The 144,179-nt window shown below is 46.1% G+C and overlaps 1 protein-coding gene across 1 annotated transcript; it reads left to right on the top strand.

The window, feature by feature from the left end:
• Positions 1-5,231: 5,231 nt before the first annotated feature.
• ASMT (acetylserotonin O-methyltransferase) lies at positions 5,232-118,481 on the top strand. The gene is made up of 8 exons (XM_075333466.1): positions 5,232-5,403; positions 22,620-22,749; positions 87,237-87,305; positions 93,638-93,756; positions 112,737-112,877; positions 114,351-114,473; positions 116,173-116,461; positions 118,262-118,481. Exons 1-7 carry the CDS (start codon positions 5,232-5,234, stop codon positions 116,388-116,390), a joined length of 972 nt encoding a protein of 323 aa, XP_075189581.1. The 3' UTR covers positions 116,391-116,461; positions 118,262-118,481.
• Positions 118,482-144,179: the final 25,698 nt, after the last annotated feature.

Below are 144,179 nucleotides of genomic sequence, written 5' to 3' on the forward strand. Positions count from 1 at the left end.
GAGAGAAACAGAAAGAGAGAGAGAAAGAGAAAGAAAAAAAGAGAGAAAAAGAGAGAAAAAGAGAGAGAAAGAGAGAAAGAGAAAGAAAAAGAGAGAAAAAGAGAAAAAGCGAGAGAAAGAGAGAAAAGAGAGAGAAAGAGAGAGAGAAAGAGCGAGAGAAAGAAAGAATAAGAGAAAAAGAGAGAGGAAGAGAGAAAAAGAGAGAAAGATAAAAAGAGAGAGAGAGAAAGAAAGAGAGAGAAAAAGAGATAAAAAGAGAGAGAGAAGAGAGAAAGAGAGAGGAGAGAGCAATTCAGCCTCATTCCGTGAACTGCTCCGATTTTAGAGGTGTGTCCCGCGGCTCACAGCTGATGTCGTTGTGTGTTTTTATTTACTTTCACTTACACGTTAATCATGGAAGGTATCTCGGGGAGACGCCTGTCCTGATTAAGCTAACCTTATTACCCCGATTGCCACTGCACCAGGGCAATTCGGGATGAGCCGGGTAGAGTCCTGTGACTGTCGCATCTAATGGATGCAATTCCGGGCGGCTGCTGGCTAATATTGTTAGGGTGGTGGGCTCCCCATAACGTGGCGCTCTCCATCCTGACAATACCAGCCTCCAGCCGTGTGGCTTTATCTTAGCTGGTATCAAAATTGGGGGGAATCACAGTTTGTTTTTTTATTATTATTTATTTTACTGCACGATATAGACCCACCCGCCGGCAGCTGTGATTGGTTGCAGTGAGACAGCTGTCACTCAGCATCGGGGTGTGTCTGACTGCAACCAATCATGGGCGCCGGTGGGCGGGGAAAGCAGGGAATACCAGATTGAATAATGAGCGGCAGCCATTTTCAAAAGAGGAAAAGCCGCCGTAGCTTTGTGACAGCCGCACAGCGCCACGCCCGTGATCAGTGAGTAGGAAAAAGACAGGGATTGTGCTGGGGACGCAGGACACATACAGATATGCAACGTGTGCACATAGCCTTACTGTGAAAAGCCACGCTTTTGGTGATCGAACCATTATCGAATGGTAACTTGAACTGCCGAACTTGCAGCAAATCGTTCGAATTCGTCGAATGACTCGAACACCGCCCAACATCACTCGAATTTGAAATTGGCGAATGGTTCGAATCGAACATCGCTCAACTCTAGTGCTTAATTGAACTTCCCCCAATCCAACACCAATAAGTTCAGCAATTATGTAAACCTGATACGTGAAAAGTGCCAAGAGCTTCTGGATACATCCCCCTATCCAATTTTATTTAATTTCGGTTGGTTATTATATGTGGCACAGTGGCACTTTATATAATATAAATTATACTTTAATATTATATTTTTTTTCCCGAAAAAAATTTTTTTCTAAGATTATATATATATTACAATCATTTTTTTATCGTATTTTTTATATATTTTTGGATTATTTGTAATTTATTGATCATTATGGTTAATAATTAAAGCACTGTGACACTTTAAATTATGTATGTTTTTTCTAAATTATCATAATTATGCTTTGCACTTGCTGTTAATGGATATTTGTATGTTATTTATCTGAGGCTTTGACTGTGGACATTGTGCTATCCTCTAAATTTTGTATTTTAGCACCAGCTATATATAATTTTATGATATTTGTTTTGAATATATGTTTTATTATGATATTGAAATATAAATAAAGAAATATTTATTGGGCATAATACTTGGTGTTGGTTATGTTTGTGCAACCTTAAATGTTGGGATCTTATCTGAGAGTAGCATGATGTAGGCAAAGAGATCCTGAATCCAACAATGTATCACTTAGATAACTAGGTGTAGCCGTTCTGACACAATTAGAATTTTTAGATTTAAGGGTGCTTTACACGCTGCGATCTAGCTAGATTGCTAGTGAGCGTACCCGTCCCCATCGGTTGTGCGTCACGGGCAAATCGCTGCCCGTGGCGCACAACATCGCTCGGACCCGTCACACTATTTACCTGCCTAGCGACGTCGCTGTGACCGGCAAACTACCTCCTTTCTAAGGGGGCGGTTCGTTTGGTGTCACAGCGACGTCACTAAGCGGCCGCCCAATAGAAGCGGAGGGGCGGAGATGAGCGTGACGAACATCCCACCCACCTTCTTCCTTCCTCATTGCGGGCAGCCGGTGTCACACATAGCGATGTTTGCTGCCGCAGGAACGACGAACAACCTGCGTCCTGCAACAACAATGATATTTGGGAAATGGATAGCGTGTCAACGATCAACGATAAGGTGAGTATTTTTTATCGTTAGCAGTCGCTCGTACGTGTCACACGCAATGACGACGCTAACGAGAACGAATGTGCGTCACCAATTCCGTGACCCCAACGACATCTCCTTAGCGATGTCGTTGCGTGTAAAGGGGCCTTTAGCCATCTAGCAGAGTTGAGAGAGTCTTGTTCTGTCTACACCAGGCTCTGTATAGAGATTGAGCACTAACAGTGAGGTGTCAATCACAGCAGGGGGCATGTCCGACTACCCTGTGCATTCCATTGTAGTCCAAACAATGATAAGTCCTGCTGGTTATAAAAACATAACAAACAACATATCGGACCTTGATAAGATATGCATCCCTGAATTCTATGTTTTAACATTGCAGCATGCTGTTTTTAGATTATATAGCAAAGACCTGCTAACAAATTTCCTTTAAAAGGGTTGCTCTCTTACAGTAAATGAATGTACCCAGCTGCAGGTTGTTTTATAAAAAAAAAAACATTATATACTTACCTTCCCCAAGTCCAACGGCAAGTGTACACCACTGCTCCTGGTGTCTGGCTTTTGTTATGGCACTGACATCATGTTAACAGTGTAGCAGCCACTCAGTGAGTAAACACTTCCTTCAGAACCACTGAGGGCACTGATTGGATGGCGCGCTGTCAATGTGATGTCAGTGCCAGAGCCAATGCCACACTCAGCAGTGTCAGAGAATCACCAGTGGACCTAGGGTAGGTGTGTACTGTATAGTTTATTTCCTTATTATAACCTGCAGCTGGGGACATACAGTATATTTATTGAAAGGGAACAAACCATTGAATCCCTTAATGACAGCTGCAAAGCATTTTAATGGCGGTTATTGAAAGGCCTTTTTTCTCATCGCTACTTTTTAACAGCGCTGAGGGATAAGTAAATACTGCCGATCCACGCATGGAAATCCGGTAGGTGTCAGCTGTACATGAGAGCTGACAACCACTTGCATCGGTCCTGATCAGTTTTGGAACAGATCAGGACCCCTTAAATACTGCTATGAATTGTGACAGTGGTATCTAAGTGGCTAAAAAAAAACCCTAAGGCAGGATCTGACCCTGCTATTATAATTGAAGGTGCTGTTTGTTGCCATGGTAACCCTGGGTCATCTGATGACCCAACAGTATGGTGGCCTGTAAGATCCAGTTATAAGCTGGGTATTAGAGGCAGTCAGTCAGTTACTGACAGATCTCATGTACAACAGCACATAAGATCAGTGATGAAAGTAAAAAAAAGTCATGTTCCACAGTTGGACTAAATAAAAAAATAAAAAAGGTAAGTAAAATTTGATAAAAGGAAAAAATAAACACAGAAAAAGCACACAAATCACTAAAACTTGTTTCACCACTAAAAACACAGCTTTTGTGTTCAAACAAAAATAAACAAAGGAACGTATCCATAATTGGTATCGACACATTTGGAATAAGCCAATCTATAAAAATGTAATGTTAGTTGTTCCATATGGTAATTACTATAAAAAAAAAACAAATAAAAACTCGCCAGTGTCATTTTTCATTATACTGACACATAAAAAATGGGACCAGGATGGGGACAATACTATAAGATGAGGACCAGGATGGGGGACATTACTTCAATATAAGAACCATGTTGTGCACATTACTATAATATGCGGACCAGGATAATTACATTACTACAAGAGGGTGACGAGAATGGGAACATAAACTACACGAGGGGGACCAGGATGAGGTCATTACTACAAGATGGAGAACAGAATGGGGACATTACTACAAGAGGGGGACCAGGATTGGGTCATTAATAGAAAAGAGGGGCAAGGATTCGGCATTAGTATAAGATGGGAACCAGGATGGGAGACATTACTACAAGATAAGGACCAGAATGGGGACATTACTATAATCTGAGGACCAGAATGGTTACATTGCTACAAGAGGGTGATAAGAATGGGAACATTACTACACGAGGGGGACCAGGATTCGGTCAATACTACAAGGGTATGGGGACTAGGAAGGGCACATTATTACAAGAGAAGGACCAGGGTTGGGTTATTTCTAAAAGAGGGGGGACAGAATTGGACATTACTACAACATTGAACCAAGCTGGGGAACCACCAAAATGGGGGTCATTACTACAAGATTTTGGCCGGAATTACTATTATTGTGCTAACTGTAAGATAATATAAGGGGCCAATTGGGGGTAAGAATTTGTAAAATTGTAAAGAAAATTCAAAATAAAGCAAGAAATATATTTTACCACTAAAAATGCTGTTTTATATTTATACTAAACAGAAAAAGTGTACGTTTTTTATCACTACATGTGTAATGACACAAGATGTAAACTGTACCATAACCCATACGATGAATGTCATTAAACGAAGTAAAATAATTTAAAAAATTATCAAAAGAGGTGTATTGAAAAAAATGATGGTATCACTAAAAATGTCACTTCGTTCTGCAAAGAATGCATCCATAATTCAAAATTTTTCTGTGTTTAGGGCTGGTGTCACACTTGCGAGTGCCTCACGTGTATCTCACGAATGTCTTGCGGTGCATGACCAGACACGGACTCACACTCTCCTCACAGGAGCGTCTCAGCTGCATAGAGATGCATGCAACCGACCCACTCCTGTGAGGAGAGTGTGAGTCCGTGTCTGGTGATGCACCGCAAGACTCATGTGAGATACAAGCAAGGCACTCGCAAGTGTGACACTGGCCAAACCTGTATACCCAGCTGAGTTTGACTCCCCTGGTTTAGAGGCTGTAGCAGCAGAACAGGTGAGCCCCCTGATTAGCTGCACCGGTCTCTATTGTAGCCTGCAAGCAATCACTAGAGCGACTTCATGTTTCTACTATACAAAACTTAAAATTTATAGTGTTGTAGAATGGGAGAGTCCCAATGTTGTGGCCATAATTTGGTGGTTACACTCATCTTACACGCAGTACTGTTATATATATTAAGCTATAATTACTGACATGCAGCAGAGGTCTGAAAGTAGTTTTTTGGCTTTTCTTTGTAGACCATGTTTACAGCATGTGAACTGGGAGTATTTGATTTTCTACATGAAGCTCAGGAACCAGTGTCTGCAGGAACCATTGCTTCTCGATTGAGCACCAGTGTGGATGGCATGGAGCGCTTGCTTGATGCCTGTGTTGGACTGAAGCTTTTAAAGGTTGACTTGAAAAATAATGAAGGTAACAATTTTAAGTACTTAAAAGTTTGTAATTGGAGTCTAGAATTTTGGGTACAGGTCAAATCTGATATAATCAAAAGTAAAATACTCATGATTGTGAGATGTTGACTTGATAATTACACATTTTAAGCAACTAGACACTGGCCAAGGAGGCACAGTTGGCATATACTGGGCATATCTAGAAAATGCTAGGCACTGGTTAGGGGACAATTCCAGTACAACATCATATATAATGACAAATTATTACCCTGTGTATAACAGAGGAGTAGATTCTATATGCACATAGATTGCTGGGTCCAGTGATAGAGATACATCATGTCACAAGTCTCATGATAAACTCAGCTATGATACATAGGTCTTTTAAGTGTTTCACCTAAACAAAACAGATCTCAGATCTTCCATCTCAGAATGTGTGTATACTACTATGTTATTATATACATAATAGATAAAGCGAAAACTACTTATAATAGTGTCGCGGGCGGAGGAGGGGACGCTGCGCTCTCCCACTGCTCGGGTCCGGCCGCTGCTGCTGCTGCTCGGTGGTTGCTCGAGCGGTGGGCCGGATCCCGGGGACTCGAGCGGCGCTCCTCGCCCGTGAGTGAAAAGGGGGTTGATTGTGGGGATTTATTGTCCGTGACGCCACCCACGGTTGTGGTGATTTTGGTGACACCACCGCTGCTCTGAACGGGGATCCCGGGAGCGGTGACTGGGAGCAGCTTTGTTGTTAGTTCTCCCCTCCGTGGGTAGGGGGTTGGTGGTCCCGGGGCCCGGTGATGGGGTAGGGGTGGATGGCAGGCGGGTTACGGGGCCTGGTGAGGTGCAGGGGCAACGCTGTGCCGCACGGCACGGTGGTACTCATTCAGCCCAATGATGAGGACACAGTTCTCGGTAAAACACTCGGCTGGATGGACGGGTCCCACAGACGGCTGCGGTGTTGTTACTCCCTGCAGGTTGATGGTGACTGCCTTTCCCTGCACCTGTGGACGGTTGTTGGTTCCGATGGGTCCCCACCGGTAACCCGCTCCCCAGCTTGGATGTGGGCTGGAGGAGCCCTCTTTTTGCCCGCAGGCTCTGGCCCTGAGAAACGGTTGCCTTGGCGGTGGCGGTGTTTCCCTATTCTGGTTGGACTGTTGCCTTCTGTCGGGACTTAGCTGTTTGGAGACCCAGGAGGTCCCCTTCACTAACGGATTCGGCAAATTCACGGCGACTCCTAGCCTTGCCGGGGTCCGCAAGCCCCTGCCAGATGGTGCTGATTTCTCTTCGTGTACCGGTCCGGTACCGCCGGGCCACCGCCCGTCCACGGTCCTTATGGTAACTCCGATAGGCCACTCCTGCAGACGGTCTGCCAACCTTGCTGGACGTACCTGGGCTCCAACCCGGGCACCTGCAGTAGCTCAGCACGCTTTTACTCTCTGCACTTAACTCTGCTCCGCACTCAAGCTCTGCCTGAGCTAAACTGACTGCAGCTTCCTGCCTCCAGGACTGTGAACTCCTCGGTGGGCGGGACCAACCGCCTGGCCCACCCCCTGGTGTGATCATCAGCCCCTGGAGCAAGGCAACAAGGGTTTTTGTCTGACTTCAGTGTGCCTGCTGGGAGTGCGGGGTGTGTAGGGTGTTGTGCTCTGTGGCCCCTGGCTTGTCCAGGGCGCCACAATAGCATCTAGAACAGAGGTCTCCAACACACGGCACGCAGGCCGCATGCGCCCCCTCAGGCTGCTTCGTGTGCCCCCAGGCCTGTGCCCCTGTTTACTATCGTGGCTGGTGCAGGGGCCGCCCGCAGCCACTGTCTGCACTTTATGTCAGATGAATGTTTTGCCGGCGCTGCGCTCTCAGAGTCAAGCGCTCTGTGCACAACTATTCCTCCAATGGAAACTGCCTGACCTCGGCTGCTTACCTCTGATTGGCGGACGGCTACGGCTGCATTGGAAACGTTGTGCACAGAGAGTTTGACTCTGTGCGCTCAGCACCAGCAAAACATTCATCTGATATAAATCGATGACAGGGACTCCGGCCCATGCACCTGCCACGATAGTCAATGGGGGCATGGGCCTGCAGACAGCAAAAATGAGGCAGCCGAGGGAACGCGGAACAGGTGAGAAGAATGGTGTTTTTTGGGTTTTTTTGTGTATACGTGAAGGACGGCACATTAACCTCTTAGCGACCTATGACGTACTGGGTACGTCATAGCTCCCTGGTACTTACGGACCCATGACGTACCTAGTGCATCATTGCGAAATCGCGGCCCCGGTGGCTGCGATTGCTTTGCAAATACCTTAGATTCGGGGAGCAGAGGACCTCTGCCTGACCTCAGGAGGGGTGGTGTCTCCTCTCTAGACCTACAGAGGCTGTGATTGGCTGACAAACGCTGCTCAGCCAATCACAGCCACTGTAATGTTTTTAGCCATTGAAAATGGTTGAAACATTGAAATCCAGCCATGATCAGTGCAGCTATAGCACTGATCATTGGCTGGAGCTGGGTGACCTCTGTTTCACCCGCCCCCAGCTCTGATTGGAGAGACCGGCCTTGTGACCGATCTCTCCAATCACTGTGGATCAGGGGCAGGAAACCGCTCCCCTCAGCTTCACTCCTGCATCTGTGGAATCTGAGGAGAATGATCGGTAAGTTATAAGCCACATTACTATAGGATGGGGACATTACTATAGGATGAGGACAAGGCTTGGGACATTACTAAAGGATTGAGACATTACAAGGATGGGCACAATACTATTGGATGGGGACATTACTATAGAATGGGGACAAGGTTGGGGACATTACTATAGGATATGGACATTACTATAGGATGGGGACAAGGTGGGCACATTACTACAGGATGGGGATATTACTATAGGATGGGGACAAGGTGGGCACAGTACTACAGGATAGGGACATAACTACAAGGGGACAAGGATGGGAAACATTACTATAGGATAGGGATAAGGCCGGGGACATTACTATACGATGGGGACAAGGATAAGCACATTAATATTGGATGGGGACATTACTACAGGATGGGGACAAGGCTGGGGATATTACTATGGGATGGGGACAAGGTGGGCACATTCCTATAGGCTGGGGACATTACTATAGGATGGGGACAAGGTTGGCACATTACTATAGGATGGGGACATTACTGTAGGATGGGCACATTACTATAGAATGGGACAACTAAAGGATGGGGACAGTACTACAGGACAGGGAGATTGCTACAAGGGGACAAGGATGGGGAACATTACTATAAGATGGGGAAAATGATGGACATATTACTACAGGATGGGCACATTACTATAGGTTAGGGACATTACTATAGGATGGGGACAAGGATGAACACATTACTACAGGACGGGCACATTACGATAAGATGTGGACAAGGATGGGGCACATTACTATAGGATGGGGACAAGGATGAGACACATTACTACAAGATGGGGAACATTATTATAATATGGTGACAAGGATGATCACATTACTGTAGGATGGGGACTAGGATGGGGCACAATACTACAAGAGGACAGGGATGGGCACATTACAACAAGATGGGGAACATTACTAAAAGATGTTGTCCAAAATTTTTATATAGTGCTAATTGTAACACTATTAGCTACAAGAAAGGGATAAAATATAAAAAAAACCCTACAAAATAAGGCATGACTTTTTTTACCATCAAAATTGGTTTTTTTTTATATATTTAAACAAAGAATGTGCACATTTGTTATACTAAACAAGTGAAAAATGTTCAAAATCAGTGATCCAAAGGTGTGTAAAAAAAAAATATATGGTACCAATAAAAATGTCACTTTGTCCTGCAAATTATTTTTTTTCCTCTGTGCGGCCCATACACCCAGCCGAGTTTGAGACCCCTGATCTAGAACTTATCAGTGGCAGCTCCCCACAGAGTATAATGTCTCCACACAGCACTTCAAACAGTTTGATGATGCCTCAAACAGTGTGTTGTCATCTAAACAGTATGATGTCCCCGCACTGCTCCCCACAGAGTATGACGTTCCCACACAGCCCTTTAAACAGTATGATGTTCCCTCAAACAGTATTATATCCCTATACAGTCCCACAAACAGTATATTTCCCAAAACACTGTCACACAGTATGATATTCAGGGTAGACAGCAGTGTGAGCAGTCTCTTCTTACTTGAGCACCCCTGGTATCTCCAGTGTTAGATCAGAATGACAGGCTGTATAGGAGTGTGACTGGCCTCTTACCCTGGTATATTCAGTATCCAGTATTTGATCAAATAGACAGAGTGGACAGTAGTGTGATCAGCCTGGTATCTCCAGCATTAGATACGAATAGCAAGGTGGACAGCAGAGTGAGTGGCATTTTCTTACCCAGCGTGTCTGGTGGGTGTGGTGCAGGGTGTATCTAGAATTTGATTTGCTGATGGAGGCAACACCATTTGGTTAGGGACCCATAACCAAGCGGGAGGTGGATACTGCACGGGAGGGTAGATTGTGCAATACCCTGTGATGACCTGATAGTCCAGGGGTGTCACATTCCCCCTTGGTCCTCGAGCTACAGGACATCAGAGGTTTACTTATTTATTTATTTTTTTAAACCGCAAAATAGAAAAAGAAGGACATTTTTATTTACAGGTTTCATCCCACATTAGGGAGGCATATACTTGAACGTTACAGTAACTTTTGAGTTCATCATAACAACAATGGGATCGCTACCGGTTATGTTAGTAGCGGAGGCTCAACCTGCTCAGTTGCAGCCTCTCCCTGCGACAGTCCAGTCCCAATGTCCCGGATCCCATCAACCCGCCACCCAAACAACCTGACCCGCTGCATACCTATCCGTGACCGTGGGTCCGTGACCAGGTTAAGGTCCCGGGTGTTGCAAAGACGACTCTGGTAGGCACAGGAGATGCAACTATGTACAATACACAAGTCCGTGTGGGCCGCAACCAGTCCCACAGCCATGGTCCATTTTTACTACTAAACACAGATGCATAATAATAACGAGGCCCGTGCACCTGGTGCACACATTATATGATCTTCTTAATCAGGTAACATTCTCTGTTGATTAAACTGGTTGATTAAAACTTTTTCTTTTTTTTTTCTTTATAACTCTACTCTTTATGAAAAATAAACTATGAAACATAATAAAAGAAAACACAGATTGGCTAACAGTTTTAACTCTTAAATTGCAAGGTACCGCTCACTTGAAGGCTGGTAATCAACAGCGGCGGCTGGGAGAACCTGCTCATCAACCATGGCGAGCCTTTTCACATCCAGGGCATACCAACACCGCTCTCCCCACTGCCGCATATAGGAGACGACCTCTCCCGGCTCCAGGTTACGGCCCGGGTGTCCCCTCGGGAGATGTTGCTCTATATCTCTCTGGGCGACAAACACCTCCTCTTTGAAGCTCGCTTCCCACAGGAACCCCCATCCTTTTTCGGGGTCAAAATGCCTCACAGTGCCCCGGTGCCGCGGCCCTCTGATGCGGAAGGTGGCCTTCCTCAAATGCTCCTTCTCTCTCCGAGCACGGGCAACAATCTCCCGTCGTCGCTGATCCTGTGTTGTCATCTCCGGTTGCAGCTTTTGCTAGTGTCATTCCCAGTAGGGGGCGTCAGCGTCCGGCCTCCCCTCCCTTGCTGGCATGGCTTCTAGCTGTATTCTCGCGGCCCCAACAGCCGTTGGGATGCCACGCTGTGGCGGAACCAGTGGCTCTTCGGGTTCCACCTCCACTTCCTCGGGTAGACATACCGACTGCTCCGCAGCCGGGGTTGCAGAGTCCAGGTGCTTCCCCTCTAAGGACGGGCCTGGTGATGCGGCCGGATCTGGTCGGGCCGGTGTTGGGGTGACCGCTGTCGTGAACCTGGTCAGGGGTCGGAACCGGGAGCGCCACAGCTGGCTTTTCATAAACTGGGACTGAAGATTCCACTGCCTTGGTGGGGATAGGCAGCTCGGAGTCTGCCGAGGACGGGGTTAGTGGCGGTGGAGTGCTTGCCGGGGGCAGAGGCGGACCGGATCCCACAGCTGCATCGGCCGGATTAGGGTAATCATCTGGGGCTGGCTAACCGCTTACCCGATCTTCACATGGTATTTCGATCTCACAGGCTCGCACCGCCACTGCCAGGCTCCTCATCTCTTCCCTCCAGTGGTTTAATATGAAGAGGAATTGCGTCCGCATCCTCCGACAAAGCTGCTCCGTTTCTTCCTCGATCCAGGTCGCGGTCCCGGGAGCAGCACGCTCCGGTGACCAGCCTCACGCAGCCACCATCTTTCCTCTGCAGGGTCCAGGAACGTTATGGCAGAGTCCTGGAGTCCCTGCTTCTCTTCCGCTGCTACATGTCGTCATGCCCCCTCGGTTTTCGCCCAGCACTCACTTCGATGCTGTGGCCCTCTGGGAACTTCCAGTTTCGGGCTCACTCTCAGGATGACAGGTGGGGCTTCTGCTTCTTGCGCTTTGGTGGAGAAGATGGCATTTTGGCGCCAAAAGATGGAGGAAGAAGGCGGAAATGGCGGGAAACAGGAATTTTGACTCGCGGTTTCGACTTTTAAGGCACACGTCACCCAGGTAAGTGGGTCCTGCTCGTATCCTGTTCGTGACGTCAGGAATTTGAAGTGTGCCGACCCCCGTGTCAGCAGCCGAGCTGCTCGGATCCAGGTTCTTGGTGGCTTGAGGGTCTCCGGACCCAGGGGGGGTCGTGTGGCCACTCAAATGAAGGGGGTATTTACAAGGGATTATAGAGTTTGTGACGACACCCGTGGTGTGCAGTAACTGAGTTAAATACCGCCGCTGCCGTTGGAGAGTACCCGGGGTGATGACGGGGGCAGCCAGGTGTTATGACCCTACATGGGTAGGGGGAATAGGACTCGATGTGGGAATAGGGCCGTGGGTAGCAGGGATTACTCTTGTACTCACTCAGTCCATTAAGCAGACACCGACAACTGGGTAAAAAAAGTCTCTGGACACCGCGGCCGCTGAGGGGAGCTAGTTCGGGTCCCGTCCCCAATGGTGCTGCCTGGTAATCTGTGACCTGCCTCCTGGCACTAACTTTACTTCTCTCGTGGTCCCGGTAGTGTGAAACTTGCCGGGTCCCGCTCCCCACTGTGGCTAAGTGTGGGAGCTTGCTCTTAAGGCTCACGCTTGGGATTTTCTGGACCGTTTTGAATGGAAAGTCCTATCCCCCTCGTTGCTCTAGTGCCCTGATTTTGGAGTGTTTGGGAACGAATCTTGAAGGCTCCGTTCTCCACGGGTTAATTATCGGGTTGCCTGCAGCTACTCCCCGACCTAGGGTCCACGTACCCTGTCGGGCCTCAGTCCCAGCCCGGTGATGGTGCAAGGCCGCCAGATGTCCTGCTTGACAGATCCGAGCCCCTTGCCATGATCTCCTGCGACCGGGGGTCCGATTCCTCTAGGCCCCGACCACCGTCTGCAATCTAGACAGTTTCGTACGGTAGTCCCCGCTCCCGACCTCCTCAGAGCTCCTCACAGCTCAAGGGCTACTTCCCAACTCTCTAACCAACTACTCATTACACTCCTCACCCCCCCCTCCCTGACCCCCCAGGTGGGCAACCCTATTCCACTCAAGCCATCCACTGGTATGTCTGGTGGGTGTGGTGCAGGGTGTATCTAGGATTTTGTTCGCTGATGGAGGCAACACAATTAGGTTAGGGACCCATAATCAAGAGGGAGGTGGATACTGCACGGGAGGGTAGATTGTGCAATACCCTGTGAGGACCTGATAATCCAGGAGCGTCACACAAGCGTTCTGTGCCCCCCACGCTAAAAACCACAGCCCAAAGCCGCCACTGGAAATGGTGAATTGTTTCTTAGCACCATTTCCAGGTGCTTTATCTGGCTCGTCCAGCGGCCATAATGGCGGTGGCACACTGGGTAATAAAGGGATTAATACCAGCTTTTTATTCTCAGCTGGTACTAAGCCCGAAATTCATGGTGTCACGCCAAATTAAACATGACCACCATGAATTTCTAGTAAACAGTAGAAAAAACCCCCCAACACATAGAGATGTTTGTTTTATTACAAATAAAACAAAAAAAATATTTAGAAACTCCATCTTTATTATAAAAAAATCCTTAGTCAGATGTAGTCCACAGGTAGAGCAATGTCAGCTCTGCTTCATCACTCTGTACAGACAAGCATCAATATAGAGTGAGAAGCAGAGTGAGCATTGTCAGCTCTACTTCATTGCTCTGTACAGACAGCATCTATACAGAGTGAGAAGCAGGCTGACACTGAGGCCAGAGTTCCACTTGCGAATGACTCGTGCGAGTCTCGCCTTGCATCACCCGGCATGGCCGCACACTCTCCTGACAGGAGCGCTTCAGCTGCACGGAAATACATGCAGCCAACCTCTCCTGTCAGGAGATTGCGCAGTGTCGGGTGATGCTAATACGAGACTCGCACAGTGACAGTCAAAGTTCTATCAAGTCCATGAGCCTTGGACTCGGGGGGAGCACTGACATCACTGTGAACACAGCCCAAAACAGCTGAAGACTGCCGAGTGATGAGCAATGCAATGAATACCCCTGGAAGTTAACAGGACCTTTCATGACGTCATAGCCATGTGACCAGTCTGTAACCCAATGTCTGTACAACATTCACACCAGACTGGTCACATGGCTATGACGTCATGAAAGGTCCTTTAGCCAGTGGTGGTTATCTGGGGGGAAAACAATGATCGGATGCGAAAGCAGAAGCGGCCAGGAGACAGAGTCTGCAGGACGCGTCGCGGGACCTGTAAGTATAATCATAATGTTTTTAATAATGTGCTTTCTTTTTTTTTTACAGCTCCTGGAACTGAACTGGACCCGAACTGTAACACGAGCTTCCCAGGAAAGCTTGTGTTCGGGATCGTGTGCACGAACACTATGTGTTCGGTACGGACCCCGAACGTTACAGTTCGGGTTTGCCCATCACTATTCAGGACCCCTGGTATCTCCAGTATTAGATCAGAACATGCACATCATCTGACACTTAATTAACTTTTAATTCTATAGTGATTACTTCTCTACACAAAATGATAGTGATTTACTAATTAAAGTTATTATAATGATATTTCTTTTAGGGGTTTTCCCCCTGGAAACAGCAGAAAAGTTTCATATTTTAAAAGCCATACCTTTTTCATTTTTCTCTCAACGACACCATGAGAATGAATGTATACTGCTCAAAAAATAAAGGGAACACGTAAACAACAAAATGGTATTTTAGTGTTCCCATTATTTTTTTGAGCAGTATATTTTTATATCCCAACACTAATATCTATATTTGGTAATTTAGTTTACAGTTCTATTAACCCATAATCCAGCCTCAGAAATCAAATATTCACAAAAAGGTATTTACAAAGCAGTCTTTTTAATGACTTACACATAAAAACATTCATACCTTAAACATGACAGATGATAAAATATTTCCAACATGCAAGGCCCCCAAGAACTAAATAAACGGTTCAATAAAATCCTGCTCCTAAAATCTAAAACCTCTCAATAGGAGCACATGGTATTTTGTATTTCCTTTGGGAGCAAAAATATAAAGTACAAATGATGTCAGTGAATAAAATACGCTAATCAGTGAACTCACCGATTGAGCAAAATCCTACATAAACATATTAATGGGCACAGATACCTGTGGTAATGGCAAGGCAGGTACAAACTCAAAATGATGAAAACATCCAAGTGTGTGGTTCAATATGTGTAGCGCCCTTGAAAATCAGGTAGTTGTACATATAGGCCCCCGCATAACACCTATCCCACGAAGGGTTAAATCAGCCGACCTGAAACCCTAGTCCCCCCTTAGGAAAGGACAGACACACCAGTGGGTGGGACCAGGCGGTTGGAAACGCCGACCTAGGGTTCTGGAGAGCCCGGGGCGGGAAAACAGTCAGATAAGATCAGGTTGAGTTCAAGTTTGGAGGTGAAGTCTGGCAGGTGCCAGGGTCGGAGCCCTGACACCTTGGCTAGGTGTCAGACAGTAGCTAGAGTCTTCAGGAGACGGGAAGACGGCAGCCGGAGATCCGAGGTGGACTGGGACAGGGCTGGAGCCCGCTGGTACCGACACCGGAGAACCGACCCAGAAACCGTGTGCACAGAGGGGGTACTTGGACCCTGAAGCCAGGACCGGCACCGACGGCCTAGCTAATTTAATTGAGGGCAGGATTTTAGGTCCTGTCCCAACCTAAGTCCCGAAAAGTAGACAACCACCCACAGAGAGGGATAGGGCCACTGCCAGGGCCTGTAGATCCCAAGGGTCAGCGTCAGACGGGCACGGCTCCCAACCAAAGGACCGAGAGCGGACTCCCGTGTTTCACACCGGGAAATCCTACTTACAAAACACTGAGTGCAGAGGAGAGAGACTTTGACTACCAACCCCGGTGTGGGATCAGATACACACATCTGCGACAGCTGGCCACCATCACCTTGGTTTACCACAGGACTTGTGTGCTTTATTCCACTATTAGTAACATCCCCGGCCTGGCCGGGTGCGCCGGCCTCTGCAATCACCATCCTCAGCATAGAGACACTGGGCCCCGGGACATCCATCCCTTACCACGGAGGGGTTAACATTCAGCTGCCAGCCCAACGTCCCTGGGAGCCCCTCAGCAGCAGCGTTGGTGCTACATCTCACCACACACCGTGGGTGGCATCACAGACATTCTACAACCAATCCTGTATAAATACGTCCCTTTTATTCGGAGTGTCCGCGCGACCCCCCGGGTCCGGAGAACCCCTCGAGCCGTACCGTAGATGTGGATCCGAGCAGCAGCGGCTGCTGGCACGGGGGCGTCACATATGTTTGTCAGATGTACAGTGGCATTCAAAAGTTTGGGTACCCCTCTTTAAAATTACTGTTATTGTGAACCACTATGCAAGTTGAAAATGAAATAATCTCTAAAGTTAAGCAAGCATCGCAGCTTGTAGCCAGCCAAAAGTTTTTCAATTCTTGTTTTTCATTCTTCCTGGGGAAAGTCTTCCAGTTCTGCGAGATTCCTGGGTTGTCTTTTGAGGTCTAGCCACAGATTTTCCTTGATTTTCAGATCAGGGGACTGTGAGGGCCATTGTAAAACCTTCAGCTTGCTCTTTTTCAGGTGATCTTTTGCATCTGCCCATTTTCAGTTTTTTATTTAAAAATGGAAAATATTAAAATGTTTCTTTTTCCTAAAATACAAAAGGAAATGTGTCATCTTTACCCCCTTCATAACCGCGGGCAGTAAAGTTACGTCCTATTTTTATGTGACTTAACAACCAGGGACGTACTGTAACTTTACTGCCTAAAATTCATTTGATTGCCATGGCCATAGCAATGGCTTTCAAATGATGTCCCCTGCTGTTTCTTACAGCAAGGGACCTTTGCTTGATCCCCCCATCAACGATCATTGTGATTGGCTGTTCAAATCTGAACTGCCAATCACATCGATCGCACTGTTTTTGGCTAAAAAATTACCCTAAACAGTGCGATCTAATGACATCAAGCCATGATTTGATGCAGCAGCATCATATCATAGCTGGAGACCAGCAGACACGGTACCCCCACCCTCTGCAGCACTGATTGGAGTGATCGTGCTATGACGTGCAATCGCTCCTATCAGGGTGCAGTGGGGCGGTCTGTCCTGACAGTGACTGCCCTCCCTAGGCTTGTGTTGGCCTGGGGAGCCCTCCCCCAGCATGTCTGCACCGTGCACCTGCTGGTACTTGTAGTACCACATAGCCGGCGCTGCTGTCTGATTGCCGTTCCTGCTCCTCCTGTAAGTATTGCTTGCTCCCGTGATGCCCCTGCGAGCTGCCGATGTGCCACCCTGCCCCCTGCCGATGTGTCCTCCTGCCCCCTGCCGATGTGCTCCCCCTGCGATCTCTATTCTGCCCCCATTCTTCTGTCTTTGCTTCTCCAGTCTCCCCCTCCCCCCTCTCCATCTGCTGTTCCTCTCCGACATCCCCTACCTGCTGTCACCGGGTCGTACGAGGTCTTCATTGGTCCGATTGTATCTGCCTCCATCGCTGGTTCCTTCCTGGATCTTCACAAATGAGCCTTTAAACTTGCTGCCTGCTGCTCCTGTAATAAGCTGTCCATTTTGCTGCCTTCTATTCCTCCTCCAGTTCCTCTGGTCAGTTATCCTCCTGCTAATCTCCTCTGGTCCTGTGAGTATAATTTTTTTTTTTCTGTATCCCCTGTCTATTTTTACACCTCATTCGTCCGTGTGTCCCACCGAGCGCTGATCGGTGATGCATATAAGGGTATGTGCGCACGTTGCTTTTTACCTGCTTTTTACCTGCTTTTTTGCTGCTTTTTCTTCTGCGCTGTTTAATGCCAAAATGGATGTGTTCTTCTATTCAAGCAAAGTCTATGGGAATTTGGGTTTCTTGTTCACACTATGTTGTTCAAAATGCTGCCTTTTTGTGGCAGAACTTTGGTCAAAAACTCAGCTTTTCAAAGAAGCAACATGTCAATTGTTTTTGCCATTTGGGTTTTGCACTGCAAAGCTGAGTTTTTGACCAAAGTTCTGCCACAAAAAGGCAGCATTTTGAACAACATAGTGTGAACAAGAAACCCAAATTCCCATAGACTTTGCTTGAATAGAAGAACACATCCATTTTGGCATTAAACAGCGCAGAAGAAAAAGCAGCAAAAAAGCAGGTAAAAAGCAACGTGCGCACATACCCTAAGAGATTGGCATCCGTGCTCAATTTTCGGAGGGATTTTTTTTTCTTCGTGTTCCCGGTCGCATTTTTCACCTCATTCATCTATGCATCCTGCAGTGGCCGATCAGTGATGCACATCACTGCTCAGCGTCTGTGCAGTTGAAAAGTCAAGTGGCGCTCCTTCCCTTTCGAGCCTTGCTGTGCCTCCCAAGCAATTTAATTCCACCACATATCAAGTATCCGCGTACTCAGGAAAAATTGCACAGTACATTTTATGGTGCATTTTTTCGTGTCACCCTTGTAAAAGAAAAAGCTACCTGGTTGAAGCAAAAATTTTGTGGCAAGAAAAATATATATATACAGTACAGACCAAAATTTTGGACACACCTTCTCATCTCTAGAATAACTATTAAGAGGAGACTTTGTGCAGCAGGCCTTCATGGTAAATTAGCTGCTAGGAAACAACTGCTAAGGACAGGCAACATGCAGAAGAGACTTGTTTGGGCTAAAGAACACAAGGAATGGACATTAGATCAGTGGAAATGTGTGCTTTGCTCTGATGAGTCCAAATTTGAGATCTTTGGATCCAATCACCGTGTCTTTGTAGAAAAGGTGAACGGATGGACTCTACATGCCTGGTTCCCACCGTGAAACATGGAGGAGGAGGTGTGATGGTGTGGGGGTGCTTTGCTGGGGACACTGTTGGGGATTTATTCAAAATTGAAGGCATACTAAACCAGCATGGCTACCACAGCATCTTGAAGCAGCATGCTATTCCATCCGGTTTGCGTTTAGTTGGACCATCATTTATTTATCAACAGGACAATGACCCCAAACACACCTCCAGGCTGTGTAAGGGCTATTTGACTAAGAAGGAGAGTGATGGGATGCTACGCCAGATGACTTGGCCTCCACAGTCACCAGACCTGAACCCAATCGAGATGGTTTGGGGTGAGGTGGACCGCAGAGTGAAGGAAAAAGGGCCAACAAGTGCTGAACTCCTTCAAGACTGTTGGAAAACCATTTCCGGTGACTACCTCTTGAAGCTCATCAAGAGAATGCTAAGAGTGTGCAAAGCAGTAATCAAAGCAAAAGGTGGCTACTTTGAAGAACCTAGAATATAAGACATATTTTCAGTTGTTTCACACTTTAAGTATTTCATTCCACATGTTTTCATTCATAGCTTTGATGTCTTCAATGTGAATCTGCAATTTTTAGAGTCATGAAAATAAAGAAAACTCTTTGATTGAGGTGTGTCCAAACTTTTGGTCTATACTGTATTTTCACTGCTCAATGCTATCACCTTTGGTGAAGCCCCTGTGGGTTTAAGTGGCTCACCAAACATCTAGATAAATTCCTTGAGGTATCAAGTTTCCAAAATGGGAGTTCCACTGGTTAGGCACCATAGGGGGTCTCCAAACGTGACATGTTGTCCGCTAATGATTCCAGGCAATTTTGCAGTCAAACGGTGATCCTTCTCTTCCGAGCCCAGCTGTGCGCCCAAACAATTGATTTCCACCATATATGAGATATTGGCGTACTCAAGAAAAAATGCACAATAATTTTTTTTTTATTTTCATGGCTCAATGTTATAAACGTCTGTGAAGCTCTCGGGGGTTCAAGGGGCTCACCAAACATCTAGATAAATTATTTGAGGGCTCTAGTTTCCAAAATAGGGTCAATTGTGTGGGAGCTCCATTGTTTAGGCACCTCAGGGGGTCTCCAAATGCAACATGGCGAGCGCTAGTGAGTCCAACTAATTTTGTATTAAAAAAAAATCGAATGGTGTTCCTTCCATTTTGACCCCTGCCGTGCACCCAAGCAATTGATTTTTACCACATATGAGGTATCAGCGTACTCAGGAGAAATTGCACAATAGTACATTTTCTCTTTTCTGCCTTGTGAAAATGCTAAATTTTATGGCTAAAGTAACATTTTTATGTAAAAAAAATAAAATTTTCAATTTTTCCTTCCACATTGCTTTAGGTGTTCCTGTGAAACACCTAAAGGGTTAATAAACTTTCTGGATATGGTTTTGAGTAGCCTGCTGGGTGGTTTTTAGAATGGTGTCACTTTTGGGTATTTTCTGTCACCTAAGCCTCTCAAAGTCACTTCAATTGTGATGTGTCCCTAAAAAATGGTTTTGTGAATTGTTGGAAAAATTAGAAATTGCAGATGAACTTTGAACCTTAACTTCCTGACAAAAAAAAAATTGTTTCGAAAATTGCGCTGGTGTAAAGAAGACAAGTGGGAAATATTATTTAGTAACTATTTTGTGTGACACCACACAAAAGTTTGAATATCAAAGTTTGAAAATTGTGAAATTATTTTCACAAATAAACGTAGAAATTATTGGCCTAAATCTACCACTTCATAAAGTACAATACGTCCTGAAAAACAATGTCAGAATCCCTGGGATCCATTGAAGCGTTCCAGAGTTGTAACCTCTCAAAGTGACACTGGTCAGAATTGCCAAAAATGGCAAGGTCATTAGGGTGTTTTAGTGGCTGGGTGAAGGGGTTAACTTTATGCCTTTTAGAATATCATATTAATTTCAACTTGCTTAGGCTGCTTTCACACTACGTCTTTTTAACATGCGTCCTGAACGTTTTTTTGCTGCAAAAGCGGATCCTGCTTTTACAGCAAAAAATGCATGCAAACGCATGTCTTATTTTGCAGGATCCTGTCACTGAATGTTTAGGGGCGGGCATTGGAGTCATGTGATCGGGAGTGAGGGGAACTAAACGTGCCAGACTGGGAGCCGGCATCTGACAGCTGCGAGGCTCGTAACCAAGGTAAACATCGGGTATACTTGCTTGGATACCCGATATTTACTTTGGTTACAAGCGTCTGCAGCTGCTAGGAGCCGGCTGCCTGCACACGTTACCAACGTAAACATTGGGTAACTAAGATAAGTGGTTACCCGATATTTACCTTGGTTACGAGTGTCCGCAGCTCTCAGGTGGGAGAGAGAGAGACAGAGAGGGAGGGGCAGAGACAGAGAGAGAGGGAGGAGAGAGAGGGGGAGAGACAGAGAGAGAGGGAGGAGAGGGAGGGGGAGAGAGACAGAGGGAGGAGAGAGATAGACTGATCACGGAGGCTGGTTTCTGGGCATGCTCAGTAGAGCAAGCAGGATCCTGCCTATCAGCACGCCAGCGTTCACATGCGTTTGCGTGCTGTTTAGTCAGGATCCAGCAATTTGCAGAAGTTGGACGCAGCTCAAAAACGCTACAAGTAGCATTTTTGAAAGATGTTAAAAAACTGCAAGTCGCTGGATCCTCACTATAACGCACGCAAACGCAGGTGAACGCATGTTGACGCGAGTCCATTGCAAATGCATTGAAATGAAAACGCATTTGCACTGGATCCGTTTCTGCGTTAAAAAAACGTTCAGGACGCATGTTAAATAAACGTAGTGTGAAAGCAGCCTTAACTGTTCTCTAAGAGTAATATTTAAAAGGGGTGCCCAAACATTTGCATGCCACTGTGTCATGTCCCACAACTTTACAATCATTCACTGTTTTGCATTTCTGTTTGTTGTATTTCTGTTTCTATGCTGAAGCTTTGCCTTTCCTTGTATTTGACCCTGCTCACTCCCTGTAGCCCTGTGATGTCAGGTTTTTGCCTCCCCTCTCCTCCATTTTGTGTATGTTCTTCATGCTCATGTTACATGCTAATGCTCTCTGGATTGAATTATTCTTTTTTACCTGCTGCATTCGTAATTCAATACAATAATTCAGTTTAAGCATCCCTCTTTTCCTGGAGTCTTCTTACATGAGATTGTAGCTGAGTTAAGCTTTTTGAGGAGCTGATGTGAATGTGAGTACTTGTCATACGAAGGGCCTAGAAAAAGCGGTCTGTTCAGGCACCACTACGTTCAACATACCCGGGAGTCAGAATACACTGTATGTTAAAAAGACCGAACTCCTAAATAACATCTTTTTTGCTGTTGATAGATGGAAGATGGATTATCTTTCCTTGCCCTATGTCACCAAACACTGAAGAGTCATCAAGGCTGGATTCATCTTTTGAAACACTTGTTGGGATGTATCATATGGGGTCTGTTCCTGTCATATATCGTCACTTATCAGGCTCCAACAACAGAATGTGATGTTCATGCAAATATTATTTACAGATAAATTTCATTGATATTTTAGTGGGTAGCCTCCACAGTGGCATGAGAGCAATGTAAAAAGTTTGCTGAACCCTGCCTTCACTGCCTTCCTCTGATGATGTGAGGGGTTGTCCATCCCGTGGAGACTTTCTACGGCGCTTCTGATGCCACAGCAGTGGACATTTCAGAGAAGATGAGAATGGGACACCAGTCCGACAGAGAGGCAGTGGCAGCTGAATGAAGGGGCATGAAGTATGGAAACTTCATCATACATGTTAAATTCCATATAGAGGCGGAAGGTCTCTATAAGTGATGTACTACATCTTTTGATGTTGTATTCTGTCAGTCTATCTTCAGTCTCTTACAATATGATCAGGCATCCCATATTAATGGACATAATTGATATGTACTTGCTAGATACAGTATTTATAAACAGTTGTACAAAAGGGATAACTGTTGTATTGTTGTTTGCTTTCTTTTAAGGTTATTATTCCAATACTAATGTTTCCACTGTATATTTGGTCAAGTCCAGCCCTCGGAGCCTCTATCATATGATGATATATTACTCGCAGACCACATATAAGTGCTGGCACTTCTTACCACAAGCTGTAAGGTACTGTATGTTTAAATGCAGTGGAGATGATAGAATTGTACATTAAAAGCATTTTCCTATAACAGATATTAAATGTCTATTCACAGTACGGTTTCTGAAAGCTCGATCCCTGGGAGCTGCCCCACCAAGTTCTATAACTGGGGTTTTACTCCCATATTCACTGGGAATGAATCAAGCAGCCTGTTTCCCTACAACCGATATTGCTTCATTCAGTGTCCATGGCACTTTTAGAGGGAGCAAAGTACTAAACATTAGTATGGAGTCTCACTTGCATTTAAATCCCACAAGAATTGCATCGCACTGCCTGGACTGGTCGCCCGCTCTCAGGACAGGAGTGGGAAGCTGCATAGAAAAACATGAAGCTGCCTTGAGAGCCAATGGCCAATCTGGGTAGTATGATGTGATCCTTGAGCGAGTCTAAAGGCTGCTTTACACGCAGCGACATCTCTAGCGATGACGCTCGTGAAAGCACCCGCCCCTGTCGTTTGTGCGTCACAGGCAAATCACTGCCCGTAGCATATAAAATCGCTAGTACCCGTCACACATACCTTTCTAGCGACGTCGGTGTGGCCGGCGGACAACCTCTTTTCTAAGGGGGGCGGTTCGTGCAGCGTCACAGCGACGGGCGTCCAATAGAAGCGGAGGAGCAGAGAGCGGCCACATGAAAGTCACGCCCACCTCGTATGTATATATATATATATATATATATATATATATATAAAACATATACAATATAAATATACAGTACAGACCAAAAGTTTGGACACACATCATTCAAAGAGTTTTCTTTATTTTTATGACTCTAAAAATTGTAGATTCACATTGAAGGCATCAAAACTATGAATTAACACATGTGGAATGAAGTACTTAAAAAAGTGTGAAACAACTGAAAGTATGTCTTATGTTGTAGGTTCTTCAAAGTAGCTACCTTTTGCTTTGATTACTGCTTTGCACACTCTTGGCATTCTCTTGATGAGCTTCAAGAAGTAGTCACCGGAAATGGTCTTCCAACAGTCTTGAAGGAGTTCCCAGAGATGCTTAGCACTTGTTGGCCCTTTTGCCTTCACTCTGCGGTCCAGCTCACCCCAAACCATCTCGATTGGGTTCAGGTGAGGTGACTGTGGAGGCCATGTCATCTGGCGTAGCACCCCATCACTCTCCTTCTTAGTCAAATAGCCCTTACACAGCCTGGAGGTGTGTTTGGGGTCATTGTCCTGTTGATAAATAAGTGATGGTCCAACTAAACGCAAACCGGATGGAATAGCATGCTGCTGCAAAATGCTGCGGTAGCCATGTTGGTTTAGTATGCCTTCAGTTTTGAATAAATCCCCAACAGTGTCACCAGCAAAGCACCCCCACACCATCACACCTCCTCCTCCATGCTTCACGGTGGGAACCAAGCATGTAGAGTCCATCTGTTCACCTTTTCTACAAAGACACGGTGGTTGGATCCAAAGATCTCAAATTTGGACTCATCAGACCAAAGCACAGATTTCTACTGGTCTAATGTCCATTCCTTGTGTTCTTTAGCCTAAACAAGTCTCTTCTGCTTGATGTCTGTCCTTAGCAATTGTTTTTCCAGCAGTTATTTTACCATGAAGGCCTGCTGCACAAAGTCTTGTCTTAATAGTTATTCTAGAGATGAGAAGGTTTAATATATTGTATATATATATTTATATTGTATATGTGTTTATTTATACAGTGTGTCCACCCATATCCTGTCCACCGCCATTACCTTAAGGATGGCGGCAGCTATAGGCATAGAAGTGGTGTCTAGGTATAGTAAAGTAGCCATGCGCTACACAATGAAACCACCTATAGCACCACCTGGTGGAAAACAACGGAGTTAGCATTTTTATCTTGAAAACGGAACGAGATAGAGAAAAAAAAGTGAATTACAAAGTTGTAGGGCATCATCAATTCAATACGAATCAACACCTTGCATACAGAAATGCTATGATTATAACATGTAAAACTCACACGGCTGCGGACTTGAAGTGATACCTCATGGAGACCTTACTACAAGTCATTGGGTATGGTGGCTGCATGGAATGACCTCCACGCCCACCTGACCTGACCCCATTGGACTTCTTTCTGTAAGGTCACATCAAACAGCAGGTGTATGCAACCCCTCCACCAACATTGCAGGACCTACGATGACGTATCACAGATGCTTGTGCAAACGTGTCCCCTACCATATTGCACAACGTGCAGCAAGATACAGTATGCTGTCCAAAGTCCAGATGTGCATTGCAGCTGATGGTGGCCACTTTGAGCATCAAAGTTAACTGAGCGCCATATGCATGACCAGTATACAATGTTTTTGGGGGGGTCATGGGTTTCATATCATAGCTGTATGCAAGGTGTCAATTCGTATTGAATTGATGATGCCCTGCAATTTAATTCACTTTTTTCTCTATCTCGTTCCGTTTTCGAGATAAAAATGCTAACTCCGTTGTTTTCCACCAGGTGGCACAATAAGGGGTTTCATTGAGTAGCGCATAGCTACTTTACTATACCTAGACACCACTTCTATGCCTATAGCTGCCGCCGTTCTCAAGATAATGGCGGTTGACAGGATATGGCTGGACACACTGTATGTATTTCTTTTCTGAATGGATTTATTTACACACTATGAATATAATTTTTTATAATATGAGTGGTATACACTTAATTTTCACCTATACATGGTTGCATTTAATTCATGCATCCTATTAATATTTACCGCATAATGTTTTTGCTTGGTTATATGTATGTTTACTTTCATTAGTTCATTCCATTCTCAGTACGTTGATTCGGGTAGTGTGCTTGCGCAGTAAGTGCCCTCCTCAGAATCCAGCCGGGCTCATCCGTGGGGCAGTTTGCGATGTCTTATACTTCCTGGTGTTTGACATGCAAGCTGCGGTTTACCGCTGCCCGAGGGGAAGTCTCTTTTCATTCGGAGGAGGCGCAAAGCTGTGATGCAAGCGCCTCGCATACCCCTAATAACTCTGTCTTTTGATTGGTCCCACACATATATTTAAACTCGGCGCTTTCCTCCCCCTAACACACCCCCTGTAGAAGCAGGGCATAGCAAAACGTACATCAGGGTGAGAAGACCAAGGCACACACTATTGTACTCAGGTAACTATTCTTAGCTATGTTGGATACACTCCATGCCTCGTTTGTTTTGTTTTGTTTTTTTTATGGCTGCAGTTACGTTATTATACCTTGCTGAGCTTATTTAATATATGCCTATTGGTAGTAATATATTGGTAGTAATTGACTCTAGCGCCATCTAGGGGACAAGTTAACGATTTTCCTTAGTTTTTTTGGTTTAGAGCATAAATTCCCATGTGATGGATATATTTATGGCCACCTCTTGATTGCAGAAATCTGATTACACATTATATTTATAATTAAAACATTTTTTTGTGGTTCCCCCATAGTTCTAATATCTAATTATAGCAACACAGGTTCTTTTATATTTTTATACATAATTTCAAGGTATTTTTGTATTATTGCTGTATGCATTAACTTATTTGCACAGTCACTTTAATTTTGGTATCTTGATTATTATTTGAACTTTATGAGGGAACATTTATTTATTTATTTACTGGCTGTAGTACCCGGCCATTGCCCGGGATAGTAACTGTCTCTCTGTCTCTCTCCCAGTCTCTGTCTGTATGTCGCTGTCTGTCTGTCTCTTTCCTTGTCTGTCTGTTTCTATCTCTGTCTGTATTTGCATCAGTCTATCTGTCTCAATCTCTGTATCTCTCTGTCTCTCTCTCTGTCTTTTTCCCGACTGTCTTTTTGCCTGGCTGTCTGTTTCTAGATCTGTCTCTTTCCTGGTCTGTCTCTTTCCAGGACTGTCTCTTTCCAGGACTGTCTCTTTCCAGGGCTGTCTCTTTCCAGGGCTGTTTCTTTCCAGGGCTGTCTCTTTGGTCATCCGTCTCTTTCCAGGTCTGTCTCTTTTCATGTCTGTCTCTTTGCCCATCTGTCTCTTTGGGCATTTGTCTCTTTGACCGGTCTGTCTCTTTGCCCGGTCTGTCTCTTTGCCCGGTCTGTCTCTTTCCCCATCTGTCTCTATCCCCGTCTGTCTCTATCCCTATCTGTCTCTTTTCCAGTCTGTATCTTTTCCAGTCTGTCTCTTTGCCGGGCTGTCTCTTTGCCCGGTCTGTCTCTTTGCCCGGTCTGTCTCTTTGCCTGGTCTGTCTCTTTCCAGGTCTGTCTCTTTCCAGGTCAGTCTCTTTCCAGGTCAGTCTCTTTCCAGGTCTGTCTCTTTGCCCGTCTGTCTCTTTGCCCGTCTGTCTCTTTGCCTGGTCGGTCTCTTTGCCTGGTTTGTTCCTTTCCAGGTCTGTCTCTTTCCAGGTCTGTCTCTTTGCCAGTCTGTCTCTTTCCAGGGCTGTATCTTTCCAGGGCTGTATCTTTCCAGGGCTGTCTCTGTCTGTGTCTCTGTCTCTTTATCCGTCTCACCACCGACATCTTTTTACCTCACACATAAGCTTGTTATACTAACAGTTTATTTTGTTCCTATAGCAACCACTGACAGTTGCTATTTATAGCCTGCAGCTCCCAGCTCCATTCAGTTTAATAGCTGCAGGATTTTTGTAGAGTAACTGGAAAGCACGGGGTTAAATTTTCCCGCTCAAACATAGTCTATGACTTTCCCTGAGTCACATGGGGCGTCTGTGCAAAATTTTGTGATTGTAAATGCGACGGTGCAAATTCCTTTAGCGGACATACACACATACACACATACATACATACATACACTGAGCTTTATATATTAGATATTTTTGATACAATTGTGGCAGTTAATGGTTGTTGCTATTTAATTATTTATCTATATATATAATTGCCTTATTCTGTCTGTCTGTCTGTCTGTCATGCTCCAAAATTGTGTCCTTACGGTGACACTAAGTGTCCTTACGGTGACACAAAGCTGATTGGCCGCTGGGCTCGCCATGGCCCCGCCCCCCCGCACGGATTGGCCGCTCGCCTTGCCTCGGCTCCTTCCCCGCATGGATTGGCCGCTCGCCTCGCCTCGGATCCGACCCCCCCGCACGGATTGGCCGCCACTCACACTCAGACGCAGACTCAGACTCAGACGCACACTCAGACTCAGACGCACAGTCAGACTCAGACGCACACTCAGACTCAGACGCACACTCAGACTCAGACGCACACTCAGACTCAGACGCACAGTCAGACTCAGACGCACAGTCAGACTCAGACGCACAGTCAGACTCAGACGCACACTCAGACTCAGACGCACACTCAGACTCAGACGCACACTCAGACGCACACTCACACTCAGACTCACACTCAGACTCACACTCAGACTCACACTCAGACTCACACTCAGACTCACACTCAGACTCACACTCAGACTCACACTCAGACTCACACTCAGACTCACACTCAGACTCACACTCAGACTCACACTCAGACTCAGACTCAGACGCACACTCAGACGCACACTCAGACGCACACTCAGACGCAGACAGACTCAGACGCACACTCAGACACAGACTCAGACTCACACTCAGACTCAGACGCAGACTCAGACTCAGACGCACACTCAGACTCAGACTCAGACGCACACTCAGACTCAGACGCACACTCAGACTCAGACGCACACTCAGACTCAGACGCACACTCAGACTCAGACGCACACTCAGACTCAGACGCACACTCAGACTCAGACTCAGACTCAGACTCAGACTCAGACTCAGACTCAGACTCAGACTCAGACTCAGACTCAGACTCAGACTCAGACTCAGACTCAGACTCAGACTCAGACTCACACTCACACTCAGACTCACACTCAGACTCAGACGCACACTCAGGCGCACACTCAGACGCACACTCAGACGCACACTCAGACGCAGACAGACTCAGACGCACACTCAGACACAGACTCAGACTCACACTCACACTCAGACACAGACACAGACACAGACACAGACACAGACACAGACTCAGACTCAGACTCAGACTCACACTCAGACTCACACTCAGACTCACACTCAGACTCACACTCAGACTCAGACTCACACTCAGACTCACACTCAAACTCACACAGACACAGACTCACACTCACACTCAGACTCACACTCACACTCAGACACAGACTCACACGCACACTCACACTCAGACACAGACACAGACACAGACTCACTCAGACTCAGACTCAGACACAGACACAGACTCACACTCACACTCAGACTCAGACTCAGACTCACACTCACACTCAGACACAGACACAGACACAGACACAGACACAGACACAGACACAGACACAGACACAGACACAGACTCAGACTCAGACTCAGACTCACACTCAGACTCACACTCAGACTCACACTCAGACTCACACTCAAACTCACACAGACACAGACTCACACTCACACTCAGACTCACACTCACACTCAGACACAGACTCACACGCACACTCACACTCAGACACAGACACAGACACAGACTCACTCAGACTCAGACTCAGACACAGACACAGACTCACACTCACACTCACACTCAGACTCAGACTCACACTCACACTCAGACACAGACTCACACTCAGACACAGACTCACACTCAGACTCACACTCACACTCAGACTCACACTCAGACTCACACTCAGACTCACACTCAGACTCACACTCAGACTCACACTCAGACGCACACTCAGACGCAGACAGACTCAGACGCACACTCAGACACAGACGCACACTCAGACTCACACTCAGACTCTCAGACGCACACTCAGACGCACACTCAGACGCACACTCAGACGCACACTCAGACGCACACTCAGACGCACACTCAGACTCACACTCAGACTCACACTCAGACACAGACACAGACACAGACACAGACACAGACACAGACACAGACACAGACACAGACACAGACTCAGACTCAGACTCAGACTCAGACTCAGACTCAGACTCAGACTCAGACACAGACTCACACTCAGACACAGACTCAGACACAGACACAGACACAGACACAGACACAGACACAGACTCAGACTCAGACTCAGACTCACACTCAGACACAGACTCACACTCACACTCAGACTCAGACACAGACTCACACTCACACTCAGACACAGACACAGACACAGACTCAGACTCAGACTCAGACTCAGACTCAGACTCAGACTCAGACTCAGACTCAGACACAGACACAGACACAGACACAGACACAGACACAGACTCACACTCAGACTCAGACTCAGACACAGACACAGACTCAGACTCAGACTCAGACTCAGACTCAGACTCACACTCACACTCAGACTCAGACACAGACTCACACTCAGACTCAGACACAGACACAGACTCAGACTCAGACACAGACACAGACTCAGACACAGACACAGACTCAGACTCAGACACAGACACAGACTCAGACACAGACACAGACACAGACTCAGACACAGACTCACACTCACACTCAGACACAGACTCACACTCAGACACAGACTCACACTCACACTCAGACACAGACTCACACTCAGACACAGACTCAGACTCAGACTCACACTCACACTCACACTCACACTCACACTCACACTCAGACTCAGACTCAGACACAGACACAGACTCACACTCAGACACAGACTCACACTCAGACACACACTCACACTCACACTCAGACTCAGACTCAGACTCAGACTCAGACTCAGACTCAGACACAGACACAGACTCACACTCACACTCAGACTCAGACTCACACTCAGACTCACACTCAGACTCACACTCAGACTCACACTCAGACTCACACTCAGACTCACACTCAGACACAGACTCACAGACACAGACTCACACTCACACTCAGACACACACTCAGACTCACACTCAGACTCACACTCAGACACAGACTCACACGCACACTCACACTCACACACAGACTCAGACACAGACTCAGACACAGACTCACACTCACACTCAGACTCAGACACAGACTCAGACTCAGACTCAGACACAGACTCAGACTCAGACACAGACTCAGACTCAGACACAGACTCACACTCACACTCAGACACAGACTCAGACACAAAAAATAAACTCGGGCACACAGAAAAAGTAAGAGTCTGAAACAATGCTTCTTTTGAATTTCGGTAGACTTTTTTTATTGATGCAAAGGACTAGACAAAAACTGACGTTTCGGCCTGCACATATAGGCCTTCCTCAGAAATGGTCTGTGATACAATTTTTACAGAAAAAAAGAACAAAATTAGAACATGTACACATATACATACAATAAACCAATGTCATGCTATGGAATGATAAATGCTAGCATCAATCAGCCTATTTGTACTGATACTGGAAAAACAGGTGAATCGCAAAAACAATATCATAGAAGGTATACTATGAACGAAAATATACATTATTAAGAGGAGGTTCACAATAATGAAGACCATCCTAACCTAGGCAGTATAGAGACAAATGGGGCATACCTATATGGGAAGTAGAAGAGCTATGTATTCGAGTTGCTGCTCAAAGCGAAACCGTCGCACTAAACGCAAAAGCCTAAAATAGACATATGTAAATAAGTAAGGCCGGCCTAAGATGAAGAGTTGGGGAAAATTGTAGGACACAGGTGCAGACACCTTAGTGGCAAGGAGAGGTTAAGAATCATGGAAGAAAAATCGGGAGACACTCCATAGTTAACCCAGAGCGGGGAGCAGAGGAAGAGGGCCGAAAATGTAATGGCACAGAAATGAGGACTAAGGAAAAAAGGAGGCGAGTCCAGAGAACGGAGGCAGAATAGAAAAAGAGATCGGAAGTAAAAGAGAGGATGAAGAAGAAAAAAAGGAGGGTGCTGTATTGCACAACTGAAAACAGATGCTCAAGGTACCTTTGTAAACATCAAACGTTGCAATAGGTTATACCTCGATAGTCTATGGCTACCAGCGGGGGTCAATGTTTATAATACTACAAAAAAAGAAATGTATCAATTATACATGATGTCAGGAATCCACCATTATAGGATGTGACTAATATGAAATTTGTACATACCCACTGGAAGTGTAAGAAATAGCAACACTGTCGGTCCGGCACGTGCTGGTGCCCTTGTGTGAGGTCTAAATATGTGAAGGTAAACAGAAACCACTAATAGTAGCCATATGTAATAGTGAGATCATATAACTGAAAGGTTAACACATACCGCTAAATGTCACTACTCAGCAAAAAAATTCACTGATTCTCTCTAAAAAATTGGGCCAGTGCCCAAAGATGCTCGGTGCTTAATGTTAGTAATCTGTGGATATACAAACAGATATACGAGAGTAAGTGTATGTCATCTGGACTAATGTCATATAAAGGGAAGACTAGTAACAAATGACCAACCTCGATCCAAATTTTACAATGTAAACAGTCAATCCTGAAGCAGGAAATACGATAAGGGAAGCAGAGTAGGTTCCTAAAAGGATAGAGCAAAAAGCAAGGTGAGAGACCAGATGATAGCAGGAGTAATAGGAGAGGAGCGATCAGTACCTGGTGCCGGAGAAACTCCAATGTGAATGCCGGTATGTGTCCTGTGGTGCACATGGTAAACAGAAATGAGGCCTATTTAAGAGGTACAAGATTGGTGAGGGGAATCACCTGTTAGTGAAAGCACGGACCGGACTCTGGCACGCCGGCGGCCCCGGCGCAGAGAGACCATGAGGATCGCTCAGCGCAGGCGCCGATTACGGCCACAGCCGGTCCGTGCACGTGACCGCTGACAGATAGTAACAACAGGAAGTGGCGTGAACCGCAAGCGTCGAACGCTTCAATCACGCATGCGCAGAGGGGTCAGAAGACCGATCAGCGCATGCGCAAGTGGCGGCCATTGTGTGCAAGTGAAAGACGGAGGGAGTGGGCCAGGCGCAGGCGCAGACCGGCCGGAGAGCCGGCCGAGACCGCGCATGCGCGGGCACACTGACGTCCAGAGATGGTGGATGTTGCTGAGGAGGAAACAGTGCCGTGATGGACTCGTGGATGAAGTATTTACAGCGCCTGAAAAAGAAAGAGACAAAAATAAGAACCTATATACGAATACAGAGAGGCCCTATATAGGGGTAAAAGAAGCACAAGGTTAGGAATAATGAATAAAGAGAAAAGACAGATGACGAGGAGATTTATAAGAATTAGAGAAATATGAACATTGGGAAAATTATTATATGCTGAAATGTTTAATAAAAAACCTCATATTCACGGTTCAATCCCAATGGCTCTAGTGTCTGTAGCGTATATATCCAATACGCTTCGCGTTCCTTTAACCTCTGTACTCTGTTCCCACCCCTCCTGGGTGCTAGGACCTGTTCTAGGACCTGGTAGCGTAACTGTGCTACCGTATGACCAGCTTGTATGAAATGAGCAGGGATGGGTAAGAGTGTCTGTTTGCACCTAATTGTTGATTTATGCTTACTTATCCGGTCTCGGATATGTTGGGTGGTCTCCCCAACATATCCGAGACCGCAGGGACATTTGATCAAATAGACAACAAAAGATGAGTCACATGTAAAAAAGTCCTTAATTTGAAAGATCCGTCCTGTCCGGGGATGGGTGAAAGTACTGCCTTTAGTAATGTTGGAACATTGTATACAATGTAAACACGGGAAATTCCCAGAACGAGCCGTCTGTAGTGTCATCTGTCGTTTCTCTCTCTTTAGTGAGCCAATGTCCGCCCGTACCAGTGTATCCCTCAAGTTTTTGGGACGTTTGTTACAGAACAGGGGTCTATTGACAAACTCTGGAATATTCGGATATGCTGTGCCCAAAAGTGGCCAGTGTTTCAGTATGGAACCCCTCACTTGTGCCTGAAAGGGATGGTAGGTAGCCACAAAAGGTACTCGAGGACCTGATTGTGGACTATATGGTCTGGTAGTAGGTTGTGGTGCGGCAATTCGCTGGGGATAACCCCTAGCGACGAATTTATTGCTCATTTCGGCCATACGTCTTTCTCTTAGAAAGGGATCAGACACTATCCGTTCGACTCGTTTGATCTGGGATGTTGGAAGGGCCCGCTTAATATGACTGGGATGAGAACTGGTGAAATGCAACAAACTGTTCTTGTCCGTGGGCTTGGTGTATAGATCCGTAGAAATGACTCCACTGGGGGACTTCAAGATGAGTACATCAAGAAAATTGATTTCATGTGTGTCAGAATGTAGAGTAAAGCTCAAATTGGGCAAACAACTATTTAGATCTGAATAGAATGTGTTCAAACTAGAAGAATCGCCACGCCAAATCATAAAAATATCATCTATGTACCGTCGCCATGTGATGACATGTGACGAAAACATTGGATGGGGGTAAACGAAGGTGTCCTCAAAATGCGCCATAAAAATGTTGGCATAAGGGGGCGCTACATTCGATCCCATCGCAGTCCCTTGTACCTGCATGTAATACTGGTCTTGAAACAGGAAGAAATTATTATGTAATACTATAGTTAGAAGATCAATGACCAACTTTCTTTGTTGAATGGATAGTGTATCCTGTTGTTCTAGAAAGGAATCAACTGCCTCAATGCCTTGCGTATGATTTATGCTTGTATACAGACTTGTCACATCGAGAGTGACCAGAATATCATCGCCGGAAATGAAATTGGTTGTCCTAAGAAATTGTAGGAAATCATTGGTGTCCTTAATGTATGATCTTATGAGTGGTACAAAGGGATTCAGAATGCGTTCAAGTGTGATGGCCAAGGGTGATAAAATGGAATCCGTGGAGGCCACAATGGGCCGTCCCGGTGGTCTATTCAGATTCTTGTGAATTTTGGGTAAAGTGTAGAACACTGGTGTTATGGGGGATTCTTTAACCAAAAATTGGGACAACTTTTCGTCCATGGTACCAAGACCTACATGTTCCCTGATCATATTTATAATAAGTTCCCTGATCCTGGGTGTAGGATCACGCGGGATGGGCTGGTATGTGGTATTGTCAGCAAGCTGGCCCTGTATCTCGGATATGTAGTAACTCCTATCCATCACCACTATAGCACCACCTTTATCTGCTGGTTTGATGATTAATTTATGATTATTCCTGAGGCCTTCAATGGCTTGAGATTCCGTTGGTGTGAGATTATGACAAACTCTAAAATGACCATTCCTGATGTCATGTATAATCGCCTTAATGTCGGAGTTGACGAGACCAATAAAAGTCTCGACCGGATGGTGAGTTTTAGGTGGTTGAAATGTACTACGTGTCATTAAATTCAGATCCTTGAGATGGAACATGCCGGGGGTAGCTGTATGTGCCACCTGGTCACCGGTGTCTAGGGACTGGAAGTGTGTCTTAAGTCTGAGGGACCGAAAGAACCTCCGGAGTTCCTGATCAAGGGTAAATTCGTTGAAGGTGGGGGTGGGGCAAAAGGAGAGACCCTTTTGTAATACCTGGGACTCTGTGGGGGACAAATGATAGGAGGAGATATTGTAGAGAATGTTGGTCCTACCTGGGAACGGGTCGTAACCTTGTATGGGGCACCTTGGTTTCCTTTTCCCACGCCTCGTCTTTCTCTTTGCGGGCGTCTTGATCCTAAAAAAGAAGAAGAGGAAGGCCCCCGGGACTGGCTATGATCACTATCGGAACTAGTGGAACCCTGATATGAAGTATGGTACGGTTGTCGACGATCATGTGGTTCCATGAAGCGCCATTTGTACACACGATTTCTAGAATAGTCATCCTGATCCCTAATATATTTGGATCTTTTTCTATCCTGTAATGTTTTCTTGAAGTCCATCATGGAGTCCTGAGTCCGTGTTTTCATCGTGTTCCATTCAGCCGCTGGAAGAGTATTAGATAGTTGTTCCTCAATGCTTCGGATACTCTCACTGACATCCCGGAGTTCCTGTTGTAAAAAATCGATGGTAAGAATAATGATATCCATGGAACACTTGTTTAATATGCTCTCAAATTTGTCACAGTAGGTGGTGTTGTCTGCAAACAGAGTAGGACGAAGAGGAACTCGTAGACCACGGGGTATTCTTTTCGCTTTATGATACTCCGCCAAAGTTATGGAGTGTAGATCAAAGGCAATCTGTTTGCGAAGAATTTTCTCGTAATCCCTCGATCTTGATTCTTCAGCCGGGATTGTCAAAAAAGTGTTAGGAGTGGTAACTTTAGCCAAAATGGAAGAAGTTTCCTCCTCATTGAATGAGAGGGTGGAAAAAGACATCTTGAGTAAAAGAAAATGATATCAAGAGAGGAGCCCAGACTAAAAAGGGCCAATAGTAAAACAATAAAGTCTGGCTCACTCAAGTATGATTGGTGCCTCCGAAAAAAATATCTCAGAACTCAAAAAATAAACTCGGGCACACAGAAAAAGTAAGAGTCTGAAACAATGCTTCTTTTGAATTTCGGTAGACTTTTTTTATTGATGCAAAGGACTAGACAAAAACTGACGTTTCGGCCTGCACATATAGGCCTTCCTCAGAAATGGTCTGTGATACAATTTTTACAGAAAAAAAGAACAAAATTAGAACATGTACACATATACATACAATAAACCAATGTCATGCTATGGAATGATAAATGCTAGCATCAATCAGCCTATTTGTACTGATACTGGAAAAACAGGTGAATCGCAAAAACAATATCATAGAAGGTATACTATGAACGAAAATATACATTATTAAGAGGAGGTTCACAATAATGAAGACCATCCTAACCTAGGCAGTATAGAGACAAATGGGGCATACCTATATGGGAAGTAGAAGAGCTATGTATTCGAGTTGCTGCTCAAAGCGAAACCGTCGCACTAAACGCAAAAGCCTAAAATAGACATATGTAAATAAGTAAGGCCGGCCTAAGATGAAGAGTTGGGGAAAATTGTAGGACACAGGTGCAGACACCTTAGTGGCAAGGAGAGGTTAAGAATCATGGAAGAAAAATCGGGAGACACTCCATAGTTAACCCAGAGCGGGGAGCAGAGGAAGAGGGCCGAAAATGTAATGGCACAGAAATGAGGACTAAGGAAAAAAGGAGGCGAGTCCAGAGAACGGAGGCAGAATAGAAAAAGAGATCGGAAGTAAAAGAGAGGATGAAGAAGAAAAAAAGGAGGGTGCTGTATTGCACAACTGAAAACAGATGCTCAAGGTACCTTTGTAAACATCAAACGTTGCAATAGGTTATACCTCGATAGTCTATGGCTACCAGCGGGGGTCAATGTTTATAATACTACAAAAAAAGAAATGTATCAATTATACATGATGTCAGGAATCCACCATTATAGGATGTGACTAATATGAAATTTGTACATACCCACTGGAAGTGTAAGAAATAGCAACACTGTCGGTCCGGCACGTGCTGGTGCCCTTGTGTGAGGTCTAAATATGTGAAGGTAAACAGAAACCACTAATAGTAGCCATATGTAATAGTGAGATCATATAACTGAAAGGTTAACACATACCGCTAAATGTCACTACTCAGCAAAAAAATTCACTGATTCTCTCTAAAAAATTGGGCCAGTGCCCAAAGATGCTCGGTGCTTAATGTTAGTAATCTGTGGATATACAAACAGATATACGAGAGTAAGTGTATGTCATCTGGACTAATGTCATATAAAGGGAAGACTAGTAACAAATGACCAACCTCGATCCAAATTTTACAATGTAAACAGTCAATCCTGAAGCAGGAAATACGATAAGGGAAGCAGAGTAGGTTCCTAAAAGGATAGAGCAAAAAGCAAGGTGAGAGACCAGATGATAGCAGGAGTAATAGGAGAGGAGCGATCAGTACCTGGTGCCGGAGAAACTCCAATGTGAATGCCGGTATGTGTCCTGTGGTGCACATGGTAAACAGAAATGAGGCCTATTTTTGGCTAAAGTTACCACTCCTAACACTTTTTTGACAATCCCGGCTGAAGAATCAAGATCGAGGGATTACGAGAAAATTCTTCGCAAACAGATTGCCTTTGATCTACACTCCATAACTTTGGCGGAGTATCATAAAGCGAAAAGAATACCCCGTGGTCTACGAGTTCCTCTTCGTCCTACTCTGTTTGCAGACAACACCACCTACTGTGACAAATTTGAGAGCATATTAAACAAGTGTTCCATGGATATCATTATTCTTACCATCGATTTTTTACAACAGGAACTCCGGGATGTCAGTGAGAGTATCCGAAGCATTGAGGAACAACTATCTAATACTCTTCCAGCGGCTGAATGGAACACGATGAAAACACGGACTCAGGACTCCATGATGGACTTCAAGAAAACATTACAGGATAGAAAAAGATCCAAATATATTAGGGATCAGGATGACTATTCTAGAAATCGTGTGTACAAATGGCGCTTCATGGAACCACATGATCGTCGACAACCGTACCATACTTCATATCAGGGTTCCACTAGTTCCGATAGTGATCATAGCCAGTCCCGGGGGCCTTCCTCTTCTTCTTTTTTAGGATCAAGACGCCCGCAAAGAGAAAGACGAGGCGTGGGAAAAGGAAACCAAGGTGCCCCATACAAGGTTACGACCCGTTCCCAGGTAGGACCAACATTCTCTACAATATCTCCTCCTATCATTTGTCCCCCACAGAGTCCCAGGTATTACAAAAGGGTCTCTCCTTTTGCCTCACCCCCACCTTCAACGAATTTACCCTTGATCAGGAACTCCGGAGGTTCTTTCGGTCCCTCAGACTTAAGACACACTTCCAGTCCCTAGACACCGGTGACCAGGTGGCACATACAGCTACCCCCGGCATGTTCCATCTCAAGGATCTGAATTTAATGACACGTAGTACATTTCAACCACCTAAAACTCACCATCCGGTCGAGACTTTTATTGGTCTCGTCAACTCCGACATTAAGGCGATTATACATGACATCAGGAATGGTCATTTTAGAGTTTGTCATAATCTCACACCAACGGAATCTCAAGCCATTGAAGGCCTCAGGAATAATCATAAATTAATCATCAAACCAGCAGATAAAGGTGGTGCTATAGTGGTGATGGATAGGAGTTACTACATATCCGAGATACAGGGCCAGCTTGCTGACAATACCACATACCAGCCCATCCCGCGTGATCCTACACCCAGGATCAGGGAACTTATTATAAATATGATCAGGGAACATGTAGGTCTTGGTACCATGGACGAAAAGTTGTCCCAATTTTTGGTTAAAGAATCCCCCATAACACCAGTGTTCTACACTTTACCCAAAATTCACAAGAATCTGAATAGACCACCGGGACGGCCCATTGTGGCCTCCACGGATTCCATTTTATCACCCTTGGCCATCACACTTGAACGCATTCTGAATCCCTTTGTACCACTCATAAGATCATACATTAAGGACACCAATGATTTCCTACAATTTCTTAGGACAACCAATTTCATTTCCGGCGATGATATTCTGGTCACTCTCGATGTGACAAGTCTGTATACAAGCATAAATCATACGCAAGGCATTGAGGCAGTTGATTCCTTTCTAGAACAACAGGATACACTATCCATTCAACAAAGAAAGTTGGTCATTGATCTTCTAACTATAGTATTACATAATAATTTCTTCCTGTTTCAAGACCAGTATTACATGCAGGTACAAGGGACTGCGATGGGATCGAATGTAGCGCCCCCTTATGCCAACATTTTTATGGCGCATTTTGAGGACACCTTCGTTTACCCCCATCCAATGTTTTCGTCACATGTCATCACATGGCGACGGTACATAGATGATATTTTTATGATTTGGCGTGGCGATTCTTCTAGTTTGAACACATTCTATTCAGATCTAAATAGTTGTTTGCCCAATTTGAGCTTTACTCTACATTCTGACACACATGAAATCAATTTTCTTGATGTACTCATCTTGAAGTCCCCCAGTGGAGTCATTTCTACGGATCTATACACCAAGCCCACGGACAAGAACAGTTTGTTGCATTTCACCAGTTCTCATCCCAGTCATATTAAGCGGGCCCTTCCAACATCCCAGATCAAACGAGTCGAACGGATAGTGTCTGATCCCTTTCTAAGAGAAAGACGTATGGCCGAAATGAGCAATAAATTCGTCGCTAGGGGTTATCCCCAGCGAATTGCCGCACCACAACCTACTACCAGACCATATAGTCCACATTCAGGTCCTCGAGTACCTTTTGTGGCTACCTACCATCCCTTTCAGGCACAAGTGAGGGGTTCCATACTGAAACACTGGCCACTTTTGGGCACAGCATATCCGAATATTCCAGAGTTTATCAATAGACCCCTGTTCTGTAACAAACGTCCCAAAAACTTGAGGGATACACTGGTACGGGCGGACATTGGCTCACTAAAGAGAGAGAAACGACAGATGACACTACAGACGGCTCGTTCTGGGAATTTCCCGTGTTTACATTGTATACAATGTTCCAACATTACTAAAGGCAGTACTTTCACCCATCCCCGGACAGGACGGATCTTTCAAATTAAGGACTTTTTTACATGTGACTCATCTTTTGTTGTCTATTTGATCAAATGTCCCTGCGGTCTCGGATATGTTGGGGAGACCACCCAACATATCCGAGACCGGATAAGTAAGCATAAATCAACAATTAGGTGCAAACAGACACTCTTACCCATCCCTGCTCATTTCATACAAGCTGGTCATACGGTAGCACAGTTACGCTACCAGGTCCTAGAACAGGTCCTAGCACCCAGGAGGGGTGGGAACAGAGTACAGAGGTTAAAGGAACGCGAAGCGTATTGGATATATACGCTACAGACACTAGAGCCATTGGGATTGAACCGTGAATATGAGGTTTTTTATTAAACATTTCAGCATATAATAATTTTCCCAATGTTCATATTTCTCTAATTCTTATAAATCTCCTCGTCATCTGTCTTTTCTCTTTATTCATTATTCCTAACCTTGTGCTTCTTTTACCCCTATATAGGGCCTCTCTGTATTCGTATATAGGTTCTTATTTTTGTCTCTTTCTTTTTCAGGCGCTGTAAATACTTCATCCACGAGTCCATCACGGCACTGTTTCCTCCTCAGCAACATCCACCATCTCTGGACGTCAGTGTGCCCGCGCATGCGCGGTCTCGGCCGGCTCTCCGTCCGGTCTGCGCCTGCGCCTGGCCCACTCCCTCCGTCTTTCACTTGCACACAGTGGCCGCCACTTGCGCATGCGCTGATCGGTCTTCTGACCCCTCTGCGCATGCGTGATTGAAGCGTTCCACGCTTGCGGTTCACGCCACTTCCTGTTGTTACTACCTGTCAGCGGTCACGTGCACGGACCGGCTGTGGCCGTAATCGGCGCCTGCGCTGAGCGATCCTCATGGTCTCTCTGCGCCGGGGCCGCCGGCGTGCCAGAGTCCGGTCCGTGCTTTCACTAACAGGTGATTCCCCTCACCAATCTTGTACCTCTTAAATAGGCCTCATTTCTGTTTACCATGTGCACCACAGGACACATACCGGCATTCACATTGGAGTTTCTCCGGCACCAGGTACTGATCGCTCCTCTCCTATTACTCCTGCTATCATCTGGTCTCTCACCTTGCTTTTTGCTCTATCCTTTTAGGAACCTACTCTGCTTCCCTTATCGTATTTCCTGCTTCAGGATTGACTGTTTACATTGTAAAATTTGGATCGAGGTTGGTCATTTGTTACTAGTCTTCCCTTTATATGACATTAGTCCAGATGACATACACTTACTCTCGTATATCTGTTTGTATATCCACAGATTACTAACATTAAGCACCGAGCATCTTTGGGCACTGGCCCAATTTTTTAGAGAGAATCAGTGAATTTTTTTGCTGAGTAGTGACATTTAGCGGTATGTGTTAACCTTTCAGTTATATGATCTCACTATTACATATGGCTACTATTAGTGGTTTCTGTTTACCTTCACATATTTAGACCTCACACAAGGGCACCAGCACGTGCCGGACCGACAGTGTTGCTATTTCTTACACTTCCAGTGGGTATGTACAAATTTCATATTAGTCACATCCTATAATGGTGGATTCCTGACATCATGTATAATTGATACATTTCTTTTTTTGTAGTATTATAAACATTGACCCCCGCTGGTAGCCATAGACTATCGAGGTATAACCTATTGCAACGTTTGATGTTTACAAAGGTACCTTGAGCATCTGTTTTCAGTTGTGCAATACAGCACCCTCCTTTTTTTCTTCTTCATCCTCTCTTTTACTTCCGATCTCTTTTTCTATTCTGCCTCCGTTCTCTGGACTCGCCTCCTTTTTTCCTTAGTCCTCATTTCTGTGCCATTACATTTTCGGCCCTCTTCCTCTGCTCCCCGCTCTGGGTTAACTATGGAGTGTCTCCCGATTTTTCTTCCATGATTCTTAACCTCTCCTTGCCACTAAGGTGTCTGCACCTGTGTCCTACAATTTTCCCCAACTCTTCATCTTAGGCCGGCCTTACTTATTTACATATGTCTATTTTAGGCTTTTGCGTTTAGTGCGACGGTTTCGCTTTGAGCAGCAACTCGAATACATAGCTCTTCTACTTCCCATATAGGTATGCCCCATTTGTCTCTATACTGCCTAGGTTAGGATGGTCTTCATTATTGTGAACCTCCTCTTAATAATGTATATTTTCGTTCATAGTATACCTTCTATGATATTGTTTTTGCGATTCACCTGTTTTTCCAGTATCAGTACAAATAGGCTGATTGATGCTAGCATTTATCATTCCATAGCATGACATTGGTTTATTGTATGTATATGTGTACATGTTCTAATTTTGTTCTTTTTTTCTGTAAAAATTGTATCACAGACCATTTCTGAGGAAGGCCTATATGTGCAGGCCGAAACGTCAGTTTTTGTCTAGTCCTTTGCATCAATAAAAAAAGTCTACCGAAATTCAAAAGAAGCATTGTTTCAGACTCTTACTTTTTCTGTGTGCCCGAGTTTATTTTTTGAGTTCTGAGATATTTTTCTCGGAGGCACCAATCATACTTGAGTGAGCCAGACTTTATTGTTTTACTACAGACTCAGACACAGACTCAGACTCAGACTCAGACTCAGACTCAGACTCAGACTCAGACTCAGACTCAGACTCAGACTCAGACTCAGACTCAGACTCAGACTCAGACTCAGACTCACACTCAGACTCACACTCACACTCAGACACAGACAGACACAGACACAGACTCACACTCAGACTCAGACTCAGACTCAGACTCAGACACAGACACAGACTCACACTCAGACTCAGACTCAGACACAGACACAGACTCACACTCAGACTCACACTCAGACTCACACTCAGACTCACACTCACAGACACAGACTCACACTCACACTCACAGACACAGACTCACACTCACACTCACACTCAGACACACACTCAGACTCACACTCAGACTCACACTCAGACTCACACTCAGACTCACACGCACACTCACACTCACACACAGATTCAGACACAGACTCAGACAGACTCAGACTCAGACTCACACTCAGACTCACACTCAGACTCACACTCACAGACACAGACTCACACTCACACTCACAGACACAGACTCACACTCACACTCACACTCAGACACACACTCAGACTCACACTCAGACTCACACTCAGACTCACACTCAGACTCACACGCACACTCACACTCACACACAGATTCAGACACAGACTCAGACAGACTCAGACTCAGACTCACACTCACACTCAGACTCAGACTCAGACTCAGACTCAGACTCACACTCACACTCACACTCACACTCACACTCACACTCACACTCACACTCACACTCACACTCACAGACACAGACACAGACACAGACACAGACTCAGACTCAGACACAGACTCACACTCACACTCACACTCACACTCACACTCAGACTCAGACTCAGACTCAGACTCAGACTCAGACTCAGACTCAGACACAGACTCAGACTCAGACTCAGACTCAGACTCAGACTCAGACTCAGACACAGACTCACACTCACACTCACACACAGACTCAGACACAGACTCAGACTCAGACTCAGACACAGACTCACACTCACACTCACACTCAGACTCAGACTCAGACTCAGACTCAGACACAGACACAGACACAGACACAGACACAGACTCAGACTCAGACTCAGACTCAGACTCAGACTCAGACTCAGACTCACACTCAGACTCAAACTCAGACACAGACTCACACTCACACTCACACTCAGACACAGACTCAGACACAGACTCAGACACAGACTCACACTCACACTCAGACACAGACTCAGACTCAGACACAGACACAGACACAGACTCACACTCAGACTCACACTCAGACTCACACTCAGACTCACACTCAGACTCACACTCAGACTCACACTCAGACACAGACTCACACTCAGACACAGACTCAGACACAGACTCAGACACAGACACAGACTCAGACACAGACACAGACACAGACACAGACACAGACACAGACACAGACACAGACACAGACACAGACACAGACTCACACTCACACTCACACTCACACTCACACACAGACTCAGACTCAGACTCAGACTCAGACTCAGACTCAGACTCAGACTCAGACTCAGACACAGACTCACACTCACACTCAGACACAGACTCAGACACAGACTCAGACTCAGACTCAGACACAGACTCAGACTCAGACACAGACTCACACTCACACTCAGACACAGACTCAGACACAGACTCAGACACAGACTCACACTCACACTCAGACACAGACTCAGACTCAGACACAGACACAGACACAGACTCACACTCAGACTCACACTCAGACTCACACTCAGACTCACACTCAGACTCACACTCAGACTCACACTCAGACTCACACTCAGACACAGACTCACACTCAGACTCACACTCAGACTCACACTCAGACTCACACTCAGACACAGACTCACACTCACACTCAGACACAGACTCAGACACAGACTCAGACACAGACACAGACTCACACTCACACTCACACTCAGACACAGACTCAGACACAGACTCAGACACAGACACAGACTCACACTCACACTCACACTCACACTCAGACTCACACTCAGACTCACACTCAGACTCACACTCAGACTCACACTCAGACTCACACTCAGACTCACACTCAGACACAGACTCAGACACAGACTCACACTCAGACTCACACTCAGACTCACACTCAGACACAGACTCACACTCACACTCAGACACAGACTCAGACACAGACTCAGACACAGACACAGACTCACACTCACACTCACACTCAGACACAGACTCAGACACAGACTCAGACACAGACACAGACTCACACTCACACTCACACTCACACTCAGACTCACACTCAGACTCACACTCAGACTCACACTCAGACTCACACTCAGACTCACACTCAGACACAGACTCAGACACAGACTCACACTCAGACTCACACTCAGACTCACACTCAGACACAGACTCACACTCACACTCAGACACAGACTCAGACACAGACTCAGACACAGACACAGACTCACACTCACACTCACACTCAGACACAGACTCAGACACAGACTCAGACACAGACACAGACTCACACTCACACTCACACTCACACTCAGACTCACACTCAGACTCACACTCAGACTCACACTCAGACTCACACTCAGACACAGACTCACACGCACACTCACACGCACACTCACACTCACACACAGACTCAGACTCAGACTCAGACTCAGACTCAGACTCAGACTCAGACTCAGACTCAGACACAGACTCACACTCAGACTCACACTCAGACTCACACTCAGACACAGACTCACACTCACACTCAGACACAGACTCAGACACAGACTCAGACACAGACACAGACTCACACTCACACTCACACTCACACTCAGACTCACACTCAGACTCACACTCAGACTCACACTCAGACTCACACTCAGACTCACACTCAGACACAGACTCAGACACAGACTCACACTCAGACTCACACTCAGACACAGACTCACACGCACACTCACACGCACACTCACACTCACACACAGACTCAGACTCAGACTCAGACTCAGACTCAGACTCAGACTCAGACTCAGACTCAGACACAGACTCACACTCAGACTCACACTCAGACTCACACTCAGACACAGACTCACACTCACACTCAGACACAGACTCAGACACAGACTCAGACACAGACACAGACTCACACTCACACTCAGACTCAGACACAGACTCAGACACAGACACAGACTCACACTCACACTCACACTCACACTCAGACTCACACTCAGACTCACACTCAGACTCACACTCAGACTCACACTCAGACACAGACTCACACGCACACTCACACGCACACTCACACGCACACTCACACTCACACACAGACTCAGACTCAGACTCAGACTCAGACTCAGACTCAGACACAGACTCAGACACAGACACAGACTCACACTCACACTCAGACACAGACTCAGACACAGACTCAGACACAGACTCACACTCACACTCAGACACAGACTCAGACTCAGACACAGACACAGACACAGACTCACACTCAGACTCACACTCAGACTCACACTCAGACTCACACTCAGACTCACACTCAGACTCACACTCAGACTCACACTCAGACTCACACTCAGACACAGACTCACACTCAGACTCACACTCAGACTCACACTCAGACTCACACTCAGACACAGACTCACACTCACACTCAGACACAGACTCAGACACAGACTCAGACACAGACACAGACTCACACTCACACTCACACTCAGACACAGACTCAGACACAGACTCAGACACAGACACAGACTCACACTCACACTCACACTCACACTCAGACTCACACTCAGACTCACACTCAGACTCACACTCAGACTCACACTCAGACTCACACTCAGACACAGACTCAGACACAGACTCACACTCAGACTCACACTCAGACTCACACTCAGACACAGACTCACACTCACACTCAGACACAGACTCAGACACAGACTCAGACACAGACACAGACTCACACTCACACTCACACTCAGACACAGACTCAGACACAGACTCAGACACAGACACAGACTCACACTCACACTCACACTCACACTCAGACTCACACTCAGACTCACACTCAGACTCACACTCAGACTCACACTCAGACACAGACTCACACGCACACTCACACGCACACTCACACTCACACACAGACTCAGACTCAGACTCAGACTCAGACACAGACTCAGACACAGACTCAGACACAGACACAGACTCAGACACAGACACAGACTCACACTCACACTCACACTCAGACTCACACTCAGACTCACACTCAGACTCACACTCAGACTCACACTCAGACTCACACTCACACTCACACTCACACACAGACTCAGACTCAGACACAGACTCAGACTCAGACTCAGACTCAGACTCAGACTCAGACTCAGACTCAGACTCAGACACAGACTCACACTCAGACACAGACACAGACTCAGACTCAGACTCAGACTCAGACTCAGACTCAGACTCAGACTCAGACTCAGACTCACACTCACACTCACACTCAGACACAGACTCAGACTCAGACTCAGACTCAGACTCAGACTCAGACACAGACTCAGACACAGACTCAGACTCAGACACAGACTCACACTCACACTCACACTCACACTCACACTCAGACACAGACTCAGACACAGACTCAGACTCAGACTCAGACACAGACTCAGACTCAGACTCAGACACAGACTCACACACAGACTCACACACAGACTCAGACACAGACTCAGACTCACACTCAGACTCACACTCAGACTCACACTCAGACTCAGACTCAGACTCACACTCAGACTCACACTCAGACTCAGACACAGACACAGACTCAGACACAGACACAGACTCAGACACAGACTCAGACACAGACTCAGACTCAGACACAGACTCAGACTCAGACTCAGACTCAGACTCAGACTCAGACTCAGACTCAGACTCAGACTCAGACTCAGACTCAGACAGACTCACACTCACACTCACACTCAGACACAGACTCACACTCACACTCAGACTCACACTCAGACTCACACTCAGACTCACACTCACACTCACACTCAGACACAGACACAGACAGACTCAGATGCAGACTCAGACGTAGACGCAGACTCAGACTCAGACTCAGACTCAGACTCAGACTCAGACTCAGACTCAGACTCAGACTCAGACTCAGACTCACACTCACACTCACACTCACACTCACACTCAGACACAGACACAGACACAGACTCAGACACAGACTCAGACTCAGACTCAGACACAGACACAGACACAGACACAGACTCAGACACAGACTCAGACACAGACACAGACACAGACTCACACTCAGACACAGACACAGACTCACACTCACACTCACACTCAGACTCACACTCAGACACAGACTCACACTCACAGACACAGACTCACACTCACACTCACACTCAGACACAGACTCACACTCAGACTCACACTCAGACTCACACTCAGACTCACACTCAGACACAGACACAGACAGACTCAGACTCAGACTCAGACTCAGATGCAGACTCAGACGTAGACTCAGACTCAGACTCAGACTCAGACTCAGACTCAGACTCACACTCAGACTCAGACTCAGACTCACACTCAGACTCACACTCAGACTCAGACACAGACTCAGACACAGACACAGACACAGACTCACACTCAGACACAGACTCACACTCACACTCACACTCAGACACAGACTCACACTCACACTCAGACACAGACTCACACTCAGACACAGACTCACACTCACACTCAGACACAGACTCACACTCAGACACAGACTCACACTCACACTCAGACACATACTCAGACACAGACTCACACTCAGACACAGACTCACACTCACACTCACACTCAGACTCAGACACAGACTCACACTCACACTCAGACACAGACTCACACTCACACTCACACTCACACTCACACTCAGACACAGACACAGACACAGACACAGTCTCACACTCAGACTCAGACTCAGACACAGACACAGACTCACACTCAGACTCAGACACAGACACAGACTCAGACTCAGACTCAGACTCAGACTCAGACTCAGACTCAGACTCAGACTCAGACACAGACTCAGACACAGACACAGACACAGACTCACACTCACACTCACACTCAGACACAGACACAGACACAGACTCACACTCACACTCACACTCACACTCACACTCACACTCACACTCACACTCACACTCACACTCAGACACAGACACAGACTCACACTCAGACTCAGACTCAGAGTCAGACACAGACACAGACTCACACTCAGACTCAGACACAGACACAGACTCACACTCAGACTCAGACTCAGACTCAGACACAGACACAGACTCACACTCAGACTCACACTCAGACTCAGACTCAGACTCAGACTCAGACTCAGACTCAGACTCAGACTCAGACTCAGACTCAGACTCAGACTCACACTCAGACTCAGACACAGACTCAGACACAGACACAGACTCACACTCAGACTCAGACTCAGACTCAGACTCAGACACAGACTCACACTCACACTCACACTCAGACTCAGACTCAGACTCACACTCAGACTCACACTCAGACTCACACTCAGACTCACACTCAGACACAGACTCACACTCACACTCACAGACACAGACTCACACTCACACTCAGACACACACTCAGACTCACACTCAGACTCAGACTCACACTCACACTCACACTCAGACACACTCAGACACAGACTCAGACTCACACTCACACTCATTCACACTCAGACTCACACGCACACTCACACGCACACTCACACGCACACTCAGATGCAGACTCACACTCACACTCACTCAGACACAGACTCAGACTCACACTCAGACTCACACTCAGACACAGACTCACACTCACAGACACAGACTCACACTCACACTCACACTCAGACACAGACTCACACTCAGACTCACACTCAGACTCAGACTCACACTCAGATACAGACACAGACTCACACTCACACTCACACTCAGACACAGACTCACACTCACACTCAGACACAGACTCACACTCACACTCACACTCAGACACAGACTCACACTCAGACACAGACTCAGACTCACACTCAGACTCACACTCAGACTCAGACTCAGACTCAGACTCAGACTCAGACTCAGACTCAGACTCAGACTCAGACTCAGACTCAGACTCAGACTCAGACTCACTCAGACTCACACTCACTCAGACTCACACTCACTCAGACTCACACTCAGACACAGACTCACACTCACACTCAGACACAGACTCACACTCACACTCACACTCAGACACAGACTCACACTCACACTCACACTCAGACACAGACTCACACTCAGACACAGACTCAGACACAGACTCACACTCAGACACAGACTCACACTCAGACACAGACTCACACTCAGACACAGACTCACACTCACACTCACACTCACACTCACACTCAGACTCAGACTCACACTCACACTCAGACTCACTCAGACTCACACTCAGACTCACACTCAGACTCACACTCAGACTCAGACTCAGACTCAGACTCAGACTCACACTCAGACTCACACTCAGACTCACACTCAGACACAGACTCACACTCACACTCACAGACACAGACTCACACTCACACTCAGACACACACTCAGACTCACACTCAGACTCAGACTCACACTCACACTCACACTCAGACACACTCAGACACAGACTCAGACTCACACTCACACTCATTCACACTCAGACTCACACGCACACTCACACGCACACTCACACGCACACTCAGATGCAGACTCACACTCACACTCACTCAGACACAGACTCAGACTCACACTCAGACTCACACTCAGACACAGACTCACACTCACAGACACAGACTCACACTCACACTCACACTCAGACACAGACTCACACTCAGACTCACACTCAGACTCAGACTCACACTCACACTCAGACACAGACACAGACAGACTCAGACTCAGACTCAGACTCAGATGCAGACTCAGACGCAGACTCAGACTCAGACTCAGACTCAGACTCAGACTCAGACTCAGACTCAGACACAGACACAGACAGACTCAGACTCAGACTCAGACTCAGACTCAGACTCAGACTCAGACTCAGACTCAGACTCAGACTCACACTCAGACTCAGACTCACACTCAGACTCAGACTCAGACTCACACTCAGACTCACACTCAGACTCAGACACAGACTCAGACTCAGACTCAGACTCAGACTCAGACTCAGACTCACACTCACACTCACACTCACACTCACTCAGACTCACACTCACTCAGACTCACACTCACTCAGACTCACACTCAGACTCACACTCACACTCAGACTCACACTCAGACACAGACTCACACTCAGACACAGACTCACACTCACACTCACTCAGACTCACACTCAGATACAGACACAGACTCACACTCACACTCACACTCAGACACAGACTCACACTCACACTCAGACACAGACTCACACTCACACTCACACTCAGACACAGACTCACACTCAGACACAGACTCAGACTCACACTCAGACTCACACTCAGACTCAGACTCAGACTCAGACTCAGACTCAGACTCAGACTCAGACTCAGACTCAGACTCAGACTCAGACTCACTCAGACTCACACTCACTCAGACTCACACTCACTCAGACTCACACTCAGACACAGACTCACACTCACACTCAGACACAGACTCACACTCACACTCACACTCAGACACAGACTCACACTCACACTCACACTCAGACACAGACTCACACTCAGACACAGACTCAGACACAGACTCACACTCAGACACAGACTCACACTCAGACACAGACTCACACTCAGACACAGACTCACACTCACACTCACACTCACACTCACACTCAGACTCAGACTCACACTCACACTCAGACTCACTCAGACTCACACTCAGACTCACACTCAGACTCACACTCAGACTCACACTCAGACTCACACTCAGACTCACACTCAGACTCACACTCAGACTCACACTCAGACTCAGACTCACACTCAGACTCAGACTCAGACTCAGACTCAGACTCAGACTCACACTCAGACACAGACTCACACTCACACTCACTCAGACTCACACTCAGACACAGACACAGACTCACACTCACACTCAGACACAGACTCACACTCAGACTCAGACTCAGACTCACACTCACACTCACACTCAGACACAGACTCACACTCACACTCACACTCAGACACAGACTCACACTGACTCAGACTCAGACTCACACTCAGACAGACTCACACTCACACTCAGACACAGACTCACACTCAGACTCACACTCAGACACAGACTCACACTCACACTCAGACTCACACTCACACTCAGACTCAGACACAGACTCAGATTCACACTCACACTCACAGACTCACACTCACAGACTCACACTCACACTCAGACACAGACTCACACTCACACACAGACACAGACTCACACTCACACACAGACACAGACTCACACTCACACTCAGACACAGACTCACACTCACACTCAGACTCACACTCAGACTCACACTCAGACTCACACTCAGACTCACACTCAGACACAGACTCACACTCAGACACAGACTCAGACTCACACTCAGACTCAGACACAGACTCACACTCAGACTCAGACACAGACTCACACTCAGACACAGACTCACACTCACACTCAGACTCAGACTCACACTCACACTCACACTCAGACACAGACTCACACTCAGACACAGACTCAGACACAGACTCACACTCAGACACAGACTCACACTCACACTCACACTCACACTCAGACTCAGACTCACACTCACACTCAGACTCACTCAGACTCACACTCAGACTCACACTCAGACTCACACTCAGACTCACACTCAGACTCACACTCAGACTCACACTCAGACTCACACTCAGACTCACACTCAGACTCACACTCAGACTCACACTCACACTCAGACTCAGACTCAGACTCACACTCAGACACAGACTCACACTCACACTCAGACACAGACTCACACTCACACAGACTCACACGCACACTCAGACTTACACGCACACTCAGACTCAGACTCACACTCAGATGCAGACTCAGACGTAGACGCAGACTCACACTCACACTCAGACACAGACACAGACTCAGACGCAGACTCAGACGCAGACTCAGACTCAGACACACTCAGATACACACTCAGACTCACACTCAGACTCACACTCAGACTCACACTCAGACTCACACTCAGACTCACAAGCACACTCAGACACAGACTCAGACACAGACTCACACTCAGACACAGACTCACACTCACACTCAGACACAGACTCACACTCACACTCAGACACAGACTCAGACTCACACAGACTCACACGCACACTCAGACTTACACGCACACTCACACTCAGACTCACACTCAGATGCAGACTCAGACGTAGACGCAGACTCACACTCACACTCAGACACAGACACAGACTCAGACTCAGACGCAGACTCAGACGCAGACTCAGACTCAGACACACTCAGATACACACTCAGACTCACACTCAGACTCACACTCAGACTCACACTCAGACTCACAAGCACACTCAGACACAGACTCAGACACAGACTCACACTCAGACACAGACTCACACTCAGACACAGACTCACACTCACACTCAGACTCACTCAGACTCACACTCAGACTCACACTCAGACTCACACTCAGACTCACACTCAGACTCACACTCAGACTCACACTCAGACTCACACTCACACTCAGACTCACACTCAGACACAGACTCACACTCAGACACAGACTCACACTCACACTCACTCAGACTCACACTCAGATACAGACACAGACTCACACTCACACTCACACTCAGACACAGACTCACACGCACACGCACACTCACACTCGCACGCACACTCAGACTCACATGCACACTCACACTCAGACTCAGACACAGACACAGACACAGACTCACACTCACACTCAGACACAGACTCACACTCAGACAGACTCACACTCACACTCAGACTCACACTCAGACAGACTCACACTCACACTCACACTCACACGCAGACTCAGACTCACACTCAGACTCACACTCAGACTCACACTCAGACTCACACTCAGACTCACACTCAGACACAGACTCAGACTCACACACAGACTCACACTCACACTCAGACTCAGACTCAGACTCAGACTCACACTCAGACTCACACTCAGACTCACACTCAGACACAGACACAGACTCAGACACAGACTCACACTCAGACTCACACTCAGACTCACACTCAGACTCACACTCAGACTCACACTCAGACTCACACGCAGACTCAGACTCACACTCAGACTCACACTCAGACTCACACTCAGACTCACACTCAGACTCACACTCAGACTCACACTCAGACACAGACTCACACTCACACTCACACTCACACACAGACTCACACACAGACTCACACACAGACTCAGACTCACACTCAGACTCACACTCAGACTCACACTCAGACTCACACTCAGACTCACACTCAGACTCACACTCACACTCACACTCACACACAGACTCACACACAGACTCAGACTCACACTCAGACTCACACTCAGACACAGACTCAGACACAGACACAGACTCACACTCAGACTCACACTCAGACTCACACTCAGACTCACACTCAGACTCACACTCAGACTCACACTCACACTCAGACTCACACTCAGACACAGACTCACACTCAGACACAGACTCAGACTCAGACTCACTCAGACTCACACACAGACACAGACTCAGACACAGACTCAGACGCAGACTCAGACTCACACTCAGACTCACTCAGACTCACACTCAGACTCACACTCAGACTCACACTCAGACTCACACTCAGACTCACACTCAGACTCACACTCACACTCAGACTCACACTCAGACACAGACTCACACTCACACTCACACTCACACACAGACTCACACACAGACTCACACACAGACTCACACACAGACTCAGACTCACACTCAGACTCACACTCAGACTCACACTCAGACTCACACTCAGACTCAGACTCACACACAGACACAGACTCAGACACAGACTCAGACGCAGACTCAGACTCACACTCAGACTCACTCAGACTCACACTCAGACTCACACTCAGACTCACACTCAGACTCACACTCAGACTCACACTCAGACTCACACTCACACTCAGACTCACACTCAGACACAGACTCACACTCACACTCACACTCACACACAGACTCACACACAGACTCACACACAGACTCAGACTCACACTCAGACTCACACTCAGACTCACACTCAGACTCAGACTCACACTCAGACTCACACTCAGACTCACACTCAGACACAGACACAGACACAGACACAGACACAGACACAGACACAGACTCAGACACAGACACAGACACAGACTCAGACACAGACTCAGACACAGACTCACACTCAGACTCACACTCACACTCAGACTCACACTCAGACTCACACTCAGACTCACACTCAGACTCACACTCAGACTCACACTCAGACACAGACTCACACTCACACTCACACTCACACTCACACGCAGACTCAGACTCACACTCAGACTCACACTCAGACTCACACTCAGACTCACACTCAGACTCACACTCAGACTCACACTCAGACTCACACTCAGACTCACACTCAGACTCACACTCACACTCAGACGCAGACTCAGACTCACACTCAGACTCACACTCAGACTCACACTCAGACACAGACTCAGACACAGACTCAGACTCACACTCAGACTCACACTCAGACTCACACTCAGACTCACACTCAGACTCACACTCAGACTCACACTCAGACACAGACTCAGACACAGACTCACACTCAGACACAGACTCACACTCACACTCACACACAGACTCAGACGCAGACTCAGACTCACACTCAGACTCACACTCAGACTCACACTCAGACTCACACTCAGACTCACACTCAGACTCACACTCAGACACAGACTCAGACTCACACTCAGACACAGACTCAGACACAGACTCACACTCAGACTCACACTCACACTCAGACTCACACTCAGACTCACACTCAGACTCACACTCAGACTCACACTCAGACACAGACTCACACTCAGACACAGACTCACACTCACACTCACACTCACACACAGACTCAGACGCAGACTCAGACGCAGACTCAGACTCACACTCAGACTCACACTCAGACTCACACTCAGACTCACACTCAGACTCACACACAGACACAGACTCAGACACAGACTCACACTCAGACTCACACTCAGACTCACACTCACACTCAGACTCACACTCACACTCAGACACAGACTCACACTCACACTCACACTCACACGCAGACTCAGACTCACACTCAGACTCACACTCAGACTCACACTCAGACTCACACTCAGACTCACACTCAGACTCACACTCAGACTCACACTCAGACACAGACTCACACTCACACTCACACTCACACACAGACTCACACACAGACTCAGACTCACACTCAGACTCACACTCAGACTCACACTCAGACTCACACTCAGACTCACACTCAGACACAGACTCAGACACAAAAAACACAAAAACCTGAGCTGAAACAATGTTCAGTAAACATGCAACATTAAGCATGTGAATTGCAGCCTTAAGACTAGAAAAAACCAAGGAGAAAAATTGTATGAAAAATACCCTGAATATAAATAAATAAATTGCAAGTGCTTAATAACAGGGTACTTAGTGTATACATTTTTGCAAAAAGGTAAAAAGCTGTCTCACCTCGTCACGGTGTACCCATCTGAGACAGTCCCTAACCTACTGAAGTTAAAAACATTATCAATACCTGACTTGTGTCATGTCAGAACTCCAATATGGATGGTGGCAAGTGGTTAGCTGTGTCCCAGATAAAATACACAGCAAGGTGAGACGCAATCAGCTGTTCAGTCTCAGTACTAGGAGGGCTGCACCCCCAACTTGCAACCAAGCAAGAAAACATACAAAAAACACAAAAACCTGAGCTGAAACAATGTTCAGTAAACATGCAACATTAAGCATGTGAATTGCAGCCTTAAGACTAGAAAAAACCAAGGAGAAAAATTGTATGAAAAATACCCTGAATATAAATAAATAAATTGCAAGTGCTTAATAACAGGGTACTTAGTGTATACATTTTTGCAAAAAGGTAAAAAGCTGTCTCACCTCGTCACGGTGTACCCATCTGAGACAGTCCCTAACCTACTGAAGTTAAAAACATTATCAATACCTGACTTGTGTCATGTCAGAACTCCAATATGGATGGTGGCAAGTGGTTAGCTGTGTCCCAGATAAAATACACAGCAAGGTGAGACGCAATCAGCTGTTCAGTCTCAGTACTAGGAGGGCTGCACCCCCAACTTGCAACCAAGCAAGAAAACATACAAAAAACACAAAAACCTGAGCTGAAACAATGTTCAGTAAACATGCAACATTAAGCATGTGAATTGCAGCCTTAAGACTAGAAAAAACCAAGGAGAAAAATTGTATGAAAAATACCCTGAATATAAATAAATAAATTGCAAGTGCTTAATAACAGGGTACTTAGTGTATACATTTTTGCAAAAAGGTAAAAAGCTGTCTCACCTCGTCACGGTGTACCCATCTGAGACAGTCCCTAACCTACTGAAGTTAAAAACATTATCAATACCTGACTTGTGTCATGTCAGAACTCCAATATGGATGGTGGCAAGTGGTTAGCTGTGTCCCAGATAAAATACACAGCAAGGTGAGACGCAATCAGCTGTTCAGTCTCAGTACTAGGAGGGCTGCACCCCCAACTTGCAACCAAGCAAGAAAACATACAAAAAACACAAAAACCTGAGCTGAAACAATGTTCAGTAAACATGCAACATTAAGCATGTGAATTGCAGCCTTAAGACTAGAAAAAACCAAGGAGAAAAATTGTATGAAAAATACCCTGAATATAAATAAATAAATTGCAAGTGCTTAATAACAGGGTACTTAGTGTATACATTTTTGCAAAAAGGTAAAAAGCTGTCTCACCTCGTCACGGTGTACCCATCTGAGACAGTCCCTAACCTACTGAAGTTAAAAACATTATCAATACCTGACTTGTGTCATGTCAGAACTCCAATATGGATGGTGGCAAGTGGTTAGCTGTGTCCCAGATAAAATACACAGCAAGGTGAGACGCAATCAGCTGTTCAGTCTCAGTACTAGGAGGGCTGCACCCCCAACTTGCAACCAAGCAAGAAAACATACAAAAAACACAAAAACCTGAGCTGAAACAATGTTCAGTAAACATGCAACATTAAGCATGTGAATTGCAGCCTTAAGACTAGAAAAAACCAAGGAGAAAAATTGTATGAAAAATACCCTGAATATAAATAAATAAATTGCAAGTGCTTAATAACAGGGTACTTAGTGTATACATTTTTGCAAAAAGGTAAAAAGCTGTCTCACCTCGTCACGGTGTACCCATCTGAGACAGTCCCTAACCTACTGAAGTTAAAAACATTATCAATACCTGACTTGTGTCATGTCAGAACTCCAATATGGATGGTGGCAAGTGGTTAGCTGTGTCCCAGATAAAATACACAGCAAGGTGAGACGCAATCAGCTGTTCAGTCTCAGTACTAGGAGGGCTGCACCCCCAACTTGCAACCAAGCAAGAAAACATACAAAAAACACAAAAACCTGAGCTGAAACAATGTTCAGTAAACATGCAACATTAAGCATGTGAATTGCAGCCTTAAGACTAGAAAAAACCAAGGAGAAAAATTGTATGAAAAATACCCTGAATATAAATAAATAAATTGCAAGTGCTTAATAACAGGGTACTTAGTGTATACATTTTTGCAAAAAGGTAAAAAGCTGTCTCACCTCGTCACGGTGTACCCATCTGAGACAGTCCCTAACCTACTGAAGTTAAAAACATTATCAATACCTGACTTGTGTCATGTCAGAACTCCAATATGGATGGTGGCAAGTGGTTAGCTGTGTCCCAGATAAAATACACAGCAAGGTGAGACGCAATCAGCTGTTCAGTCTCAGTACTAGGAGGGCTGCACCCCCAACTTGCAACCAAGCAAGAAAACATACAAAAAACACAAAAACCTGAGCTGAAACAATGTTCAGTAAACATGCAACATTAAGCATGTGAATTGCAGCCTTAAGACTAGAAAAAACCAAGGAGAAAAATTGTATGAAAAATACCCTGAATATAAATAAATAAATTGCAAGTGCTTAATAACAGGGTACTTAGTGTATACATTTTTGCAAAAAGGTAAAAAGCTGTCTCACCTCGTCACGGTGTACCCATCTGAGACAGTCCCTAACCTACTGAAGTTAAAAACATTATCAATACCTGACTTGTGTCATGTCAGAACTCCAATATGGATGGTGGCAAGTGGTTAGCTGTGTCCCAGATAAAATACACAGCAAGGTGAGACGCAATCAGCTGTTCAGTCTCAGTACTAGGAGGGCTGCACCCCCAACTTGCAACCAAGCAAGAAAACATACAAAAAACACAAAAACCTGAGCTGAAACAATGGGTACACCGTGACGAGGTGAGACAGCTTTTTACCTTTTTGCAAAAATGTATACACTAAGTACCCTGTTATTAAGCACTTGCAATTTATTTATTTATATTCAGGGTATTTTTCATACAATTTTTCTCCTTGGTTTTTACAGACTCAGACACAGACTCAGACACAGACTCAGACTCACACTCAGACTCACACTCAGACTCACACTCACACTCAGACTCACACCCACACTCAGACTCACACTCAGACTCAGACTCACACTCAGACACAGACTCACACTCAGACACAGACTCAGACTCAGACTCACTCACACTCAGACTCACACTCAGACTCACACTCAGACTCACACTCAGACTCACACTCAGACTCACAAGCACACTCACACTCAGACTCACACTCAGACACAGACTCACACTCACACTCAGACACAGACTCACACTGACTCAGACTCAGACTCACACTCAGACAGACTCACACTCACACTCACACTCACACGCAGACTCAGACTCACACTCAGACTCACACTCAGACTCACACTCAGACTCACACTCAGACTCACACTCAGACTCACACTCACACTCAGACACAGACTCACACTCAGACACAGACTCACACTCACACTCACACACAGACACAGACTCAGACACAGACTCAGACTCACACTCAGACTCACACTCACACTCAGACTCACACTCACACTCATACACAGACTCACACTCAGACACAGACTCACACTCACACTCAGACTCAGACACAGACTCACACTCACACTCAGACACAGACTCAGACACAGACTAAGACTCAGACACAGACTCAGACACAGACTCAGACTCACACTCACACTCACACTCACACTCAGACACAGACACAGACACAGACACAGACTCACACTCAGACACAGACTCACACTCACACTCACACTCACACTCAGACTCACACTCACACTCACACTCACACTCAGACACAGACACAGACTCACACTCAGACTCAGACTCAGACACAGACACAGACTCACACTCACACTCAGACTCAGACTCACACTCAGACTCAGACACAGACACAGACTCACACTCAGACTCAGACACAGACACAGACTCACACTCACACTCACACTCACACTCAGACACAGACACAGACACAGACACAGACTCACACTCAGACACAGACTCACACTCACACTCACACTCAGACTCACACTCACACTCACACTCACACTCAGACACAGACACAGACTCACACTCAGACTCAGACTCAGACTCAGACACAGACACAGACTCACACTCACACTCAGACTCAGACTCAGACTCAGACTCAGACACAGACTCACACTCAGACTCAGACTCAGACTCAGACACAGACACAGACACAGACTCACACTCAGACTCAGACTCAGACTCAGACTCACACTCAGACTCAGACACAGACACAGACTCACACTCAGACTCAGACACAGACACAGACTCACACTCAGACTCAGACTCAGACTCAGACTCAGACACAGACTCACACTCACACTCAGACTCACACTCAGACTCACACTCAGACTCACACTCAGACACAGACTCACACTCACACTCACAGACACAGACTCACACTCACACTCACACTCAGACACACACTCAGACTCACACTCAGACTCAGACTCACACTCACACTCACACTCAGACACACTCAGACACAGACTCAGACTCACACTCACACTCACACTCACACTCAGACTCACACGCACACTCACACGCACACTCAGACTCACACTCAGATGCAGACTCACACTCACACTCACACTCAGACACAGACTCAGACTCACACTCAGACTCACACTCAGACTCACACTCAGACTCACACTCAGACTCAGACACAGACTCAGACTCACACTCAGACTCACACTCAGACTCACACTCAGACTCACACTCAGACTCAGACTCAGACTCACACTCAGACTCAGACTCACACTCACACTCACACTCACTCAGACTCACACTCACTCAGACTCACACTCAGACACAGACTCACACTCACACTCAGACACAGACTCACACTCAGACTCACACTCAGACTCACACTCAGACTCAGACTCACACTCAGACACAGACTCAGACACAGACTCACACTCAGACACAGACTCACACTCACACTCACACTCAGACTCAGACTCACACTCACACTCAGACTCACTCAGACTCACACTCAGACTCACACTCAGACTCACACTCAGACTCACACTCACACTCAGACTCACACTCAGACACAGACTCACACTCACACTCACTCAGACTCACACTCAGACACAGACACAGACTCACACTCACACTCAGACACAGACTCACACTCAGACTCAGACTCAGACTCACACTCACACTCACACTCAGACACAGACTCACACTCACACTCACACTCAGACACAGACTCACACTGACTCAGACTCAGACTCACACTCAGACAGACTCACACTCACACTCAGACACAGACTCACACTCAGACTCACACTCAGACACAGACTCACACTCACACTCAGACTCACACTCACACTCAGACTCAGACACAGACTCAGATTCACACTCACACTCACAGACTCACACTCACAGACTCACACTCACACTCAGACACAGACTCACACTCACACACAGACACAGACTCACACTCACACTCAGACACAGACTCACACTCACACTCACACTCAGACTCAGACTCACACTCAGACTCACACTCAGACTCACACTCAGACACAGACTCACACTCAGACACAGACTCAGACTCACACTCAGACTCAGACACAGACTCACACTCAGACTCACTCACACTCAGACACAGACTCACACTCACACTCAGACTCAGACTCACACTCACACTCAGACACAGACTCACACTCACACTCAGACACAGACTCACACTCACACTCACACTCAGACACAGACTCACACTCACACTCAGACACAGACTCAGACTCACACAGACTCACACGCACACTCAGACTTACACGCACACTCACACTCAGACTCACACTCAGATGCAGACTCAGACGTAGACGCAGACTCACACTCACACTCAGACACAGACACAGACTCAGACGCAGACTCAGACGCAGACTCAGACTCAGACACACTCAGACACACACTCAGACTCACACTCAGACTCACACTCAGACTCACAAGCACACTCAGACACAGACTCAGACACAGACTCACACTCAGACACAGACTCACACTCACACTCAGACTCACACTCACACTCAGACTCACTCAGACTCACACTCAGACTCACACTCAGACTCACACTCAGACTCACACTCACACTCAGACACAGACTCACACTCAGACACAGACTCACACTCACACTCACTCAGACTCACACTCAGATACAGACACAGACTCACACTCACACTCACACTCAGACACAGACTCACACGCACACGCACACTCACACTCGCACGCACACTCAGACTCACACGCACACTCAGACTCACATGCACACTCAGACTCACACGCACACTCAGACTCACACGCACACTCAGACTCAGACTCACACGCACACTCACACTCAGACTCAGACTCACACTCAGATGCAGACTCACACTCAGATGCAGACTCAGACGTAGACGCAGACTCACACTCACACTCAGACACAGACTCAGACTCACACTCAGACTCACACTCAGACTCACACTCAGACTCACACTCAGACTCACAAGCACACTCACACTCAGACTCAGACACAGACACAGACACAGACAGACTCACACTCACACTCAGACTCACACTCAGACAGACTCACACTCACACTCACACTCACACGCAGACTCAGACTCACACTCAGACTCACACTCAGACTCACACTCAGACTCAGACTCACACTCAGACACAGACTCACACTCAGACACAGACTCAGACACAGACACAGACTCAGACACAGACTCACACTCAGACTCACACTCAGACTCACACTCAGACTCACACTCAGACTCACACTCAGACTCACACTCAGACTCACACTCACACACAGACACAGACACAGACTCAGACTCACACTCAGACTCACACTCAGACTCACACTCAGACTCACACTCAGACTCACACTCAGACTCACACACAGACACAGACTCAGACACAGACTCAGACACAGACTCAGACACAGACTCACACTCAGACTCACACTCAGACTCACACTCAGACTCACACTCAGACTCACACTCAGACTCACACTCAGACTCACACTCACACACAGACACAGACTCAGACACAGACTCAGACTCACACTCAGACTCACACTCAGACTCACACTCAGACTCACACTCAGACTCACACTCAGACTCACACACAGACACAGACTCAGACACAGACTCAGACACAGACTCAGACTCACACTCACACTCAGACTCACACTCACACTCAGACACAGACTCACACTCACACTCACACTCACACGCAGACTCAGACTCACACTCAGACTCACACTCAGACTCACACTCAGACTCACACTCAGACACAGACTCACACTCAGACACAGACTCACACTCACACTCACACTCACACACAGACTCAGACGCAGACTCAGACTCACACTCAGACTCACAAGCACACTCACACTCAGACTCACACTCAGACACAGACTCACACTCACACTCAGACACAGACTCACACTGACTCAGACTCAGACTCACACTCAGACAGACTCACACTCACACTCACACTCACACGCAGACTCAGACTCACACTCAGACTCACACTCAGACTCACACTCAGACTCACACTCAGACTCACACTCAGACTCACACTCAGACTCACACTCACACTCAGACACAGACTCACACTCAGACACAGACTCACACTCACACTCACACTCACACACAGACACAGACTCAGACTCAGACTCAGACTCACACTCAGACTCACACTCACACTCAGACTCACACTCACACTCAGACACAGACTCACACTCAGACACAGACTCACACTCACACTCAGACTCAGACACAGACTCACACTCACACTCAGACACAGACTCAGACACAGACTAAGACTCAGACACAGACTCAGACACAGACTCAGACTCACACTCAGACACAGACTCACACTCACACTCACACTCACACTCAGACTCACACTCACACTCAGACACAGACACAGACTCACACTCAGACTCAGACTCAGACACAGACACAGACTCACACTCAGACTCAGACTCAGACACAGACACAGACTCACACTCACACTCAGACTCAGACTCAGACTCACACTCAGACTCAGACACAGACACAGACTCACACTCACACTCAGACACAGACACAGACTCACACTCACACTCACACTCACACTCAGACACAGACACAGACACAGACACAGACTCACACTCAGACACAGACTCACACTCACACTCACACTCACACTCACACTCACACTCACACTCAGACACAGACTCACACTCAGACTCAGACTCAGACTCAGACACAGACACAGACTCACACTCACACTCAGACTCAGACTCAGACTCAGACACAGACACAGACTCACACTCAGACTCAGACTCAGACTCAGACACAGACACAGACACAGACTCACACTCAGACTCAGACTCAGACTCAGACTCACACTCAGACTCAGACACAGACACAGACTCACACTCAGACTCAGACTCAGACTCAGACTCAGACACAGACACAGACTCACACTCACACTCAGACTCAGACTCAGACTCACACTCAGACTCACACTCAGACTCACACTCAGACACAGACTCACACTCACACTCACAGACACAGACTCACACTCACACTCACACTCAGACACACACTCAGACTCACACTCAGACTCAGACTCACACTCACACTCACACTCAGACACACTCAGACACAGACTCAGACTCACACTCACACTCACACTCACACTCAGACTCACACGCACACTCACACGCACACTCAGACTCACACTCAGATGCAGACTCACACTCACACTCACACTCAGACACAGACTCAGACTCACACTCAGACTCACACTCAGACTCACACTCACACTCACACTCAGACACACTCAGACACAGACTCAGACTCACACTCACACTCACACTCACACTCAGACTCACACGCACACTCACACGCACACTCAGACTCACACTCAGATGCAGACTCACACTCACACTCACACTCAGACACAGACTCAGACTCACACTCAGACTCACACTCAGACTCACACTCAGACTCACACTCAGACTCAGACACAGACTCAGACTCACACTCAGACTCACACTCAGACTCACACTCAGACTCACACTCAGACTCAGACTCAGACTCAGACTCACACTCAGACTCAGACTCACACTCACACTCACACTCACTCAGACTCACACTCACTCAGACTCACACTCAGACACAGACTCACACTCACACTCAGACACAGACTCACACTCAGACTCACACTCAGACTCACACTCAGACTCAGACTCACACTCAGACACAGACTCAGACACAGACTCACACTCAGACACAGACTCACACTCACACTCACACTCAGACTCAGACTCACACTCACACTCAGACTCACTCAGACTCACACTCAGACTCACACTCAGACTCACACTCAGACTCACACTCACACTCAGACTCACACTCAGACACAGACTCACACTCACACTCACTCAGACTCACACTCAGACACAGACACAGACTCACACTCACACTCAGACACAGACTCACACTCAGACTCAGACTCAGACTCACACTCACACTCACACTCAGACACAGACTCACACTCACACTCACACTCAGACACAGACTCACACTGACTCAAACTCAGACTCACACTCAGACAGACTCACACTCACACTCAGACACAGACTCACACTCAGACTCACACTCAGACACAGACTCACACTCACACTCAGACTCACACTCACACTCAGACTCAGACACAGACTCAGATTCACACTCACACTCACAGACTCACACTCACAGACTCACACTCACACTCAGACACAGACTCACACTCACACACAGACACAGACTCACACTCACACTCAGACACAGACTCACACTCACACTCACACTCAGACTCAGACTCACACTCAGACTCACACTCAGACTCACACTCAGACACAGACTCACACTCAGACACAGACTCAGACTCACACTCACACTCAGACACAGACTCACACTCAGACACAGACTCACACTCACACTCACACTCAGACACAGACTCACACTCACACTCAGACACAGACTCAGACTCACACAGACTCACACGCACACTCAGACTTACACGCACACTCACACTCAGACTCACACTCAGATGCAGACTCAGACGTAGACGCAGACTCACACTCACACTCAGACACAGACACAGACTCAGACGCAGACTCAGACGCAGACTCAGACGCAGACTCAGACTCAGACACACTCAGACACACACTCAGACTCACACTCAGACTCACACTCAGACTCACAAGCACACTCAGACACAGACTCAGACACAGACTCACACTCAGACACAGACTCACACTCACACTCAGACACAGACTCACACTCACACTCAGACACAGACTCAGACTCACACAGACTCACACGCACACTCAGACTTACACGCACACTCACACTCAGACTCACACTCAGATGCAGACTCAGACGTAGACGCAGACTCACACTCACACTCAGACACAGACACAGACTCAGACTCAGACGCAGACTCAGACGCAGACTCAGACTCAGACACACTCAGATACACACTCAGACTCACACTCAGACTCACACTCAGACTCACACTCAGACTCACACTCAGACTCACAAGCACACTCAGACACAGACTCAGACACAGACTCACACTCAGACACAGACTCACACTCACACTCAGACTCACACTCACACTCAGACTCACTCAGACTCACACTCAGACTCACACTCAGACTCACACTCAGACTCACACTCACACTCAGACACAGACTCACACTCAGACACAGACTCACACTCACACTCACTCAGACTCACACTCAGATACAGACACAGACTCACACTCACACTCACACTCAGACACAGACTCACACGCACACGCACACTCACACTCGCACGCACACTCAGACTCACACGCACACTCAGACTCACATGCACACTCAGACTCACACGCACACTCAGACTCACACGCACACTCAGACTCAGACTCACACGCACACTCACACTCAGACTCAGACTCACACTCAGATGCAGACTCACACTCAGATGCAGACTCAGACGTAGACGCAGACTCACACTCACACTCAGACACAGACTCAGACTCACACTCAGACTCACACTCAGACTCACACTCAGACTCACACTCAGACTCACAAGCACACTCACACTCAGACTCAGACACAGACACAGACACAGACAGACTCACACTCACACTCAGACTCACACTCAGACAGACTCACACTCACACTCACACTCACACGCAGACTCAGACTCACACTCAGACTCACACTCAGACTCACACTCAGACTCACACTCAGACTCACACTCAGACTCAGACTCACACTCAGACACAGACTCACACTCACACTCACACACAGACTCAGACTCACACTCAGACTCACACTCAGACTCACACTCAGACTCACACTCAGACTCACACTCAGACTCACACTCAGACACAGACTCAGACACAGACACAGACTCAGACACAGACTCACACTCAGACTCACACTCAGACTCACACTCAGACTCACACTCAGACTCACACTCAGACTCACACTCACACACAGACACAGACTCAGACACAGACTCAGACTCACACTCAGACTCACACTCAGACTCACACTCAGACTCACACTCAGACTCACACTCAGACTCACACTCAGACTCACACACAGACACAGACTCAGACACAGACTCAGACACAGACTCAGACACAGACTCACACTCAGACTCACACTCAGACTCACACTCGGACTCACACTCAGACTCACACTCACACACAGACACAGACTCAGACACAGACTCAGACTCACACTCAGACTCACACTCAGACTCACACTCAGACTCACACTCAGACTCACACTCAGACTCACACACAGACACAGACTCAGACACAGACTCAGACTCACACTCAGACTCACACTCACACTCAGACTCACACTCACACTCAGACACAGACTCACACTCACACTCACACTCACACGCAGACTCAGACTCACACTCAGACTCACACTCAGACTCACACTCAGACTCACACTCAGACTCAGACACAGACTCACACTCAGACACAGACTCACACTCACACTCACACACAGACTCAGACGCAGACTCAGACTCACACTCAGACTCACACTCAGACTCACACTCAGACTCACACTCAGACTCACACTCAGACTCAGACTCACACTCAGACACAGACTCACACTCACACTCACACACAGACTCAGACGCAGACTCAGACTCACACTCAGACTCACACTCAGACTCACACTCAGACTCACACTCAGACTCACACTCAGACACAGACTCAGACACAGACTCAGACTCACACTCAGACTCACACTCAGACTCACACTCAGACTCACACTCAGACTCACACTCAGACTCAGACACAGACTCACACTCAGACACAGACTCACACTCACACTCACACTCACACACAGACTCAGACGCAGACTCAGACTCACACTCAGACTCACACTCAGACTTACACTCAGACTCACACTCAGACTCACACTCAGACTCACACTCAGACTCACACTCACACACAGACACAGACTCAGACACAGACTCAGACTCACACTCAGACTCACACTCACACTCAGACTCACACTCACACTCAGACACAGACTCACACTCAGACACAGACTCACACTCACACTCACACTCACACTCACACGCAGACTCAGACTCACACTCAGACTCACACTCAGACTCACACTCAGACTCACACTCAGACTCACACTCAGACTCACACTCAGACACAGACTCACACTCACACTCACACACAGACTCAGACTCACACTCAGACTCACACTCAGACTCACACTCAGACTCACACTCAGACTCACACTCAGACTCACACTCAGACACAGACTCAGACACAGACTCAGACACAGACTCAGACTCACACTCAGACTCACACTCACACTCAGACTCACACCCACACTCAGACTCACACTCAGACTCAGACTCACACTCAGACTCAGACTCACACTCAGACACAGACTCAGACTCAGACTCACTCACACTCAGACTCACACTCAGACTCACACTCAGACTCACACTCAGACTCACACTCAGACTCACACTCAGACTCACAAGCACACTCACACTCAGACTCACACTCAGACACAGACTCACACTCACACTCAGACACAGACTCACACTGACTCAGACTCAGACTCACACTCAGACAGACTCACACTCACACTCACACTCACACGCAGACTCAGACTCACACTCAGACTCACACTCAGACTCACACTCAGACTCACACTCAGACTCACACTCAGACTCACACTCACACTCAGACACAGACTCACACTCAGACACAGACTCACACTCACACTCACACTCACACACAGACACAGACTCAGACACAGACTCAGACTCACACTCAGACTCACACTCACACTCAGACTCACACTCACACTCAGACACAGACTCACACTCAGACACAGACTCACACTCACACTCACACGCAGACTCAGACTCACACTCAGACTCACACTCAGACTCACACTCAGACTCACACTCAGACTCACACTCAGACTCAGACACAGACTCACACTCAGACACAGACTCACACTCACACTCACACACAGACTCAGACGCAGACTCAGACTCACACTCAGACTCACACTCAGACTCACACTCAGACTCACACTCAGACACAGACTCAGACTCACACTCAGACTCACACTCACACTCAGACTCACACCCACACTCAGACTCACACCCACACTCAGACTCACACTCAGACTCAGACTCACACTCAGACACAGACTCAGACTCAGACTCAGACTCACTCACACTCAGACTCACACTCAGACTCACACTCAGACTCAGACTCACACTCACACTCAGACTCACACTCAGACTCACACTCAGACTCACACTCAGACTCAGACTCACACTCAGATGCAGACTCAGACGTAGACGCAGACTCACACTCACACTCAGACTCAGACTCAGACTCAGACTCACACTCAGATGCAGACTCAGACGTAGACGCAGACTCACACTCACACTCAGACTCACACTCAGACTCACACTCAGACTCACACTCACACTCACACTCACACTCAGACACAGACTCACACTCACACTCAGACTCACACTCAAACTCACACTCACACTCAGACACAGACACAGACTCACACACACACAGACTCACACGCACACTCACACTCAGACTCACACGCACACTCAGACTTACACGCACACTCACACTCAGACTCAGACTCACACTCAGATGCAGACTCAGACACAGACTCAGACTCACACTCAGACACAGACTCAGACTCACACTCAGACTCACACTCAGACGCAGACTCAGACGCAGACTCAGACGCAGACACACTCAGACTCACACTCAGACTCACAAGCACACTCAGACTCAGACTCACACTCACACTCACACGCACACTCACACGCACACTCACACGCACACTCAGACTCACATGCACACTCAGACTCACATGCACACTCACACTCAGACTCACACGCACACTCACACTCAGATGCACACTCACACTCAGACTCAGACTTACACTCAGACTCACACAAACACTCACACTCAGACTTACACGCACACTCACTCACACTCACACTCACACGCACACTCACACTCACACTCGCACGCACACTCAGACTCACACGCACACTCAGACTCAGACTCAGACTCACACTCAGATGCAGACTCAGACGCAGACTCAGACGCAGACTCAGACGCAGACTCACACTCACACTCACACTCACACTCAGACACAGACTCAGACTCAGACTCACACTCACACACAGACTCACACGCACACTCACACTCAGACTCACACGCACACTCACACTCAGACTTACACGCACACTCACACTCAGACTCACACGCACACTCAGACTCACACTCAGATGCAGACTCAGACGTAGACGCAGACTCACACTCACACTCACACTCAGACACAGACTCAGACTCACACTCAGACTCACACTTACACTCACACTCACACGCACACTCACACTCACACTCGCACGCACACTCAGACTCACACGCACACTCAGACTCACATGCACACTCAGACTCACACGCACACTCAGACTCAGACTCAGACGTAGACGCAGACTCACACTCACACTCAGACTCACACTCAGACTCACACTCAGACTCACACTCAGACTCACACTCAGACTCACACTCAGACACAGACTCAGACACAGACTCACACTCACACTCAGACTCAGACTCACACTCAGACTCACACTCAGACTCACACTCAGACTCACACTCAGACACAGACTCAGACTCACACTCACACTCAGACACAGACTCACACTCACACTCAGACACAGACTCACACTCAGATTCACACTCACTCAGACTCACACTCACTCAGACTCACACTCAGACTCACACGCACACTCACACTCAGACTCACACTCAGATGCAGACTCAGACGTAGACGCAGACTCACACTCACACTCAGACTCACACTCAGACTCAGACTCACACTCAGACTCACACTCAGACTCACACTCAGACTCACACTCAGACTCACACTCAGATGCAGACTCAGACGTAGACGCAGACTCACACTCACACTCACACTCACACTCAGACTCAGACTCAGACTCAGACTCAGACTCACACTCAGACTCACACTCAGACTCACACTCAGACTCACACTCACACGCACACTCACACTCAGACTCAGACTCACACTCAGATGCAGACTCAGACGTAGACGCAGACTCACACTCACACTCAGACACAGACTCACACTCAGACTCAGACTCACACTCAGACGCAGACTCAGGCCCCCTTCACACGTCCGTGAAAAACACGCACGTGTGTTACGGGCCGTTTTTCGGGTCCGTGTCCCGTTTTTGTGTCCGTTTTTATGGTCCGTGTGGCACCTGTGTGAATTGCGTATGCTAGCCGTGTTTGTGTGCAGAACGTCCGTGTGTGCGTGTGGAATTAACGTGTATGTGTACGTGTAATGTCCGTGTGTAATGTCCGTGTGTGTGATGCACAATGTCATTTATAAATGTCAGCTGACAGCAGACAGAGTTGCGCGATGAGAATGAACTCGGGTGAACTTCACCCGACTTCATCCTCATACCGCGGCTCTGTCTGTGTCGAGTACTGATTAGCGGTCACCTGTGAAGGATTCACCGGTGACCGCTAATCCCCCGATTGACTGAAGTGTCCCCCCCTCTCTCATACTCACCGATCCCCGATCACCGGCGCTGCACGGCGTTCACACGGCTGCGGCGGCTTTTACTATTTTGAAAAAGCCGGCCGCTCATTAAACAATCTCCTATTCCCTGCTTTCCCCGCCCACCGGCGCCTATGATTGGTTACAGTGAGACACGCCCCCACGGTGAGTGACAGGTGTCACACTGCACCCAATCACAGCAGCCGGTGGGCGTGTCTATACTGTGCAGTAAAATAAATAAATAAATAATTAAAAAAAAACGGCGTGCGGTTCCCCCCAATTTAAAAGCCAGCCAGATAAAGCCATACGGCTGAAGGCTGGTATTCTCAGGATGGGGAGCTCCACGTTATGGGGAGCCCCCCACCCTAACAATATCAGTCAGCAGCCGCCCAGAATTGCCGCATACATTATATGCGACAGTTCTGGGGCTGTACCCGGCTCTTCCCGATTTGCCCTGGTGCCGTTGGCAAATCGGGGTAATAAGGAGTTATTGGCAGCCCATAGCTGCCAATAAGTCCTAGATTAATCATGCCAGGCGTCTATGAGACACCCTCCATGATTAATCTGTAAATTACAGTAAAAAAACACACACACCCGAAAAAATCCTTTATTTGAAATAAAAAACACACACAAATTCCCTCATCACCAATTTATTAACCCCGACAAACCCTCCATGTCCGGCGTACTCCACGGACCTCCAGCGTCGCGTCCAGCTCTGCTGCATGGAGGTGACAGGAACAGCAGAAGACACCGCCGCTCCGGTCACCTCCACACAGCAAATGAGATGAGTAACGCGATCAGCTGCTGTCAGTCAGGTAACTCGCGGCCACCGCTGGATCCAGCGGTGGCCGCGGGTAACCTCAGTGACAGCAGCTGATCGCGCTACTCATCTCATTTGCTGTGTGGTGGTGACCGGAGCGGCGGTGTCTTCTGCTGTTCCTGTCACCTCCATGCAGCAGAGCTGGACGCGACGCTGGAGGTCCGTGGAGTACGCCGGACATGGAGGGTTTGTCGGGGTTAATAAATTGGTAATGAGGGAATTTGTGTGTGTTTTTTATTTCAAATAAAGGATTTTTTCGGGTGTGTGTGTTTATTTACTGTAACTTACAGATTAATCATGGAAGGTGTCTCATAGACGCCTGGCATGATTAATCTAGGACTTATTGGCAGCTATGGGCTGCCAATAACTCCTTATTACCCCGATTTGCCAACGGCACCAGGGCAAATCGGGAAGAGCCGGGTACAGTCCCAGAACTGTCGCATATAATGTATGCGGCAATTCTGGGCGGCTGCTGACTGATATTGTTAGGGTGGGGGGCTCCCCATAACGTGGAGATCCCCATCCTGAGAATACCAGCCTTCAGCGGTATGGCTTTATCTGGCTGGCTTTTAAATTGGGGGGAACCGCACGCCGTTTTTTTTTAATTATTTATTTATTTATTTTACTGCACAGTATAGACACGCCCACCGGCTGCTGTGATTGGGTGCAGTGTGACACCTGTCACTCAGCGTGGGGGCGTGTCTCACTGTAACCAATCATAGGCGCCGGTGGGCGGGGAAAGCAGGGAATACGAGATTGTTTAATGGGCGGCCGGCTTTTTCAAAATAGTAAAAGCCGCCGCAGCAGTGTGAATGCCGTGCAGCGCTGCGCCGGAGATCGGGGAACGGTAAGTATGAGAGAGGGGGGGAAACTGACCGACAGACTGTGAGAGAGGGACAGACAGACAGAGAGACCGACAGAGAGACAGAGAGACTGACCGACGGACTCAGGGAGATTGACCGACATACACAGAAATAGAAAGAATAGCCGACATCACTAGAAATAAAAACACCAAACGGACACGGACTATAGGTATATGCATACGTGTTTACTAACGTGTGTGCACATACCCATAGACTTTCATTGTGTCCACGTGTGCGTGCTCCGTGCAGATAACGGACATGCATCCGTGCCAAACGCAAACACATACGGATCACGGACACGCACACACGGACATAATGAAATAACGGACGTGTGACCACAATCATAGATTAACATTGGTGCACGTTTGGCCGTGTCTCCGGTATATACGGAAACGGACCAAACACGCACGTGTATCACGGACGTGTGAAGGGGGCCTCAGACGCAGACTCAGACGCAGACTCAGATGCAGACTCAGACGCAGACTCAGACGCAGACTCAGACTCAGACGCAGACTCAGACGCAGACTCACACTCACACTCAGACACACTCAGACTCACACTCAGACTCACACTCAGACTCACACTCAGACTCACACTCAGACTCACACGCACACTCACACGCACACTCACACGCACACTCACACGCACACTCACACGCACACTCACACGCACACTCAGACTCACATGCACACTCAGACTCACATGCACACTCAGACTCACACGCACACTCACACTCAGATGCACACTCACACTCAGACTCAGACTTACACTCAGACTCACACAAACACTCACACTCAGACTCAAACGCACACTCACACTCAGACTTACACGCACACTCACTCACACTCAGACTCACACGCACACTCACACTCAGACTCACACGCACACTCACACTCAGACGCACACTCACACTTAGACTCAGACTTACACTCAGACTCACACAAACACTCACACTCAAACGCACACTCACACTCACACGCACACTCACACGCACACTCAGACTCACTTGCACACTCAGACTCACACGCACACTCAACGCAGCAGACACACAACACCCAACACACAAACACCGCGGCACACACAAATATACGCACATACCGCACAACACACACATTACACAAAACATACCTCCCCCAAAACACACACACACACCCACACAAACCGCGCAACACACATACACAACGATACAGACACACAGCGCTCCACAAATAACGACACACAGCGCAACACACAAACAACACCGCTCTCACCCCCCGCTACACCCAGACAACACCTAGAACATGTACAGCCCCTACACAAACACTTGGTAACTACACACAACAACATCTATATATATATATATATATAAAACAAAAATCATACATTAACTACACAATACGTAAATTCTAGAATACCCGATGCGTAGAATCGGGCCACCTTCTAGTCTTATCATATAATCATATCATATAATATGTAATTGATGCTCATTATGCTGTTTGGTCCTCATTTCTATTCTGTAATGATCTCATTTTTAATTAATTGTTTAAATTTTTAATACATATTTACAATACATAAAAATTACTATATTAATATTCGTGTTTTGCTCCAATTTATTTAGAGGATTTTATAACTTTTCTCTAAATTTTTTTGACACAAATCTCAAAAGAGATTGTACATTGACAGTTAGGTGTCAACTACAGCAGGGGAAGTGCTGAACTCCCTAGCAATGATAATCAACAAGTGATAAAGTCTTTAGTTTAAGTATCAACAGCACGGAGCCTGATAAGAGAGGCATAGTTGATTTTGTTTTTTTAACCCCTACAGCATGCTGCCTTCAGCTTTGCTAGCAAAAACCTGCTGACAAGCGATAGGCAAATTTGAACTGTAAAGGTTGGCTCTGTACTGGAAGCCTAGTGTGTGTGCACAGACACCAAACAACAAGGACTTCTTGGGAAGTCCGTGTTTTTGTTTGGGTTTGGCCATATGTATAATGATATAAATTAAAAAAATGGAAAAAGAAAGAAAATATGGATTAAAGCAGGACCGTTATACTTACCGACCTTCTCTGCAACTGTTATTCTACTTCCGGGTCCACTCATTACCTTTTATACATATTCACTGCCTCCCCCGCCTTCCATCAGACAGTGTGTTTGTTATTAGTTGCAGTCAGACCTCGCCCCCACCCTGTGAAACAGCGTCTGTGATTGTTTGGAATTACACATGCTCTCTGTATCCCCATAGTGGTGTAAAAATACTTATATAAATAAAATAAATGGTGCAGTGTTTATCTCACTGTAAATGTAATTAGTGTTGATCTCACTAATGCCCCCATCCTTTCCATCTTCTTGGGAATTGTATTTTTCACCATTTGGTGCGCAGGTTTGTGGTGGTTTATTTGGATGATATCTTAATCTACTCACCCAATATGGAGAAACATCAGGTACATGTAAAACAGGTAACACAGATTTTAAGAGCTAACAGTCTATATGCCAAACTGGAGAAGTGTGTTTTTGCTGTCCAAGAGGTGCAATTCTTGGGGTACTGTTAAAAATATATCCCTTAAATATATTTTCTCGTCTTCGGTCTTTTGGATGGATCCAGAGAAGGTTTGTGCAGTACTTGACTGAGATTATCCAGAAAACCTGAAAGCATTGCATCACTTTCCAGAGTTTACCAGCTTTTACCGGAAATGTTTTCAGAATTATTCAGTAATTGTGAAACCTCTCACTGACATGACAAAAAAGGGTTCAGACTAATTTGAAGCTGATGGGAGACAGATACAAACATATGGGTGCCAAAAAAACACTTGCCAGGTTCAGACCTAAGTGTGAATGACTATTTGTGATTGTGCTACCATGAATTTCAAGTTGGAGGTTCCTTCCTGGAAGTTGGGACCTAAGTTTATTGGTCCCTATAAGGTAATCACCGTCATTAACCTAGTGTAGCGCTGGCTTCCCTAGTGCACTGGCGCTCCACGTAATCCTAGCGCCACACCCCAGTTCCCTCCTCTTTCCTGCAAAGCCATTCTCGTACCTAGCGTGACATGTATTTTTTGCACACTTTTCAGGACCATTTTTTACATAAAAGCAGTTGGAGTCTTTTTTGCACTGAATAAAAGGACAACATTTTATTGAAAGAACCATTAAAAACACAAAATGTTACAGCAGTGATTGACCTCAGATGGAGAGCTCGATGGCCACTATAGATATACAAATAAACACAAAGTGTATCAAATCACAAGGTGTACATGTTAATAATCATTTAAAGCATCATGGAAAGTGAGTGTAATTAAATAAATTAAATGTAAGGACACTGCCATCTAGTGGTTATGTCAAAAACGATCATATAAATATCAAATACAAACAACTTTGTGGTTGAAGCAGATAATTCGTAATAATACAAAACTCTTATCTTGTGAGATGACAAAAAATTAGTGCAAGAAATGTTAGCTCTGCACTAATATGTACATATAACAAGTCTTGCATACCACAGGTATTTCTAAATGGGCAACAGTGCCATCATATAATATTTGAAATAAGGCAGAGGCTTAGGTAGAGATCAGTATAGGTTACCCATGTTGGGAATGCCAGGCCTTCATCAGTAGATGCCCCAGCGCGCGTTTCTTGTCATTCGCCTCGTCAGGGGGCCTCCTGGTAGGCAAATCTTCACTTACCCGACTCCATCGATGGTGCAGTGACATGATCACTGGTTGCTATGGTAGCACAGGGTCATGTGATGACTCCTGTAGCTCACATGACTCACTTCCTGTTTCACCCGACTGAGTGCTGCCAATAACAGGAGTTGAGTATTTCTGGTGATCTAAGCTCTGTAGCTATGATCACCAGAAATGAATGAGAGATCAGACTGCTGATCCTTATAGTCCCCTAGGGACACTAGTAAAATAAAAAAAAGTAAAAAATATTTCTTAAAAAAATAAAAAAACCTAAAACTTCAAATCACCCCCCATTTGCCCCATTAAAAATTAAAGGGTTAAAAAAATAAATCAGATACACATTTGGTATCCTTGAATTCAGAAATGCCAAATCTATCAAAATATAACATCAATTAATCTGATCAGTAAACGTTGTAGCGGAAAAAAAATTCCAAGCACCAAAATTACGTTTTTTGGCTGCCACAAATTTTACGCAAAATGCAACAACAGGCAATCAAAATATAAATGGTAGTTTTAAAAATGTCACCTTTAAGATGCAAAAAATAAGCCATCACTGAGCCATAGATTCTGAAAAATGAGACCGCTACTGGTCACGGAAAATGGCTCAAAAAGTGCGCCACTTTTTTTGGACAAAATTCTGAATTTTTTTAACCCCTTAGATAAAAGTAAACCTATACATGTTTGGTGTCTATGAACTCATACCAACCTGAGCAATCACACCGAGTCATTAGTTTTACCATATAGTGAACACAGTGAATAAAATATCCCAAAAACAATCATGCAATCGCACTTTTGTTTGCAATTTTTCCGCACTTGGAATTTTTTGCAGGTTGCCAGTACACTATAAGGTAAAAATTGTGATTTCATTTAAAAGTACAACTCGTCCTGCAAAAAACAAGCCCTCATTTGGCAAGATTGACATAAAAATATAAAAGTTGAGGCTCTCGAAAGAAAGGGAGCAAAAAAAACCACCAAAAAACAGGAAATTGGCCGGGGGTGAAGGGGTTAAGGGATTAAACACTCTATTTAATGTAAAAACTGGAATTCTAATCTTGCTAACTTTTCAGGACTATGCAGATTTTGGCCTTACAACTAGAGATGAGTGAACCTGAGTTTCAGTGTTGGGTGTTCGTACCAAACACAGGCTTTACTAAAAAAGCAGATTTCAGGTTTGGAGTTGGGGTGCTTTACTTGTGGAAACCACTTTGGCAAGCATTACTGTGCTTGAGTATCTTAGTGCTTAGAGCAGTTCAAACACTACAAGTGGCTTGTACTAGAGTAATAACAGCGTAATTGAATGGAGTGTGCACCGAACAAAAAATAAATGGAAAAACTCCACCCACCCTCCCCTTGAAGTGATCTATATATGGCTGGGTGCATGGGGTGGAGAGTCAAACTGCCCAATTAGTGACTTCCATTGGGGTTCAGGTCAAGTCCGGGTCCCAAACTAAACTTTATCTAAAGATCCCGTTGAACCGAACTTCCACAGGTCCGCTCATGTCTGCTTACTAGAGATGAGCGAACCGGTCCCGGTTCGGCTCGAGGTCGGTTCGCCGAACGGAGGTCCCGTTCGAGTTCGGCTCGTCGAACGTTCGACGAACCGAACTCGAACTGCACAGGAAACAATGGCAGGCAATCACAAACACATAAAAACACCTAGAAAACACCCTCAAAGGTGTCCAAAAGGTCACAAACAACTCACAACACAACACAAACACATGGGAAAGTGACAAGGACATATACTTATGCAAAAACAAAAGAGCTGGACAAGGAAAAAGAGGAGGAGACACAGATATAGGCATGGCACGCCCTTCTAAAGTCATGTAAAACACCGCAAGGTGACTCCAAGCGGAGTCTCCCTTTTTTCCAAAAATTGGGCCACACACACACCCACCCATTCAGTGGCAGCACTTGTGCCCCAGTTGTACACTTCACAGCTAGATTTGCATCAAGCACATTCAAAAATACGCCATAATTAACCGTCCCCAGGATGACACCGGGGTAGGTAGCAAAGTCTTTGCTGAACCATGACTTGTTCATCTTGGCTTCTTTTAAAAACAATGTAAGCAAGGGTTACTCCAAGCGGAGTCTCCCTTTTTTTCCAAAAATTGTGCCCCACACACACCCACCCATTCAGTGGCAGCACTTGTGCCCTAGTTGTACACTTCACAGCTAGATTTGCATCAAGCACATTCAAAAATATGCCATAATTAACCGTCCCCAGGATGACACCAGGGTAGGTAGCAAAGTCTTTCCTGATCCCAGCTCTGTTCATCTTGGCTTCTTTTAAAAACACAGCAAGCAAGGGTTACTCCAAGCGGAGTCTCCCTTTTTTCCAAAAATTGGGCCACACAGACACCCACCCCATCAGTGGCAGCACTTGGGCCCTAGTTGCAAACAGGATGTTTTGATTTGCATCAAGCACATTCAAAAATACGCCATAATTAACCGTCCCCAGCATGACACCCGGGTAGGTAGATAAAGTCTTTGCTGAACCATGACTTGTTCATCTTGGCTTCTTTTAAAAACAATGTAGGCAAGGGTTACTCCAAGCGGAGTCTCCCTTTTTTTCCAAAAATTGTGCCCCACACACACCCACCCATTCAGTGGCAGCACTTATGCCCTAGTTGTACACTTCACAGCTAGATTTGCATCAAGCACATTCCAAATCCACAAGCATTTACTCTCCCCAGGATGACACAGGGGTTGTAAATTCCTTCTGGATCCATGACTTGTTCATTTTGATGAACGTCAGTCTGTCCACATTGTCACTGGACAGAAGCGTGCGCTTATCTGTCAGCACACACCCAGCAGCACTGAAGACACGTTCAGAGACAACGCTGGCAGCTGGACACGACAAAATCTCCAAGGCGTAAGTTGAGAGCTCTGGCCATTTTTCTAGGTTTGAAGCCCAAAAGGAGCAAGGCTCCATTTGCAAAGTCATGGCATCGATGTTCATTTGGAGATACTCCTGTATCATCCTCTCCAGCCGTTGACTATGTGTCAGACTTGTTGTCTCTGGTGGCCTTGCAAAGGAGGGTCTAAAAAAATTATGAAAAGATTCCATAAAATTGCTGTTACCAGCACCAGATACGGTCCTACTGGTACGTGTAGACTGTTGAAGATGACGAGACCGTCCCATGTTTGTCAAGTTACAACTGGGAGATTCACTCCCTGCACCTGCACGGTTGTTTGGTGGAAAAGCGGATCTAAGATCGAGTAACAGCTTCTGCTGATACTCCTGCATACGTGCGTCCCTTTCTATGGCTGGAATTATGTCACAAAATTTGGACTTGTACCGGGGATCTAATAGTGTGGCAAGCCAGTAGTCATCATCACTTCTAATTTTGACAATACGAGGGTCATGTTGGAGGTAGTGCAACAAGAAGGCACTCATGTGTCTTGCGCAGCCATGCGGACCAAGTCCACGCTGTGTTTGTGGCATAGAGGTGTTAACCGTTCTTTCTTCCTCTGACATCTCCCCCCAACCTCTTTCAACTGAAATTTGACCAAGGTCTCCCTCATCTGCTGAGTCTTCCATGTCCATGGACAGTTCGTCCTCCATTTCTTCATGTCCTCCTGCACCTTCCTCAACATCTCGCCTGCTACCATGCGCCCTTGTTGATCCCTGTCCCCCATGCTCCCATGCCTGGCGCCTTGGTGATGATGAATGTCTGGACCTTGGTGATGTTGTTGTGTCTTGCGCATATGAATCCTCCTGTAGTTCATCCCCTTCCTGTTGTCCCACCCCCTGACTCCGAATAGTGTTTAGCGTGTGTTCCAGCATGTAAATGACTGGAATCGTCATGCTGATAATGGCATTGTCAGCGCTAAACATATTCGTCGCCATGTCGAAACTGTGCAGAAGGGTGCATAGGTCCTTGATCTGAGACCACTCCATCAGGGTGATCTGCCCCACCTCTGCATCTCGTTGGCCCAGGCTATACGTCATGACGTATTGCACCAGGGCACGGCGGTGCTGCCACAGTCGCTGTAACATGTGGAGAGTTGAATTCCAGCGTGTCGCCACATCGCATTTCAGGCGATGAACCGGCAGGCCGAAAGACTTCTGGAGCGATGCAAGTCGCTCAGCTGCGGCGCTTGAACGGCGGAAGTGAGCAGACAGTTTTCGTGCCCTGTTCAGAAGGCCATCTAGGCCGGGATACTGTGTTAAAAATTGCTGCACGACAAGGTTCAACACGTGAGCCATACAAGGTACGTGTGTCACCTTGCCCAGGCGAAGGGCCGCACCCAGGTTTGCAGCATTGTCGCACACGGCCTTACCAGGCTGCAGGTTGAGTGGAGACAACCATTTATTAAACTCGGACCGCAGAGCTGACCACAACTCCTCAGCTGTGTGACTCTTATTCCCAAGACATGTCAAGCTAAAGACCGCCTGATGCTGTTGCGCTCTGCTGCCAGCATAGTAATGAGGGGTGCGTGATTCCTTCTGCGCAGTGAGAACACTGCTGGCCTGACCAGGCAGGCTTGGGGCGGAGGTGGAGGACCCAGATGAGGTGGAGGATGCAGAAGCAGTGGCGGAACTTGGACAGACAGAGGATTGACACACAAGTCATGGGGACGGCAAGACTTGTGCAGCAGACCCTTCACCATCTATCACCATAGTTACCCAGTGCCCAGTGAGCGACATGTAACGTCCCTGTCCATGCTTACTGGTCCAAGTATCAGTGGTGAAATGCACCCGTTCACACACAGAATTTCTCAATGAAGCGGTGATGTTGTGTGCGACATGCTGGTGTAGCGCGGGCACACCTTTCTTAGAAAAGTAGTGGCGACTAGGCATCTGGTACTGGGGCACAGCGACAGACATAAGGTCTCTAAAATCCTGTGTGTCCACTAGGCGGAAAGGCAGCATTTCTGTAGCCAACAGTTTACAGAGGGATAGAGTCAACCTCTTAGCTTTGTCATGGGTCGCAGGAAATGGCCTTTTATTTGTCCACATCTGAGGGACAGAGATCTGGCTGCTGTGTGTAGACGGTGGTGAGTAGGGTGTCCCTGGAAAAATGCAGGTTTGTGAGGAAAGTGCAGGCGGAGACATGATGTTGCCTTCATCCAAAGTTGGTGCTATCGATGTCTGAGAGAGCTGTACACACTCACTTGTTTCCCCTTCCAAAACAACTGACGACCTACCAAGCAAACTGCCTGTTGCGGTTACAGTGGTGGAAGTTGTGGGTGGAAAAACAGGTGTGACAGCTGTCCCCACAGTCCTAGAAGATGACGAGTGCGCGGATGCACTGGAAGGGGCAGGCGGTGGATGGTTCGCTCCGCTAGGCCGCATTGCAGCACGGTGAGCTTCCCACCGGGCCATATGATATTTATTCATGTGACGATTCATGGAAGAAGTTGTCAAACTGCTGAGGTTTTGACCTCTACTAAGAGAACCATGACAAATTTTACAGATAACATAATTTGGGCGATCTTTTTCTATGTCAAAAAAGGACCAGGCTAGGCAAGGCTTAGAGGCCATGCGACCTGTTGATCCACCCCGAATAATGCTCAGAGGCAGAGTGGTGGCTGAGGATGCAGTTGTAGACGTGCTACCAGTACTCCGACTCTGTCCAGGAAGGCGCAAGGTAACTTCGTCATCAGTTGCATCCTCCTCCACCACCTCTGTTGACCTCCTCGAGTGCCTGACTGTGGGTTGACAGTAGGTGGGATCTAGAACTTCATCATCAATTGTTGTGTTTGCACTCCCCTCCCCCTCAGACCGAGCCTCTTCTTGCCCTGACCGAATATTTAAGTTGTCATCCCAATCGGGTATCTGAGTCTCATCTTCATCAGTATGTTCCTCATTGTCTATAACCACAGGTGTTACAGTTTGTGACAAAGGGTCAACATTATGCTCCGAAACTTGGTCCTCACGGCCTGAATCCGAGTCACAAAGGTTCTGGGCATCACTGCAGACCATTTCCTGTTCTGTACTCACTGTAGCTTGGGAGCAGACCTCTGATTCCCAGGCTATAGTGTGACTGAACAGCTCTGCAGACTCAGCCATCTCAGTTCCACCATACTGTGCAGGGCTGATGGAGACTTCAGAGCTGGGGGAAATCAAGTTTGATTGGGATGACAAATCAGAGGACTGGTGTTTTTTGGATGCGGTACTTGAAGTGGCTGAGAGGGCACTTGTTGGATCACTTGAGATCCATTCAAGCATTTTCCTTTTTTGCCCATCATCTACCTTTGTTCCTGTTGTTCGTGTCCGTAAAAAAGGGAGCACATCGGATTGTCCATGGTAAGTAGTAGACATCTTACTTTTGCTGGTAGATGGTCTATCTTCAGCAGATGATAATGGAGCTTTGCCACCTTCCCCACGGACAAAACCTTTTTTGCCTTTTCCACCACGCCTCTTCCCCTTTCCACCAGCATCTGTCATTTTGCGACTCATGTTGATTGCGACAAGATTGTGGACTGAAAATGTGGTAGTAAAAATTGAGAGGTGGTGTAGATTGCAGTGGTGGTCTAGCTTTATTAACAGCAGAATAATAAAGAATAAATATCCCTGACAATGCAACTACGGCCCTTAAACTGGCAGCAAAAATTGCTAGTATAATGGCTTAGTTATAATGAGTTGGAGTGTGCAATGCAGGCAGACGTGCTCTGCAAATGTCTTTGCACTAGTGTGACTATAGCAAAGTCCAATAGCCACGTTTAGGATGACACTAGGTACACTGACTGTTTGCTAGTATAATGGCTTAGTTATAATGAGTTGGAGTGTGCAATGCAGGCAGACGTGCTCTGCAAATGTCTTTGCACTAGTGGGACTATAGCAAAGTCCAATAGCCACGTTTAGGATGCCACTAGGTACACTGAGTGTTTGCTAGTATAATGGCTTAGTTATAATGAGTTGGAGTGTGCAATGCAGGCAGACGTGCTCTGCAAATGTCTTTGCACTAGTGTGACTATAGCAAAGTCCAATAGCCACGTTTAGGATGCCACTAGGTACACTGAGTGTTTGCTAGTATAATGGCTTAGTTATAATGAGTTGGAGTGTGCAATGCAGGCAGACGTGCTCTGCAAATGTCTTTGCACTAGTGTGACTATAGCAAAATCCAATAGCCACGTTTAGGATGCCACTAGGTACACTGAGTGTTTGCTAGTATAATGGCTTAGTTATAATGAGTTGGAGTGTGCAATGCAGGCAGACGTGCTCTGCAAATGTCTTTGCACTAGTGGGACTATAGCAAAGTCCAATAGCCACGTTTAGGATGCCACTAGGTACACTGAGTGTTTGCTAGTATAATGGCTTAGTTATAATGAGTTGGAGTGTGCAATGCAGGCAGAGGTGCTCTGCAAATGTGTTTGCACTAGTGTGACTAGACAACAGTCCAATAGCCACGTTTAGGATGCCACTAGGTACACTGAGTGTTTGCTAGTATAATGGCTTAGTTATAATGAGTTGGAGTGTGCAATGCAGGCAGACGTGCTCTGCAAATGTCTTTGCACTAGTGTGACTATAGCAAAGTCCAATAGCCACGTTTAGGATGCCACTAGGTACACTGAGTGTTTGCTAGTATAATGGCTTAGTTATAATGAGTTGGAGTGTGCAGAGGACAGGAGGGTACAGTGCCAGGATTGTGGGGCTCTGGGTAGAGGAATGGAAGCCTGCCTTTCTATTCCCTCCTAATAGGGAAATGCAGGGAGGAAATCCCTGACCTTGGCTACACAGACGCTGTCGCTGTTTTCAGGACCTGTCACCTTAACTCTGACCCTGCCGGTTTGAGCCCTTAAAAGGACTGCTAGAAAGTGCTCTCCCTAAGCTGTCCAGCGCTGTGTATGGAGCGTATACAGCTGTATCAGCGATAGGACAAAGGACGGAGCTGCGACAGTGATGTCTGACACCAAAGACGCAGAAGAGATAATGGCGTCCTGGAGGAAAATGTCCGGTTTTATAATGCAGGGACATGTGACATGGACATCCTATCACACATGCCGTTGCTTCTCTGGCTAAAAGTCCACTTAGCTGTGTGTGTGTCTGGGATTGGCTGACATGCTGGCCCGCCCCACTACACGCGCGCGCTTGGGGAAGGAAGACAAGGAAAAAAAAAAAATGGCGATCGCCATTATAGAAACAGCAGTGATCTGAAGGCGCTGTTCACGCACACTATACACTGAAATGTCATAATAGTGTGATTCACAGAGTGACTTACACTATTACAGCGGAAACCAAGCTAGGAATTAGCTGTTTTTTTGCTGCTAGAACCGTTCTCGAACGTTTCTAGAACTATCGAGCTTTTGCAAAAAGCTCGAGTTCTAGTTCGATCTAGAACAGGGCCCAAAATCACTCGAGCCTAGAACTGGAGAACCTCGAACCGCGAACCGCGCTCAACTCTACTGCTTACAACTACTACACAATATAAAAAAAACGCTAAAAGACTATAAAGACTAATTAAGTACAGACATTATTATATAGGCCTGAAATTGCTCATAAGCTGTTACAACCTGTTGGAAAGAGTAAGACTGAAGAAAACTGTGATAGTTTAAGGCCTCCTTCACATGTCCGTGTCTCCAGTACGTGTTTGGTCCGTTTCCTCACGTACCGGAGACACGTGCACACGTAGACCCATTAAAATCAAAGGGTCTGCGCTCACGTGCGTATTCTGCCGTGGACCGTGTGTACATGTGGAGCATACGTGTGCCCGTGTGCTCCACACGTAGACATGTCTGTTTTTCTTCAGCATCACGGGTGTCACACGGAATGCAAACGGACCACACGGAGGTGTTCCATGTGACACGCGCCAGAGAAAACACACGTGTCTGAGAAAATAAAAAATCTTTACTCACCTTCTCCAGCCCTCTTGTCTCTGCTGCTGCTGTCACTTGCTTCCGACCGTCGCTCATTATGCTCATTGAATATTCACTTCACTGAGGCCGGAAGCAGCAGCAGCTGGGAGTCGGCAGGACCGGAGACCGAAGATCAGCACCACGGACAGCGAAGCCAGGGACAGGTGAGTAGAAAGTTCCCGTTCTCCGTGTGTTATCACGGATAACACACGGAGACCACATGTGTGCCATAAACACGGCTCATGGAGGGCAAAGCGCACCTTTGACACTTCCGTGAAAAACGTGCGTGGTTTTTCACGGACGTGTGAAAGAGGCCTAAGATTTATTTTTTCCTAAGATGTGTTCATAAGAAAAAGTGACAGAAATGGAACATTTCATTTGAGATGAAGCTTTGCTCCTAAAATATAGGATCTTTCTTGTACATGAATAGATAATTGGACATAAAATGTTTTGTCAATTATAAAAGTAACCAAATAATGTTCCTTGTTATGTCATAGGGAAGGAAAAAGTCAGTATGAGAGGGCTTTTGGGATATCTTCAAAAGAAGTATTTGGAGCTATTTACAGGTAAGTTTTGCACACAGCACTCATGTTGATTGTTGGTTTTGCAAACAAAATGAAGTTCTGAGCCCATTTTTCTGCATCACGTATTTTCTGCTGCATAAACACGGAGAGAGCATGGTTTTGTTATGTAGATATGCTGCAATTCCATTTTATTTTGTAACTATTTTAAACCATTTTGGAGATGTTTTTAAGAAATGTTCAAGTGAATTAGAAGTTTAAAAGAAAATGCTCGCTCCCCGCTATTGCCCTCTCCACTATTGGAATGAGAAAAATCAATATATGTAATTAAAAGCATTTTTGGTGGTATTCCAATATATTCACTGGTTAGGTGCTGGTTGTTGGATCTGTGTGGGTCTAATTGCAGGGATCCCCGCATTCTACCTTTGCCACAAGGCTGTATTCAGGAGGCGTTGAATGGAGTGATGGCTGCACATATGCACTGCTGCTTCGCTCTAATTCTGTGGTACTGAAAAATTAACCACTAAGTAGGGTAGCAGCTGAATTAAGAAATCTATATTGTCTTGTAAAAACTAGTGTGTGGGTATTCCCACCGTAAAAAGAAAAAGGTATGAGGGCACTAAGGCAAATGTAGATGGGATCATCCAAATGCACACCTAGAAGTAGAACAATGCACTTTATGCTTTTTAGAGGTTTTTAAAATTTTGTCGGTGTCTTTTTCTACAATAAAATATTGTATATTTTTGATATCATTGTTCTGGTGATCTCCTTCTTAGCACATCCCCTTTTTTCTTATTTCTCATGGTATTCCCACATTGTATATATACTGTAGATGATATAGTAAGCAGATTTCTGTGTTGTCACATGATTTGATTGTTGATGTCTATGTGCTGGCTTTGCACTTGTCATCATTGAGGTTAATGATGACTAGCACAAAGCCTGGTTTTTAGTCCATGGAATGAGACTAGTAATCAAATTGGAATTTGGCAATGAAGGATCTCACATACATGTTCATTTTCTAGGGACCTCTGTTGTTGGGTACACTGCTGTAATATGATGAGAGTGTGTAGAGTGGCTCGGGGCAATAGTTATAGGTGAACAACGGTCCCCTGATGCCCCAGCATGCTATATGAAAGACAAGGTCTTGGCTGGGTGTGTGCGTTAGTGTTGTAGGAGTGGTATCCCCATGTAGGCCGCATGTTGCTGATGGCTTCGTCTGGTCAGGACCTGATATAAACTCTTTTTAACAAAGATACTTTATTTTAAACAGCAGAGCTTTACTGAACAGTTCTTTAAATAAAACTGTATACAACAGATAGCGGGTACACAACTTCTCATACGTTTCAGTAACAAAGAGTATCTTCAAGCACATATTCTTCAAACATGTGGGATGTTCCTGTTCTCACAGGTCTAGCTAGTTTCAGCACAACCCAGCGTAATGCCACACAACAGTCCGTGAAGCCATTTTACCTTCCCTGAAGGTTCACGTCTGATTCTCCTCCTAGAGGAACAGATTTGCCAATGTGGGCGGAGTCAAATGTCTTGCTTTCAGACGCTTAGGGAACTCTCACATGTGACAGTCGCTTTGTCTCACAAACTATTCCATTTTTGGCCCATTACCTTTAGGAACTGTAGGTAATTTGGGCCTGACTGCATGTTGTCCTTCTATCTGGACCCTTCTGACTAGGGCGATCTTATATAAATGTCAGTCCCTGGACCTGAGTCCCGTACTCTGTATCTCAGTCAATATTTTCAGATCATGCTATCTTGGTCTTTGTCTCCATTTTTCTTTTTGCCACAGCTCACCCACTGCATACAGTTTTGATGACCTTTCCAACTATGTCTTCATGAACCACCCTCGCAGACTATCTTCTTTCAGAAAATGATACACGTCCCAGAGCTGTAGACTGAAACCATAACTGAGGGACCTGGCATGTACATAAACCTGGTGCCATCTTCCATCTTCCATCAAGGAAGCCTTAACCTGTCTTCTGGTTGAAGCATAGCAGCATTTCTTCTGATATTTGTTGGGCGAGTTTTCTACTCTCAGGGCCATCCAGCTGGGCCCACACCCATTCTTCCGTCTTCCTCTGATCACATCTGCAACTCATACTTCCCTAGTGACAAAAGGCTTCCTTTTGGGAACTGGAGTTTCCATTGGGGCAGGACCTCCGGCAGGGTCGAGACATTAAGTGAGGTTGAAGGGAAACCCACCAGCAACTGGCCCTTTTAAAGCTTGTTGTGTCAAAATATACCTATTAACTGTTAATAAAATTTACTTCCAATAAATTCAAATCATAAATATCTCTGGATCTCGACGCGTTTCACTCCATCAAAATGGTGGACGGAGTTCATCAGGAGATTTTTTCATGGCATAATAGCCTCCTAGCATTCTGCTCTGATCCCTGGAGGCTACCACATCTAAGGAGGCTATTATGCCACTATGAAAAAAATCTCCTGATGAACTCCGTCCACCATTTTGATGAAGTGAAACGCGTCGAAGTCCAGAGAAATTTATGATTTGAATTTATTGGATGTCTCTAAGCACCCTACAACAAAGAAATGACAGATAAGTGTTAATTTATGTTGAAACCCTATTGTTCATATTTCAAAAGGTCCTTGTGACTGATGCCCTGGAACTAACAACAGGGAATTCAGGGCATATTAGGGTAAGCCGCCGAGGAATGGGGGCATCGAAAAAATAAGGATGTACTCCATTGCTAGGTAGGAGAAAGAGGACTGAGGGACAGTCTAGTGGAACTTTCATAAGGTGTCATTACATTTTGAAATGCTCCTATATTGTGCTGAATATTTCTGTATTCTCTCATAAATATATTTGGGTGCCAGGAGACATTAGGGTGTTTTTTTGTTACCGCTGAAGAGGCCTTTAAGCCACAATTGGAAAGGGAGAGTCAGGTAAAGGAAAAGGGAGAGCCGCCGAGGAATGGGGGCATCGGTCAACTAAGGATGTGCTCCACTGGCAGGCAGGAACATATCCCGATAGGGTAAGAATAAGGAAAGATTAACCTATTCCTTCCTCCCTTTTTCCTATTTCAGTATTGAGTATTTGAGACAATTTTTTGCCTACTCTTCATCTCTTAAGTGCCTCAATAAGTCGGATGAAGGAACTGATATTTTGGTAACTTTCACTTTGAAAAAATATTTTTGTTTTTTTGTTTCTTGTCTTTAAAATTTTTTAATGTATATTAATAAAAAGTAAATTTTATGAACAGTTAATAGGTATATTCTGACACACCGAAATTTGTATACTGGTCTAAAAAATTCTCTTCTGCAACCCTTTTAAAGCCTCCAATTGTTTCGCCCTTCCGCAAGCCATGGGACAGGCTGAGAAGTGAGGTAGAGCTTCAGCTCAGCCTACTTCTCAGGAGACTGGGTGACCGTCTCCCCAAGCTATCTGGTCTTACCTCCTCTGACATCAGGGCCATCAGACACAGTACCTGTGCACGCTTTATCTTCGGGCCCTTTCAGGCCACCACCAATTCTCATTCTCGTTACATGAAGCTTCACTCTGCCATGATATACATCTGCTCTCTCTCCAACATCTGCTCACAAAATGTCTTTGTCCCACTGCTCAGCGTCCTGTATCAGAGCTCTGCCTTGTATTGTCTGGGGTTCTTCCGGCTCACCATCTCATTTCTTCCAGGTCTCCATCCATTCCCTGCTATTACTCTGCAGTGAGTGGACCTTCTCTCTCCACTTCATCCAAGTGGGTGGACAATAAACAACATGGTCTGGCATTCCCAGTGACACTCCCTCCAGTAGGTGTTACGTCTTGGGGGCTGGATGATCGCCTTCATGCCCTTTCATTCCTCTGATGCCAACGATGGGCAGGGTTCTCTTTTGGAGCTGAACCTTGATGTAATGGTTGCCATCATCACAGTAGCATATACCTTCATTGGTCAGCTCTTTCATCGGCAAGATTTGATCCTGCTGACTTTGTCAAATGTAGAGTGGAGTGGGGCAGTAGTCGTGGATGAAGTGCTGTTCATTGATACTCTGAAACTACATGAAAGATGAGGTCTTGGCTGGGTGTGTGCTTTAGTGTTGTAGTGGTGGTATGTACGTGGAGGCTACATGTTGCCGATGGCTTCGGGTATCCAGGACCTGATGTTAGCTCGTGTTGAAAAGGAGCCCACCACTTTCTTTTAAACAGTGGAGCTTAACTGAACAGTTGTTCAATGATAACTATATACACCACATAGCGGGTACAAGACTTCTCATACATTTCAGTAGCAAAGAGTATTTTCAAGCACATATTCTTCAAACACATCTGGGATGTTCCTGTTCTCACAGGTCTAGCAATTTTCAGCACAACCCAGCCTAACACAACTCTACAGTCCGTGAAAGCCATTCTATCTTACCTGGAGTTTCACATCTGATTTTCCTCCTAGAGACAATTTGGCTGGAGTCAAGCATCAATCTTTCAGACGCCTAGGGAACTCTTACTGGGGACAGTCACTTTGTCTCACAAACTATTCCATCTTTGGGCCATTACCTTTAGGAGCTGTAGGTCATCCTTCTATCTGGACCCTTCTAACTAGGGTGATCCGGTCAGTTCTTGGACCTGAGTACCCTACTCTTTATCTTGTTCAATCTTTTTAAATCACCCTAACTTGGTCTCGGTGTCCTTCCTCCTGTTTGCCACAGGTCACTCATTTCATGCATCTTTGATGACCTTTCAGACCATAAGTCTGTTGTAGTCACACGCTGGGCCCTATCTGAGCATCTCAAAGGAAAACTGTCTCTTTCTCTACATACAAACTTCTCCAACCATGGGCTTGTTTCAACTTTTAGCTATCTTTGACTCTTGTGACAAGGCGACCGACCTGATTGTGAATGGTCACTATGTACCACAGAAGTGGTGTGATTCTGGAACTCTGTGCTGGTACCTGTAGTGCCACAGGTTCTTATTAGGGTGTTCATAGGGCCCATGATGATGGATGGCTGGAGAGATGGGTGGGTCTGGCCATCCATATACCCCACCCATGGGTGTGTTGGAGGTGTCACTGCTGTCTTTTAAAATGGAGTCTAATGTTTGGCACATTGCAGAGTGTGTATGTCTGAGAAGCAGCCAGTGTGGATAGGCTGCTCATCAGCCAACAGAGGTATTGAAGCCTCTCTGAAGGAAACCCCACCGAGAGATACTGGGTTCACTACAGCTGACTGGGGGTCAGTGGGATACTCTTGGAGAAAGTGGTATCCAAACCTGTGGGGTTTTACTGTGAGTGTTACGGACTGTCATCAGTGTGTGAAGTGGACTACAAATGTAGTTTATGCTGTCTTAATAAACTGCTAAACTTTTAAAAGAACTGTACTCCTGTGTGCTACCTTCGAGACCAGTAAAGTGAGTGAGTAACCTCCTAATGATGCAGCATGTGAACTGTGTGCAACGTCACACCCTGTTCACTGTCGGTTATTGGGCAGAACTCAACTCCCTCACAAGACAGTGCTCATCATTACACACATTTATACATATCACAGTTCATATGACACATTACATTGACAATGACACAAGATATAATTCACATTACATAACCCGATAGGTGTTTTCAGTAAGGAATTCAACAACAAGTCCACCTCCTTACAAGTCTTAATAAACTGCTAAACTTTTAAAAGAACTGTACTCCTGTGTGCTACCTTCGAGACCAGTAAAGTCAGTGAGTAACCTCCTAATGATGCAGCATGTGAACTGTGTGCAACGTCACACCCTGTTCACTGTCGGTTATTGGGCAGAACTCAACTCCCTCACAAGACAGTGCTCATCATTACACACATTTATACATATCACAGTTCATATGACACATTACATTGACAATGACACAAGATATAATTCACATTACATAACCCGATAGGTGTTTTCAGTAAGGAATTCAACAACAAGTCCACCTCCTTACAAGTGTTTCACTCACGTAAGCTTCTGGGGAATTACAATTACAGACGAGCGCCCTCATTCCAAGTAGTTTTTAATGAGTTGAGCTGCAATGACATTACAAGAAAGTTTTAGTCATGTGACTACTGTGACATTATAAGAAGGTTTCAAACAGGTTATCTCTGTGACATCACAACAGGGTATAGGCAGATGATCTACTATTACAGTACATCACTTGGCAGTTTCAGTTATGTAATTTGCTAAAACATCACAACAGGGAATCAATCAAGTAAGCTGCTGTGAAATCACAAGAGGTTATCAGTGTGATTGTCCTTACAGTGGAATCACTGCTGTAGGTGTCCAGTCCTGTCTTTTTTTTAACAGAGGAAGAAATTCCAACCCATCACTGTGTACCTGCTCCATAATGCTTTGTATTTTGAAGTATAAAGTGCTATTCCTGTTTTTCTTGTGTCTAATTTGTATTTAGATCAGAGGAGCAGATGGTGAATTTTATGCATAATATGGACACAATATGGAACATTTGTGGAAAAGATGTTATACAAGCTTTTGATCTCAGTGAATTCCACACAGTCTTTGATCTTGGAGGTAAGAAAAAGGAAAAAAAATTAGTACTTTTTTTTATCATTATGAGGGTAAAGGGGGCTTTACACGCTACGATATCGTTAAAGTTTTATCGTCGGGGTCACGTTGTTAGTGACGCACATCCGGCGTCATTAACAATATCACAGCGTGTAACACTTATCAGCGACCTTAAGCGACCTCAAAAATGGTGAAAATCGTTCACCATGGAGAGGTCGTCCCAAAACCAAAAATTGGTAATGGTTGATTATCGATGTGGTTCGTCGCTCCTGCGGCAGCACACATCGCTGTGTGTGACACCGCAGGAGCGAGGAACATCTCCTTACCTGCCGCCGGCCACAATGCGGAAGGAAGGAGGTGGGCGGGATGTTACGTCCCGCTCATCTCCGCCCCTCCGCTTTGATTGGCCGGCCGCTTAGTGAAATCGCGGTGACGTCGCTGTGATGCCGAACGTCCCTCCCCCTTGAGGGAGGGATTGTTCGGTATCACAGCGACGACGCCGACCAGGTAAGTGCGTGTGACGCTGCCGTAGCGATAATGTTCGCTGCGGCAGCGATCACACGAAATCGCATGCACGATGGGGGCGGGAACGATAGCAATTGCTAGCAATATCGTACCGTGTAAAGCCCGCTGAAGTCTACACACCTAACAGACTTGTTGGGGTAAATGTATGTGGTAAATCTGCAGCAAGTCACAGGGAAATTTGAAATGAGAAATATACAACAAATCAGACAGATCGTTATACAGATTTTGCATAGATTGACTTATTAAAACAATAAAACATTTTTAATATTCTGCCTCTTGTTGGTCCCATGTTGGTTTCTGAATCCTCATGATCTCCAGGAACATGTCAACAACACTTGACTGTGATTAACCTTAGAGGTCACCTATTGACATAACAAGTCATCACTGGAGAACATGTATATGAAGAGGGGAGCCAGATGATGGCCAGTAGCGCTCCCCTCTCCTTTACCAAACGGGTGTTGTGCATTTGTTCTACCTCGGTTGGGAGGTGCGACATTTACTGGTGTCTTCAGTGACTCGTCTGCCACCCCCTCGCTAGTCACCATCATAGACATCACACTTGGGCAATACATCACAGAAAACAATTTCTCTTGAACTCAAACTTTAACTTCTTTTATTCAGCATTCGTTCTTCGTAAGAGACATCTTCATAGTAAACTTTCTCAATCTTCTTAATAAACAATTTCACAATAATCTTCCTAGGACAGACATGCCACTTTCCTCCTGCATTGCGATTCTAGTGCCGCTGCTCCATGGAGTAACCTTCTGTCCAACACTCACTCTGAGTACTATCCCTCCAGCAGCCGAGTCTGACTTCTGTGGTCCCAGTCTCTTGCAGCCGTGTCCATAGGACACAATGGAGGATATGTCCTGAGGCATGGACAAACCCTGATACAGAGCTTGTGATCCCAGGACCTCCTGTGCAGAACTCTACTATCACGCAACTCAACTGAACTACTCCCTCACCTGGCCTGTCTGCCTTACCAACTCACTGCCTAACTCCACACACTGTGCCCTGTCTCCTGGGTGACCACTGTATCTATCTAGCCTGCTGAATCTGCACTTCTCATTTCCTATTCTAGCACATTCTATCTACCACTTAACCCTCTCCTGCACACTTGTCCCTACGTTGCACTAAACCTTATCTAAAACATTCTATATTGGTATTCATATGACTGATGCTTATTTATTCTTACTGTTTATTAAAATACTTAACATTCCTATACTTTACATAATACACTTTACAATATTTCCTGTAATAAAAGACTTTATATAAAACATGTTACACTCTATACATTATTCTTCCTATGACTCCTGCCTGACACAGCTTACTGAGTCAACACATATTATACATTATACAGTACTCTAAAACACAGATTAGCAATAAACTTAATATTCAATGAAACATTATAACATATCAGCCACTAGATGGCACCGACGGTTACCATTACCTTAGACAGGTTGTTCACGGTTATTTATTTTTTACCCACAGACTTACAGATGTAGAGAATGGCACTCACAACAATATTCACCTTCCCCTGCTCTTCCGCTGGATGTCCTGTTTTTATTGACCACAAAAAACTTGGTGCTTTTTTAGGAGGAAGAAAGCTGCTAACAGACTGAGAATTTGCCCACGACACAAGTTGCACATCGAAAGATCACATTTCGCTGCTGCACAAATCTCTCTACATGAATCCAAATTAATTGGGTTTAGTTCATTTGTATCATGGTCGTGTAACCACATTCATTCACTAGCATTACTGTACATTCTAACAGCGGTGCACGTTGATCTTTAGTCCCTCAGTATTTCAAGGATGAAGTCATCCTGTGGCCCAGCCTATATTATGTACCCATGCCTACCCCCCTCCCCACAGTATAAACCCTGCACCCCACTATGCAACACATATACAAAATGTAACTATGAACAAGTATCTACTGTACAATAAATATAATTTAAGACTTATTACACCATTCCAGCGGTGTGCAAACATCATGGAAGCACAGCATGCATATCAAACTAAAGTGGGCTTTACACGCTACGATATTTCTAGCAATTGCTAGCGATATCGTACGCAAAAGCACCCGCCCCCGTCGTGCATACGATATCGTGTGATCACTGCCGCAGCGAACATTATCGCTACGGCAGCGTCACACGCACTTACCTGGTCGGCGGTGTCGCTGTGACTGACGAACAATCCCTCCCTCAAGGGAAAGGTGCGTTCGGCGTCATGGCGGCGTCACCGCGACGTCACTAAGCGGCCGGCTAATCAAAGCGGAGGGGCGGAGATTAGCGGGACGAACATTCCGCCCACCTCCTTCCTTCCTCATTGTGCGCGGGACGCAGGTAAGGTGAGATTCCTCGCTCCTGCGGTGTCACACACAGCGATGTGTGCTGCCGCAGGAACGAGGAACAACATCTATAAACAACCAGTAACAATTTTTGGATTTAGGACGACCTCTGCATGGTGAATGATTTTCACCACTTTGGAGGACGTTTAAGGTCGCTGGTAAGTGTTACACGCTGCGATACCGTTAATGACGCAGGATGTGCGTCACTAACGACGTGACCCCGACGATAAAACATTAACGATATCGTAGCATGTAAAGCCCCCTTAACAGCGCACGCACACATAACAAAGAAACAACATACACATCACACAAACAGCAAACACACATCACACAAAGGCAACGTGGACATCATGCAAGCAGCACAACACACAACAACAGGAATACATCATATTAACACAGAGCAGACATTACACGAGCACAGGCAGATATAACACAAAGACAGAGCAGACGTCACACAAGGAAAGTGCACACATCATACAAGCACAGCGTACACATTACACATACACATCGCAGACCTCACACAAGCAGAGCGCACATGTTGCATAATCACAGAGCACATCCAGTTCCCATCTCCAACAGGAATTTCTCTGTTGCTTAAAAAGGTTCTTCAGCAGTTGTGCTATTCTAAGGAATAATCTAAGGCTATGTTCACACTTTGCCTTTTACCTGCTTTTTTGCTGCTTTTTCAACTGCAGCGTTTAATGCCAAAATGAATGTGTTCTGCTTTTCAAGCAAAGTCTATGGGAATTTGGGTTTCTTGTCCGCACTATGCAGTTCAAAAAGGTGCCTTTTTGTGGCAGAAATTTGGGCAAAAACTCTGCTTTGCAGTTCAAAACGCAAATGGCAAAAACAATTGACATGTTGCTTCTTTGAAAAGCAGAGTTTTTGCCCAAATTTCTGCCACAAAAAGGCACCTTTTTGAACTGCATATGTCGCGGGCGGGGAGGAGGGTGTCAGCACACCACGCTCACCCCTTCTGCTCGGGTCCGGCGGCTGCTGCTCAGTGGTGGCTCGAGCTGTGGGCCGGATCCCGGGGGTTCTCGAGCAGCACTCCTTGCCCGTGAGTGAAAAGGGGATTTTGGTTGGGGAGATTGTTTATTGTCCGTGACGCCACCCACGGTTGTGGTGATTGAGTGTACACCACCGCTGCTCTATATGGGGATCCCGGGGATGGTGAGGCGGAGCAGCCAGTTGTTGTGTTGTCCCTCCGTGGGTAGGGGTTGGTGATCCCGGGGCCCAGTGGGGTGCAGGGGCGCAGGGGCAGCGCTGTGCCTTGCGGCACTGAGGTACTCACTCAGCCAGTAAACACGACACAGTTCTCGGTAAACAAACGGCTGGTTGGACGGGTCCCTCGGACGGTTCACGGTGCTGCGGTTCCCTGCAGTTAGCGGTGACGGTCTCTTCCCTGCACCTTTGAAATGTCTGTTTGGTAGCGATGGCTTCCCACCGGTTACCCGCTCCCCGACTACAATCTGGGCCAGAGGAGCTCCACACTTTGCCTGCAGGCGCCGGCCCTGGGAAACTGGTGCCTTGGCGGTGGCGGTGTTTCCCCGTTGTGGTTGGACCTTTGCCGTCAATCAGGACTTGCTTGTTGGGGGATCTACGTCCCCTTCACTAACGGATTTGGCAATTTACGGCGACTCCAAGCCTTGCCGGGATCCGAAAAGCCCCTGCCTTGGTGCTGACTGCCCTTTGTATACTGCTCCAGACCCCCGGGTACACACAGCCTCCGTGGTCCTTCCAGCAACCTCCAGACAGTCCCACTGCAGACCTTCACCACCGTCTGCTGACCTTGCTGACTCCGTCTGGGCACACAGCCTCAGACCACTTCAGGCTGTACTAAACTGCCACTTTGCACTTTCTCTACTTTCACTTCTCTGTCACTTCAGCTTTCTTCTTCAGCTCCACTACACTTCACTTCCTTCCACTTCCTCCTCCCTGGCTGAACTGCCTGCTGCTTCCTGCCTCCAGGGCTATGAACTCCTTGGTGGGTGGACACCAACCGCCTGGCTCCACCCCCTGGTGTGGACACTAGCCCCTGGAGGAAGGCAACAAGGATTTCTGGTTAGCTGGTATACCTGCAGGGAATGTGGGGTGTGTGTGTTGTTGTGACCTGTGTCCCCTGGCTTGCCCAGGGCGACACATTCCCCCTTAGCAAAACGCAGACCGTCCTCGGGCTGCCCGTCCAACACCGGTTTTATTTTCCTTTTTGTTTTCTGTAAATCTAAAAAGGGGTATAACATGATAAACGGTAAATTATGTACATTTTTAATAATAACTCTTCCCTTAACGGGAGGCACATTACTTTAACGTTGCAAACGGTTTACGGTTACGGTTTCCGCTCTCTCCCACCCAAGCAACCTGGCCCTGATGCTGCCCCTAAAGCCCAGGCAGCACCCCTTGACCCACAGTCCAGCACACGGTACCCGAGCGGGATCTGTCCTTCCCCTCCAGAGGGTAGCCACCGGTTCCTTTGGTGGCTGGGCCCCAGCCTGCTCTGCTGAGGGCCCTCCCTCCAACCTGCCTCTCCGGAGGCGGCATTGCGGAAAACGGTAACGGTAAACAACATATTTACAAGCCACTTAACGTTTGTGGTTGCCCTGCAAGTTCACTGGCTTGTCCATGGATAGTCCTCCATGCAAAACAACTTTTAAACGGTCCCCACGGGGACAATTGTGCCGGCTCCAGCCGGTTGCAAATCACACAGATAATCAGGTGAAACTTCGGTATCATTTTCTTATCATTCTTTCAACTTTTAAACAAACACAACAACCACTCTGTACATTCCCTGACCCCTTTTATTCACAGGACGGTCTCCCTGTACCTAAGTGGGGGTCTACCTAGGTTGGAACGGGTGGACCTTCGGGGCCCGGTGTCAGTGGTGCTAGACAGTGGGGTAGAGGGAACAATCGGTTCCTCCTCCCTGCTATAGTGTGGAGCAGGCGGAGGTGTAGGGGAGCTGGGTACAGGTTCATCCCTGGGCACTGGCACTGGTTCTGGCTCACGGTTAACCACTTCTACTACTTCTTCATCCACGGGTTGTGGGAACAGTATCACTGGAAGGATCACCGCGCCGTTCTGTGTAGGCCAGTTTGCTGGGAAGTCACCCATTACAGTGTGGATTACCTCTGCTGCCTTCTCCGCTGGTGGAGGAGCCGGTACTTCAGCCTCTGCCTTCAACGCTGGGGGGCATCTCTTTAGATGGTCCCGGGAAACTGTGGCCAGGGTGCCCCCTTGGTCACGACTGATCTGGTAGGCCTTCCCATCTCCCCATTCTGTGGGTTGTATGACGTAAGGGACTTGCTCCCACTGATCATCCAGCTTGTGGGCCTTCCTTTTCCGTTTCAGCACTACATCTCCTGGCTGGAAAGGGCCTGCAGACGCCTTCTGATTGAACCGGTGCTCTTGCTGTTCTCGACTTCGACTGAGGTTTTTCTCTACATACTCCTGGATTTGCCAGTATTGTGCTCTCCTCCGACTTTCCCACTCCGCCGTCGAAGGGAGTGCTTCTGGGGCCTCCAACCCCATCTCCAGATCCACCGGCAGGCGGCCAGGCCGAGCCCTCATCAGATACGCTGGGGTGCACTTCGTTGAGCTAGACGGGATATTATTGTACATGTCGACCAAGTCGGGTAACTTTTCCGGCCACATGTTCCATTCTTCCAGCGGTAGCATCTTGAGGAGCCCCAGGACCAAGTGGTTCATTTTCTCGCACATGCCGTTGGTTTGGGCGTGGTACGGAGTGGTCCGGATCTTCTTGCAGCCGTACAACTGGCAGAATTCGTGGAACACCTCTGCTTCAAAAGCCGGGCCTTGGTCAGTCAGCACCTTTTCGGGGTACCCATGGGGCCGGCAAAAATAGGCCTGGAACGCTCGAGCAGCGGTTCGACCAGTCAGGTCCTTAACGGGGACTACCACCATAAATCTTGAGTAGTGGTCTACCATGGTCAATGCGTAGGTGTACCCACTTCGGCTAGGGGTGAGCTTGACATGGTCTAGGGCGACCAGCTCCAGCGGCTGATGGGTGACTATGGGATGTAAGGGTGCCCTCTGGCTGGTCTCGTCCTTTCTCCTCAGCGTACAAGGACCGCACTCTCGGCACCAGGCTTCCACCGATTCACGCATCCCACTCCAATAGAACCGCTCTCTCAACAGCATCTCCAGCTTCTTCCACCCGAAGTGGCCAGCACCATCATGGTATGCCCGCAGGACAGTAGCGACGTCAGCTTGAGGGATGACCAACTGGCATATTTTCTCATGAGTCTTCGGGTTGATCAGCTCACGGTACAGCCTCCCATGTGTAGGTAAAGTCGTTTCCGTTCTTTCCACAAGCGTCGGGCTTCAGCCGGAGCGGCAGGGTCTATTCCCGTAGCACCTTGTTCCACCAGGGTCTTGACAAGGCGAACAGCCGGCGCTTGGTCCTGAGCTTCCTGCCACTCTTGACTGGGCCGTGGGTCCAGATCCACTCGTTGCTGATGTACTTGTACCCTCCCAGTAAGCGGCTGGTGAAACGCAGGCAACTCGATCTCCTCGAGGTCGTCATCCTCGCACCCCTCTTCTGACAAATGGGGCATTCGGGAGAGTGCATCAGCGTTTATGTTGACACGACCGGCTCGGTACTTTATGGTGAAATCATAGTTGGCTAGCCGGGCTACCCACCGCTGCTCCAGTGCACCCAACTTGGCCGTGTTCAGGTGAGTCAGCGGATTGTTGTCCGTAAACGCGGTGAATGTTGCTGCCGCTAAGTAGTGGCGGAACCGCTCCGTGATAGCCCACACCAACGCCAATAGCTCGAGCTTAAAGGAGCTGTAGTTCTCAGGGTTCCTTTCGGTCGGCCGGAGTTTTCGGCTAGCGTAAGCAATCACCTTCTCCTTTCCGTCCTGGACCTGGGACAGGACCGCTCCTAGCCCCACGTTACTGGCGTCCGTGTGGAGGATGAACGGGCGCCCATAATCAGGATACGCCAGGACCTCTTCTCCGGTCAAGGCCGCCTTCAACTGGCAAAAGGACTCCTCATGCTTGTTCTCCCACGACAGTGGGGCTCCAATGGGTCTACCACCTTTGGTCTGTCCCACGAGGAGGTCTTGCATGGGGGCAGCCATCTTCGTGTACCCCTTTATAAAGCGCCGATAGTACCCCACCAGACCCAGAAACTGCCTTACTTCCCTCACTGTAGTTGGTCTCGGCCAGCTCTGGATGGCAGTAATCTTCTCAGGGTCGGGGGCGACACCATCCGCACTCACCACATGCCCTAGATACTGCACCCTTGGTTTCAGCAGGTGGCATTTAGAGGGCTTCAATTTCATCCCGTACTTGGCAAGGGACGCGAACACCTCGGCCAGGTGCTCCAGATGGGCTTCATACGTCTGGGAATAAACAATCACATCATCCAAGTACAACAGGACGGTCTCGAAGTTTAAATGTCCCAGACAGCACTCCATCAGCCGTTGGAAGGTCCCGGGGGCATTGCACAGCCCAAACGGCATGCTGTTGAATTCGCAGAGCCCCATCGGGGTGGTGAAGGCGGTCTTCTCCCGGTCCTCTGGGGCCACGGCCACTTGCCAGTATCCGCTGGTGAGGTCAAGGGTCGATAAGTAGTTTGCAGTTCTCAGTGCAGCCAAAGACTGTTCAATACGAGGTAATGGATAGGCATCTTTATGGGTTATCTGGTTGATCTTCCGGTAGTCTACACACATCCTCATGGTACCATCCTTCTTCTTGACCAATACCAATGGAGCGGCCCAGGGACTACAGCTGTCCCGAATAACCCCTGCCTCCTTCATATTCCTCAACATATCTTTGGCACACTGGTAATGTGCAGGGGGAATAGGTCTATACCTCTCTTTGATAGGGGGATGTTCACCGGTGGGAATGTGGTGTTGGACCCCCTTGATCTGCCCAAAGTCTAGGGGGTGCTTACTGAAAACCTGTTCGTACTCCTGCACCACCCTGTATACCCCTGCCCTGTGATGTGTAGGGGTATCATCAGTGCCTACATGTAGCTGTTGATGCCACTCCTTTGTTTCCCCCTGGGGTGGGGAAGTGCTAGTGGTAGGTGGGAGTGTGGATGGACTGGCTTCCTGGATAAGTGTGAGGGTCCAGGGTGAGCAGCTTGGCAATGGTGGCACACCGGGGAAGCCTGACTTCTTCCTCTCCACAGTTCAGCACTCTCACAGGCACTCTCCCTTTCTTCACATCCACCACCCCTCGGGTGGCCATTACAGTGGGCCAGTGCTCGGAAGGCATGGGCTCCATCATCGCAGGGTAGTCACGCCCCTGAGGCCCTACTGCTGCCCTACACCAGATCATCATCTCACTCCTAGGGGGCACAGTCAATGGAGCAACATCCATCACTCTCACTCCACCAATCTCCCCTCCTGTTGAGCTTACATGCTGGCGGTACATCAGGGCGCGGATCTCACGCTGCACAGCCCTCTGCCGGCTCCCTGCTGCTGTGGCGGCTAGCTGTTGCAATAGGGTCAACACATCAGCCATGCAGTGTTCCATCACATTGGTTCCCAGCACTATTTTCGGGTTATGATCACTGGGCTCATTCATGATCACAATCATACCCTGGTGTTGCAGTTCAGCTTGCCCCACTGTCATAGCCACTTGTTTATACCCCACCTGGGTCAATGGAAGTCCATTAGCGGCAATCAACGTTATACTATTGTCTGGGGGCGCCAGCTCGTCTACGGCCCAATACCGCTGGTACAACGTATACGGTATGGTAGTTACCTGTGATCCAGTGTCCAAGAGAGCCATCATTGGTATGCCGTCCACAGCCACGGGGATGATGGGGCGGGCCCCGATGTATCGGTCCCGCCAGTCCGGGGGGCCACGATGTTCTACTCCTGAGGATTGGCCCGGGGCCCCAGGGGTTGCTCGTTTAACGGGCACTGTCGGAAGTAATGGCCCGGCTTACGGCACTTGTAGCAGATTGGAGGTCTGCTCCGCGGGTTGTTAGCACTTCTCCGCTGCATCCAGGGAACATCCTCGGGACTATCAGCAAGCTGTATCTGTGCTGGAGGCTGAGATCTAGTCAGAGGTTGCAGTGCAGCAAGGATTTTGGCAAGGTCTCCATCCATGCGACGGACCTGGGCTGCCAGCTCTTCTACTGTGCTGCTCGGGGCTGCAGGTATTGTGGAGGTTGGTTTGGCTGAGGCCGCCACAACGGGAGCTGTCTCGACGGGCCACGGGACGGGTTCCAGAACTTCGGCAGCTGGGAGCTGTAGGGCTTTGATGGCCCGCTCCTTCAACACAGCAAAGTCCACATCAGGGTGTTCTAGGGCCCACAGCCGGAGCTGTTTACGATCCTCAGGGGACCTCATCCCCTGCGCAAATTGCTCCACTAACATCTTGTTGCTATCCGCCTCATTAATAGAGTTCACCCGCTTCAGCGTGCGGAGGGCGGTCTGCAGACGTAGAGCATAGTCCCGAATGCTATCCCCAGCTCGTTGCCGGCATTGGTAAAACTGCATCCTCAGCTCAGCTTCAGTCCGGGTCTCGAAGGCAGTCTGTAGCTTCTCAAAGATGGTGGCTACAGAGAGCCGGTCCCCCTCGGCCCAGGTCTCCGCTTCCTGCTCCGCCGCTCCGGTTAACTGGCCTAGCACTATCGCTGCACGTTGCTTATCAGTCAGGGGGTACAGCTCTAGCAACGGGTTAAGCTTTTTCCGGAAAGCCTGTAGGGCATCCGGTTTCCCGTCATACTGCGGTAGCCAGGCAGCTCCGGGCGCATAGGGCAAGGAAAACGGCATGACCTGAGCAAGCGCGGGGGCCGCGGCACCTCCCGCCGGTATGGCCGGGACCTGGGCAGGCCCATTCCCATCCGCGGGTGCCGCTGCGGCTGCGACCACTGCTCCTCCAGCGGCTCCGTCGGGCGCAGACATCTTGTTTCCGTCCCCCTTAGCTCTTTCCGGCCCCTCCTCTTTCTGAGCGGGGTCTTGGCCTTCGAGCCTCTACTACTCGAGAAGATGCTCGAGCGGGAACTTTTCGCGCCAAAGATGGCGGCTTCTGAAATTTTTCTGCCGGATACCTCCTGCGGTAACAAGGCGCACCTCTACCAGACGGCAGAGCGGTAAGATCCTGTTCGTGACGCCAAGTTGTCGCGGGCGGGGAGGAGGGTGTCAGCACACCACGCTCACCCCTTCTGCTCGGGTCCGGCGGCTGCTGCTCAGTGGTGGCTCGAGCTGTGGGCCGGATCCCGGGGGTTCTCGAGCGGCACTCCTCGCCCGTGAGTGAAAAGGGGATTTTGGTTGGGGAGATTGTTTATTGTCCGTGACGCCACCCACGGTTGTGGTGATTGAGTGTACACCACCGCTGCTCTATATGGGGATCCCGGGGATGGTGAGGCAGAGCAGCCAGTTGTTGTGTTGTCCCTCCGTGGGTAGGGGTTGGTGATCCCGGGGCCCAGTGGGGTGCAGGGGCGCAGGGCAGCGCTGTGCCTTGCGGCACTGAGGTACTCACTCAGCCAGTAAACACGACACAGTTCTCGGTAAACAAACGGCTGGTTGGACGGGTCCCTCGGACGGTTCACGGTGCTGCGGTTCCCTGCAGTTAGCGGTGACGGTCTCTTCCCTGCACCTTTGAAATGTCTGTTTGGTAGCGATGGCTTCCCACCGGTTACCCGCTCCCCGACTACAATCTGGGCCGGAGGAGCTCCACACTTTGCCTGCAGGCGCCGGCCCTGGGAAACTGGTGCCTTGGCGGTGGCGGTGTTTCCCCGTTGTGGTTGGACCTTTGCCGTCAATCAGGACTTGCTTGTTGGGGGATCTACGTCCCCTTCACTAACGGATTTGGCAATTTACGGCGACTCCAAGCCTTGCCGGGATCCGAAAAGCCCCTGCCTTGGTGCTGACTGCCCTTTGTATACTGCTCCAGACCCCCGGGTACACACAGCCTCCGTGGTCCTTCCAGCAACCTCCAGACAGTCCCACTGCAGACCTTCACCACCGTCTGCTGACCTTGCTGACTCCGTCTGGGCACACAGCCTCAGACCACTTCAGGCTGTACTAAACTGCCACTTTGCACTTTCTCTACTTTCACTTCTCTGTCACTTCAGCTTTCTTCTTCAGCTCCACTACACTTCACTTCCTTCCACTTCCTCCTCCCTGGCTGAACTGCCTGCTCCTTCCTGCCTCCAGGGCTATAAACTCCTTGGTGGGTGGACACCAACCGCCTGGCTCCACCCCCTGGTGTGGACACTAGCCCCTGGAGGAAGGCAACAAGGATTTCTGGTTAGCTGGTGTACCTGCAGGGAATGTGGGGTGTGTGTGTTGTTGTGACCTGTGTCCCCTGGCTTGCCCAGGGCGACACACATAGTGCGGACAAGAAACCCAAATTCCCATAGACTACGCTTGAAAACCAGAAGACATTCATTTTGGCATTAAACGCTGCAGTTGAAAAAGCAGCAAAAAAGCAGCAAAAAAGCAGGTAAAAAGCAACGTAGGGTCTTACCCTAAGGCTGGACTCACACGAGCGTATGGCATCCGATGCGAGAACATCGGATGCGATATGCTAATGTCCCCCAGCTCAGGCTCTGCTGCGAGCGTGAGCCGGGTGTCATGCGACTGTAACCCGATCTTGCGATCGGGTCACAGCTGTGAAGCTGAGTGCAGGCGCTGCGGAGGAGAGGGAGGGGTTAATCCCCCCTTCTCCTCCACTGTCAGCCTGTGCGTAGATCGCACTGCACTGGGATAACATCCGAGTGCAGTCCGATGTATCTCTCGCATCCATTCACTTGAATGGGTGCGAGAGATACGGCGGTAGCAGCAAAACGCAGCATGCTGCCGCTTTTCTCGCATCCAGAATCTGGATGCGAGAAAAGCTGACCAACAGCTCAACCTCATTGCGTAACATTGGTCAGAGTGCAATGCGAGAATTTCTCGCATTGCACTCGTCCGATTTTCCCGCTCGTGTGAGCGTACCCTCAATCAGTTTTCTGTCTCATTCTACTTTGTAATAAGGTGAAGAAAAATGTTGCAAAGTAAGAAAGCTTTAAAAGCTAAAAGTTCAATAGTTTATTTTTATCAATTAACAATGCAAAATGAATGAAGTAGAAATTAAAATAAAATTAACATTTGGTGTGGCCAATCTTTACAGTATAAACAGCAAATATTGCACACAGTTTTTTAAGGAACTCGCAGGGAGGTTGTTCCAAACATCTTGGGAGAATTAACTACTGATCTGTGGATGTAGGCTTGCACAAAGTTTTCTTTCTTTTCTTTTTTCATTACACCTAGACAGAATTAATGCTAAGATCAGGGATCTTTGGGAGCAATATCATCACTTTTAGGACTCTTTGTTCTTTACTCTCAAGATAGTTATTAATGACATAAGCTGTATGTTTGCAGAATGGGTTTGGAGCCAATCAGATGTTTCCTTGATGGTACTGCCTGATACATTATGGACAAATGTCTGGTATTATTTCTCAGCATTAAGAACACCATTAATTCTGACAAAATCCCAAACTCCATTTGCTGTAATGCAGCCTCAAACTTGCAAGCAACCTCCACCATGCTTCACTGCTACCTATAGACACGCATTGTATAGCTCTTTAGCTTTTCGATGAACAAATTGAATTCTATTACAGCTAAATATTTCAAAATTTGACTCCTTAACCCAGAGCACCTGTTGCCATTTTTTTCTATACCCCAGTTCCTACTTTTCTGTAGATAGCTGAGTCACTTGGCCTCAGTTTCATGTTGAATAGTATGGTTTTTGGCTGCAGTGTTTCCATGAAGTCCACTTCTGGCTAGAGTTCTCAAAATAGCAACAGGATGTAGCTGTTTCCCACTTGTTTCAGTCAGTTCTGATGACAGATTTGTCTTTCACCCTCTCCACTAAGTTTCCTTAGTTGACCACTGCATCTCCTCAAAATTGCCCATTTCTTAGCACTTCTATAAGGCTATGTGCCCATGCTGCGGAAAATGCGCGGATTTTGCCGCGGATTTCTCGCGGAAAAGCCGCAGATTTTCCGAAAATATGCAGCAGCGGCACTTCCAAGCCATTTCAATGCCATTTTGGAAATGCTGTGTCCATGCTGCGGATTTTTCCGCGGCGGATTTGCCGCGGATTTTGATCCAGAAAAATCTGCAGCATGTCAATTATTGTTGCGGATTTTGATCCGGATTTTGGCTATAGAATGGGGAAAAAAAAAAAATCCGCATCAAAATCCGCGGCAATTTCGCGGTAAATCCACGGTAAATCCGCGGCAAAAAAAAGGTGCGCTTTTGCCGCGAAAGTCGCGGATTTTCATGCAGAAAAATCCGCAGCAACATTCTACCGTGGACACATAGCCTAAAAGAGCTTGAACAACTCATCTTGAAAGTCCAGTCTGCCTTGATATATTTGCCTGAGAGAAATCTTGCTGTTTTAGTATAAACTACATTGTGTCTTGTTACTGTACTCTCTCTTGACGATGTATGATCTCTCACATGAAACTGTCTTCCACAACCTCACCTCTGTAGCAGAGTTAGTTTGTTCTTCACCCAGTTTTAAGCCTCTTACACAGCTTTTTCTGGCTGATTTCATCATACATTTGAAAATGATGATCATTATATCGTTTGGTATAATTGGTTACTCATACACCAGAATATAACCTTCAAAAATCCCTGAATTTGTGCAAGTGTACCTAGAAAAATTGATGCTATAATGAAGGCAAAGGGTGGTCACAGCAAATATTGATTTAATTTAGATTTATCTTTTTGATCATTCACTGTGCATTTTGTTAATTGATAAAATAAATCATTAACACTTCTATTTTAAAATCATTCTTACTTTTGCAGCATTTTTCCACCCCCTGCCTAAAGCTTTTGCACAATAGTATATAATACAGTATATGAAATAAGTAGTGAACACATCACCAATTTTCTAAGTGAATATATTTCTAAATTTGCTATTGACATGAATTTCTTAACAAATGTTGGTAACAACCCATCCAATCCACAAAGAAAAGAAGTAAAACAAATAGATGTCCATAAATTAATGTATAATGATGAGAAATGACACACAGAAAAAGTATTGAACACATGAAGAAAGAGAGGTTCAAAAAGCTATGGAAAGTCACCAGATGACATCTATCATTTATTAGAAGCAATCCTGCCACTTAGTGAAACATAATATCAGCTGGTTCAACTGATGGTCTATAAAAAGGTGCCTCATTTCCAAGGTGCTACACAAGAAACGTCCCATGTTGAGTAAAAATAGTGAGCTGTCTCAAGACCTTAGCAACATTATTGTTGCAAAACATACTGTCATGGCTGTGCCCCAGTCTGGTGGACTTCTGGCTGGTCGGGGACCAAAATGTTACATCGCCCTATTGGGTGCAGGTCTGCAGCTTATGTTTAAATGTATTTGCTTTGTTTTGGTGCTGTAGGAGTCAAGGACTTTTTCCTATCTGGCTATCCTTTGGAGGCTTAATATCAGATGCAGCTCTTTGTGACTACTCCCCTTCACTACAAATAATTACATGTCTTAACATCTGATGCCGGTTATAGCTTCCCCTATCTAAGCTGTCCTCTTTGGAAGGAAACAGTTTCTGGAAGAACCTGAGGTGTCATGACAATTGCAGCTGTGGTGCTTTGCTGTATTGGAGTTGCTTGGAGTATTTTCCTTTTGTGTCTACTTACCCGTCTGTCTCCTTTCACCTGTGTTGTATTATTGTAGTAGTGAAACTAGTGTTCTCACTGGTCTCCTCAGTAGCCAGGGTGAGTTCAGGGCAAGTCAGGGCCTAGTCACGCTATCAGCAATGGGGTGAAAGAATCCGCATAGCGACAGTAGAGAGTGCAGCTATCAGTCTCGGGTGAGTGTAGAAGGTGGCCCTGTGCTCTCCAATCCCTAGTGCCAGGGCCCACCATTGCATTGTGTTCCCAGTGTACACTGTTTGTTGCATTGGTTGCCAGGGGTTCCCTTATTCTTGGCAGAACCCTGATAATCACTGTGTGACACATACTGATGGTATTGGCTGTAGAAAAATATCTAAACTACTGAATGCTCTAGTGAGCACTGTTGGGGCCATAATCCAGAAGTGGAAAGAATATACTTTCACCATAAATCGGCTATGTTGAGGTACTCCCCAGACAGAGGAATCAAAATAATTATCAGAAGAGTTGCACAGGAGACAAGAATAACCCATGGAAAGCTACAGAAAGACCTGGAATCAACAGGTACAATTGTTTCAAAAATAGAAAGTAATTCACTCAACCCCCATAGCCTGTATGCAACTAACCACCCAAGACTCCATTGCTGAATGAAAAGTATGTTCAAACACATTTAAAGTTTGTTCAACAATATTTAGACAAGCTCTAATATTAAAACCTTACACTGGGTACACCTTGGCGTTGGTGGGATAGCTTTATGCTTTTTTTGATCAAAAACAGTGTTTACGAAGTACCCTATGTCTATATGCACTATGCTTTTATTTAGTTACAGCAGGGTATTTTTTCACAATTTTTTTCCTTGGTTTCTCTTTGTCTTATGGCCAGTGTGAACATGGTCTCACAAGTACCATGTATACCATCTCATACTCCGGCTCACTTTTTTGTTTTTATGTAGTTTTTTTGTATTCAGTACAAACAGGGAGTGGCCCCCTTCTCAGCGAGCTGGACATTTCATTCTGTGAATCCCCCTGACTGTGTGTGTCCTGTTGGGACCCGGTCTCTCTCAGCCCTTAGCCACATTGAGGCCTATTTTAGACCCATGGTAAGGTTTTAATATTAGAGAGTGTAGGTACTATCCCAACTGGGTACACCTTGGCGTTGGTGGGATAGCTTTATGCTTTTTTTTTTATCAAAAACAGTGTTTACGAAGTACCCTATGTCTATATGCACTATGCTTTTATTTAGTTACAGCAGGGTATTTTTTCACAATTTTTTTCCTTGGTTTCTCTTTGTCTTATGGCCAGTGTGAACATGGTCTCACAAGTACCATGAATACCATCTCATACTCCGGCTCACTTTTTTGTTTTTATGTAGTTTTTTTGTATTCAGTACAAACAGGGAGTGGCCCCCTTCTCAGCGAGCTGGACATTTCATTCTGTGAATCCCCCTGACTGTGTGTGTCCTGTTGGGACCCGGTCGCTCTCAGCCCTTAGCCACATTGAGGCCTATTTTAGACCCATGGTAAGGTTTTAATATTAGAGAGTGTAGGTACTATCCCAACTGGGTACACCTTGGCGTTGGTGGGATAGCTTTATGCTTTTTTTGATCAAAAACAGTGTTTACGAAGTACCCTATGTCTATATGCACTATGCTTTTATTTAGTTACAGCAGGGTATTTTTTCACAATTTCTTTCCTTGGTTTCTCTTTGTCTTATGGCCAGTATGAACATGGTCTCACAAGTACCATGTATACCATCTCATACTCCGGCTCACTTTTTTGTTTTTATGTAGTTTTTTTGTATTCAGTACAAACAGGGAGTGCCCCCCTTCTCAGCGAGCTGGACATTTCATTCTGTGAATCCCCCTGACTGTGAGTGTCCTGTTGGGACCCGGTCGCTCTCAGCCCTTAGCCACATTGAGGCCTATTTTAGACCCATGGTAAGGTTTTAATATTAGAGAGTGTAGGTACTATCCCAACTGGGTATACCTTGGCGTTGGTGGGATAGCTTTATGCTTTTTTTGATCAAAAACAGTGTTTACGAAGTACCCTATGTCTATATGCACTATGCTTTTATTTAGTTACAGCAGGGTATTTTTTCACAATATTTAGACAAGCCTGTGAAATACTGGGAAAATATAGTGTGATCAAGTGAGATCAAAATGTAACTTTTTGAATGTTATAATACACTTTATGTTTGGAGGCCAAAAGGCACTGCATATCACTTTGAAAACACCATACCAACAATGAAGTTTGGATGCGGGAATATTATATTATATATTTCTTCAATTATATAACTTCATATAATTGAAGAAAAGATGAATGGAAAAAAGTACCAAGGCATTCCTGTTAAAAATGTGCTGCCATCTACCAGGATGATTAAGATGAAACGAGAGTAGACATTTCAGCAAGACAATGATTGCAAACAAAACCGAGAAAAATTTTCATTGGTTTCAGAGAAAGAAAATAAAGCTGATAGAATGGTACAGCTAATCACTTGACCTGATGTCATGATAACTATGGGATAGCAGGGAACCAGGACTCCTAAAGTGTCCCTCAAGCTAAGATGTTTCAATGCTATCCCTTATCTTAGGATTACTCCTGATGGTAGAGAGGCCGGAGTCTCTTTCCTGGCCCTGCTCCTGAACGGTCCTGATCTGAGCCCCTCACTTCCCAGGGAGGAATTGGAAAGAAGTGTGATGACAACCACAGATAAAGACAGACATAGGAAAACGAAAACTCTGTCACATTGCATGCACACACCTCAAAGACCAACATAGACAAACTATGGCTAGCATGGATAGAAGGATTCAACCAGCATAAATAGGAGGGGATCAGATGTGATAGGCCTTCCCAACATGTGATCAAAGAGCAACCAAACCAGCAGAGATTAAGTTTTGCTAGCTTGCCTATGAATCAACACACAGCAGGTTGACACCCGAGTCTGCCTTTTTTGATCCCAGACACCAGAGAAACCATCAGGTTGAGTGTCAAAATCTGCAGTCTGAACAGAGCCCAATGCCGCCATGACAGAGAAGTTAGTGCAAAACTCTGTGTGACACCTGAATCTAATAGAACCTTTAATGAAAGAGCTCAGAGTTCATAGAAGGAGCCCATAGTAGCTTCAGGATTTGAAGAGTGTCTGTGTGGAAGATTGGGCCAAAATCACACATATGCAATTCATGTAACTAGATGTCCCATACAGGAGTCATCTTGAAGCTGTCATCACCAACAAAGACTTTTGTATGAAGTATTAAATAAACATCAGTAAGTGGGTTAAATACTTTTTCTTTGTGTCTTTTCTCATTATTACAAATAGCTACATTTATGGATAACTATTGTTCTATTTCTTTGCCTGTGTGGATTAGATGAGTTGATACCAATATTCGGTGAGATATTTATGTCCACAGCACCTTTACAAATAGAAATTGGTGATGTGATCAATACTTATTTCACCCGCTGTATATACATATACTTGTCAGCAGTTTACATGGAAAAATAATTTTTCTCTTTTAGGATGTTCAGGAGGTCTTGCAAAACAATTTGTATCTACATACAAGGAATCAACAGTCACCATTATGGAACTCCCGAAAGTTGTGCAAACAGCTAAGAAACATTTCGTAACAGATAAGGAGCAACAGATATACTTCGTTGAAGGTGTGGTATATAAAACTTAATTGGTGAAAGAAGGAACATTTCCTATATGTGTATTGACTGTATACATTCAGTGTACAGATATAAGTTGGAGTACACCCTCTAATGAGGACAATGTTACTTTCTTGCTGACTTTTGGTGTGGAATGTGCACAGTGAGGGCTACTTTAAATAATGGTATGAAGCAGGTTTAGGCCACACTTTGGGTCCCATGACCGCTGGAACCACGGCTATTTTTTGAATGGGAGCGCGTTTTCCTCCATTCTTCTCTATGAGAGTTATTACAAGTGAAGAGCGCACTTGTGTAGATGTGCCATAAATGTACAAAATGCAAATAAATCTTTAAAATGTGAAATAGCAGATTGTGAATGAAGCAGTCATCTGCCTTTCTAAACTTTTTAGAAGCAATGTTTGATTAACCCCTTTCTTACATGTGGTATACATGTACATCACATGTCAAGTAATATAAGTTTAAAATTAGCATACCTTGTATTGCTGCAATCGTAATAATATGATCCATCAAAATATTTAATAATTTACCATATTTTTCAGATTATAAGATGCACTTTTTCTCCCAAAAATGGGGGAAAAATGAGGGGTCCGTCTGATAATACGAATGTAGCTTACTGGGAGGTGGGGGAGAGGGGTAACTGTGCTAGGGCTGTGGTGGCTCTGCTAGGGCTACAGGCTGATGTGCTGGGGCTGCGGACTGCTGTGCTGGGGCTGTGGACTGCTGTGCTGTGGCTGTGAGGGCTTCAAATAATGGCGCCCGGAGTTAGCGAGTGCACAGATGGAGCTCTCGGCTCAAAATTTCATCTGCGCACGCACCGCCTCCGGCCCATTGCAGCGGACTTAAGGAAAATGGTGCCTGGAGTTGGTGCGTGTGCAAATGAAATCTTGGCTTGTCATTGAGCCAATAGCTCAATCTGCACACGCGCTGACTTTGGGCGCCATTTCTTTGAAATCCGTACTACCGACCGTTTCTAGGACAGCATCTGGAAAACCTGCTGCACCACCCACAGCATCCCCCGGTTCACCACCACCCCTGCCTCCTGTGATCCCCGCTCCACCACTGCTGCTGTATCTCCCTTCCCTCATTAAGACACCATAGGACTATAAGATGGACCCCAATATTTTTCACCTTTTTTTTCGAAATTTGGGGTGTGTCTTAGTAGGCACTGTAGAGAAAAAAATTGAATGCAATAGAAATTTTGTTTTTTATTCACTTCACGTTCCCCAAAAAAGCTAATGAAAGCAATGAAGGTGTTGTATGTCCTCCAAAATGGTACCAATGCAAAGTCAAGAGAATGGTGTCTTCCAAAACATCAGTTTGTCCAGCAAAAAATAATCCTTAATCCAGCTATGTTGATGGAAAAATAAAAAAGTTATGGCTCTGGATTAATATTATATACTTGTTATTTATGTCTATTTTGTCTGCATTTTTTATATTGAAAATGTCATTACTTCTTTATCATAGGAGACTTCTTTAATGATCCTGTCCCTGAGGCAGACTTATTTATTATGGCCCGGATTATTCATGACTGGACAGAAGAAAAATGCCTTGAACTGCTGCAGAAGATCTACCAGTCCTGTAGACCTGGTGAGCGCATACTCTGTGATATAGACAGAAACAACTGAAAGTGGATCAAATCTACAAGATAGGCCATAAATGTCTGATAATTGTGGGTCCCACCTTTGGGATCTGCACCTATCTTGATCAGGACCTGTCCCACACCATCGGGAAGAGAAAGTTGGCCAAGAACATGTAGTACTCTCCATTCACTCCTATTATGCATAAAAATGAGGATCTGGTCAAAATATTCACTTGCCTAATAATGGTAGGGTAGTAACTAGTGTTGAGCGAGTATGCTTGTCACTACTCGGTACTCGCACGAGTATCACTGTACTCGGGCTACTCGGCGGGGACCGAGTAATTTCGCGATACTCGTGCTGTACTCGTGGTCTTCATGTTGGCGCTCTTTTTACAGCCATCCCTTATGCAGGGATTGGCTGGCAGACCACTGCAATGCCACAGCCCTGTTACTTGTGGAATTGCAGTGATTGGCGGGCCCTCACAGCATGACCGTGCCTTTAGCCCGACACTTCCCCGCTCGGCTACGGCCCCTCCCGCACTCCACTCCGCGTGTATATATATATGCACGCTTACACACACACGCACGTTTTTTTTTTTAATTTACAGTTTTATGGTTTCTACATGCTGCCGGGGGTCATTTCAGAATAATACTCGGGTCTCCCATAGGATAACATTGGGCTCGGTGCTCGGGCCGAGTACACGAGTATTTTGAGATGCTCGGCCCGAGCCTCGAGCTCCCGAGCATTTTAGTACTCGCTCATCACTACTAGTAACATGACATTGGCATTGTATATGATATATTCTGTAGTCTATGAGTTACCTAATAGTAAATGATTATGTTTAGTAGCAAATACAGCAGACTATTAGATAGCACAATCTTTGGACACCAGACGGGCCAACACTTGTAACATGTTTATGTTCTTGAGGTTATTAAAGGGAACCTGTCACCAGATTTGGGGCCTATAAGCTGTGGCCACCACCACTGGGCTCTTATATGCAGTATTCTAACATGCTGTATATAAGAACCCAGGCCACTGTGTAGAATGTAAAAACCACTTAAACGGTCGGTGCAGAGCAGATGGGTCACATGGGCGTGTCCGTTCTCCGGGTGTAGCACCTCCTCTTTAGGCCACCTTTATCCTCCTTCTTCTGAAGCTAGTGTGGCTGACGTGTCCGACGTCATCCACAATAGCCGGCATTGAGGTTCCGCGCATGCGCACTACAATACTTTGATCTACCCTGCTCAGGGCAGATCAAAGTGCACCTGGGCAGGACCCCAGTGTCGGCTTGTGTGCATGACGTAGACGCGTCATCCACACTAGCTTCAGAAGACGGAGGACAAAGATGGCTGAAACAGGAGGCGCCGGTACCGGAGAATGGAGATGCCCATCTGACTCATCTGCTCCGCACTGACCATTTATGAAAGTATTATAAAGTGATTTTTACGTTCTATGCAGCGGCCTGGGCTCTCGGTAGAAGGCTGTCTATAAGAGCCCACTGGTGGTGGCCGCAGCTTATAGGTGCCAAATCTGTTGACAGGTTCCCTTTAATATGTATATTGATATTACATTGATGTAATATGTTATTAGTATGTACATTGATAACTTGATATGTTAAAAACCAAACATAATAATCAGAACATCAGACGTTTTTTGCTTTATCTGTGTAACAAATAATTGTCACTCTCTCGTTTCGTAATCTTTAGGCGGTGGAGTGCTGCTAGTTGAAGTCCTTTTAAATGAAGACAGAAGCGGCCCAGTGACCTCCCAGCTGTTCTCACTGAACATGTTGGTCCAGACAGAAGGCAGAGAACGGACGCCATCTGAGTATACCAAGCTCCTTACAAACTCTGGCTTCAGGGACATTGAGGTCAAAGCAACTGGAAAGATATACGATGCGATACTGGGAAGGAAAGGAATCTAAGAGTCATCTTCTGTCATTTGTTTTTTTATTCATTTTTAATTTATTCTCCTAATGTTTAATGAATATCAAAAGTAAGAATGTTTTACTCCTCCATATTATTAGACTGAAACATATTTCACATAGTCATAACATTAAGGGAATAATTTATTTTATGTTGGATTTCTCCTGCTGTCTCAAAAATATCCAGTAGATGTCACTAGTGTTTCAAATGATATGTTATTAGTTGTTTTCTGTGTAGATAGCGATCTATATTTCCTTCATCTATCTATCTAGATAGGAGCACTCCAAAATAAATAAGCAAAAAGTCAGGGTACTTTATAGACCCATATCAATGCCATGTTTCAGCTTCAGAAGAAACCAACAGTAAGCTTTTCTGAAGCATGGGGCTTTCAGTATTTGCTTATTAACCCCTTCAGCCCCACGGGCATTTTGTGTTTTTCCGTTTTGTTTTTTTCCTCTCTTTCTTCCTAGAGCCGTAACCTTTTTATTTTTCTGTCAATCTTGCCATAGGAGGGATTGTGTTTGAGGGACGAGTTGTACTTTTAAATGAAACCATAAGTTTTACCATATAGTATACTAAAAAACGGCAAAAAAATTCCAAGTGCGGAAAAATTGCAAAAAAGTGTGATCGTACAATAGTTTTTGGGATATTTTATTCACCGTGTTCACAATATGGTAAAACTGATGTATCTATGTAATGCCTGAGGTCTTTCCAAGTTTGTAGACACCAAACATGAATAGGTGTCCTTGTATTTAAGGAGTTAAAAAAATTTCACAAGCCTGTCCAAAAAAAGTGGTGCACGTTTTGCGCCATTTTCCAAAACCCGTAGCGTTCTCATTTTTCGGGATCTATGGCTCAATGATGGCTTATTTTTTGCGTCTCGAGCTGATGTTTTTAAAGGTACCATTTTTGCTCAGATGCTACGTTTTGATCGCCTGTTATTGCATTTTGCGCAAAATTTGCGGCAACCAAAAACGTAATTTTGAAGTTTGGAATTTTTTTTGCTACGCCGTTTACTGATCAGATTAATTGATTTTATATTTTGATAGATCGGGCATTTCTGAACGCGGCAATACCAAATATGTGTATATTTTTTATTTTTTTAACCATTTAATTTTCAATGGAGCAAATGGGGGGTGATTTGAGCTTTTATTTTTTTTTTACATTTTTTAAAACTTGTTTTTTACTTTTTATTTTTATTTTACTAGTCACCCTAGGGGACTATAAGGATGAGCAGTCTGACTGCTCACTTATGTCTGTAGATCACAGCATCATTGCTCTGATCTCCAGAAAAGCTGCTCTCTTCTTAGAGACAGTGCTCTGCCGGCTCTAAGAGCAACTGACTCATGATAGCTACAGGAGTCACCCCATGGCCCTGTGCGTACCATGGCAACCATCGACACCACGTGATCATGTCACGTGACTTCCGATGGAGCCGGGTGAGTGAGAGCTTACCGTGGCTGTGATGTCCACCCCACTGTCACATTTTAACAGCATGGTGCAAAGGGTTAACAGGAACAAGTGGAGAGCAGATCCACTTGTGCTTGATAGCTGCACATGTCAGCTGTTCAAATCAGCTGACATGTGCGGAACTCACCGCTGGCTGCCCGCAGCAGCCGGCAGTGAGTATACCGACATGAGGCAGGGCGTGACCAGTACATCCAATGTTGTTAAGAGGCTAATGTTGTAGTTTTGCCTACAGTTTTATGGGTGAACCCTTAGTCAGTGTTCAGAGGATTTAATTTCACAGAGCTACTTTTTTTCTTATTTTTAGATGGATTAGATAGCTAGATATTGTAGATGCTAGCTGCTATGTCTTCAATACACAGTACACAATGAGATATGGATTACAGCTCTTTTTTCTCTGTAGCACACATAAAGAAGCACCAGCAGCATGCAAGTTATCACACAGCAGAGCAGTGTAGATGTGAATCCAGCTCTGGAGTATGAGAAAACAGTTGTCCCAGAATGAGCTAAATTACTAACTGCAGCACAATTTGTTTATGTTGTCTGTCTCTGCTTGATTTCCCATTTGTTCCCCCCTACTTCTCCCACCACCTCCACACTCCATTGAATAAAATAGTAGTTATAACCTGACACCCCACTGTGCTGGCACTCTGTCTTTTCTTGACATAATCGAATTTTAGCAGTTTTTCAGAGTGAATGGTAAGTTCAGATGGCGGTGTGAAGTATGACGTTCTGCTACAGTGCTCAGCATAAATATACCACCATAGAGTAAATAGACCTAATTTTGATAACCTTTCCGTGTATTGTAATGCACCCACTCCATTTATTACTTTAGTAGCCCGCCTCTGAACCCTTTCAAGTTCAGTAATGTCTTTCTTGAGCACCGGCGCCCAAAATTGCACACAATACTCCAAGTGTGGTCTGACAAGTGATTTGTACAGAGGGAGAATGATGTTTTCATCTTGTGCCCCCAGACCTCTTCTAATGCATCCCATCACCCTATTTGCTTTGGTGGCTGCTGCCTGACACTGGGCACTCCAATTTAGATTCTTATTGACTAAGATGCCTAAGTCTTTTTCCATGTCTGATTTCCCCAGCAGTTTCCCATTTAGTAAGTAATTGTAGCATCTGTTTCTCCTTCCCATGTGCATAACCTTACACTTATCTGCGTTAAACCTCATTTGCCATTTTTCAGCCCAATTCTCCAATTTACTCAAATCCATCTGTAGTTGCAAACTGTCCTCCTTTGTGTTAACTACCTTACATAGTTTTGTATCATCTGCAACCACTGATATTTTACTCTGTAAACCATCCACCAGATCATTAATAAATATATTAACCCCTTCATGACCGCGGGCAGTAAAATTACGTCCTATTTTAACGTGACTTAACGACCAGGGACGTAATTTTACTGCCTAAAGTTCATTTGATTGCCGTGGCCATAGCAACGGCTTTCAAATGATGTCCCCTGCTGTTTCTTACAGCAGGGGACCTTTGCTTCACCCCAAGGGGGGTGGCATCGCCACCCCCCATCGACGATCGATGTGATTGGCTGTTCAAATCTGAACCGCCAACCACATCTTTTGCACTGTTTTCGGTAAAAATAATGCCGGAAATAGTGCGATACTGTGAGATCCTGCTATGATCTATTGTAGCAGGTACAGCAGATCATAGGTGGATCTCAAACATGCCGCCCCCAGCCCCTGCAGCACTGATTGGAGCGATCGTGCTATGACGCGCAATCGCTCCAATCAGTGTGCAGTGGGGCGGTTTGATTTGCTGGTGGCCGCCCTCCCCAGGCCTGTGCTGGTCTGGGGACCCTCCCCCAACATGTCTGCAGCGTGCAGCACTGGCTGGTACTAGTGGTACCACGCCACCGCTGCTGCTGCCACTGCTGTCACGTCACGTCACGGAGCAGGAGCGGTGAGTATTGTGCTCACCTTGCAGCCCCTGCGCGCTCTTGTGATTGCTCCTGCGCGCTCCCGTAATGGCCCCTGCCCGTGCCCCCCTGTGATCTGCCCCCCGACATTCCGATCTGTCCCCCCGACATCCCGATCTGCCCCCCCGACATCCCGATCTGCCCCCCCGACATCCCGATCTGCCCCCCCGACATCCCGATCTGCCCCCCCCGACATCCCGATCTGCCCCCCGCCATCCCAATCTGCCGGCCTCCCCCGTGATCTCTATTCTGCAGCTCCTCCGGTATCTCCCTCCTCCTCTGCTCTCCTTGCAGCCCCTGCGCGCTCTTGTGATTGCTCCTGCGTGCTCCCGTAATGGCCCCTGCCCGTTCCCCCCTGCGATCTGCCCCCCCGACATCCCGATCTGTCCCCCCGACATCCCAATCTGCCGCCCCCGACATCCCGATCTGGCCCCCCGACATCCCGATCTGCCCCCCCGACATCCCGATCTGCCCCCCCGACATCCCGATCTGCCCCCCGCCATCCCAATCTGCCGGCCTCCCCCGTGATCTCTATTCTGCAGCTCCTCCGGTATCTCCCTCCTCCTCTGCTCTCCTTGCAGCCCCTGCGCGCTCTTGTGATTGCTCCTGCGTGCTCCCGTAATGGCCCCTGCCCGTGCCCCCCTGCGATCTGCCCCCCTGACATCCCGATCTGTCCCCCCGACATCCTGATCTGCCCCCCCGACATCCCGATCTGTCCCCCCGACATCCCGATCTGCCCCCCCGACATCCCGATCTGCCCCCCCGACATCCCGATCTGCCCCCCCGACATTCCGATCTGCCCCCCGCCATCCCAATCTGCCGGCCTCCCCCGTGATCTCTATTCTGCAGCTCCTCCGGTATCTCCCTCCTCCTCTGCTCTCCTTGCAGCCCCTGCGCGCTCTTGTGATTGCTCCTGCGTGCTCCCGTAATGGCCCCTGCCCGTGCCCCCCTGCGATCTGCCACCCCGACATCCCGATCTGCCCCCCCGACATCCTGATCTGCCCCCCCGACATCCCGATCTGCCCCCCCGACATCTCGATCTGCCCCCCGCCATCCCAATCTGCCGGCCTCCCCCGTGATCTCTATTCTGCAGCTCCTCCGGTATCTCCCTCCTCCTCTGCTCTCCCCCTCTGCTCTCCCCCTCCCCCTCTGCTGTCCCCCCCCTCTGCTGTCCCCCCGACGTCCTCTTACCTGTCTTCACCGGCCGATCACATCTGCCTCCATCGCTGGGTCCTTCTTCCTGGGTCTTCTGCTGAGCTGTCCGACTTCCTGCCTGCTGCTCCTGTAAAGCTGTTCCTCCTGCTAATCCTCTGGGTACTGTGAGTATAACTTTTTTTTTTTTTCTTTTTTTTCCTCTATCCCCTGTCCATTTTTACACCTCAAGCGTCCGTGCATCCCGCCAAGCGCTGATCAGGGATGCAGATAACGTATCTGCATCCGTGGTCAGTTTTCGGCGGGACTTTTTTTTCCCGTATCCCCGACGCTTTTTGTATCGCATCAGTCCGTGCGTCCCGCCAAGCACTGATCAGGGATGCACATAACGGATCGGCATCCCTGCTCATTTTTTGGCGTGACAAAAAGCATCGGGAATACGGAAAAAAAAGTCACGCCAAAAATTGAGCAGGGATGCCGATTCGTTATGTGCATCCCTGATCAGCGCTCGGCGGAACGCACGGACTGATGCGATACTTTTTTTTCCGTATCCCCGACGCTTTTTTTATCGCATCAGTCCGTGCGTCCCGCTGAGCGCGGATCAGCATCCCTGCTCAATTTTTGGCGTGACTTTTTTTTTTTCCGTATCCTAAGCGCTTTTTGTATCTCATCTGACCGTGCCTCCTGCAGCGGCCGATCAGTGCACTGCGTCTGTGCGTTTGAAAAGTCAAATGGCGTTCCTTGTCTTCTGAGCCCCGCCATGTGCCCAAACAATTGATTTCCACCACATATGAGGTATCTGCGTACTCGGGAAAAATTGCACAATACGTTTTATGGTGCATTTTTTCCTGATACCATTGTAAAAAGAAAAAAAAAGCTACCTTGTTGCTGCAAAAATTTAAAAAAAATAAATAATTTTCACGGTTCAACGTTATCAACTTTCAGTGGAGCCCCTGGGGGTACAAGGGGCTCACTAAACATCTAGATAAATTCCTTGAGGGGTCTAGTTCCAAAATGGGGTAATTTGTGGGGGAGCTCCACTGTTTAGGCACCATAGGGGGGGTCTAAAAACGTAACATGGCGTCCGCTAATGATTCCAACCAATTTTGCTGTCAAATGGTGCCCTTCTCTTCTGACCCACGCCATGCGCCCAACAATTACTTTCCACCACATGTGAGGTATCTGCGTACTCAGGAGAAATTGCACAATACGTTTTATGGTGCATTTTTTCCTGATACCCTTGTGAAAAAAAAAAAAAGCTACCTGGTTCAAGTAACAGTTCTGTGGTAAAACAAAAGAAAATTGTATTCATGGCTCAACATTATCGACTTCTGTGGAGCCCCTTGGGGCTCACCAAACATCTAGATAAACTTCTTGAGGGGTCTAGTTTCCAAAATGGAGTCACTTGTGGGGGAGCTCCACTGTTTAGGCACCTCAGGGGGTCTCCAAACGTGACATGGTATCCGCTAATGATTCAAACAAATTTTGCTGTCAAATGGTGCTCCTTCTCTTCTGAGCCCCGCCATGCGCCCAAACAATTACTTTCCACCACATATGAGGTATCGTCATACTCAGGAAAAAATGCACTATAAATTTCATGTTGCATTTTTTCCCTATACCCTTGTGAAAAAAAAGCTACCTACTTGAAGCAACAGTTTTGTGCTAAAAAAAATTTTTTTCTTTTCACGGCTCAACGTTATAAACTTCTGTGAAGCCCCCAGGTGTTCAAAGTGCTCACCAAACATCTAGAAAAATTCTTTGAGGGCTCTAGTTTCCAAAATGGGGCCACTTGTGGGGGAGCTCCATTGTTTAGGCACCTCAGGGGGTCTTCAAACCTGACATGGCGTCCGCTAATGAGTGCAGCTAATTTTGCGTTCAAAAATTCAAATGGCGCTCCTTCCCTTTCGAGCTCTGCCGTGTGCCCAAACATTTGATTTCCACCACATATGAGGTATCTGTGTACTCAGGAGAAAATGGACAATAAATTGTAGGGTGCACTTTCTCTTTTCTTCCTTGTAAAAATGAAAATTTTATGGCTAAAGTAACATTTTTGTGTTAAAAAGTAAAATTTTCATTTTTTCCTTCCACATTGCTTTGGTTCCTGTGAAGCACCTAAAGGGTTAATAAACTTCTTGGATATGGTTTTGAGCAGTGTGATGGGTGCAGTTTTTAGAATGGGGTCACTTTTGGGTATTTTCTGTCACCTCGGCCTCTCAAAGTCACTTCAAATGTGATGTGGTCCCTAAAAAAATTATTTTGTAAATTTTGTTGGAAAAATTAGAAATTGCTGATGAACTTTGACCCCTTCTAACTTCCTAATGAAAAAAAAAATTATTTCGAAAATTGCGCTGGTGTAAAGCAGACAAGTGGGAAATGTTATTTCGTAACTATTTTGTGTGACATATCTCTCAGATTTATGGGAATAAATTTTCAACGTTTGAAAATTGCGAAATTTTCAAAATTTTCGCACAATTTCCTAAATTTTCACAAATAAGCGCAAAAAGTTTCTGCCTAAATTTACAACTGACATGAAGTACAATATGTCATGAAAAAACAATCTCAGAATCGCCAGGATCCGTTGAAGCGTTCCAGAGTTATAACCTGTCAAAGTGACACTGGTCAGAATTGCAAAAAATGGCCCGGTCATTAGGGTGTTTTAGTGGCCGGGGGTGAAGGGGTTAAATAGTAGGGGGCCCAATACAGATCCCTGTGGCACCCCACTAGTAACCCTGGCCCAATCTGAGTATGCGCCATTAATAACCACTCTTTGTTTTCTACCACTAAGCCAGCTACCTACCCATCTACACACATTTTCCCCGAGCCCAAGGTTTCTCATTTTACTTAGCAGTCTTTTATGTGGGACAGTGTCAAATGCTTTACCAAAGTCGAGATAAATGACATCCAATGATTCTCCTTGGTCCATGTGAGAGCTTACATCCTCATAGAAGCTGATCAGGTTAGTTTGACAGGAGCGATCCTTCATAAATCCATGTTGATATGGAGTTAAACAATTATTAACATTGAGACATTCCATAATAGTATCCCTTAAAAACCCTTCAAACATTTTACCCACAACAGATGTTAAGCTTACCGGCCTAAAGTTTCCAGGTTCCCTTTTACACCCTTTTTTGAATATTGGTACCACATTTGCTAGCCGCCAATCCAGTGGAACATATAACTGAATAGGATAACTGAAGTGAGCATTAATATATATATATGAGTGCAAGCCAAAAATACATACTATATATAAGAATAAGGCTGCACATCAAACTTAGATAATGGTATAATGCCTCAAGCATATGGAAAAATATTGGAATATACAATGAAAAATGCTACTTGCTAATTTGAACATGTGAATAATGAATTGCATACCTGCTATGAATATTAGGAAAAAGGAGATATTTAGCAATCGCATTGATCAATGTAACTGAGCCCCAAAACCTCGTCAAGGTATATCTCTATATTGGGGTCCCTAGCTCTGTGACCCTAACTGTGTGTCATCTCATTGCAATTAAAAACTGCTATGGGTGGAGAGGGGTAACTAAGGACTTTCTTATATAGGAAATGGAAAAAACATGGCCGAAAGGGGCGGAGCTGTGTTCACATTCAGAAAAAAAAAAAAAAAACATATAACTGAATAGGATAACTGAAGTGAGCACTAATATATATATATGAGTGCAAGCCAAAAATACATACTATATATAAGAATAAGGCTGCACATCAAACTTAGATAATGGTATAATGCCTCAAGCATATGGAAAAATATTGGAATATACAATGAAAAATGCTACTTGCTAATTTGAACATGTGAATAATGAATTGCATACCTGCTATGAATATTAGGAAAAAGGAGATATTTAGCAATCGCATTGATCAATGTAACTGAGCCCCAAAACCTCGTCAAGGTATATCTCTATATTGGGGTCCCTAGCTCTGTGACCGTAACTGTGTGTCATCTCATTGCAATTAAAAACTGCTATGGGTGGAGAGGGGTAACTAAGGACTTTCTTATATAGGAAATGGAAAAAACATGGCCGAAAGGGGCGGAGCTGTGTTCACATTCAGAAAAAAAAAAACATATAACTGAATAGGATAACTGAAGTGAGCACTAATATATATATATGAGTGCAAGCCAAAAATACATACTATATATAAGAATAAGGCTGCACATCAAACTTAGATAATGGTATAATGCCTCAAGCATATGGAAAAATATTGGAATATACAATGAAAAATGCTACTTGCTAATTTGAACATGTGAATAATGAATTGCATACCTGCTATGAATATTAGGAAAAAGGAGATATTTAGCAATCGCATTGATCAATGTAACTGAGCCCCAAAACCTCGTCAAGGTATATCTCTATATTGGGGTCCCTAGCTCTGTGACCCTAACTGTGTGTCATCTCATTGCAATTAAAAACTGCTATGGGTGGAGAGGGGTAACTAAGGACTTTCTTATATAGGAAATGGAAAAAACATGGCCGAAAGGGGCGGAGCTGTGTTCACATTCAGAAAAAAAAAACCAAAACATATAACTGAATAGGATAACTGAAGTGAGCACTAATATATATATATGAGTGCAAGCCAAAAATACATACTATATATAAGAATAAGGCTGCACATCAAACTTAGATAATGGTATAATGCCTCAAGCATATGGAAAAATATTGGAATTTACAATGAAAAATGCTACTTGCTAATTTGAACATGTGAATAATGAATTGCATACCTGCTATGAATATTAGGAAAAAGGAGATATTTAGCAATCGCATTGATCAATGTAACTGAGCCCCAAAACCTCGTCAAGGTATATCTCTATATTGGGGTCCCTAGCTCTGTGACCCTAACTGTGTGTCATCTCATTGCAATTAAAAACTGCTATGGGTGGAGAGGGGTAACTAAGGACTTTCTTATATAGGAAATGGAAAAAACATGGCCGAAAGGGGCGGAGCTGTGTTCACATTCAGAAAAAAAAACAAAAACATATAACTGAATAGGATAACTGAAGTGAGCACTAATATATATATATATGAGTGCAAGCCAAAAATACATACTATATATAAGAATAAGGCTGCACATCAAACTTAGATAATGGTATAATGCCTCAAGCATATGGAAAAATATTGGAATATACAATGAAAAATGCTACTTGCTAATTTGAACATGTGAATAATGAATTGCATACCTGCTATGAATATTAGGAAAAAGGAGATATTTAGCAATCGCATTGATCAATGTAACTGAGCCCCAAAACCTCGTCAAGGTATATCTCTATATTGGGGTCCCTAGCTCTGTGACCCTAACTGTGTGTCATCTCATTGCAATTAAAAACTGCTGTGGGTGGAGAGGGGTAACCAAGGACTGTCTTATATAGGAGATGGAAAAACATGGCCAGTGGAACAGACCCAGTTTCTATAGAGTCTTTAAATATAAGGAATAGAGGCCTGTCTATCACATTACTTAACTCCCTTAATACCCGAGGGTGAATGCCATCAGGGCCTGGTGATTTGTCAATTTTAATGTTACTAAGTCGGTTCTGCACTTCTTCCTGGGTTAGGCAGGTCATACTTAATGAAGCGTTTACATGATCATACTGCATTTCCCGTGGCATATGCTTTTCCTGTGTGAACACAGTTGAGAAAAAAGTATTTAAAATCGGGGTAGTTAAAGTCCCCCATAATAATCACCTCATTGTGATTTGCTGCTTTGTCTATTTGTTTCAATAATACATTTTTAGTAGTTTCTGTTATATTTGGTGGCTTATAACAAACCCCTATGAGGATTTTATTAGTTTTCCCTCCTTGTATCTCCACCCATAGAGACTCCACCTCTTCATTTCCCTCTTGAATATCTTCTCTTAGTCTGGGCTTTAAACTGGACTTTATATATAGACAGACTCCACCCCCTTTCCTTTTTTTACGATCCCTCCTAAACAATTCATATCCTTGCAGGTTAGCTGCCCAGTCATAACTGTCATCTAACCATGTCTCAGTTATTCCTACTATGTCGTATTGTTCCTCATACATTACCAGCTCCAGTTCTTCCATCTTATTGGTCAGGCTTCTTGCATTGGTCAGCATGCAGGAAAGAAGTTTTGCTCTGCTTTTCTTAGCTTCCTTCTTAGTACCCTGTCTGGGGTCCTCTTTACGGCATCTAGTATCCTTGATTAGTTTGTCCTTCTGCTGCATGTTCTTGTCTGCTGTTTTTTTCGCTCCCATCCCCTCTTCTTCTAGTTTAAAGCCCTCCTGATGAGTGTGGCAAGCCTTCTGGTGAACGTGTGTTTCCCAGGTTTTGTGAGGTGTATCCCGTCTCTTGCGAGAAGTCCATCGTAGAGAGGTAATAAGAAGTTCCAAAATTTTGACAAAACTGAGTTCCATAGAACATTTTTTAACCCATAATATAGAACTAATGATAATTGTATAACTTTAATTATAAAGTCTTCAATTTTATGAAAATTAGTTGATTCAAAAAATAATACACCCTACATCAAAAACATCAAGTTTTTTAATGACCTCCATGACTTTTAAGGACAGCACCAATCTTCTAGGCATAGAAGGCACAAGTTGGCAAAATATTGCAATATCTATATTTTTACAGAATAGACAACATTTGTTGTCTTGATGCTGAATGGAGAGTGATGCTCAACTTCTCTCTTCAGAATTCCCCGAAAGTGTTTGATTGGGTTCAGATCAGGAGACATACTTGGCCTCTGAATCACTTTCACCGTGTTCTTCAGAAATACAACAGTGGCCTTAGATGTGTGTTTTGAATCATTGTTATGTTGGAAAATTGCACGTCTACCAAGGGCATGGAGTGATGATAGCAACTTTTCTTTTAATATAGAGCAGTACATCTACAGTATATATTCATGATGCAATTAATTAAATGTAGCTCCCTGACACCAGCAGCCCCACATAAAGATATTTAAAGAGTACAAACATGGGCACATGTAGTTTTTCCACCTTACAAATGTCTTTCAATTTGGATCTGCTATATTCAATTTATAGAGCTGATCTAGGAAAGCAATGATGTAGGAAGGTCTCCTGTCAAGTGTTCTTTGTGAAATTTGGGATTCAACTTCAGAGCTACAGTACCTTACATATGGCTATGATTACTATGCAACTTAGCTATGGTGGTGGAAGTCATAACACCATTACACTTGGAAGCAGTAGAGAGAGATACATTATCTGCAGTAATTAATCATTCTTTCAAAAATGGACAAGCAATTTAGATCACTAAGGAAAATGGGCTCTCCCAGCTTAAAGATGTTGCCCTATCTAAATCCACAAGTCTGCAGTGACCCTATGTGACTGCAGACTTGTGAATCCTCGCACCGTGCGCTGTGTAGATTTGTTAGTGTCAATCAGGAACGGTAGTCACGTGGCTGTGAGTATGTGATGTGCAATCCAACTAGATGATTGTGGCCTCTGTCATGGTTTGCCTCCCCGTCCACATGGCTAGGGGGCGGAGCCTTCTCCCGAGCCTCAATTCGGGAGCCTGGATGCCTTAAAAGCTGACATCTCCAGTGAACCAGCGCCGGCTATAAGCTTAGCACTGCTTTGGCTGTGATTGCTGGTCCTGTGAGTGATATGCTGATCTGTCTGTTCCTGTGCCCCTGTGCCCTTGTCTGTATTCCGTCCCCTGGTCATCCCTCCTGTCCTCTGTCCCCTCTCCTACTTCCCCACTGGGTTGCTTCCTCTGGTACTGACCTTGGCCTGACTTTGACTCCACTTCTGCTCTTTCCTCTGGTCCTGCTTCCGCCCGTACTGTGTTTGACCCAGCCTGCCTGACTATTCCTCGCACGCCCCGAAGCTCTGCTTCTCAGCTGTGCTGTGGGGCAGTGTATGAGAACACTGTGTATTTACTTCCTGGTTTTCGTTGCTCTGTGTAGTGTCTTCTGCTGCAGAGCTCCGGCTCTCCCTGGTGGCAGCTTGACAGCCTCGCTCTATGCAAGTGCGAGCGATGTCAAGATTCAAGAGTTTGCCATGACACAGAGTTACTGCAGACTTGTGGATTTAGACCACACAACCCCTTTAACACTAAGTTCCCATGATGAATACTTACTGAGTTTTTGATGTAGTTGATTTTCGGCTACATTTATACACCAATTAGCTAACTTAGTATATTTGTGTTTTTTTGTTACATCTTTTTATTTGGGAGGGGGGTAATTTTTTTTGATAATTCCTGGTATTTAGCTTTTATAAAACACTGATAATTTGTGGATTACATTTACATGACTTTAGTGCGTCTCCACTTTGGAAATGCACGAAACAAACTTACACATATTTTACTCTGAGATTTTTCTACTATAATTCAACGCCATGGGGAAACTTCAGGAGTTAAACACATACGTACTCACAAGAGATTTTTAAATGTTACAGATTTCAAAAACTCACCACGGTTAAGCTTATGGTGAAAAAAAAAAGGCAAAGTGGGCGCGATATTCCTCTTAATCCCATACACTTTCCTGGAACTGTAAGACGCTGCATCAAAAAAGGACCAAATATTCAGTGTGGGAGCTTAAAGGGGTATTCCCTTCTACAAAATCCCATACCAATATGTATTTAGTGTAATAATAAGAATATTAGCAAATACCTCCAATTAGAAATGTAGTCTAGTTCTTGTAAAAAGCTATGGTATTACCTTATGTGCAGGGCATTACAGCAGTTTAGGTATCCAAGGTTACAGCCACGCATATAGGGACAGTAAATTAGTTGGTAGTGGTCGTAACCATGGATACCTAAGGTCCTGCAATGCCCTGCACATGAGGTAAGTGACAGTGAATCAGAAGAACTATACTACATTTCTAATTGGAGGAATTTTCTAGCATTATTATTATCACACCTACTACATATTGGGATAGGATCTTGGAGATGGAAATACCCCTTTAACGTAAATGTGTATGGGTGGACGAATAATGGGTTGAGGCTCTGTCCATATTTTGACTTATTAGACCTGTGACCACAGACCCAATATTACAAGCTAACATTATAGGTACTGGTATTGGGCTCATAGCACACTTGTAAGAAAATACAGCCTTTTGCTTTGCAATGAGCTGTGCTTAAAGAAAGAAACAACTTGATGTTAAGTTGTCCTTTTTCTTCTCTTAGTGATTCTGTTACTTTAACCAGGTTAGACACAATTGCAAGGACAATTTCTAATGCATCACCCAAACCCATCTCTATGCAAATTATCTCTAGATTGCTTTACATCTACACTCACAATTTAAATTAAATCCCAGATGTCCATATACCTGCTGGCGCTTTTTTCCTGCTTGACCTACAGACATCCCAAATTAGGGCTTTCATATCTGTCAGAAGTGTTGAATCAGCAAAGATGTCCGTCCTTGAAACAGGAGGATGGAATTAAGTCGCGGTCTTTTTATGTAAAATGTATGAATCTTACTAGCCGTTCTTGAGTAGTAATTCCTACAAAAGACCTCCATATTTCTCTCAGTTGTCATAAATATGATATCAACTATTATAAATTATTAAGAATCTTCTTTATTCCATACAAAATTTTATCAAAATATTACAAGGATGCAAACAGGACAGAATAGGGTACAGAATCGTGCACATATATAAAACTGCAATAAAGCAGGGAGGTGTGTATGGAACACAGAGTCCAAGTAACATATATCAACAATAATGATCACATGCCTTCATACATAAAATGTGAATAGACATATCAAGATACAAGCATATTTAGTCATAAGAAAAGGCAATCGTCATATATATTGTTGATATACAGTGCCTACAAGTAGTATTCAACCCCCTGTAGATTTAGCAGGTTTGATAAGATGCAAATAAGTTAGAGCCTGCAAACTTCAAACAAGAGCAGGATTTATTAACAGATGCATAAATCTTACAAACCAACAAGTTATATTGCTCAGTTAAATTTTAATACATTTTCAACATAAAAGTGTGGGTCAATTATTATTCAACCCCTAGGTTAATATTTTGTGGAATAACCCTTGTTTGCAATTACAGCTAATAATCGTCTTTTATAAGACCTGATCAGGCCGGCACAGGTCTCTGGAGTTATCTTGGCCCACTCCTCCATGCAGATCTTCTCCAAGTTATCTAGGTTCTTTGGGTGTCTCATGTGGACTTTAATCTTGAGCTCCTTCCACAAGTTTTCAATTGGGTTAAGGTCAGGAGACTGACTAGGCCACTGCAACACCTTAATTTTTTCCCTCTTGAACCAGGCCTTGGTTTTCTTGGCTGTGTGCTTTGGGTCGTTGTCTTGTTGGAAGATGAAATGACGACCCATCTTAAGATCCTTGATGGAGGAGCAGAGGTTCTTGGCCAAAATCTCCAGGTAGGCCCTGCTATCCATTTTCCCATGGATGCGGACCAGATGGCCAGGCCCCGTGGCTGAGAAATAGCCCCACAGCATGATGCTGCCACCACCATGCTTGACTGTAGGGATGGTATTCTTGGGGTCGTATGCAGTGCCATCCAGTCTCCAAACGTCACGTGTGTGGTTGGCACCAAAGATCTCGATCTTGGTCTCATCAGACCAGAGAACCTTGAACCAGTCTGTCTCAGAATCCTCCAAGTGATCATGAGAAAACTGTAGACGAGCCTTGACATGACGCTTTGAAAGTAAAAGTACCTTACGGGCTCGTCTGGAACGGAGACCATTGCGGTGGAGTACGTTACTTATGGTGTTGACTGAAACCAATGTCCCCACTGCCATGAGATCTTCCCGGAGCTCCTTCCTTGTTGTCCTTGGGTTAGCCTTGACTCTTCAGACAAGCCTGGCCTCGGCACGGGTGGAAACTTTCAAAGGCTGTCTAGGCCGTGGAAGGCTAACAGTAGTTCCATAAGCCTTCCACTTCCGGATGATGCTCCCAACAGTGGAGACAAGTAGGCCCAACTCCTTGGAAAGGGTTTTGTACCCCTTGCCAGCCTTGTGACCCTCCACGATCTTGTCTCTGATGGCCTTGGAATGCTCCTTTGTCTTTCCCATGTTGACCAAGTATGAGTGCTGTTCACAAGTTTGGGGAGGGTCTTAATTAGTCAGAAAAGTTTGGAAAAAGAGATAATTATTCCAAACATGTGAAGCTCATTGTTCTTTGTGCCTGAAATACTTCTTAATACTTTAGGGGAACCAAACAGAATTCTTGTGGTTTGAGGGGTTGAATAATAAATGACCCTCTGAATAAACTTTTCACAATTTAAAAAAAAAAGAAAAAAAGAAATAACATTCTTTAGTGTTTTTATTGATAATTAGCATGGTCCCACATATATCGGTTTTGTGGGAACTTAAATTGTTACCACCTACATGTATAAATATTGCATGTATAGAATAATGCCTCAAAGAAAATTTCTGCAATTTTAGTGCTGATATGCTAAAAAAGCCAAGGGGCATCCAGAATAAATATTCAATAAATAGATAAATACTATATAAATAATTAGTCAAATATCCAGGTGAATATTTCACCAGATACAGCCCAGCTCAGCTGTTCAGCACAAGATGCGATTATAACCATGCATAGGAGGCAAAAACAAACATGTAATTGATAGTATATTTACCAGTGTTTAAGGTGGTAAAAAATACCGTCCGTGACCCCTCACTCCGACATGTGTTTCACTCTGTTGCTTTCTCAAGGAGCTCCTTGAGAAAGCAACAGAGCGAAACACGTGTCGGAGTGAGGGGTCACGGACGGTCTTTTCTACCACCTTAAACACTGGTAAATATACTATCAATATTTTATCAATTTTTTTTTTATTTGCTGCTTATTTATGAATTTTAATACCGTATATATCAATAAAGAACTGTTTTTAAATTCTTTAACGTTGTCACTTCTTTATTGAGCATGCAAACATGTTCAATGTTGGTTGAAATATTGCATTGAAGTGCGGTTACATTATTTTGGACTAGTTGTTGATTATCTGTCAATTAGCTAGATATTGTTCAATAATTAAATCGCTTTCAGGACTTGTTCACGTGCTGCATTTTTTACGCTGAGGGAAAACAACAACACAGCATTTTATAGTACCAGTAGACAGTGAGATTTCTGAAATCTCACTGCTTATTTTTTCTGTACGATATTGGACCAAAGCCTTTTTTTTCCAAATCTGCAGTATGTGAATTTTAATAGGGTTTTTGCAGCTTTCTTTCACCCATACACAAAATTTAATTTTTACCACTAATATGTTATATTTCCACTTCCCAATGATATACAATTCTCTGAGGCACCTGTGAGTGCAAAATACTTATTACACCCCTAGATGAATTTCTTACATAGTGATGTTTCCAATATAGGGTCACTTGTGGGGTTTCTGCTAATCTGAAACCTCAGGGGTTCGGCTAATGGAGGCCACCATCTTGGTTCTAAATACCAAGTTATGCTCTTTTCTATCTGATTCCCCAGTGTACTCAAATAGTAGTGTACAGCCACATATTGGGTACTGACATGTTCAGTAAAAAATACATAAAAAATGTTCCTGTCCATTTTCTCCTGTTACCCTTTGTATGAAATACATTTTTTAGGCTAAAGCAAAAACTTTGCTAAAAAACCTTCAAATTTCATTTTCATAGCCCATATAATAAAATCCTGATTAATTTCTGGGTGTCATGGGATGTTCAGCGCAGCACACACCTGCTGGCACTGTGGAATCAGACTCTGTTCACACTGCAGAGTCTGATAAGCAACCTGAGGCTTCTGGATTGTCTAGCCAGAGCCAAACATTGAATGGTTCAGGTTCACTGGTCTTTAGCTCTGCAGGAGTTAATTCCTGCAGACTGCTGAGTAGGACCTAAGTGCTCAGGTTGCTGACTGCCAAGTCCAGCTATCACTTCCCTATTTAAGGCACTGCCTTCTTCCAGGAAGTGCCGATGATAACTTTAGTTTATACTCCAGCGATCGCGGTCTTGGTGCTTTTCCTGTGTATGGTGATCCATGCTGCACTTCTGAGTGTTGTTCCCCTGTTGTGCATTACTTCCTCCCCTTTTTCGTTACTCCTCAGTACATATATTGTCTCTCCTGTGTGTCTTGAGTGCAGTGTGTACGAGTTTCAGTTCTCCTTTGTCTGTGTCGTTTTGTGGGATTTTGTCTTTGTGTTTTCCGGTCCGCCCTGAGGGTGTGGGAAAAGGGGAGTAAAATCGAGGTCTGGGCATGAGTTAGAGTCACGTTGGGAGCTCGAACCTGGTTAACATCAAACCTACCTTTGAAATAAGAGACAGAGCAGGGTCATGGTCTTAGGACTAGCCTAGGGACCCCTGTCCTGTCTCCATTTACCCCATGACAGTGGGTTAAAAATACTCACCACACCAATAGATGAATTCATTATAAGGTTTAGTTTGCCAAATGGGGTCACATGTGAGTGGTACTACATTTTTGGCACCTAAGGTGCTCTGGAAATGCAAAATGTTGTCCAAATTTGTGTTTCAAAAATCAAATAGCGCTGTTTACTTTCCGAGCCCAGCAATGTGCCAAAACCTTTGTTTTTGACCGTATCACTGTGTTAAGTAGAAATTGCGTAACAAATTATGGGGTCTGTTTTCTCCTATTATCTATTGTCAACATTACAAATGTTAGGTTAAAATAACATTGTAGTGGAAAAAATTGTAACCATATTTTTCATACCCACATTTTAAAAAGTTCTGTGAAGCACTTATAGGTTCTAAATGTTCAACACACCCCTAAATAAATTTCTCTAGTTTCCAAAATGGTGTTACTTGTGGAGGGGGTTTCTCATGTTTTGGTACCTCAGGGGCCCTGCAAATGTGACATGGTACCCGCAATCTATGTCAGCCAAATTTGCTTTCTAAAATTCCAATATTGATCCTTCCATTCTGATCCCTCCCATTTGTCCACACAGAATTTTTTTTACTACATGTGGGGTATCTCTGCACTCATAAGAAAGTGGGTAACAACCTGTGTGGTCCACTGTTTTGTGTTACTGTGCCATCCCCATGTCAGCAGCCGGGCTGCTCGGATCCAGATCCGTGGTGGCTTGAGGGGCGTCCGGACATGGGGGTCATGCGGCCACTCAAATAAAGGGGGGATATTTACAAGGGGAGTTGTAGAGTTTGTGACGCCACCCGTAGTATGTGGAAAGTAGGGGTTTGGATACTTGAAGGCTCCGTTCTTGTTGGGTCAATTGTCAGGTTTTTTACTCACAAGGAGATAATCCTTATCAAAAACAATCACGTGGTCCCTGAGTGCATCTCAATCAGTAACCCAATAAATCACTACAGTGACCATTTCAATATATACAAATAATCTTTATTATCATGATTAAAAAAACATATACACAAAAGACATAATAAAAACAGATGAGGTGTAAAACGGAGGGTCTGTCCAAATAACCACTAGTCAATTTTACAATGTGAAACCATATAGCTCCATGAGACATGCCATAAATCCTCAAATATATTGCACATAAGGTGATTTTAATCAGCTGAGCCCTTTAAAGATTAGTCTCTATTTGTTCTCAAAGATTCTCTAAAGAAAGAAGAGCATCAATCAAATATAACACGCGTATTAATACGCATAGTATTACACATAAGGTGATACCAATCAGGCTGAACCCATCAGGGGTTAATCTATGGTAATTCTCATGGAGTATTGAAAAAGAGACATCAGACTAGTGTAGCATATACAAGAATCACATGAAAAGATGCGCTTGATTTAAACACTGTTAGATGCAATGCATATGTCTTCAGTGCATCAATCCATATAAGGTTAAATACCAACAGATTGTTCTGGCATAATACCTGATAAAGACAGACCCCCCACACCACTCCAACGATCGTTTCACGCAGCTTCGTCAGGGAGTGATGTGAGGGGATGTCAAGGCACTTAATATAGCTCCCGCACAGCTGAAATGTCTATTCAATTAGGCGCTCTGCTTACCGGGCGCTGCCGATACGCATAAGATGGCATCCCTCCCCCACCATGAGACGCAGGCGCGTCAGGAGAGGCGACCGAGTCGCCTGTGATGACGCGCCGGCAGCCCGAGGCAGGGGGAGGAGAGACCACGCACGCGCACAGCAGCGTCAGCACCCATGACGCTGTGTGCAGAGGGAGTAAGCGCCATTTTGTTGTATACCTTCAGGAAATCTTCCCGAAAATGGCAACCATTACACAAACCATATAGACTCTAATGGATAAATATTGATTATCTCAATTATGCCGAAATTCATAAAGCCATAATACACCTGGTTATGTGTAGAAGAAAAGAATGGTAAAGAACACAATATGCATTATATTTAGAAAAAGTGCATCTATATTTATATGTAAGTGCATTATACCTTGTGTTTCCTTTTCTTTATTCACAAAAATATTCACAGAGATAATAATAAGTGCCCCAAATCCCCCCCAGTTTTAAAAACAAGGAGATAATATAGATAATATAGCAATGCAACGGAGTATTCAGAAGACAGTACAATATATACATAGGAATCCGTCTATATAATCAAAAAGATCTTATTATTTTCTTCTATTCATAGATCATAGGCTAGAGGATCCCTACAATAATATCAATATGGAAGCTCTGGAAAAACATCCAGTCAGCATAATATCCCCGTGGTCTAAAGGACCCTTCTATAACAATGTTACAGAGAGGAACGGCACAAAAGTGCCGCTACCCCCTGTACATGGCATTGAAACCTCAACTTCAGCCGCAGAATCAGTTACTGCAGACCAAGTAGAAAAGATTGCCAAATTAAAACCCATTGCTAAACATTTTCGGGAATGCCACCTGGGTCAGGGTCATCGTCTCCAATTTCGGGGCATTGATAAATTACATTTGGGTAATAGGAGAGGTGACATAACCAAGAAGTTGGGACAGATGGAATGTAAATGGATCTATGGATCTATGAATAGAAGAAAATAATAAGATCTTTTTGATTATATAGACGGATTCCTATGTATATATTGTACTGTCTTCTGAATACTCCGTTGCATTGCTATATTATCTATATTATCTCCTTGTTTTTAAAACTGGGGGGGATTTGGGGCACTTATTATTATCTCTGTGAATATTTTTGTGAATAAAGAAAAGGAAACACAAGGTATAATGCACTTACATATAAAAATAGATGCACTTTTTCTAAATATAATACGTATTGTGTTCTTTACCATTCTTTTCTTCTACACATAACCAGGTGTATTATGGCTTTATGAATTTCGGCATAATTGAGATAATCAATATTTATCCATTAGAGTCTATATGGTTTGTGTAATGGTTGCCATTTTCGGGAAGATTTCCTGAAGGTATACAACAAAATGGCGCTTACTCCCTCTGCACACAGCGTCATGGGTGCTGACGCTGCTGTGCGCGTGCGTGGTCTCTCCTCCCCCTGCCTCGGGCTGCCGGCGCGTCATCACAGGCGACTCGGTCGCCTCTCCTGACGCGCCTGCGTCTCATGGTGGGGGAGGGATGCCATCGTATGCGTATCGGCAGCGCCCGGTAAGCAGAGCGCCTAATTGAATAGACATTTCAGCTGTGCGGGAGCTATATTAAGTGCCTTGACATCCCCTCACATCACTCCCTGACGAAGCTGCGTGAAACGATCGTTGGAGTGGTGTGGGGGGTCTGTCTTTATCAGGTATTATGCCAGAACAATCTGTTGGTATTTAACCTTATATGGATTGATGCACTGAAGACATATGCATTGCATCTAACAGTGTTTAAATCAAGCGCATCTTTTCATGTGATTCTTGTATATGCTACACTAGTCTGATGTCTCTTTTTCAATACTCCATGAGAATTACCATAGATTAACCCCTGATGGGTTCAGCCTGATTGGTATCACCTTATGTGTAATACTATGCGTATTAATACGCGTGTTATATTTGATTGATGCTCTTCTTTCTTTAGAGAATCTTTGAGAACAAATAGAGACTAATCTTTAAAGGGCTCAGCTGATTAAAATCACCTTATGTGCAATATATTTGAGGATTTATGGCATGTCTCATGGAGCTATATGGTTTCACATTGTAAAATTGACTAGTGGTTATTTGGACAGACCCTCCGTTTTACACCTCATCTGTTTTTATTATGTCAATTGTCAGGTTGCCTGAAGCTACTCCCTGACCTAGGGTCCACGTACCCTGTCATGCCCTGGTCCCAGCCCGGTGATAGTACAAGGCCACCGGCTGTCCTCCTCGACAGTTCCGTGCCCCTTGTCACGATCCCCTGCGACCGGGGGTCCAGCTCCTACTAGGCCCAGACCACCGTCTGTCACCTAGTTACTTCCAAGGAGCCCGGCTCCTGACCTCCTCTCTCCTTCACTCTGCAACTCCAACTTCAACTAACTGACACTCCTGACCTCCTCAACCAACTCCCCAAGTGGGCGACCCTATTCCACTAAGTCCGTCCACTGGTGTGTCTGGTGGGTGTAGTGCAGAGTGTACCTAGGACTTTAATTGGCTGATGTAGGCAACACCATGTAGTTGGGGACCCATAACCAAGGAGGAGGTGGCTATTGTACAGAAGGGCAGATTGCACAATACCCTGTGACGACCTGATAGTCCAGGGCATCGCATTACCTCTTGTAAAAGTGCAAAATTTGGTGATAAGAAACATTTTTGTGAAAAAAAATTAAAATTTTCAATATAACGGCTTAATGTTATTAAATTCTGTTAAGTACATGTGGGTTAAAAAGGCTCACTATACCCATGAATAAAATCCTTGAGGAGTCTAGTTTCCATTTATGCTATTTAGGTACCTCAGGGGCCCTGCAAATGTGACAAGGTGTCCACAATCTATTTCAGCCAAAGTTCCTTTCCAAAATTCAAATATAGCTCCTTACTTTCTGAACCCTCCAGTTTGTATAACCAGAGGTTTCTGATCAGCGTGCTCAAAAGAAATTGGGTAACAAATTTTGTGGTCAATTTTGTTATGCTATTTCTTGTAAAATGAATACCGTACATTGGGTCTAAAGCAACATTTTTAGGTAAAATGTAATTATTATTTTTTTCATTCCACTTTGCATTCATTCCTGTGAAGCATCTGAAGGGTTAATAAACTTCTTGGATGTGGTTTTGAGCAATAATAGGGGTTCAGTGCTTAGAATGGTGTCACTTTTGAATATTTTCTGTCACCTTGGTCTCTCATAGTCACTTTAAATGTGATGTCTCTAAAAATATGGTTTTGTAAATTTTGTTGGAGAAATGAGAAATTGCGGATAAACTTTGAAGCCTTCTAACTTCCTACAATAAAAAAATGATGGTTAAAAAATTGTGGTGATGTAAAGTAGAAATGTGGGAAATGTTATTTATTAACTATATTGTGTGACATAACTGTCTGTTTTAATTGCATAAAAATTCAAATATTGAAAACTGCTAAATTATACATTGTTTTACTACATTTCTGATATTTTCACAAATAAATGTGACTCCCTGGCCGGGCCAGGTAGTCACAGATAGGGCCCCGCATTACACCTGTCCCTCATAGGTAACATACAGCCAAACATTTAAACCCTAGTCACCCCCCGCAGGGCTTGATGGACACACCAGGGGGCGGAACCAGGCAGTTGGAAGACGCACACCGAGGAGTTCAGACAGCCTGGGGTGGGAAAGTAAAACAGTGCAGTTTCAGAGTTCAAGTTGGAGAGGTGTGTGGGCTGGAGCTGTGCAGCTCCAGCAGAGGAGAGAAACCAATTTGAGCAGGTGCCGGGGTAGGAGCCCTGGTACCTTTGGCTAGGAGGCAGACGGCGGTCTCCGTCTGTAGAAGCCGGGAAGACGGCTCGGTGGAAACCGAGGTGGACCGGGACAGCGTTGTAGCCCGCCGGTACCAACCCGGGGAACCGACTGGGAAACCGGAGCACAAAGGGGGGTACTCAGACTCCTGAAGTTGCAAGCACAGGCAGTCCACCATCCAACACAGGTGCGGGAGAAAGACATAGACCACCAGCCGGGTGGGGGACCAGACTGCAGCCGGCTGCGGGCATCGACCACCATCACCTTGGTTTACTAGAGACTCGTGTGTTAACTAATAGTGAGTACAACAGCACCCTCCGGTCGCCCATCTCCCTGCACCACCAAATATCCCCCCCACGGAGGGTGCCCCGTAACTGCAGCGGTGTCCACCTTCACCACATCCCGTGGGTGGCGTCACGAACTTAACACGGCTCCGGCCGTACATCTATGTCCACAACCCCCATTTCAGTTGAAGTGACCGCGAGACCCCCGGGTCCGGAGACCCTCGAGCCACCCACTGAAGGTCCGGATCCGAGCGGCTCGGCTGCCAAGCACGGGGCGGTACATAAACACTAAAAATATTGTCCGAATTTTACCTCTATCATGAAGTACAATATGTCATAAATAAAACAGTATCAGAATCACTGGGATCCATTGAAGTGTTCCAAAGTTATTACATCATAAAGTGAAACTGGACAAAATTGTAAATTTTGGCCTGGTCATTGAGGTCAAAATTTGCACCACTCCGCATATTTTTTGATTTTACCACTGGAGTGGTGCTTTAACCCCTGTCTTATACTAACCTTCTGGTGTCTTCATCAATTTTCAGGGTCGCTCTGGTTAGTCTCAGGCACTTTGTGATCTGCCTGCTGCTCCAGTGTTTCATGGAGCACACCAGAGGTCACAACTCAATACAATTCTCTAAGAGCCTGTCACAGGGAATGTTATCGCAGCTCCTAGGCAGACCATGAGACAGGGGTCCCTGCTTGTCCCTTATCTCGACGGTAGACTCGATGGTAATCAGAGTTGAGCCTCCAGGGTGGCCCTGTCTCCTGTCAAAGCCCTGATACTACTTCCCCCCACCCAGGGAGCGGGCCGGAACCCATAAACCAAAACCCCACAAATAATGACAGACAAAGGTAAAAGGAAACTCGTACACCCAGCACTCAAAACACACAGGAATATGTGTGCAGGAGAGTAGCGTAAAAGGGAAGGAAGTAATGCATGATAGAGGAATGCTCACAACTCTTAATAGCACTGCAAAAATCACCATTAATAAGAGGCGCAACAAGACTGAGGTTTACATGTGCTATCACCAGCACAAGAATGAAGAAAGGCATGCTTAATAAAGGGAACCAATAGCTGCACATGGCAGTCAGCAACCTGAGCATTTAGGTTTTGCTCACAAGTAGAGCTGGGCGGACTCACAGAAAACCAGGACCAGCGGGTCCCTGCTAAATTAAAAAAGAAACGGATCTAGAATCTGGTACCCATAAAAGTCTATGGGATCTAGAATCTGGAGCGTAAAAATGTTGGTAGAAAGAATAGGTGGGTAGAAGTACACGCAGTGTACTCACCGAAGATTCGTCATGGTGGCAAGCTGCTTCCAGGCCACACATTCCCTACCAAAGCTGACAATTAACCCTAATTGAATATTTACTGCTTTCCCCACCCACCGGCACGTGTAACTGGTTGCAGTTAGACGTGCCCCCACCTTGAGTGGCAACATGTCAGCTGACTGTAGCCAATCACAGGTGCCAGGATGGCCGGTAGGTGGAGAACGCAGTGCAACTGTTTGCAGCTCAGTATCGTGGTATAAAAATAAATTAATAAATAAAACAATCGAGGCAGAGTTCTGATACCGATAAATAGGAGGATGAAGTCTGGTTTAATCTCTTTTTTTGCCTGATGTCCTGATGAAGGGAGCTGAGTACTCTTGAAACGCGTAGACCTGTGCATGAAAATAAAAGGCATTAATCATTAGTCATACATTTGCGTAGTGGTGAATAGCACAGCATTTAAACCGGACTTCTTCCTCCTATTTATCCATATACTCCACCCGGGGCTGCAGCTTTCCACCAGGATACTACATGCAATTAAAGGGGTTGTGAGTGGCACAACTCCTATAGGTGAGTGGTTTCACCCTCAATTTACTCACATTATTGTTGGTAAGACCCTATTGCACTTTTTTTTTTCCACAGTTGATATCATATTCTGATACCAGCACAGATAAAGCCCACGGTTACATCCCCCAGCTGTCGGGCTTTATCATGGCTGTGTATCATAATAAGGCTGGAGTGACACACTTGCATGAGTCTCGAATTGCATCACCTGGCAGCCGCACACTCTCCTGACAGGAGCGTGCAGCTGTATAGAACTACATGCAGCCGACCCACTCCAGTCAAGAGACTGTGCGGCTGCCGGGTGATGAGATGCGAGATTCACGCAAGTGTGACTCCGGCCTTACGGTGCACTCACACAAGCCGTGTGACTCGCATGAGTATTGGATCGCATTACCCGACACCACCGCACACTCTCCGGAAACGAGCGTGCAACTGACGCGCCCCAGGGCTATGGGGTACTCGGTCCCGGGCAGTGTATCACTGGGATATGTCACTGGGTGGCCGTTGCCCGGTTCCATGACTCTGGGGATTGCATTAAAAGGGGGGTTATTTACAGGGGAGATGTAATAAAACTTTTGGTCGTGACGCCACTTGCAAGTTGCGGCTATTTCAGTAGAGCCGCCACTGCACATTTCTCACTACTGGGGCTGGTGTTGGCAGCAGCCTGGATATTGGGCCCTCTGCAAGTATGGCCAGGACCCAGGGGATAGATGATATTGTTGGGCGCGGAAAGAAGGTAGGCCACAAAAGGGATTGCAGTGTAACTGGTTTCTTTACTCACAGCGTTGTTATGGCTGGCAACCCGATGAAGGCTGGTCCTTACCACTGGTTTCCTTAGTTTCACCTGGTGGCTTCTTTTCCCTGCACCTGTCCCTGGTTGGTGGGTCCCTGTGGCTTGGAGCATATTGGGGTCCCCTCCTGGTTGTCTCTCAGTCTCTGGTCCATACAGCGGGCAGTTTGAACCCTGTAGGGTCGGTGTTCCGTTCCGGTCCCTGGTTCTCCCGTCACTGCTGGTGCCCTCAGACTTTAAGGTCAGTGAGATTTTATTAGGTTTGCCTGGAGAGTTTAACCTAGGGCTCTGTACCCCATTGCTGCTATGGTTCTGGGAGTACTCCACCAGCAACCACATGCCTGGGCCCTCAGGTCACCGTTACACTTTCCTGTCAGTACGGTTACGTCCGTCTCCTCTCACTTCCACTAAATGACTGTCTGACCCCCTCCTCCCTGGTTGTCATCTAGTGTACTGGATCGGCTCCACCCCTAGGTGGCCATTCATTGGGTCCAACCCTAGTCTGTCACAAGTCTTTGGAGAAGGGAAAAAACAGGGATTAGAATGAATGTTTTATTGTTACTGGCACTGGTCTTCTGGGTTCCTGGGGATAGGCCATGCATCCTGGCTAAGATGCAGTTCCCTGCAGTTCCTGATGGCTTCAGGGGCGCTACACAACTGCATAGAAATAAATGCAGATGCACACTCCTGTCAGGAGACTATGCGGCTGCCGGGTGATGCGATGCAAGACTCGTGCAAATGTGACTCCGGCCTTACGGTGCACTCACGCAAGCCGTATGACTCGCACGAGTATCGGATCGCATCACCCAGCAGCCGCACACTCTCCTGACAGGAGCTTTCATCTGCATGTATTTCTATGCAGCTGCACGTTCATGTCCAGAGAGTGTGCGGCGGTGTCGAGTGTTGCGATCCGATACTCATACGAGTCATACGGCTTGTGTGAGCACTCCATAAGGCCAGAGTCACACTTGCGCAAGTCTCGCATCGCATCACCCAGCAGCCGCACAGTCCCCTGACAGGAGTGGATCGGTTGCCTGTAGTTCTATGCAGCTGCACGTTTGTGTCCGGAGAGTGTGCGGCTGCCAGGTAATGCGATGTGAGACTCGTGTGAGTGATACGGTTCTTGTGAGTGCAGCATTGGAGTCAAACTTGCGCGAGTCTCACATTGCATCACCTGGCACAGCCTGATGTTCTTCAGACATGAGCGTGCAGCTGCATAAAACTACTTGCAGCCAACCCGCTCCTGTCAGGAGAGTGTGTGTGGTCATGCTGGGTGATGAGATGTGAGATTCATTCAAATTCCTCGCAAGTGTGACTCCGTCCTAAGTGGAACTGCATTCGGCTTCTTTTTATAATTATTATTTAAATAAAAAATGTCAAAAACCGACGTGCAGTTCCCCCCAATTTTGATACCCAGCCAAGATAAAGCTGACAGCCGGGGCTGTATTCTTAGGCTGGGGAGGTCCAGCGTAAAAATATCAACCTCCAGCTGCCTGGGATTGTTGCATCCATTAGATGTGACAATCCCAGAGCTTAACCTTGCTCTCCCCGATTGCCATCGTGCGTTGGCAATTGGGGTAATAAGGGGTTAATAACAGCCCACAGCTGTCAATAAGCCCTATCACTAATCTGTAAGTGACAGTAAATAATCCC

This window comes from Anomaloglossus baeobatrachus, chromosome 2, assembly GCF_048569485.1.
Source record: "Anomaloglossus baeobatrachus isolate aAnoBae1 chromosome 2, aAnoBae1.hap1, whole genome shotgun sequence".
Lineage (NCBI taxonomy): Eukaryota > Metazoa > Chordata > Amphibia > Anura > Aromobatidae > Anomaloglossus > Anomaloglossus baeobatrachus.

Bases quoted from the DNA above. Each gene is read 5' to 3' on its own strand.
- ASMT (XM_075333466.1), top strand. From the start codon at position 5,232: ATGTTTACAGCATGTGAACTGGGAGTATTTGATTTTCTACATGAAGCT. The intron at 93,757-112,736 runs GTAAGAAAAAGG...TTTCTCTTTTAG, and splicing joins CACAGTCTTTGATCTTGGAG to GATGTTCAGGAGGTCTTGCA. The intron at 112,878-114,350 runs GTGTGGTATATA...TCTTTATCATAG, and splicing joins ACAGATATACTTCGTTGAAG to GAGACTTCTTTAATGATCCT.